The sequence below is a fragment of the Lissotriton vulgaris genome, chromosome 12 (assembly GCF_964263255.1).
Source record: "Lissotriton vulgaris chromosome 12, aLisVul1.2, whole genome shotgun sequence".
Classification (NCBI taxonomy): Eukaryota; Metazoa; Chordata; class Amphibia; order Caudata; family Salamandridae; genus Lissotriton; species Lissotriton vulgaris.
The window spans coordinates 57,035,058-57,179,236 of record NC_141700.1 but is presented as its reverse complement, the minus strand read 5'-3'; the positions used below and the strand labels follow the sequence as shown (position 1 = coordinate 57,179,236).

General features: G+C 48.0%; 1 protein-coding gene across 2 annotated transcripts; it reads left to right on the top strand.

Moving 5' to 3' along the window:
* The first annotated feature begins 45,715 nt into the window (after positions 1–45,715).
* On the top strand, positions 45,716–126,433 carry CHAF1A (chromatin assembly factor 1 subunit A). Of its 2 annotated transcripts, none has more exons than XM_086947068.1 (15): positions 45,716–45,978; positions 50,161–50,217; positions 50,450–51,273; positions 66,367–66,411; positions 67,219–67,487; positions 69,698–69,758; positions 74,441–74,509; positions 76,894–77,117; positions 83,223–83,460; positions 83,897–83,974; positions 88,314–88,409; positions 92,978–93,230; positions 105,069–105,565; positions 113,767–113,860; positions 125,636–126,433. In XM_086947068.1, exons 1-15 carry the CDS (start codon positions 45,921–45,923, stop codon positions 126,145–126,147), a joined length of 3,375 nt encoding a protein of 1,124 aa, XP_086803194.1. In that variant the 5' UTR covers positions 45,716–45,920; the 3' UTR covers positions 126,148–126,433. The 2 variants fall into 2 exon arrangements, with proteins under 2 accessions (XP_086803194.1, XP_086803193.1); XM_086947067.1 differs by having other exon boundaries at positions 83,894–83,974.
* The last annotated feature ends 17,746 nt before the right edge of the window (positions 126,434–144,179 follow it).

Sequence of the window (144,179 nt, the reverse complement as noted above, 5' to 3'; positions counted from 1 at the left end):
CCTACTACTCCTTCCGTATGCGACCCTTACTAGGTGATATCGCAATGAAAGTTTTATAATGGACTCGTAGCTATCATTCACTCCAGAAACAAAAAGGTCCTAATTAGTGCTTCCAGTTATCCTTAACCCTGCACTAATACTTCAAACTTAGTGACTTCAACAGCTAACCGGATTCTACTCACCGTTAGCTAAAATACTTCCCCGGGGATTCGGACTACACTGAACATTTACAAACAATTCTGGGTTAATTCAACATGCAATATTTATAGCAGTAATGCAAAATCATGTACATTTATATATATAAAAAACACATTTCATAAATTTTGAAAAAATACAGTAGAAATCAGCAGCACGTTTTATTTTCACGGTTTGTTTATGCCTATCCTGTCTACCTAATCTAACTAGTCCAAACCATCCTCTGGCTGCCAGAAATTACTGCTAGAGCGCGCAGTTTTACCCAGGTCACCCGAGTTACCAATTCCTTCACACGCACTGGGCCCTTGGCGTGAAAAGACACTATTTATTATTTCACTAATTTTATTGGGTGATCCGGGTGAGGATTTCTCCTCCTGCACGCTGCTAAGAGTAATAAAGTTTGGATTTACCTCTGCTTACCATGCACCTGACTTACCACAGGCACAATTCTTCCGACGGACCTAGAGCTATTAGGGAAAATAGTAGACAGGCCTAACATCCAATACACTTAAAATCAGTAATATACTTTCCACAATTCTGTAAAATGACCACAGACACCTGATGAAGTTAAAATTTTTATATAAGTATTCAAAGAGAAGATGCCAGGATAATAAGCGATACACAGAGTAATATATCAAACATTAAAATCAACACCAATAGGTAGCCTTGTATCAAAAATATGACCATTAGGATATATGGGGAGACTAAAGGTAGGAGTTTAGAGCAAAACTAGTCACTGCAATTTTATACTAGAACATAGGATTGGGAATGACCTAGAACATGTACTTAACCTAAGTATTTAAGCTATTCTTTGCTAAGTTCACTGCAACCCACTAAAGGAAAGGGGGAAAAACGGGAACATGCTATGGTTTTATAAAATCAATGAGTTCTCTAAAGGATGGGGGGGGAGAGAAGGAACCAACTAAAATTCAGACACATATAATTGCAATGGCAATAAAGCAAAAATACAGGTAAGAATGCTTTACCAGTTCGGATAAGAGAGAGAGAAAGAGAGAGAGAGAGAGACGTAAACCCACAATCTATATTTACCTAGATCAGATTGAAGACCAACCCTGGCCACGGGTCAGTTGGGAAGACGGGGACAGGGACCCTCAGAAAAGGAATGCCAGAATGCGAGCAGGTACAGCTCACGGACAGTAAGGACAGGATACCCCTCAGGTTCAGGTCAAGGACTGGGCCTCCCAGGGTACGACCAACACCCACAGCTTCGGACAGCAACGCCTGCGTTACCCCCTCCTGCAAGTAATCCGCCAGAAACCCCGATTGGATTTTCGAATTCCCCAGCAAAGTGCTTCGCCAGCACTTAGGATTTTCCACCCCTTAGGAGATTGTGGAAAGTATGGACAAAGTGCTCCGCAGCACTTTCAGAATGAGCACCTATTGAGATCGTAGGGTCAGTGACAGGTCTGCTACTCGGACAAGTCGGACAATTTTCCTAAGCTAAACTAGGGTAGTTATACAGTTTGGGGACCCTTAGACCACCCACTAATGTTGCAAGTGACAGTTTCCCACATTGTGATTGGTCAGGAGAGGTGGTGCGGTCTTTACCACCTCCTAGAATTCAGTTTCACATGATTAAATATGCAATTTTGAATACCCGCCCCTCAGGTTCACGTTCCCATGCATAGAATACAGCAGTACAGGACAGTTTTACAATAGGTAGCAACAGTATCGCTTCTTTCAAGGTAAGACTCCGTATTCCCAGCGAGGTTCCCAGGCGCATTGTGCTTCAGGAGCCAGCTGGCTAGGTTTAGCTTCTGCGCAGTTGGAACTTTCTCTGGTCAGGTGACGGTGCCCAGCAGAGCTTCAAGTATGGCTCCGCTCATGAATACCCAGCCCACAAAGACGCGGTACATGAAAAGTAAGCGAAGACAAATTAGAATCATACATAAAAATGATCGCACTGTATACCATGATAAAGGAAAACCAACCCTTACTTTTATAATGACTATAGCGTTAAAGATTAATGCGAAAGAATAGATAGGCTAAAAGCTGCTGCAGTAAGCAGAGAGCGTGGTGAGAGACAAGCGGCCATATTTAGCATCAATGCGCATGAGCACAGAATCCCTCCAGAATGCGAGTGCGTCACATCACATGGGTATGACCGACGCATGCGCAGACTGAATTTGCGGCAAAGCAGCCATTTTCAGTGCAAGCTTCGTTAGTACGTGAAAAGACAAACAAGCAAGCATCCTAGGGACACCCGCGTGTAGGGGAAAACACTTTACAAATGACGAACAATGGTGTTAATATTATTATGCAATTATAGACGAGGGTTTTGCATACGAGCAAGGCGCTATGCGTGCGAATCCTTGCTCCATCAAACCGACTCCAGTCCCGCACACAGGAACTCCACCAGCGGGCTGAAGAGCAGAAAACCGAGCCCGCCGCAACAACCTTCGCCTGGTTGGCTTTTCTGAGGGCGTGGAACAGGGCCGGGCAGCGGACTTTGTGGAATGCTGGATACGCTCCTGGATGCCCGAGGGCACACTCTACCCCTGGTTCACGATTGAGAGGGCACACAGATCGCTTGCCCCCCGGCCGCAGCCGGCTGCCCCTCCGTGACCAATCATCCTGCGAATCCTCAACTACCATGACAGAGACGCCCACTTGGCCGAATCCTGGAAGAAACACGAAAACCTGACAATAATGGTCTTCCCTGATTACACCCGGAAGGTCCAATCTCAACGTCGTTCCTTTGGTGAGGTCAAGCAGAAGCTGCTCTCGCTTAACCTTCAATACAGGCTCCTGTTCCCGGCACGGCTGCGGGTGGTCTTTCAGGACAAATCCATTTTCTTTGAGACTCCAGAGGAGGCATGGACATGGGCAACAGAAGAACACCCGCTGCGGATGCCTGCCCAAGACCACGTTCAGCCTACTGCCACCGGCGGCGCTCGGCGGGACATGCAGGTACTTTGACCATGCCGCAGGCGCTCCGGGAGGCACAGGGGCCAGTGACGTGCGCGCCCTGCCTCTCCGGTGGGCTCCTCCCAGGACCACATGCCTGGGCCATCCGGCGAGACCTCTCCGGCCAGGCGGCGCTCTGGCTCCTTAGGCTGCCCGACCCCAGTCCGGCTTCCCCTTGACCGTCCTTGATAGATCTTCCAGACACCGATCTTTCCCGCAGCCCAACACTTCTCACCGGGCCGGCCTGAGCACATCACAGCGATGTCAAATGATGTTTGGGTTCCTGGTTGGGGTCGTCCGAGACCAGCGACTGAAACTGAGACCAGTAACCCATTTGGTCACTAACTGTTCACCGATGGTTATAAGACTAGAACATCCTGCTATGAGGAGGGGTCCTCCACGACTTTCCCCGTTTCTAAGCGTTTTTAGCTTGGTGTTCCAGTTCCCTGTTACTGTTCGGGTGACAGATGCTTCCGTTCCTGAAGTGTGGGGTGGAGGGTTGGGAGGGGTTGGAGCTCCTGCTACTGTTTGCTTTGTTTTTCGGGTTTTATGTTTTTTGCACCACCTTTGTTCCATCACACCTGGGTGAACACATACCATACACTGCTACGCTACCCTATCCACGCTCTGGGTGTTACCACGCTTCCAGTATCCCAGCAAAGCAGCCCCGCTGCCCGGCTCCCCCCATGGCCTTCTCCTGCTCAGCTATTCTAGCGCGCTCTCATCGCTCCGCCTAATGTCCTGGAATGTTAACAGCCTGTTGGACAAGATCAAGCACGTAGCCGTCCTGTGATATGCCCAGCGTCAGGCGATAGACATACTCATGATTCAGGAAACCCATCTACTAGGCCAACGATGTCGTTTCCTTGCCCGCTATGGCTATGGCTATGGCGCTGTCTGGCATTCTGGGTTTTGTAGTGGGTCGAGAGGTGTGGCGATTCTGGTGCGTCGTACTCTTCCCCTAGTGGCGCGTAAGGTGACACCAGGGCCGGACTGGGAAGCAAAACCGGCCCTGGCAAAGTGCCCCCCCCCCTGACGTTGGGGGTGCCGCCGAGCTCTTTTCGCCGGGCCGGTTTTCGGCCGTTTTTGTTACAGGACCAATTTTGCAGCTATGCTGCAAAAACGGCCCTGTAACAAAAACGGCCCCCAGGGGCCCAAAACCGGCTCCCACCCTTGCGGCGCACCAGGGGATTGCCCGGTGCCCGCAACGGCCAGTCCGGGCCTGGGTGACACACGACCCTCAGGGCTGCTTTATTCTTTTAGAGGGGCCCTCTGGGGATCGCCCTCTTAATCTGCTGTCTGTCTTTCCCCTCCTGCTCTGCTGGCCCCTACACTCCGCGGACTTACCCCGCTGATCGCGGCTTTGCCCCTTGGACTGACCGTGGTGGGGGCTTTACTTCAATGCCATTATGGACCCTGGCCTTGATACTGCGTCCCCTCCCTCTACTTCCAGGACTGTCCAATCCGGTCTCCTCTCCTCTTGGGCGGCCAGCTTCGGTCTCGGAGACGCTTGGAGGTTGTGGCACCCGACCGCACGGCAATACACCCATATCCTGCCTCTCACCACACCCATGCATGCCTATACTATGCTTTCCTGCTGGTTCAGGACTGCCGAGCGCTACAGGCAATCTCTATCCTCCCTAGGGGCTTGTCGGACCATTCCCCAGTGCTACTCCATATAGGGCCCCTCCCCCATCCTCCCTTGGGCGACTTAACACTTGGTTCCTCCAAGACGAGGAGTTCAAGGACAGTATTGGTGCTGAACTCTGTACCTACTTCACCACTAACCAAGGCTCGGTATCCTCCTCTCGCACCATTTGGGAGGCTGGTAAGGCCACCATTCGGACGTTCGCCAAGGGCCAGTTGAAACTCACTCGCCTGGCACGTGACTCCCAGCTCACACATTTAGAAGCACAAGCCGCCCTGATTGAGGCGCTGAATCCCGAGGATAGGTCTGATGTCCAGGAACAGAGGCTGGCATTCCTACGAGACGAGCTCAGACAGACCTCTCTGGAAGCCGCCAAGCTTCTTTGGCGTTCGTCTGTGGCCCGAGTGTACGGCTGGGGAGGCAAAAATGGGAAGCTCCTCCACCACCTCGCAACCTACCCTATGGCCAACCGTAACATACCAGAAATGACGGACGCAAATGGTGAGCTCCACCGTGCCCCGGTCGCAGTGGCCCAATGCTTTGCCTCCTACTACCCTACTCTCGATTCGGCGCGGTCGCCTGGTCTTTCTCTCTCTGACCTCCACCAACGGGAGGAGTTCCCTCTTCCACGCCTTAGTGACTCTGACGCAGCTGCGTTGGACCTTCAGCTCACCCCTGCGGAGGTGTCTGATGCCATTTCACGCCTGACGACTGGTAGGACTCCTGGGCCGGACGGGTTCCCCCAGGAGTTTTATTCGTCCTACCGCGATACTCTGCTTCCACCTCTCTTAGCGATGTACAAGGAAGCGGTGGAGTGCGGCTCATTCCGGCCAGAGACGGATCTCGCTACCATCGTGGTGATCCCTAAGTCCCAGCCACCCTCGCAATGCTGCTCGGACTATCGTCCCATTTGGCTCATCAATACGGAGCTCAAGAGCTTCGCTTCCGTATTGGCGAATCGCATACGGCCGCATTTAGCCCAGCTTGTCCACCCTGATCAATGCGGCTTCAAGCCTCTCTGGGGGACTAGACACTGTCTCAGACAACTTCATCTTGTCCTTGCGGACCGACACCTGCTGACTCCATACTTGTCCCTTCTCCTTATTGATTTTGAGAAGGCTTTCGACTCCATTGACTGGATGGAGCTACTTAGATGCAGTGTTGGACCACATGGGCTTTGGCACTCCTTTCCGCAACTTGGTGAGACTACTCTATCACTCTCCCCGGACACAGGTCCTCGTTAACGGTGCTCTATCCCGCCCCTTCCCCATTGGACGGGGTACGCGGCAGGGCTGCCCCCTCTTCCCGATCCTTTTTGCTCTGGCAATGGAGCCGCTCGATTGCCTTGTCAGCAATGACCACTCCCTGACTGGCTGGAGGTGGCCCGGCCTAGCGGAGGATAACATTGTGTTATATGCGGATGATGTGCTGCTGTTCCTGGCTGACCCGGCCTGATCTGGACCTCACTGCCTTCGGGCACTGGCCACTTTTGAAAGTATTTCCAGCCTGCGACTTAACCCGTCCTTGTCCCCTTGCACTTATCGCGCAAGTGCTTTGACTGGCAGTCGTCGATTCCCCTTCGGCGGCTGTTTTTCAAGTACTTGGGGATTTGGGTTTCCCTTCTCCCTGACCTTGCATGGGAGTTCAATGTCACCCCGCTGGTTAGGCGGGTCCGCGCCGACCTCCTTAAATGGCGCACGTTGCCCCTGAACCCTCTGGGCAGGATAGCCCTATACCAAAATGATGATATTACCCCGTTTTTTGTACATCCTCCAGAACACACACCTTTCCTTTGCTAGGTCTTAGTTCCGGGACATGGACGGTTTGGTCACTAAATTCCTTTGGGGGGATCGGAGGTCCAGGCTGGCCCTGGCCCAATGCCGAATTCCACCTTTTGACGGAGGTCTCGGAATGACTAACCTCTACCTCTACTATTTAACGACTCATCTCCTCATGATTTACTGGCGGCTGGTCCGACCCTGCGTATCGCTTGGAACTTCACACCCTGGGCTTCTCCTCTATCCTGGGGATGCTTTATGGAGCCGCGGTTCCGCGAGCTCACCCGAGGTCACGCGCGGAGTATTCTTGGCTTGGCGTGCATCACTACGTCATTCTCGATGAGCAAGGAAGCTGACTCAATACACTCCGTGGCACCAGGCTCCATGAAGTTGCTTCTCTGTCAGGGTTCCGGAAATGGGATCTCATCGGGGTAACCTTGTTGGGCGACTTCTGGAGCGGTACTCATATCCGAACCTTTCAAGACTTACAGGCTAGACACTCCCTCCATCCCTCTTAATTCTTCTGATATCTGCAGTTGAGCCATGCCCTTCACTCCCACATTCCAGATAGCACGTCCCTGCCCGAATATAGCCCGCCCGAGGCGCAAGTTCTGACCGGTGATTTGGGGAAGGGTGGGGTCTCTCGGATCTACTGCTCACTCACCAACACCCCTAACTCCCTTTCCCTACTCCGAGAGAAATGGGAGGGCAAGCTTGGGACTCTGATGGCCCCTAGAACGATTGCGGTATCGGCGAGGCTCCGCCTGGTCCAAGTCTATTTTCTGCACGCCACCTATCTTACACCCCTGCGTCTTCACTGCGCTGGGCTTCGGCCTGACCCCTGCTTCCCCCACTGCTACCACCCCCATGCTGATTTTTAGGTCTCCTGGCGTTGAACCGCGCGAAAGCGCGGTCTCGCCAGAGACCTATTGTGACCGACTCTGCTTTCCAGGAGAGGGGACAGGAGCTGGTCGCGCGCTGGGGAATGGAGCGGACTCGAATGCGCTCGCTGCGACCAGCTCCTGTTTCCTCTCCTGGAAAGCTCCAACACGACACACGCATGCGCATACTCAGAGACACACACACACACGAGCGCCCATGCATGCACGCACACATACATACAGAGACACCCCCCCACACATACACACGAGTGCACGAGCCCCCCCGCCGTCGCACACATACATACACACACACGCACACACACACACACACACACACAAGTGCACCGAGCCACCCGGCCCCGCCCCGCCCACTTACCGCAACTCCGGATTTCAGCCGCCACTAGGGTGACCAACTGTCATGGGTGCAAATTCAGGACAGTGAGTGTAAAAATTCAGGACAAAGGGTCAAAATTCAGGACAAAAATTCAGGACAGGGGGTCAAAATTCAGGACAAAATTTCGGGACAAAAGGTAGGTTTTACAGACACATCAAAGGAGGTCGCGCATAGTATATAAGTAATGCCATTTATATCCTAACATATTCATACATTTGCAAACCTATCCATTGTGTATCCTTCGAGACCTCATTTCACTCATCCATCCCTCCATCCACACTAACACTCATCCATTCACCCACCTTTTCATCCTATCCATCCGTACACTAATCCATCCACTCTTCCATCCAATTTATCCTTTCACCCATCCAGCTATCCTTTCATTTACTCATCCACCCATTCACCTTTTCAGCTATCCACCCATCCTCCCTTTCTCTCTCCATTGACCCTTTCAATTAGCCATCCATCCTTCCATCCATCCACCCATCCTTCTACTCATCCACTCATGAATCCATCCATTGACCCTATCACTCATCCATCCTTTCACTCATCCATTCACCCATTCACTCACCGATCATCCACCCTTTCAGTCATCTATCCATCCTTTCGCTAATTATCCCTCTATTCACCCTTTCAATCATCCATTCAGCAATCCATCCAGCCATCCTTTCACTTACTTACTCGCCCACGTTTTCATATTAATTATGAGCTGAGCCTTTTGTCTGCAGAGTTCCAGACAGAAGAGGCCCATCAAGAATGTCACCCTCCCTGTAGTTCCTAAAGCAAGGGGTAGGGTGGGGGAGTGTTCACTATGCCCCTGCACACAGGCAATCTGAAAAGTGGAAGGCATGAGTCATGCATGATGCACAGTGCTAGGACGTGAGGTGACTGTGACATGGTGTTGTTTCCAAGGCTTTAAGCTAGATGAAAAAAGGGGTAGGGTCTCTCAAAAGAGGGTGTTCGATGTAATTAAGAGCGGGGCTTAAAACACCTAAGCTAAAAATCTGTGTTTATCATAGTGTGCCGCCAGACTGGTATTTTGCCTCTTCTCTCATTGTATCCAGATAAATAACAAGTAATGTTACACCTACAACAAGCTAGAACTATTGGCTTTGTCAATGGCTGCTAGATGCATAAAATAAAAATGCTGCAACCATGGCTTTGTTGAAAATAATATTTAAACTGTACTTTTCTAAAATGATGAGACTGAAAGCACTCTAGCCCGAGCCTCTTCTTTTCAACTTGTTTCACCAGCTTCTTTGAATGAACTGGATTCTGTAGCCACATTTGCGTGTTTGCACATTCCAATCATCTAACAAAATACGCTGCCCTAGACCAGGCCGGAGGAGGCCCACCATGCAGGCGCCCCATTAGGGAGCAGAGGCCTCTCACAGGGAACAGCTCTGTTCCCTGCAAGGCCAAAATTACGGACAAAAGGCGTCCGTAAAAAGGATCCTCACGGACAACGGACGTGAGGTCCAATTTACGGACGGTCCGTGAAATTTACGGACGGTTGGTCAACCTAGCCGCCCCCGCGGGGCTCTCCCTCAGGCATGGGAGCCCCGCGTCACCACTGCTCCTCTCCTGTCTAGCCACTCTGTGGGCGCGAGCTTCCAGCACGAAATGGAAGTCCCGCCCCACGGAAGTTCGTCACGCGCACGTCTTCGTTTTTTTTCGTCTTCTTTTTTTTTAGAAAGCACACCCTGGAGAAGTTACTAACAAGATATTCGTCTTTGAGCAAACTATTTACAACTTGGGTTGCAATAAATCAGCCTGCACCGTAGTTTTCTGTTTGTCGTATTGCTTTTGGCGTCTAGTTCAAGGGTAGCTAAATATATTTATTAGCATCTTTTAATTTATTTTGCACAATCACACTTTCCCCTTGAGGTTGTAGAGTGTGGTGAGGTCTTCGAGTATTCTCTAACTCCTTGCTTTTGCACTTATGCTGTTTGGTGTTGATGTGTTCGCCTCTCTGCCTTTGGGAGGGTCTTCCTGCTGCGTCTGGCACCTGACGCTAGCTTTCTAGCACCGGGTCTGCGAGTGGAGTACCTGCGGCACGGGAGGGGCGGGGGCATGGCTGGCAGCAGTGAGGTCGGCGCTGGGCTCAGGGGGTGCTTCAATTCGGGCACGGTCTATGGGCGCAGGGAGTCCGTGGATCCTTCGTTGTGAGCGGCGAAGAGTACCTCATTCAACCAGCTGCCCACAGGAAGGACCATCTGGAAGGAGAACTGTTGGGGAGGCGCCTTGAGCAGGGAGAGAGGGCGTGGGTGCCGGGGGGAATGGAGGACCACATGACTCCTCACCTTATGCGGGGGCGAAGGTGCCCCGGCCATGGGGGCACCCAGATTCAGACAGTGGCACCCTAAGAGCGGACATTCACGTACCAGGTCCCATAGACAGCGCCACTGAGGAGGACTGGACACCCCCCGGCGGGGACTCACCCAGATCTGGCCCGCGTCGTAGGTTCGTGTCCTAAGCCCACTTTGTGGAGACCCAGCTGGTGCAGGTGGCCGATGTCTCCATGGTCCGCTCCTACGGAAAGGAGATACAGGTAAGGAGACCCTCCTGGAGAATGAGTTTTTTGAATGTTTTGAAACACTTCTCTGTTGTACATAACTGGCTGCATGCTGAAGTGACCACGAATGCAGGTTAGTAGCCGTCTCCAGGCCAGGGGTGTCCAATATAGATCCAGGAAGGTCAGATATATATGCCAGATTTTCAGGATAAGCAATTAATTGCATCTGCAATCTAGATTGAAATAATTGCCATTATGTTGACTGAATTCAGTACTTTTCTGTACAACACATTGTAGCACGGCGCTAGCCCCATTGCAGATCTCCCGATCGGGGAGATAGTGATTTGCCCAGATTTACCGGTTTCAAGGTCGGCCTAGGATCACAAGGATGCAGAAACTTCCTTTATAACATACCCCTTTCGGTCACTGTGTGCCCGTCCCTACCCCAGGGAGGCCAAGAGAAGGCGCTATCTTTCAGTTATGTCATTCACTTCCAGTGTCCTGCTCCTGTGGCATGCTGTTCTCCTGGGACGCCGTTCCCCCGCAGGCTACATGAAGCCGCATGCATTGTTCCAGTCAGGGCTTTAAGTGAGAAGAAAAAACTAGGGGGGGGGGTCTCTCAAAGGGGCGTGGCCAATGTAATTAAGGGCGTGGCTTAAAACATATGAGCTAAAAATCTGTGATTAGAATAGTGTGCCGCCCACCTTGTATTTTGCTGTTTCTGTCATTGCATCCAGATATATGATACAACAAGTAACATCATACCTCCAACAAGTCAGGACTTTTGGCTTTGTCAATAGTTATTGGATGCTTAGGATAAAAAAACTGCAACTATGGCTTGTATATAATATCGAAAAAGCTTCCAATTAAAGCCCTGGTGACACCACCTGGTGACTTTTGTTGCAATTAGTGTTGCAATAATTAGCAATGCCAAATGCTCAAACTTAATTACTGGGAGACCTATTGCCTTGCAAATGCTTGTTACCATATGATGTGGTTGTGTACTGCGATACAGGGGTATTGGGAATCTTTAACACAAGACCTGACAGGGGTCCTGGGCTGGGAGGTGCCTCTTGATCCCATACGTGTTCTGCTGGGCATCACTGACGGATTGGACGGCTCCAGGGCTGAGAAGCTCTTACTCAATACAGCGTTAGTGGTTGCCAAGAGGGACATTGCTGCTCACTGGCTAGACACTGCCCCACCCACTCTAGGGCGCTTGGGGGTGGATTGGTGCACTGCACAGGAGCGGCCTCTATATGTAGCCAGGGGGTGTCCTGAGAAGTTTTGCCGCATGTGTGGCAAATGGGTTGGGGTAATCAACGGCTGGGATGGAGGGGTCCGCTCTTCAGATACACGTGGATACGTTATTATTGATTTACTTGTGTAGCCTTGAGGTCACTGTGATGTGCTTTTCTCCCTACTCTGACAATGTACAATGTAGCTCTGAATGGTGCTGTTTGTTGTTACATCCAAAGCTCAATAAAACTGATTGTAAAAAAAAAAGATTTTGGCAAATGGGGGAACAATTGTACAGTTTAGGAAAAGAGCTCTAGCACTGGGGACCTGGTTAGCTGGAACCCAGTGCACTTTCAGTCAAAATCACATCATGTACCAGGCAAAAAGTTGGGGTGACCATGTCAAAAAGGGGCACTTTCCTAGAAGGTGGCCTTTCAGGCACTAGGAGTGCCCATTCATATAGAAATTATTGTTTGATGGGAGATGAAACCACTGCCACCATGTACTACCAAGGAGTATAGCTTCAGCATCCTTTGGGCTACACGAGCGTCCTTCCCCATGACAGCAACAAAGTTGTTTCTGGCATTGACATTCTGTTATGCAATCAATGTATAGATGTTGAGTATTGAGAATGGAGTATAAACAGAAAAATAACTAAAGAAAAATACTTAGGCAACATTATGTGCTACTGATTTTCCAAATCTTCCTTTGCTAAAGTATACCCGAGTATCTTGTAAATGTTGGGCACAAAGTTCTTATGGGTTGAGAATGATGTGGCTCCGTTGGTTTTGGAACGCACCATATGCCAATAAATGACCCTGAAACTAGAACAAAAGATTCCAACTCCTAGTAGGCATAATAGCACAAAGTATCTTAAAATGCCGCATTTACCATCAGTTCTTCTAAAGCTCTTTGAAGTGAACCCTTACTCACCCTCACCCCCCGCTCTGGTAAAGGATACTACGTTCAAACCAATGAGTGGTTCGTGTGCTTTAAAATGCACTATAGGTCACATATTGTCCAGCAAAATGATGTCCATATTCTACAGTGCGCCACAGAGTGGAAGGTGCTCCACGTATTCATTTCAGAGGGATGTATGACGGTACGACGCGTACCGTCACAACGCGTGCTTTTACAACGCGTCCTTTACAACACAAGTCGTTACCACGACTTGCGTTGGGGGCGCGGATTGAGAATAGTATAATTCACTATTCTAACAGCAGTCCCCGTGGATACTAGGGAAAGTGTTGGAATAGTAAATATACTATTCTTAATCCTCTAGCGCCCTCCAGCGCAAGTCGTGGTTACGACTTGCGTTGTAACGGACGCGTCGTAAAAGCACTGCGGAGTAAAATCCGCGTCGTAAAGGATGTTCCCCATTTCAGAGCGGTTAAAAAGAACATTAATCCTATTCTGATCGAACCCCTAGTCCTTACAGCAAAAAGTAACTTTCACTCTACAACTCATGCTAGATAACTGTAGCTCAGCAGAGAAGCACAAGCTGAAAATTGATGACACTGTCGGATACTATGTTCATGATCTACTAGTCATTAGAGAGGCCTGGTTCCAAAATACTTCTGTGAAACCACAAAGGAGAGAGAGTGGAGAACAACTTAGGCATACCATCTCTGCAAGAGCACACAAAAGATGCTGAGGATGTGACTTCAACCATACCTATAAGGGTAGCCGAGGCAGCCGGCAGATGGGGTAACAGTAGGTACCAATAAAGGTACATCCTCTTCCCAAACGTAACTACATGGGAGTGTCTCCCTGATCTAACCATTATAACTCCAACACCCATCCTTGAGTTAGGGTGTCTGCTTAAAGAGAAGAAGAAAAGGAAAGGTGTGAGAGCATTAGGCCTCATGATTGGTGCATGGCACACATTCGTATATAGGTAGGGAATATAGAAGCCCTGACAAGGCCAGAGAACCATATGGGCCTGTAGAAAGTGCTAAAATATGTTGGCATATGTTATCGGTGATATGAGCCATTTAGCCTCATCTGATATCTGTGAATGAGATCTACGATTTACACCGCCTACTGCCTGAAGTAATACCTACATTTTAAATCAGCGCGCAGTAAACGACTCTATGTTTAGGTAGCGCGAGTAAATGTTTTAATTGCACTGCGCCGATTGATTTTAATAATCTGCACTGTGTACTCTGTAGGAATTGCATTTATTTTTCACTCACCACTGTGGCATTAGTCACTCCCGCAGCCCCGGTCCACCGCAAGCGCTAGGCTTGTTTGTGTGGAGGTCGCAGGGAGGCACCTTCTTCCGGCTTCCCGGCCGAGGCAGGCACTGATTGGCCGAGCGCGTAGAGGCGGAGCTGATGAACAGCCCGGCCTCTACATAACCCTAATGGCCCCTATGACGCGCAGCGAATACGCGCTGCAACCGCGCCACAGCCGCGCCAAAGACAAGCCTAAGACCAGCCCGTCTGGGCCCGTCCGGGACAGTACGGGGCATGGGGCACAGACACATACCCTATCTATGCGGGAGAACAAAGGTATGCGTTCCGGTTTCCTGATGGACCTGCGCCCTGAAATACATAAAAATTGCACTATACTATCGCCTACACAAAAAGTAACCAATACCTGTTGTAACTGCAATTTTACTCTCTCTAACTATCAGCCCTACCCTGATTCTAAACTCTGCAATCAAACGCCAAAATAGCGACCAAAACAATTGACCCATAACTTTGCGTTCTACAGTATTAACTGTAGATCCCTACCGCAGCACAAATTAGACATCTTTAATCTCCTACTGGATACCAATCCTAGTGCCCTATTTCTAACTGAAACCTGGCTGCACGATAGCGCGAGTCCTGATATAGCTACCGCCCTTCCCCCTAACTATGCTATAGTTAGAAGGGATTGTGAGGGTCAAGTGGGCGGGGGAATCGCTATTATATTCAATAGAGAGCTCACATGCACTCTGAAACCCGTCAACATCCCTGATTGTGAAGCGGCTTTTTTAAAATCACTCTTACCCTAACTTTACGGCCTCTGGCATTCTTATATATAGGCCTCCCGGGAATGCCAATACATGGGCCGCAAATCTGGCTAACTACATCACACCCTTTCATCTCTCCTCCAAAAACTTTTCTCTTCTGGGAGATTTGAATCTGCACTTCGACGACCCCACTAGCGTGGCAGGCACAAACCTACTAGACGATCTAGCAGCACTGAACTTAACGTTACTTGACTCTGGGCCTACCCACAGGGCAGGACACCTGTTAGATCCCATCTTTTCCAACATTCCTGAACTAACTTGGCTAAATACGATACCAATATGCTGGTCAGATCACTATCTTATCCACTTCTGCCTAAATCTGCCAACATCTTATAAATCGAATAACACCTGGCCGATATCCTCCATGAGAAACTGGAAGTTGCTTGATGTTGAAAAACTCAACAAAACTTTAGCTAAGGATCTACCGGCCCCTGGCTCTGATATAGAAAGCATTGCCATGGCCACAAACTCATGGCTTGAAAATGCCGTCGATAGCTGCCTCCCCCTATCTAAGTTAAAAGCTAACACCAATCGTCCCCCAGCCCCCTGGTTTACTGAGTCCCTGAAGACCGAAAAATCCAAATGTAAAACCCTCGAAAGAAAGTGGCGCAAGGACTACGCTTATGACAATAAAGTGACATACCATAAAGCCAGAAATGAATACCACTCCGCCTGTACTAAAGCTCGTGCCCTTTACGTGGCAAACACCATTGATACAGCGCCCAACAAGGCAAAAACGCTTTTTAACACAGTCAAAGATCTTGCAGGTGCAAATATGACTGCTACGGCTCGCCCTTTGAACAAAAAACAATGTCAAGACCTCGCGTCCTTTTTCAATGATAACATTGAGAAAATCATCTCAGATATCACCAGTAACACCTCCATTCACGACCCTGAAGAGGAAATGCCCCCTTGGTCAATCGAAATTAATACCCTCGAACACTGGCCTCCCATCATCTTGGTATCACTTACTTCCTCCCTCAAGACCATCAAATCTGGCTCCCCCCATGATCCACTACCCGCCACTGTTTTCAGACAAATTCATGTCCCCTCCCTGACCATCATTGCCGAAACTCTAAATTCTACTCTTCAGCTTTCCGCAGTTCCATCACAATGGAAACACGCTATGGTCAGCCCACTCCTAAAAAAACCTACAGCCAACCCCGAACTACTTGCAAACTACCGACCCATATCTCTCCTCCCCATCTTTTCAAAACTGCTTGAAAGACACATTCACTCTGCCCTTACTCTCTTCACCGATGCAAACTCCCTCCTTCACCCGTCACAGTCTGGTTTCAGAGCGGGCTTCTCCACCGAAACAGCTCTACTGGGAGTAACCGAAACCATCAGGAAACTCCTAGATGATGGTCAGACAGTCGCACTCATTCTGTTAGATTTGAGTGTGGCTTTTGACACCATCTCTCACACCAAACTTCTGGCCACACTGGGGAGAAACGGTATCCGGGGTGAAGCTTTCAAATGGATTGAGTCTTTTCTGTCACATAGAACATTTCAGATCACATCCTCCATCGCGTGTTCTGACACAGTCAGCGCCCCTCATGGTGTACCGCAGGGCTCCATTTTGAGCCCACTGTTTTTTAATCTCTACCTTAGACACCTGGCGGATCTAGCTGACCGGTCAGGACTCACCCTTATGACATACGCAGATGACTCTCAAATCTTCTTCTCACTGTCAGAGTCAAATCCAACGGCCCCATCCCTTCTCAAACAAGGGCTTCAAAATATATTCAGCTGGATGTCTTCTAACGAGCTGAAGCTAAACGGTGACAAAACCGAAGTCCTCCTCTTGGGGAAAAACAAAGACCTATGGAACTCCGTTTATTGGCCCTCCGAGCTAGGCATCATCCCCACCCCTGCTACCCACGTTAGAAATCTGGGGGTCACCATCGACAATGCCCTATCGATGAAACGACAAGCAAATAAAGTGGTAGGCCTGTGTTTCACCATCTTGAAATGGCTGAAAAAAAACCTATGGATGCTGCCCCTTGCAATTCAAAAGACCGTAGTCAACACACTCATCACATCCCGTCTTGACTACGGCAACATTCTCTATTTGGGCTCAAATCAAGCTGTCATCAAACGGCTACAATTGGTCCAAAACTCGGCCGCAAGATTACTTTGCAAGATTCCAAAAACTGCCAGTGTGTCGAAACACCTGACTGACCTACATTGGCTCAGGGTAGAAAACCGCATCAGGTTCAAAGCCCTGAGCTACATGTTTAGGATCAAATCCGGCACCGCTCCAAAGTATCTGCAATCCCTAGCAACCCCGTATATCCCAGTAAGAGAACTGCGTTCCCAGACCGCAGCATACTTTGCGACCCCGAGATTCAAACTAGCGAGAATGGGAAGTAGATCCTTCTCTGTCCTAGGGCCCTCTCTATGGAACAAACTCCCCCACCCATATTCGCAAGGAAGAAAATTATGCTAGATTCAGAAAGAACATAAAGACCTGGCTCTTCCAGAAATAAAATATAATGCCCCTTTTATGCATCGATAAGTCATCGGCGCCGGGAAACCCTTTTTGGGTAGCTGTGCGCCATACAAATGCAAAAAATAAATAAAATAAATAAATATCCGATACACACAGATTTTAATCATATCAGAGGTACCCAATAATAAAGGACATACCTTGGTTTACCCCAGATATTTTTTACCACTTCTCTGGATTCTTGCGATAATCCAGTTTACACTTATATAATAACTCCCAGTAATGGTCGAGTTCACTGAGGTGGTATTTACCTACGAAAGTATGGGGAACTGCAAATGATGAAGCACGCCACAATAAGTTGTGGGTGAGGCATTTTCCTCAAAATCTCAGGGATTACTGTGGGCACTTAGAAACAGTTTTTTTTAACATGGCGTTCTTTTTTCTCAATGATACTTACCACAATACTGTGGACCTTCAGCTCCCTCCTAATTACTCCACCATTAGATGTAACCATGAAAAGGGGATTGGGGAGGCTCTGCAGTTATGTACAAGAAGTCCTTACATTCCGCTTTCACCCAATAGCTTGTTTTATTCTTTTCAATGCCCGCTCATGAACTCCATCTATAGCAATGTGGTGATAATACAACTTTTATTGAGGCATGCATAGGGCTTGTGACTAATCAATCAATTCTTGGTGAAGAGGTAATTTTTCCTGCACATTTCAATCTACACTGGAAAAATGCAGATGATGCAGCAGTAAATTTCCTTTGTTCGCTCTTTTCAACAAATTACCTAATCCAACAATCGCTTGGACCCACCCACACCAAAGGCACTACATTACTCTTAATTATATCTAAGAGAGATCTGCTGTCAGTAGAGAGAACTATAACTCTGGACTGGACAGACCATCATCTTATTCCTTTCTCCATGCAGATTTTCAATTCCAATCAATCAATCAGGGTTTGTAAAGCACGACTATTCACCTGTGAGGGTCTCAAGGTGTTGGGAGGAGGGCTACTGATCCATCCGCGCTATGGTGTTCAGTCAAAGAGCCAGGTCTTAAGGTCCTTCCTAATTTGGGACAGTGACGGGGATTGTCAGAGGTGAGTCTGCAGGGTATTCCAGGACTTGGCGGTGAGGTAGGTAAAGGATCTTCCTCCGGTTGTAGTCTTGTGTATCCGGGGGATGGTGGCCAGGGCCAGCTGGGCGGAGTTGAGGTGTCTGGTGGGAACATGGAATAAGAGACAGTGGTTCAGGTGTGCTGGTCCTGCGACTTGGAGGGCTGTGTAGGTGTGCATGAGAATCTAGAAGGTGGTCCTTTTTTTTTTTTTAAAACAGACTTTATTTGTCTGGACACACATATGATGCATTGCCCCGAACACCGGGGACCACTGCAAGCAATAACATATCAAAATATCATTGACAGACTTTTAATAGAAAACAGTATCCCTCCCGCCCCTCCCCCCAAGTGCGCAGCTGTTGAACTGAGGACGACTGTGGGAGGTGAGGTCGGATATACAGACGCGGAGGCTGAATATATTGGCGAACTGCACTTTTATTGTCAGGAAACAAGGCTTTAGGTTTCACTACAGGGTCTGAACTTCCACACGCGGCACCGAGCTCTCCAAGGTTGAAGGGGTCTGCCGTGGTAGTCGATGTTTCTTCCTCTTCTTCCAAGGGTCGTTGGTCCTGGGGCGACCGCGTCTCCGTGGTGTTGGTTAACCGGAGGTACCGAGAGGGAAGAAGAGAAAGGGACCGTCAGTGATCTGGTTGGTTCGAAACCCTTGCTCCTACACCGTAAAGTAGTGCACGAAAATCGGGTATAGTGAAGGGGAGTGCGTAAAGGTATTGGAAGTGATGGGTAAGGGAATAGGGAGTGAGCGGGTATGGAATAAGGATAAGAAGGTAGGGATGGTTGAGTCATAGACCAATGCCCTAATCCCAGTCCAGTAGCTTTAGTGAAACAGTAGGTATTACTCGTTTACCAATGCACGTTTCGTAGTCCCCTTTACAAAATCCACCCACCACCCACAATGTCCTCCCTACCTCCCACCTCCCGTAACACACAACAGTTTCCCCAAAGGGCTTCGGTTCAAAGTCACTCACCGGCCCCGCCGTAACTCTCCTGAGTCACGGCACGCTCTCCAGCCTCCTCCGGGGGACACCACCACTCCTCCGTCCAGCGGTCTTCGGTTTCCCCCGCCTCCTCCTCTAGGTCAGCAACGCTGTCTTGACTCTCGGCGTTCAGCTCCGGCTCCCGGCTCCGAGATTCAGCGTCCTCCTCATGGTTCGTCTCTGGTCCCGCCTCCTCGACGTTCTGCGACGACCCCGCTTCCTGTGAGGCGTCTGTTTTTATTCGTCCAATGTTCGTAGCACTTCCTCTAGCCGTTACCTCATGCTGTGGAAAGAGAGGAGAGATATCGGTCTTCGTCCAAGTTTCAGGTGATACGGAATGCCGCCAGGGTCGAGCAAGGGTGTCTGGGCTTTGTAGTTCCGCCTTAACAGGGGTTCCGACCCGATCTTTCTCACATCCCCTTTCCCTTGGTGTCCTGTTACTAGGGTTTCTGTCCTGTGGATACCTAGATAGGAAATCAACATTCCCTTGCTCTGACCCTTTCCGATGTTTAGTATGAAATCTATAGGGTTGCAGTGCCAAGAACCATCGTAATACACGATCGTTGTTTCCTTTGTTGCGAGACAACCATTCCAAAGGGGCATGATCCGTGAATAAAGTAAACTCTCTTCCTTCCAGATAGTAACGCAGTGTTTCTATGGCCCACTTAACTGCCAGGGCCTCTTTTTCAATAACTGCGTAATTCTGTTCTCTAGGAAACAATTTTCTGCTTATATATAAAATAGGCTGTTCTTGTCCCTGATGAGTTACTTGTGAGAGCACGGCTCCTAATCCCTGATCTGATGCATCTGTCTGTAAGACAAACGGGAGGGAATAGTCGGGACTGGCTAGTACCGTTTCAGATGTTAGGGATCCTTTTAGAGTTTGGAAGGCTCTAAGTATGTCAGGGGTAGGATGTTTTAAACGCTCCTCAGTATTAGAGGTCTTTTGTAGCAGATTAGTGAGAGGCGATGCAATTTGGGAAAAATTTGGAATAAATCGTCTATAATATCCCAAAAGGCCCAAAAAGGCCCGTAGGTCTTTCTTGTTTTTGGGAAGTTGAATTTGGGAAATAGCTGCCAGTTTGGAATCTTGTGGTCTAATCATTCCCTCTCCCAAGAGGTATCCCAAATATTTCACTGTTTGGGCTGCTAGATGGCTTTTTGACGGATTGATCTTCAATCCATTTTCTCCTAGAGTGATTATGACTCGCTTCAAGTGTTGTACGTGTTGGTCCCATGTCTCACTGAAAATGACGATGTCATCTATGTACGCACCGGCATATTTTTCGTGGGGGCGTAGTATACAATTCATCGCCCTTTGAAAGGTAGCTGGTGCCCCGTGTAAGCCAAAGGGCATGACCTTAAAATGGTACAGTCCCTCCGGAGTGGAGAATGCTGTTTTTTCCTTATCTTGGGGACGTAAAGGGATTTGCCAATAACCTTTACACAAGTCCAATGTGCTGATGTACTTAGCTTTCCCTATCTTTTCAATCATTTCATCCACTCTTGGAAGAGGATAAGTGTCAAACTCCGACAACTTGTTAACCTCTCTGAAGTCAATGCAAAATCTGACCGAACCATCCGGTTTCGGAACCAACACAATTGGGGAGTTCCACTCACTAGATGAAGGTTCGATAATATCCATTTCCAGCATCTTCTGGACTTCCTCTCTTATAGTTTGACGACGGGCCTCGGGTATCCGATAGGGCCGAAGTCGTACCCTTTTACCTACAGGGGTTCTGATGGCATGTTGTACTAGGGTCGTCCTTCCTGGAGTTAGGGAAAACACTCCTCCAAGGGGAGCGAGATTCTGCATTAATTTTTCTTTCAGAGGGTTGGGAAGAATAGGGTCAATACATTGAGAAAACAAAGGTACCTCACTCTCAGTTTGGGCAGTTAGAACAGGATGAGGTCCTTCCCATTTTTTTAGCAAATTGATGTGATATATTTGTGAAGTACCCCGTGTCGCATCTAGCTCTATCCTATAAGTCACTGGGGTGACTTTCTCTGTAACTTTATACGGGCCCTGCCATTGACCCAGTAGTTTGTGGTCGGATGTAGCCATCATTAACAAAACGAGGTCACCCACCTCAAATTTTCTCTCCTTTGCCTTTTTGTCATATTATTTCTTCTGAGCCGCTTGTGCCTCTTTCAAATTATTGCGGACAATAGTCCGAATCTGACTCAGATGCGTTTTAAGAGTGGATACATAATCCACTAAGGGCTTAGCGTTATCGGGTTCATTCTCCCACTTTTCTTGGGCCATGTCCAAGAATGTTCGTGGCTGGTGTCCGTATAGGAGTTCAAAAGGTGAATAACCTGTACTTTTCTGTATTTTGCACCGTATGGCGAACAGTGCCAACGGTAACATATCCTCCCACTTTCTCGTTTCGAGTTCCAACAGTTTTTTAAGGGTTGTCTTAAGCGTAGCGTTATACCTTTCGACTAACCCGTCAGTCTGAGGGTGGTAAGCCGCTGTTCTAATTTGATGTATGCCTAGTTGGGTACATACTTGCTTCATGACCTTGGATATGAATGGTGTTCCTTGGTCTGTGAGGATTTCTTTTGGAAACCCCACCCTGGAAAACACGGTTATCATTGCTTTGGCAATATTAACCGCATCTGGGCGTCGTAAGGCAATGGCCTCAGGAAAGCGGGTGGCGTAATCCACCAGCACCAGCACAAATCTACAACCACTCCTTGAGGGTAACAAAGGCCCTATAATGTCCATGCCTACTCTGGTAAAGGGCTCTTCTATCACTGGGAGTGGACGCAAGGGTGCACGAGGAGGTATGTACCTACTGTGTTTTTGGCATATGGGGCATTCCCTGCAATATTTTTTTACCTGTTGGTATATCCCTGGCCAATAGAATTTCTCTAGGATTTGTTTCTCAGTTTTGTCTGGACCAAAATGACCACCTAGCAAGTGACTATGGGCTAGAAACATTACCTTTTCTCGAAATGGGGTGGGTACTATTAACTGGGGGTCTTGTGTAGGATTTCCCTTCCTATAGAGTAGACCGTTTTTCTTAAAAAAATAGGGACCTACATGAAGGGGGTCTTCCTGTTCTAGTGCGTTCTTCCACGCCTCTTGCAGAACCGGATCCTCTCTTTGTGTGGATCGAAAACTTCTGTCTGTTTCCCAAGGATTCTCTTCACGTATAATAGGCAACACGATAGGGGGTTTCCCTTTTTCTATTCTCCTCTGTTTCCTACTCTTTCTTGGTTTCGATTCCGGCCATTCATGTTCGTCTGCATTAGAAAAAGGAGCTTCAGCCCACCAGTCTTCTCCTTTGTGCTTATCATGTGCTAACATGTGTGATAGCTGGGGATAGTCGTTACCCAAAATGACTCTCTCCGGTAAATTAGGGATCAGGCCTACTTTCAGGGAGGTTCCGGGGTCGTTGGTGTGTTGAATCGTAACTTGGGAAGTTGGGTATTGTTTAACGTCCCCGTGTACACATCGAATAGCCACCATCTCCTCACTGGGTACTACTCTGGGTTGAAAGTCTTGGGGCCGAACTACACTCTGTCGACAACCCGTATCGGCTAACGCTAGAGTAGGCTGTCCATTCACTTTCACTTCACAATGATAGGGTGGCAATGGTTCTCTCGGGTTAGAACAATAGTAGTTCCTGGCTATCCCTATTTCCATTGGTTCCTCTTTTTGGGGACAAAATTTAGCAATATGTCCCATCCCTCCACAATGGAAACATTGGGGTCCCGGGTTCGGGTTTCTGAACACTGGGGTGGGTATCATAGGTCCGGGTAAAAGAGCCACGGGATCTGGTTTTTTAGGGGTAGAAGTACGAGTCGGTCTGTGATGTCCCGGTCCGGGGGTTCTCCACTGGGTATCCTCTCTGCCCTTTTGAAGTTCTTGGGCCCTGTTATAAGCACTTGCAATTTCTACGGCAGATTCGAGGGTCAACCGTGGTTGTTGTCTAACCCACCTCTGTATTGGTGGATGAAGAGAGGACAGGTATTGCTCAAGATATATTTTTGACATGATACCATCCTTGTCCGAGGTGGCAGGCTTCAACCACCGGTCAGTCATATCTTTTACCCTGAAGTACAAGGCTCGGGGTGTTTCTTGTGGACCCTCTTTTATCTGACGTAACTTTATCCGATAGGACTCATCGTCCACCCCCAACCTTTCCATTATGCAGCGTTTGATGTCCGCATATGGTACCGCCCCTTGTATGGTAGCCGCTTGATAGGCTGCTTGTAGATCCCCTGAAAGAAGTGGCCCCAAATACTGTCCCCATTTGTCAGCGGGCCATGCGGCGGCAGTAGCTATACGTTCGAAGTTCGTGAAAAAGAAATCAGGGTCCTCTCCACTTACATATTTTTGCATGACCATTGAGGGAAGTGTGGTAGGTCCTTTTTGATTCCCGAGTATTTCGGCCAACTTGTCCATGGCTGCTTCATGTGTTTGACTCTGTCCTGTAAGGACTTTCTGCGTTTTCTCTCGGTCTTCCTCTACAACATGTAAGAACTTTTCCATGACTTTTCCCAAATGTTCTTGATGTTCAGCCATTTTGGTAATTGCAGCCTCCATGTCTCCGTTGGATCCCACTTCTGACACCACTTGTGGGAGGTGAGGTCGGATATACAGACGCGGAGGCTGAATATATTGGCGAACTGCACTTTTATTGTCAGGAAACAAGGCTTTAGGTTTCACTACAGGGTCTGAACTTCCACACGCGGCACCGAGCTCTCCAAGGTTGAAGGGGTCTGCCGTGGTAGTCGATGTTTCTTCCTCTTCTTCCAAGGGTCGTTGGTCCTGGGGCGACCGCGTCTCCGTGGTGTTGGTTAACCGGAGGTACCGAGAGGGAAGAAGAGAAAGGGACCGTCAGTGATCTGGTTGGTTCGAAACCCTTGCTCCTACACCGTAAAGTAGTGCACGAAAATCGGGTATAGTGAAGGGGAGTGCGTAAAGGTATTGGAAGTGATGGGTAAGGGAATAGGGAGTGAGCGGGTATGGAATAAGGATAAGAAGGTAGGGATGGTTGAGTCATAGACCAATGCCCTAATCCCAGTCCAGTAGCTTTAGTGAAACAGTAGGTATTACTCGTTTACCAATGCACGTTTCGTAGTCCCCTTTACAAAATCCACCCACCACCCACAATGTCCTCCCTACCTCCCACCTCCGTAACACACAACAGTTTCCCCAAAGGGCTTCGGTTCAAAGTCACTCACCGGCCCCGCCGTAACTCTCCTGAGTCACGGCACGCTCTCCAGCCTCCTCCGGGGGACACCACCACTCCTCCGTCCAGCGGTCTTCGGTTTCCCCCGCCTCCTCCTCTAGGTCAGCAACGCTGTCTTGACTCTCGGCGTTCAGCTCCGGCTCCCGGCTCCGAGATTCAGCGTCCTCCTCGTGGTTCGTCTCTGGTCCCGCCTCCTCGACGTTCTGCGACGACCCCGCTTCCTGTGAGGCGTCTGTTTTTATTCGTCCAATGTTCGTAGCACTTCCTCTAGCCGTTACCTCACGCTGTGGAAAGAGAGGAGAGATATCGGTCTTCGTCCAAGTTTCAGGTGATACGGAATGCCGCCAGGGTCGAGCAAGGGTGTCTGGGCTTTGTAGTTCCGCCTTAACAGGGGTTCCGACCCGATCTTTCTCACAACGACATAACTGTACAGAAAGCATACGGAGTCAAGCCAGGACACAGCACCAGAAAATCAAATGTCTAAGTGGTAAGGTGACGAGAGTGCAGCTCCATCGGGTCTAAGTCCAGCGCTCGATAATCGGCCCACAGTTTCCAAATCTTAAAGTGCTTACCAGGGCAGCCCCTGGCCAAGAACACAGGCTGCTCCATACCCATGGAAAAGTCCATACCATTCCTCCAGGCAGCTAGCGGCGGGGGCTGGTGCGCCTTCGAGGCGCGTGCAATGTATCGTTTGGCCAAGGTAAGGCCCAGCAACAGCAAGTGGCGTTTGTACCGGTTACCCCCAATCCCCTCCATAACATGTAGCAACACCAATCTGGGATCTCATGGAAGCACCCAAGCCAGCACCTCTGACAGGCTCCGGAAGACTCCTACCCAAAACCCCTGTAGTGCTGGACAGCTCCAGACAGTATGCAATAGAGTGCCAACCTCTGCTCCACACCTAAGGCACTCTGGGGAACCCACCATTCCCGCCCGCCATAAGCGCTGCCGTGTGAAGTATGTGCGATGTAAATACTTAAATTGGATCAGGCGCAGACGAGTGGAGATTGCGGCCGTCCGCGGACTTGCCAGAGCTTCATTCCAATCCTCCTCCTCTAGGTCCCCAATGTCCTCCTCCCATTAAGCCTTAAGTCTAGAGAGGTCAGTTGAGCTGTGATGGACCAGTGTCTGATAGATGCGTGAGAGCTTCTTGTCCGGCAACTCACCCATAAATAATTTAGCTTCCAGTGGGCTAAAGTCAGGGAGCCGCTCCAGAGCAGCCAGATAGGGCGTCAGGGCATGACGGAACTGAAGGTATTTATAAAATTGGGTACGGGGCATCGCGAATTCCTCTTGCAGGTCTTGAAAAGACTTCAGAGAGCAGCCTGACATCACATCTCCCAAGGAGGAGATACCAATAGCGTCCCATCCCCGGAAGCCCTGAAGTGCAGACAGGTGGGGCAGGCGACAATTACGCCACAAAGGAGTCTCCTGGGTAAGCACGTTCCACCAAGCCATTCGGCGGAGCGCCTGCCTCCAGACATAAAATATGACCCGGGTGGCCGAGGGAAGACAGCGCCAGAGTGTGGCCGAATATAACAGCATAAGGACCGAAGCCGAGCCCATGAGAAATCTTATGACTGCGTATGCAGGGTCCCCTCTGTCTCCATACCACCGGTCGTTTAGGACCAGTAGATGCGCAGCCTGATAGTACGATAGAACGTCTGACGTGGCCAGTCCCCCCATGTAGGTGGAGCGGAAGCAGGTTCGTAATGCCACTCGCGCGATCCCACCCTCCCACAGGAACCCACTCAGCGCCGAGTTGACCAATTGGAACCAGCGCGGCGGAATACGATAGGGGTGGTTTTGTAGCTGGTATACTATACACGGGAGAGTCACCATTTTGAAAATGGCTGATCTGCCATAGATGGTCAACGGTAGAAGGTGGTCCTTTTGTTGACTGGGAGCCAGTGGAGTTCTCTGAGGTGTTGGGGAGACGTGGCTGCGGCGAGGGATGTCGAGGACCAGTCTGGCTGCGGCATTTTGAACGTACTGAAGTTTCCTGAGGAGCTTCTGGGTGACGCCGATGTAGAGTGCGTTGCCGTAGTGGAGTCTGCTGCTGATGAGTGCGTGGGTGTTAGACCTGTCTGGCTTTTTGCGTAGTCCCTCCAATTCATTATTTATTTTGTCCCCTTTTTGCCCCTCATACCTTTATTAATTTTTGGGTCCACTAGCTTTTTCTAGGTGTTGGTCAAGGGGTTAGGTGTTCTTTCCCCCCTCATAGTTTTTCACCTCAGGCCCAGAGGCCTGTTCTGACAGGAATAGTTGGAGTCACAAAATGGTGGCTACCAACTGCCCTAACTGACACACCTGGAACCTGTCCCATAGAGAAGTATAGGGCGTTCCAGAACCTTCTGGTCCCTTCTGGACCTTTGAGGGTCAGCCTATAAAAGGCGGAATGCTGGACAGCCATTTTGTCTTGTCAGAGAGAGTCAGCTGGAGGACAGGCTGTAGCTAAGGGTGGGAAGAGGCTAGACAAAGCGTTGACCTCCTGGACTGGGGAGTTGCCTTATTGATCCACCACACCACCCCCCCTTTGGGTTACTTGTCCTGACCCCGCTGTTGATGGTTACTGGAGACCCTGGGCGCCTGACTAAATCCCTTGACTGGAAGAGTAGGGAAGTGAAGAGGAGAAGGAGACTGCAGTACTGAAGAGTGTAGTCCTCTGCCCAGCATTAAGATCTCAGTGAGACTGTTGCAGCAAGAATCCAAAACGGAGTGGGGCTAATCCTTGTGCCCCCCCCTTTGTTCAGCTAGTTAAATAAGTTCTGCCTGACTGCTGGTGCCTCAACCCTACCGTGACCCTCCTCCTACCTGTTGCAGCGTGGGCTGGAGGAGCGGAGGCAGCGAGACAACGAGCTGTTCTGGCTCTGGACCGGCGTGAGAGTGCTGAGGAAGCGGAGGCAGGGAAACAACGAGTCGTTCTGTTCCTTGATTGGTGCGAGGCGAGCGGCGCCGATTTGGAACTGCAGCTGCAAGCCCTGAGGTGAGGAGCGGACCTGGAGAAGCTCTCGGCGACTTCCGGGTGGGCGGAGAAGAAGGGCAGCGCAGTGCGAGCAGCGCGGTCTCTGGCAGTGAGACACTCGCTTCCCGCGCATGCCCCGTTGAGCCGCCGGGCTCCGTGAGGCGGAGCCGGATCGGAGGAGGAGGAAGAGGCAGTGGCGCTCATCTGCGCCAGTCCGTCCCTGCAGCGCCAACCCCAGGATAGCGGAAGCGGAGCTCGTCAGCGCCGGGCAGCCTCAGCAGTGCCTGCCCGAAATTGTGTGGCCGACGACTGGAGAACGACTGCGGGGTCTGAGGAGAGGAGAACCAGACCCGGGTAATCCCCGCGCCAGCCTTGATAACAGGTGGCTGGTTGGGCGGGAAGCGCCCGACACAGCGGCTGCCAGCCGGAGCCTCTGTGAAGCTTCTTGTCAACACCAGTACGTGGGGACTCGAGACGCTTCGTCTCCACGGTACAGTAAGGTGAACGGGGGGGAAAGGAGGGAAGACTGAGCCTCTGGGAATTAATCCCCTCTCTTCGAAGAGTAGAGGAGGGGAATTCTTTAAAGTTCTGTCGGTGAATGGGGAAAGTGGTACTCAAGCCTGCAGGGAAATAACTTAGTCATTAGTTGCTTTCTTCCACAGTGTTATATGGTGAGGGGAGTAGCTTGAGGGAGCAAACAGCAAAGAAAGGTTGCTGGTGTCTATGTAGATTCTGGTATATTTGAAACCCCTCCGTGACTGTGTACTTGTAGGAGGGGGTTAGAGGTGCTGTGAGAGAAAAGTTTAGAGCACTTCATAGTAATCAAATCTAAGTAATTCTGTATTTTGATCAAATGTACTAGTGATGTTAAATGATGATTTAAGTTAGTATTTCTGCAGGGATTGTATCAATTTTATGACTAAACTGAATTGAGCTATAAACTCTAATAGGAAAACTGCTTAAGATGTTGGTTTAGTAATTTTGAAAAGACTAAGAATATTTACAGGATTAAACGTACAATACTGAGCTGTGATTTAGAAGTCAAGAGAGCAAATATTATTTTTATAAACAAGTACATATTTTCCTAACAATGGTGTAGTGTTATTTTTGTGTGTTATTGCGTGGATTTACTGCTGGGTGGTTTGCAACCTTCACACTTGTGCCTCTAGAATTGCATGTCTTACCCTAGGCCAGGCTACCCTAAGTGACCTGTCTTCCCAGGTTCCAACAGTGGGTGACAGTTTTTCTGGATTTGGTGGGAATCCATCTGAATGTCTTTTGAGGCAGGCGGAGTGTGTGGAAGCATGAGGAGGCGACAGCGTTGATCTGATGGTTCATTGTGAGCAAAGGGTCCAGTATGATGCTATGGTTTTGTTCACAGTCTGTGGAGGTTGGCAGGGATCCCAGTGTGAAGGGCCACCATGAGTGGTTCCAAGCTGAGGGTAAGGGTCCTAGGATGAGGACTTTGGTCTTGTCCAAATTCAGTTTGACGCAGTTGCTTTTCATCCAGGTGTCCACGGTATTCATTCCACTGTGGAAGTTCTTTCTGGTGATTGTTTGTTTGTTGGTGAGGGAGAGGATCAGTTGGGTAGCATTGGCGTAGGAGATGATATTGAGCCTGTATTTCCTGATAATGGTCGCCGTGAGGGAGGCCATGTAGATGTTGAAGAGGGGGGACTTTGCAGCTGATCTCTGTGGGTTCAAAACAGAGGTAGTCTGACTCACTGTGTTTGTCTGGTGAGGAAGGAGAGGATCCAGTACAGGGCCTTGTCGCGTTTGCCGGCGTTGTGGAGTCTCTTGATTAGGGTGCGGGGAGAGACTGTGTTGAATGCGGCTGAGAGGTCCAGGAGGATGAGGGCTTCAGTTTTGCCTCAGTCGAGGAGGTAGCGAATGTCGTCGATGCCGGCGAGGAGTGCAGTCTCTGTGCTGTGGTTGCTCCTGAAGCTGGACTGGGGGATGTCCAGGACGTGATTTGCTTCAATGAACTCAGAGAGTTGGGAGTTGATGGCCTTCTCGGGGACCTTGCCTGGGAAGGGGAGCAGGAAGATGGGTCTGAAGTTCTTGAGGTCTGTCGGATGGTTTCTTTAGCAGAGGGTTTATTTCCTTGTGTTTCCAGTCGTCAGGGAAGGGGGCGGTCTCGATAAAGCAGTTGATGGTCCGGTGGAGCTCGGGCGATGGCTGTTTTGTGGCAGATGTGGTGTGGACATGTGTCTCAGTAGGCTCCGGAGTGTAGGCTCTTCATGATCTTGAGAGTGTCGTCAGTGGTGAGCAGGGTCCAGATAAGGAGGATCTGTTGGGTTGTGGAGTGGTTGGGTGTGGTGTTATCAGGCTTGATGGGAGAGTCTTGGGTGTCAAAGCTGTCGTAGATAAGCCTGATCTTGTGGTGGAAGAAGGTGCTGAGTTTGTCGCAGAGGTCTTGAGAGGGTGGGACGTCCATGGTCTCACTGTTGAGCCTAGCGAACTCCTTGATGATGGCGAAGAGTTCTTTACTGTTGTGTGCATTGGTGTTTATTCTGTCCTGAAGGGCTGTTTTCTTAGAGATTTTAAGGAGGAGGTGGTGTGTGGTCATTGCGGCTTTGAAGGCTATGTGGGTTTCCGGGGTTTTGTTGCTTCACCATATCTTCCCTAGTCGCCAGCAGGTGCATCTGGACTCATGGAGGGCAGGGGTGAACCAGCTGGCGTTCTGAGAGTGTTGCTTGACGGGTGCCTTCTTGAGGGGTGCCAGAGTGTCAGCCCAGTTGGATCCTTCGGTGGAGGTTGCGTGCTGAGGTACTAGCGTCGGCATCTGATGGCGGTGTGGTGGTGCTGAGGGAGGCGGTTAGCTGTTCCTCGGTGACCTTGTTCCAGCTTCAGTGGTGTACGATGGGTTTGGTGATGCCGAAGCGCACGCAGTGGTGGTCGGTCCAGGGCAGTTCAGTGGTGGGGCTATAGGTGGTGTTTTCGCTGGCAGAGAAGACTGGGTTGAGCGTGAGTCCTGCTGCGTGGGTTGGAGCGGTGACTAGCTGCTTGAGTCTTATGTTGGCGAAGTTCTCAAGATGAGATGCGGTGTTCTGGTCATTGGGGTTGTCCAGGTGGAAGATGAGGTCACCGAGTAGTTTGTAATCGATGGATGCAAGAGCCTGGGGGGGAGGGCTATGAAGTCCATGATGGCTTCAGTAAAGGGCAGTCTGGGGCCAGGTGGTCTGTGGGTGAGGGTGCCACAGAGGGTGATGTTGGGGTTGGTCTGGATCCGGAAGTGGAGGTGTTCCATTGTAGTCGCTGGGCCGTCCGAGTGGCTGGTCAGGCGGAAGGTGTTTTTGTGGACGACTGCAATGCTTCATCCTGGTCGGTTGGGGCAGTCCTTGCGGGTGATCTTGTAACCGTTTGGAATTACGTGGCAATGTCTAAGCTGGAGCTATAGTTTTTTTCAGGTTTCTGTGAGGAAGGCGATGTCAGGAGAAACGGAGTCTAGAAGGTCTCTGAGTTTGGTGGCATGTTTGTTGAGGGAGCGCACATTGAGGAGGATGCAGCTGAGCCGGTTGGATCCGCTGTTGGTCGATTGGGCGGGCGGGGTTGCTGGAGTGCAGAGGTGAGTCACGATTAAACTGTAGCATGAAAAGGGTCCTTGGGTGTCCTTTGGCAATGCGAGGTCGCAGGCGGCGTGGCGTGCAGTGTTAAGGGCAAGGAGTGCCAGCATTGTATCGGTGGAAGGTCCGAGAACCAGGGTCTGTGGCCCTGGGCGCAGTTCAGGCACAGATAGGCACAGACGGGCTTGCCTTTGGAATGTCTTTGGCGTGCCCGCTGAGCAGCCATGCAGCGGCCGCCATTAAGCTGTGTGTGGTGGGGGGTGGACAGCTGGAAGGCGGGAATCGCAAGGAGTGGAAAAGGGTCACTGGAGGGGGGCGGACCGCAGGGGCTCACAGGGGCGAGGGCAAGAGCGGCAAAATGGAAAATTGGAAGAAAAGTGCAAACAGGGAAAAAAGGTAGAAAAAGACATAATTAAACGGCAGAAGAAAAAGCAGCCAAAGAGAGACCGAGGGCAGCCCAGCAGCAAAACAGTGATGCTCTACCATTAGACCACCAGGAATGAGGCGCAGGCGGGAGCCTGCGGTGGAGGAGGGTCTTAATTTCCTGACCAGAGGGTTAGCAGCAGCAACTGGTGAAGCAACTACTTGGTGGAGCTGCACAGGAAAAGGAAGCAGTCCACTAGTAAGTCCATAACAAGAGGCCAACCCAAAAGGGAAATAGTGTGGTTTTGTGACACTGAAAATATAACCTCATTTTATTTGGCATCAGAGACTAAATCAACTCTCTCCAATCAGTCCTGACACAAATATTAACCACTCAACAACCCACTATCTTGACAGTATATTGTACCTGCCTGATGATCTGTAACTACTCAAGAGCAAAACAAAAAGACTAACAAGCATTTGCAATGCAATAGGTCTCGCATTAAGAAAGTGTGAGCTATTGGTATTGTAAATGACACATTTTTTCAATATGTGTTGGCTTTGAAAATATATTAATTAATAGCATTGTTATTCACAAAGCCAATAGCTTACACTTTCCTAATGTGAGTCCTATTGGCTATGGCAATGCTTGTTGGTAGCAAGCAAGGACAGTGCTGTTTTGGTGCTGAGTGATGATTTTTGTTTGGCTGAGTGATGATGTGGTTCGGCTGAGTGATGTGGTGGTGCCCCTGAGTGATGTGGTGGTGCCCCTGAGTGATGTGGTGGTGTTCCTGAGTGATGTGGCGGTGTTCCTGAGTGATTTGGTGGTGTTCCTGAGAAATTGTGGTGGTGTTCTTGGGTGATGTGGTGGTGTCCCAGAGTGATGTGGTGGTTTCCCTGAGTGATGTGGTGGTGTCCCCGAGTGATGTGGTGGTGTCCCTGAGTGATGTGGTGGTGTCCCAGAGTGATGTAGTGGTGTCCCCGAGTGATGTGGTGGTGTCCCTGAGTGATGTGTTGGTGTCCCTGAGTGATGTGGCGGTGTCCCCGAGTGATGTGTTGGTGTCCCTGAGTGATGTGGTGGTGCCCCTGAGTGATGGAGGGTGGAGTTGGAGGGTGGAGTTGGAGTTGGATTTGGAGGTTGGAGTTGGAGGGTGGAGTTGGAGGGTGGAGTTGGAGTTGGAGGATGGAGTTGGAGGGTGGAGTTGGAGTTGGAGGGTGGAGTTGGAGGGTGGAGTTGGGGTTGGAGGGTGGAGTTGGAGGGTGGAGTTGGAGTTGGATTTGAAGGTTGGAGTTGGAGGGTGGAGTTGGAGGGTGGAGTTGGAGGGTGGAGTTGGATTTGGAGGTTGGAGTTAGAGGGGGGAGTTGGAGTTGGAGGGTGGAGTTGGAGTTGGAGGATGGAGTTGGAGGATGGAGTTGGAGTTGGAGGGTGGAGTTGGAGTTGGGGTTGGAGGGTGGAGTTGGAGGGTGGAGTTGGAGGGTGGAGTTGGAGGGTGGAGTTGGAGTTGGATTTGAAGGTTGGAGTTGGAGGGTGGAGTTGGAGGGTGGAGTTGGAGGATGGGGTTGGAGTTGGAGGGTGGAGTTGGAGTTGGAGGGCGGAGTTGGAGGGCGGAGTTGGAGGGTGGAGTTGGAGGGTGGAGTTGGAGGGTGGAGTTGGAGGGGGAGTTGAAGGGTGGAGTTGGAGGGTGGAGTTGGAGGGTGGAGGGTGGAGTTGGGGGTTGGAGTTAGAGGGTGGACTTGGAGTTGGAGGGTGGAGTTGGAAGTTGGAGGGTGGAGTTGGAGGGTGGAGGTGGAGCTGGAGGGTGGAGCTGGAGGGTGGAGCTGGAGGGTGGAGTTGGAGGGTGGAGGTGGAGGGTGGAGGTGGAGGGTGGAGTTGGAGGGTGGAGTTGGAGGGTGGAGTTGGAGGGTGGAGTTGGAGGGTGGAGTTGGAGTTGGAGGGTGGAGTTGGAGTTGGAGGGTGGAGTTGGAGGGTGGAGTTGGAGGGTGGAGGTGGAGTTGGAGGGTGGAGTTGGAGTTGGAGGGTGGAGTTGGAGTTGGAGGGTGGAGATGGAGGGTGGAGTTGGAGGGTGGAGTTGGAGGATGGAGTTGGAGGGTGGAGTTGGAGTTGGAGGGTGGAGTTGGAGTTGGGGTTGGAGGGTGGAGTTGGAGTTGGATTTGAAGGTTGGAGTTGCAGGGTGGAGTTGGAGGGTGGAGTTGGAGGGTGGAGTTGGATTTGGAGGTTGGAGTTAGAGGGGGGAGTTGGAGTTGGAGGGTGGAGTTGGAGTTGGAGGATGGAGTTGGAGGATGGAGTTGGAGTTGGAGGGTGGAGTTGGAGGGTGGAGTTGGAGGGTGGAGTTGGATTTGGAGGTTGGAGTTAGAGGGGGAGTTGGAGTTGGAGGGTGGAGTTGGAGTTGGAGGATGGAGTTGGAGGATGGAGTTGGAGTTGGAGGGTGGAGTTGGAGGGTGGAGTTGGAGTTGGGGTTGGAGGTGGAGTTGGAGGGTGGAGTTGGAGGGTGGAGTTGGAGGGTGGAGTTGGAGTTGGATTTGAAGGTTGGAGTTGGAGGGTGGAGTTGGAGGATGAGGATGGGGTTGGAGTTGGAGTTGGAGTTGGAGGGTGGAGTTGGAGTTGGAGGGCGGAGTTGGAGGGTGGAGTTGGAGGGTGGAGTTGGAGGGTGGAGTTGGAGGGTGGAGTTGGAGGGGGAGTTGAAGGGTGGAGTTGGAGGGTGGAGTTGGAGGGTGGAGTTGGGGGTTGGAGTTAGAGGGTGGACTTGGAGTTGGAGGGTGGAGTTGGAAGTTGGAGGGTGGAGTTGGAGGGTGGAGGTGGAGCTGGAGGGTGGAGCTGGAGGGTGGAGCTGGAGGGTGGAGCTGGAGGGTGGAGTTGGAGGGTGGAGGTGGAGGGTGGAGGTGGAGGGTGGAGTTGGAGGGTGAAGTTGGAGGGTGGAGTTGGAGGGTGGAGGTGGAGTTGGAGGGTGGAGTTGGAGTTGGAGTTGGAGGGTGGAGTTGGAGTTGGAGGGTGGAGTTGGAGGGTGGAGTTGGAGGGTGGGTGGAGGTGGAGTTGGAGGGTGGAGTTGGAGTTGGAGTTGGAGGGTGGAGTTGGAGTTGGAGGGTGGAGATGGAGGGTGGAGTTGGAGGGTGGAGTTGGAGGGTGAAGTTGGAGTTGGAGGGTGGAGTTGGAGGTGGAGTTGGAGGGTGGAGTTGGAGGGTGGATTTGGAGGTTTGAGGGTGGAGGTGGAGTTGGAGTTGGAGGGTGGAGCTGGAGGGTGGAGCTGGAGGGTGGAGCTGGAGGGTGGAGTTGGAGGGTGGAGGTGGAGGGTGGAGTTGGAGTTGGAGGGTGGAGTTGGAGGGTGGAGGTGGAGGGTGGAGGTGGAGTTGGAGGGTGGAGTTGGAGTTGGAGGGTGGAGATGGAGGGTGGAGTTGGAGGGTGGAGTTGGGGGTTGGAGTTGGAGTATGGAGTTGGAGAGTGGAGTTGGAGGGTGGAGCTGGAGGATGGAGTTGGAGTTGGAGGTTGGAGTTGGAGGGTGGAGTTGGAGGGTGGATTTGGAGGGTGGAGCTGGAGGATGGAGTTGGTGTTGGAGGTTGGAGTTGGAGGGTGGAGTTGGAGGGTGGAGTTGGAGGGTGGAGTTAGAGTTGGAGGGTGGATTTGGAGGGTGGAGTTGGAGGGTGAAGTTGGAGTTGGAGGGTGGAGTTGGAGGTGGAGTTGGAGGGTGGAGTTGGAGGGTGGAGGGTGGATTTGGAGGTTTAAGGGTGGAGGTGGAGTTGGAGTTGGAGGGTGGAGTTGGAGGGTGGAGGTGGAGGGTGGAGTTGGAGGGTGGAGGTGGAGTTGGAGGGTGGAGTTGGAGGGTGGAGTTGGAGGGTGGAGTTAGGGGTTGGAGTTGGTGGTGTCCCAGAGTGATGTAGTGGTGACCCGGGTGATGTGGTGGTGTCCCTGAGTGATGTGTTGGTGTCCCTGAGTGATGTGGCGGTGTCCCCGAGTGATGTGTTGGTGTCCCTGAGTGATGTGGTGGTGCCCCTGAGTGATGGAGGGTGGAGTTGGAGGGTGGAGTTGGATTTGGAGGTTGGAGTTGGAGGGTGGAGTTGGAGGGTGGAGTTAGAGGGGGAGTTGGAGGGTGGAGTTGGAGTTGGAGGATGGAGTTGGAGGGTGGAGTTGGAGTTGGAGGGTGGAGTTGGAGTTGGGGTTGGAGGGTGGAGTTGGAGGGTGGAGTTGGAGTTGGATTTGAAGGTTGGAGTTGGAGGGTGGAGTTGGAGGGTGGAGTTGGATTTGGAGGTTGGAGTTAGAGGGGGGAGTTGGAGTTGGAGGGTGGAGTTGGAGTTGGAGGATGGAGTTGGATTTGGAGGTTGGAGTTAGAGGGTGGAGTTGGAGTTGGAGGGTGGAGTTGGAGTTGGGGTTGGAGGGTGGAGCTGGAGGGTGGAGTTGGAGGGTGGAGTTGGAGTTGGATTTGAAGGTTGGAGTTGGAGGGTGGAGTTGGAGGGTGGAGTTGGAGGGTGGAGTTGGAGGATGGGGTTGGAGTTGGAGGTTGGAGTTGGAGGGTGGAGTTGGAGTTGGAGGGTGGAGTTGGAGGGTGGAGTTGGAGGGTGGAGTTGGAGGGGGAGTTGAAGGGTGGAGTTGGAGGGTAGAGTTGGAGGGTGGAGGGTGGAGTTGGGGGTTGGAGTTAGAGGGTGGAGTTGGAGGGTGGACTTGGAGTTGGAGGGTGGAGTTGGAAGTTGGAGGGTGGAGTTGGAGGGTGGAGGTGGAGCTGGAGGGTGGAGCTGGAGGGTGGAGCTGGAGGGTGGAGTTGGAGGGTGGAGGTGGAGGGTGGAGGTGGAGGGTGGAGTTGGAGGGTGGAGTTGGAGGGTGGAGGTGGAGTTGGAGGGTGGAGTTGGAGTTGGAGTTGGAGGGTGGAGTTGGAGGGTGGAGTTGGAGGGTGGAGTTGGGGGTTGGAGTTGGAGGGTGGAGTTGGAGGATGGAGTTGGAGTTGGAGTTGGAGGGTGGAGTTGGAGGGTGGAGTTGGAGGGTGGAGTTGGAGGGTGGAGTTAGAGTTGGAGGGTGGATTTGGAGGGTGGAGTTGGAGGGTGAAGTTGGAGTTGGAGGGTGGAGTTGGAGGTGGAGTTGGAGGGTGGAGTTGGAGGGTGGAGGGTGGATTTGGAGGTTTGAGGGTGGAGGTGGAGTTGGAGTTGGAGGGTGGAGTTGGAGGGTGGAGGTGGAGGGTGGAGTTGGAGTGTGGAGGTGGAGTTGGAGGGTGGAGTTGGAGGGTGAAGTTGGGGGTTGGAGTATGGAGTTAGAGGTTGGAGTTGGAGGGTGGAGCTGGAGGATGGAGCTGGAGTTGGAGGGTGGAGTTGTAGTTGGAGGGTGGAGTTGGAGTTGGAGGGTGGAGGTGGAGTTGGAGTTGGAATTGGAGGGTGGAGTTGGAGTTGGAGGGTGGAGTTGGAGGGTGGAGTTGGAGGGTGGAGTTGGAGTATGGAGTTGGAGGGTGGAGTTGGAGGGTGGAGCTGGAGGATCGAGTTGGAGTTGGAGGGTGGAGTTGGAGTTGGATGGTGGAGTTGGAGGGTGGAGTTAGAGTTGGAGGGTGGAGTTGGAGGGTGGATTTGGAGGGTGGAGTTGGAGGGTGAGGGTGGAGTTGGAGGGTGAAGTTGGAGTTGGAGGGTGGAGTTGGAGTTGGAGGGTGGAGTTGGAGGTGGAGTTGGAGGGTGGAGGGTGGAGTTGGAGGTTTGAGGGTAGAGTTGGGGGGTGGAGTTGGAGGGTGGAGGTGGAGGTGGAGTTGGAGGGTGGAGTTGGAGGGTGGAGTTGGAGGGTGGAGTTGGAGGGTGGAGTTGGGGGTTGGAGTTGGAGTATGGAGTTGGAGGGTGGAGTTGGAGGGTGGAGCTGGAGGGTGGAGTTGGAGTTGGAGGGTGGAGTTGGAGGGTTGAGTTGGAGGGTGGAGTTGGAGGGTGGAGTTGGAGTTGGAGGGTGGAGTTGGAGGGTGGAGGGTGGATTTGGAGGGTGGAGTTGAAGGGTGGAGTTGGAGGGTGGAGTTGGAGGGTGAAGTTGGAGTGTGGAGTTGGAGGGTGGAGTTGGAGGGTGGAGTTGGAGTTGGAGGGTGGAGGGTGGAGTTGGAGGGTGGAGGGTGGAGTTGGAGGTTTGAGGGTGGAGTTGTAGTTGGATTTGGAGGGCGGGGTTGGATTTGGAGGGTGGAGTTGGATTTGGAGGACCACGGTGTATAGAACAACAAACGCTGTACAACAAATGGAAAACCCTTCAAAGTTTTATGTTGCTGCATAGTTCTATTTGAACACGGAAAATAATCCCGAAAACACTGATCAGTAAAACATAACATTGTCATCAAAACCAAAAATAGTATTCCCGTATTACACACAGACATACTCTCTCGCCTATATGAAAAAAAATCTACATGCATGAAACAAATATATACATTAAATAGCGGTGCTTAATTAGAATAGATGCACAGCAACTTCATTAAAAAGCTACTGCAGTGCTTGCTTCGCAGCGAGTGTGTAAAGCAGATTAATATGATCCTATAATATGAGTGGATAGATGAGTCATTGTACATTTAGTGTAGACAGTTTTAGTGTAGACAGTGTGTCATTACTTGGTGGTGTTTACAGGTTATTCGTGAGTTAATTGTCAGGAAGGTCGCATGTACACTTTTGTAGTTAATACATTTCCTTTTATGTAGAAGCTCTTGGGAGATCGCGATGTCGCACTGGGCAGATTTAACATTTGTTTTACTAATAGAATACACAGCACCGGATGTACACATCCCCCCAACACGCACATTATCCATCCCGCCATATTCATCACATGTAAAGGCCTTCGTGTTTACAACGAACAGCATGCAAATTACTTTCTGTCATACCCAGTGGTGAAACTGGCTGCCTAATAATAAATAGAACTCAATAGCAATACAAGAAAAGTTTAAAGAGACACAGCTGCACGTCCGTGAAAGTGAAAGCGAAGTGAAAGCGATGACACGGCCGCGCAGCCGTGAGACGCGGTCTGTGGTGGGGGTGGGGGAGGGGGAGGGGCAGTTGTGAGAGGCGACATGAGCCATGACAAAAGGCAGGAATATAAATACTAATGACATGGATTACCTTAACCTTTTTTACATGCACTTTAAACAAAAGTCTAAACCAGACAAAGTCGATAGACTGAATCACCTTTATTCCTCCACTGTAATTAGCTTGAATGAAAACAAACAACAACAAAAAACAAGACTGGTTGGGTTTCAAGTACCCGCACAAAATTGCTGCTATTTGCACGTTTTACTATGCGTTCATCCCCCGGGCGATGGTGTGAATGCCAAACTGAAAACCGATTCTGATTTCAGCCCCAGCTGGCTACACATTAAAAACAACACTGAAAATGAAAGATGCCAGAGAAAACAAGTCGGAGCCACAACTGTATGGACATGACGTTTGTGAGTGCTTCAGGGATTGTAAGGCACTAACAGCCCGCGAGTGGCGCGCAAAAATGATTTTAAAAAAGCTCTGGCATTGAAGAGGGGCACGGGGGAGAGCATTCCTTTGAAATCTGAAGCTCTCGGCATTGCTGTGGCGGGTCTAATGAGATGATGCGACAAATGGTGGTTTGTGACGTGGCTGGTGTGGCGGGGGGTCGGTGGAGCGGAAGGGATTCCTTTGAAGTCTGATGCTTCTGATGCCTGGTTCGGGGAGCAAATGGGTGTGAGGCTGATGGGTTTGACGTGCACGCCCGTCTCACACGAGTGCATCACATGAACTGGACGTAATCCGCACTTGGTAGAGATTTTGTTTTGCCTACTATATACTCGCCTATTAATCCCTGCGGGATATAATAGGCAAGACCAAAAAACTATTGGCGCCCTAGTTTAATAAGGGTCCTAATGAGGAAAGGACTTTGTAGTAAATGATGTCCAGAGACAGGAGATGATTTCTGCAGGTTTCTTTATTCAAGGTAGGAGACAACGTAAGAGCAGACCACCCACAGCAGCAGCAGCCGGTAAACTGCCACTGAGTGGAATACACAGCGAGAAGGAAGGGTGGAACATGGAATATAGAATAGAAGAAGTAATCACATTCCCAAGAAGACTAGAAAGACAACCCACAAGAACTAACAATGTACTACACATCTTCTTCCTTTCTGTTGTTTGAGAAACAATAAAAAAAAACAAATGAATAAATGAAACTTAACAAATAAAATCCTGCAGGTAAGTAGGAGGCCGCCAAGGCCTAAGAGGACGTGCAGAAAGAGAAGAACTTTGAACAGGGACAGGGCCCTGCAACAGAGCAGGAGCATCACCCCCACCAGAAACATTGACTTCATCTTGTGCAAGAGGATCAAGGGACCCACGATCTGAAGCTAAGTGACCATCAGTGTCATTGGCCAACAAGTAACCACTAGTAGCAGAGTCATCGGAACAAGGAGTGGAAGAAACGGAAGCATCAGAAGCATCAGGGTGCAAGGAAACCAAAGAGGAAGAGCTCCTTTGTCTCTTATAAAGGGCAGCTCTCCTGAAGTTCCAGCATTCGCCATTATTAAGGATGACACAATGGTTAAGCACCTTCTTGACCTTAAACGGACCCTTGAACTTGGACAAACCTTTCTGTAACCTACCCAATTTGATCTTGACTAAATCTCCCACGAGAAAAGGAGGAGAAGAAATGACATTCCTAGAAGGTTCAGCAACATCAGTACAAAGATCATCTGAAAAATTACCCTGAGTCTGCAGAGTAACAACATCTCTCATCCAGGAAGGAAATAATTTCAAACCAGGATCACGTCCTCTCATCAACTGAAATGGAGACAAATCTGCACCGGCCAAAGGGGTGGTGCGATATGCCCAAAGCATTTCATTTACCATCTTCCTGACAATATGACCACCACTGGACGCCATCTGTATGATACCCTTGACAACTTTGTTGGCCCTTTCGCAAACAGCATTTCCTTGGGGGTTATACAAAGAGGTGCGGCGATGAGAGACACCGCACTCCTTCAGGAAGGTCTGCATGTCCTTGGAGATGAGTTGTGGACCATTATCTGTAATCAAGACAGAAGGCAAACCTTCATCCTTGAAGAGATTTCCCAAAAACCTGATAGAGTTAGAGGCAGTGATATAATTGGTAAAATGAACAACCAACCACTTGGTGAAGACATCAACAACAACAATAGCAAATCTGTCATTTTCCCCTAACTCACCCATAGGGCCAATGAAGTCAAGGGCAATAGTGTGCCAGGGCAAGTTTGGAGAAAGAATGTGTGCATCCTCAGCCAGCTTAGGACCAGTTTTCAACCGCTTCTCCCCTTCCCTGCAGAGAGAACAATTCTCAACCCAATCCACAACTTGGGAGTCAACATCAGGCCACCAGAAGTGATCCTTAAGACGTCTTTGGGTGAGGGTCTGGCCCATGTGTCCCTCATGTGCCAAAGCCAACAATTTGGTCCTTAACCCAAAGGGGGGTACGAATTTCTCACCTTTAAAAAGAATATCCCCAACAATAGAAAGATCATCTAAGACCTTAACGTAAGGCCGAACAGCAACAGGGACAGAACTCTCTCGTCTAGGCCCCAACCTTATAAGTTTGATGACCTCTTGGAGAGTGGCATCAACAGACATTTCTTTAGACCAGTCACTGGAAGAGAAAACACCTTCACCTACAAAAACAGCATCTTCCACCGAGGCCACAGCTACATCATCCAAGTCTAGTGAAAGAACTGAATTGTGAGGAGAACGCCAATCCATAGATAGTCTCGAAAGACAATCGGCTTGGACATTCCTCCAACCAGGGATGTATTCCACAGAATACTGAAACTCTTGTAATCTAGCTGCCAGCTTCATAAGGCGGGCAGAACCCTTCCCTGCCCCGCCAGGAGAAAGGACTTTGATCAGAGGCTTGTGGTCAGATCGCAAAGTAAACTTCATGCCCCACAAATAAGTACGGAAATATTCAACAGCCCAAGAGGCAGCAAATGCCTCCCTTTCGATAACGGAATAGTTCTTCTCCGTATCAGTAAGGGTCCTGGAGGCAAAAGCGATGGTGACTTCTGATCCCCCACACAATTGAGATAGCATAGCCCCCAGACCATGTGCACTAGCATCAACAGTGACAATAGACCTATTATGTACATCAAAGGGAGATAACATTTTGGCATCACAAATTTCATTTTTGATGTTTACAAAACATTTTTCTTGCTCAGGTCCCCAAGTAAAACCTACACCCCGTTTAAGCAAAGATCTTATAGAGACAGTCTTATCAGAAAAATTCTGTACAAACTTAGAGTAATACTCTATCAATCCCATAAAGGAACGAAGCTGGTCTTTGTCAGAAGGTGAGGGTGCAGAACGAATAGCCTCACACAAGTTTCTTTTGGGTTTTATACCAGAGGAAGTGATGGTGTAGCCCAGATAGTCTACTTCACACACACCAAACAAACATTTGTCCTTGCGTAAAGTTAGACCAGCATCAGATAACTTCTGAAGGACAACACTCAGGGTGAAATTGTGCTGGGATTCAGTAAGACCATAAATCAGGATGTCATCCTGAAAGTAGACTACCTTGGGCACACCTTCGAAGATGCCTGACACCATGCGTTGAAAAACGCTAGCTGCTGACTTGAGGCCAAACGGCAGACGAGTAAACTGAAAGGTACCCCACGGAGTGATGAAAGCTGTTAGGGATTTGGAGTCCTTATGTAGGTCAATTTGATGGTATGCACTCCTGAGGTCAAATTTCGAGAAAAATGTTGCTCCATTGAGAGTGGTAACTAGTTCTGATATATTAGGTAGCGGGAAGGTGTCAGCAACAACACAGTGGTTGAGAGACCTGAGGTTGACACAGAAACGGAGCTTGCCGTCAGACTTCTTGGTGACGACAATGGGCGAAACCCAAGGGGAGGCCTCAATAGGTTCAATTACCCCAGAACTCAACATGTCATCAAGGAGACCCTTGACCTCATCCCTAATGATGATAGGAATGCGTCTTACCTTGTGTTGAACGGGGACAGAGTTAGGTTTGATTATTATTTTATGTGAATAGCCCTTGAGCCGACCCAAACTCTCACCAAAAACATTTTTGAATTTAGAGAGCAAAGAGTATAACTCAGAGTCCTCCACAACCATGACCTGAGGATCGGCTCGGGGATTCACAACAATGCAAAGGTCATACTGGTGTAGCCACCCGATGATAGCAGGACCAGATTCTGAGACATATACCTTCCCAAAAATTTGTGTCGTTGAGAACACAATGTTAGCCTCAAAATACCCAAGAATGCTTAGTGGTTCACCCTGATACCCACCAGGAGAAATATCTGTAGGAAAAAGAGGACCCATACCCCACAAATCAACAAAAAGGGAGTTGGGAATAATGGTGTAACGCGAACCAGTGTCCACCATCAAGTAAACAGACACAAGAACAAAAATAAACGGAAATGTTTCACTAATAAATAAAGAATTAACGTATTCCAGGCAAAAGCGCTACAAACAGCAATGAAATTGAAGGTTTACTTGTCATGAATGCGCACAAGACGAGCGCATCGTCGTTGCTCTGCTGGAGTTGAATCCGTGACCATGGAAACACAAAATGGCTCCCAGCGTGATGACGTAGACACGCAAACGCGCCAGTTCTGAGAGGCGCGACGCGTTAGGATGAGTCACGCATAGGAAGAGGAGCGCAAGCAGATGTCACAGGGAGAATCGCTGACTCCCGCGGAGGATTCTAATGCGTCATCAGAATTGAAGAGACACCGCAGGGGTAGGAGGTAGCCAGAAGGAAAACGACAGGAGGACAAAGAGGAAAACGGAGGCAGAAGCAGGTAAAAACTTGCCGGTTCCGTTGCGATGTCCAATATGAAGCCGTCGGATCTTCTGAGGCAGGGTGTGAAAGCGTAGAGTGGATTCAACTCAAATCGGTCTGCTCTTAAGTCTCTGATGTAACGAGGTGATGGGAAACTGCAGGGGTTCAAGAAGCGTCGCCAAAATACTGTAGTAAATGATGTCCAGAGACAGGAGATGATTTCTGCAGGTTTCTTTATTCAAGGTAGGAGACAACGTAAGAGCAGACCACCCACAGCAGCAGCAGCCGGTAAACTGCCACTGAGTGGAATACACAGAGAGAAGGAAGGGTGGAACATGGAATATAGAATAGAAGTAATCACATTCCCAAGAAGACTAGAAAGACAACCCACAAGAACTAACAATGTACTACAGACTTCCCTTAGATTGGTGGACAAGAAATGGAGTAGGTTACAGTCCACTACCAACCTTGCCTGTCTCAGGCTGCAAGCTATTTGTACAGTAAGGAACATCTTCAATGTGAAGGCGACTAAAGCTAAAGTGAAATATATTGAACAGTCACTGGTGATCCACCCTCATTAACAATTGGATCTGATCACTAAGTTGGAATATGCGTTTTCTTCGGGGGAACTCAACACTTCATTCCATATTACAAAACTCTTATGTAATCACTGGTGCTGTCAATAATGGACTACTGCATTTCTTTTCTGCCAGGTCTTCCCAAACTTCATCTTACTCCACTGACAGCACTTCTACATGTGGCAGTGTGCTTTGTTTGAAGCCAAAAAGGAATGGCCACATCTTACCAGTACTGTTAACACTTCGCTGGCTTCCCACTGTACAGATCCACAGCATGAACAACTATCTAGAATTCAGGAGGGAAATTAAAACACACCTTTTTCCACCTGCAATAGGTCTGTTCTCTTTCTGCCTTGTCCGTTTTCTGCTGTCAGAGCTGGGACGCCTCTCTGCTGGGGCAGCTGTCGCGCTTTACAAATGCTATAACATAACATAACATAACATAATACTGAAGACAGTGCTACATATAAAATGGCCTGCATCACTCACACAGACCTGCACACTTCCACTTCATGAAACCTACTTGCCAAGATAATGAAATGTGGTGGCAGTAGACTGTCAAGGAATGATGAAAGACTGCTTCTAGAACCCGTAACCTTTAAAAATAAACAATTTATGCCACAACCCATTTCGAAAACATTTAAACCTGATCTGAAAGCCCTCTGTGGAACATGGTGTCTCGTTCTAGTGTTTGTAGAATCTTTAATTAGAATACTTCATATGCAGAATGTACTTCGCTCACATGTTCTCCTGTGTGGACCTCTGTTCTATGGCAGTTACTGGTGGCTGTTGTAGAGGAGAGTACGCTCTTGTTACTTCTCTGTGTCTTATTAAAGACTTAACCTTCAAGATATGTTCTGGTGTACAACTTATTTACCACACCCTCCTGTTGGAAAGTCATTTTAGGTAACTTCTTCTCCACGTATACAACTTTATTGGACTTGACTTTGCACCGATCCTACCTTTCATTACAACATTCTTGTTAACACGTTTTACTCAATATCTGTGAGTGATGTAAATATAGCAGAAATGTATAATAGGCATTCTGTAAAGTGCTCAGACACCTCTAGAATACATAAATAGTTCTGAAGCCAGCTCTGACCACTGTTCGAAATATCATTGTCCGTCCTTCCCCTCACCTAACCCTAGAAGGGGGCCACGCAGCCTCTGGAAAGCCTTTCCAACACACTCTGTTGCCAAACACTAATCACTTACACTGGGGCGTGCACCAATAATGACACTTGATACGTCATCAAATAGCAGCCAATCATAATAAACAGTCTGCAATTCGCAGAACGTGCTGAACGATCTGCACGAGCTCTCTCCTCGTTGCCGCGTAACGTTACGTCCCAAACCCATAACAAACTAAACCGGAACGTGAAGATGGCGGCCATTTTGGAACAAAAGTCTTTTCAGGCTCAGCACTGCAAGTTTCTCAAAAATGGTCAAATAAGCAAAAAAAATAACTTGATTCTTTAGCATAACTGACATAAATACATATAAAGAGGTAATATTATTGTATACCACGGTTCCAGTCGTCACAAGCAAAGGGAGTGACTGTTAATGGCTTAATTCCACTACGTTGAAAAACTAAACGCCAGGTTGATATAATTAAGGTCCAGCTGAATTATAGATATGAAACGCACCAATTTGAAGACGGTCCTTCGATGTTCTCATGCTTCAGACAGGGCGCTGACAGAGCTACTCTTTTGCCTCTAATCGGTAATATAATTAGGCGGTTTTCATGAAAATATTTATTTAAAAGATATTGTTTAAACTTCCATTGCTACTATTTTATTTAGTATTATGCTTTTCGTTTCTTTTCTAGAAAGGCTTCGGTTTGATAATTATTTCGGACATATACTTAATGACGATATATTTGTCATACAGTTTTATCCTTGAGCAATATAAAAGTCTTCAAAAATTCGTTCACTGTAAGATAACAGAAAAGATAACAGTCTTTGTAGCCTTGTACACACACACAGCGACATTTCATGAACCTGGGAGCAGAATCAAAACTTTCGCAGACAGTGACGCTTCCAAGAATTGTCCAATACACATTTAGTTTACACTAGCGCAGGCCAATCGCAACCTTTCTCGGAGATTGGGCGGGTTCAGTAGACGGGGGTTCTATCTTCTGGCCCAGTCGAAGTTACGGCGAGAGTGAAGTTGGTGTCACGTGATCGTGGTTCAGCCTATCAGCAGTGTCCGCAGCTGTTCCCTCATACGTTCCCGCCAAATACGATAAGGCGGCTGAGGAGAGTCACCGGGAGGACTGAGGGGTATCGTGACGTAGACATAGAGGGGGTACCCCGGGGCAACCGAGCGGCAGAGACAACGGAATCCTACAGGAAGCGTTATGCCCACCTCCGAGGAACCGGCGGTCATGGCTGGGGGCCCCCGGAGGAGTCCGGGAGGTGAGTGCGCGCGCGCGAGGGCCGGAGGAGCTGGACAGAGGGCCAAGTGTCCCCCAGAGGGAACGTTGAAGCCAGGGAGCAGTGTTACCGGTTGAACCAGTTATATTTCGCTCTCACTTGCCTGTTTAATAAAGGCCCCTGACTGATGGGGACTGACCCCCCTCCCTCCCACACCCCCCTTATTGGGCCAAGGATGTCATGTTAAGACGCATCCTGAGCTAGTGCCCTCGGTGTCAACATATCCCCACATTCAAAACACTCCTTCCTCATATCATGGGACAGTCACGTTCCCATAACACATTTTGTTGATCATAACACTCACCCTTTCCTCAAACTAAGTCCCATACTAAGTTACCCCATCAGCACCGACCCTCACATAAGTGGACACCTATACCCCCGTATGTTAAATGTCCCACTCCCCTGCGCTCTCGAACCACATCAATAGACCAGAGTACCATTCGGACGAGACTTTTACTGGCAAAATGGCCCTTATTGTATGTAATCTCTACTTTCATTAATGTCTCAGCTGTCAGCAACGCTTTACTCTCTCCCTAATAGACGCAACAAAAAGTAACATGAATCTACAGCATTTATATAGTGCTCACTACCCGATGTGTACCAAACTGTGCAATGTGGCTGTGTGGTCTATTTAATGTAAACTTTTATATAGCGCTAGCTTGACCCGTATGTATCAGCGCTTTACACACACACTGTAAAAAAAAAAGGAAATTGCATTACATAGTAGGAAGGCAGTAAGGAAGCAAAACGGAAATAAAACAACATGAAAAATAGGTAAACGGTGCAGGGGAGGGAGAGAAAACAAATTTAGGTGGCTAACACAGTCTGGTCACCAACTGTCCTTGAATGTCAAGAGAGAGAGGAGGCAACTCTGATATTGAAGTCTAGCTTAGTTGACGTTGGTCATGTAAGTATTTGTTAAGGAGATGAAGTTTCAGGTCCCTTTTGAAACAGGAGGATGGGTTGCATCTGAGGACTCTAGGGAGAGCGTTCCACATCTTGGGAGTGTTGCCAGAAAAGGATCGGTACTGGGAGATTTTCTTTTTCAGTTTCGGAGGGATAAGGAGTGAGTTGGAGCTTCTCAGCTTTCTGGATTGGCCTGGTTGGAAGGGTGTTGTTTTTATTTATTTTTGATGATACTATGTAGTAAGTGTTTCCATGTCGTGAGAGGACCACCGAGGTGCAGTTATCGTGTTGTGGGATGCATTATGTAGCAGTGTGGTGGGTGATGCAGTGGTGGGAAACAGACGCACACTTTTATGGTTTTCAATTTGGTTGCAGCTTTGAACAGTTCTGCAGGTTCATTTATTGTACAGTCTGATTAGTTGTTTATAGCACTGGTATGTCCGATCTGAGATCCTTTGTATAATTGTGATCCTGAGCTGGCATGGTTGGAGGGAGCGAAAGAAGTGGAGAGATCTGTTTGGATGGGCATTTTTTTGCAGCTGGAGTGTAGATATTTTGGGCCTGCAGTGGTGGACAAGATTAAAGCCCTCCAGATTGTCTGGTTATTTCATTATGTTTGTTTGGAGAACTGATCTTTTATTTTTGTCTGTACAGCACTGTGAAGGACAATCCTTGTAGTAGGGATGTCATTTGTGAATGTAAGAGGTATAAGTTTGCTGCTGTCCGCGGAGTATTATGGCCTTAGTATTATTGTTATGGCTTATATGTTATGTTTGAAATCACATAACAATACAATGCTCAACTTACCATACATGTGCATGGAAAGCAGTTTTCCGGGTGGGTTGTTTCCTTTTCATGGGTTGGAAACTGAGGGTGTGACTGTCGTTCTGGGCTCTGTTGCTGTGATGTGGGGTGTTGTAGTTATCTTGGTAATAGCTATTTTCAGCTGTTCTCTGAAGTGCATGTGCTCCTGGGGTCTTCCAAATTAGGATACTAGTGAGTTCCAGAGGTTAGTGGCTTGCACTGAGAAACAGTGCCTCCTGCACATTTCTTATAGTTAGGTGGTACATGTAGTGCAAACCTTGAGCACAGTGTTCTGTTTTGTTTGTATTGATTTAATTTAATTTGTAGGTACAGCGGTCCTTTTTTGGGGGGGTTCTACGAACAGTACAAAGCGCTATGAACATATAGCTTTAGGCAGCGGAGCAAATGCAGGACTGGAGTCATGCTTTCTTTTGGGTAATAGTGAAGAAGCCCTACCTCAGCATTTTGGATGAGCTGTATTTTACAAATGATGAATGCGGGTGCGCCATGGTATAGGCTGTTATCATAATACAACTTGGCGAGAACGAGTATGAAGATGGCTTGCAGTTTGTTGATATGCAAGGTATGGGAAGATGCAGCTTTATGTAAAAAAGGCATTCTTTGTGACCTTGTTAACATGCAGTTTCAAGGATGGGTATGAATACATGGTCAATTGATGTGGGCCTTTAGGTTGCTGGGTCGAGGTTTTTATTTTTGAGGAGATATTGAATGTAAGCGGTTTTGAGCTTGGGGAACCAAGTTCCGGGGACTTGCTGAATAGGCATTTATCTACCTCCCATGCACAGGTTAAGACTTTTGGCAGTACTGGTTCTGAAGGTGATCCAGATGGTCAGGCCGTATTGATATTGAGCATATTGATTTGTGACAGGGTATTGAAACAGATGTCTTGCAATTGTGGTGTTTATGTGTTTTGGCACACTATCACACAATTCTGTTAGAATTTAATGGAATTCTTCAGAAGGGCAGTCCAGCGTCAATTGTGCATGTAGAGTAATGGTGTCTGTGATTCTGATGGCACTTTTGTTGCCTCTGTTATAGTGGCATGGCATGTTTTTGTCTGTTTCATCTCTTGATTTTCTCCACATGTGCATTAGTATGTTAAGTTGTTTCTGTTCTTTTGATATTAACTCATGTATTCTTTTTGTGGTCAACCCTTGATGTGTTTATTGTTGGTATGTGTTTGTGCGGTGCATTGGAGATAAGGGCGTGTACGTATTTCAGCTGCATATTGGAGGTTTTACAAGATGAGTATGAAGTTGACTTGTTTTTTTCATGGTCTGTACTTGTTTGTTTGAGTATTTTTGGTGTCTTTTGAAGTGGTATTCTTGAAAATGATGACAATGTGGTCTCTTCAGCTTACTGGGGAGTTGTCTAGAACTGTAGCTTGTCCTATGGGTGCAGATATGACATCTAGGGATCCATTAGGATGTCGGGCGGATCACCACCCCCATGGTGGCGGTGGCGATCCGCCCGACAGAAATGCCCGCCCGCCACCCTTTTCCCCCCCGCCACATTACAATGGCGGGGGGGGACGCAACGGAGGGAAACACCGCCCGCCACTTTTCCGCCCCGGTCGCCTTGCGGCCGGGGCGGAAAAGGAATAATATGGTGGCGGTGTCTAATAGACACCGCCAGACATATAATGATGGTTGGTGTGCAGTGCCTTTCCGCAGCGGCGATGCCGCCACGGACTCTGGGCCCCCTACGGGCCCCCAGAGTGAAGTACAGGTGGGGGGTGCACGTGGGGGGGGTACCTGTGGTACCCCCTTCATTGTCATGTGCAAAGCTGCAGGCACCGCGCGGTGCCTGCCGCTTTGCACATGACAATGTTAAAGTGCATTTTCAGCATTGTGGCGGGCGGTGCAGAGAGCACCGCCCGCCACAATGCTGAAAATAAAGGATGTGCCCGCCACTGTGGCGGGCGCATCCTAACGGCACCCCCGGGACCCCGCCCTTATGGCGGGCGGTCTCGATTTACGATGGGATGACGGGCGGGCAAAGTCCGCCCGTCATCCTAATGGAGCCCCTAGAGTGTGCCCTGCATAGTGAGTTGGGCCAGAAACATTTTGTTCGTAGTGGTGGTTGTATAAAGGGAATTGGGCCTAAACCAATCTTTCACACTATAAAGGAGAAGGAGGCGGCAATTAGGTGTCGTCATTCACTCTATTTCAGAGCGTTCATCATTGCTCTAATCTCTTGTTTTGAGTTATGTCATGTAGTTCTAAGTTATGATGAATTTTATGGTTCTTAAAGCCTTTACTTTCTTGGGGGTCGGGGGATGTTATGAAAATCCATTTTAATTAATAAATGGTCAAATCGTGAATTTTAACAATAAGCCAACGTCTGTGATTATTTAATTTTATTTTCCACTATTGTTTTTCTGCCTTTGTTAATGTTGCTTTTGAATTCACACACATTTCTGTCTTTATCTAGTTGGGCTATCCAAAGAAAAGAAGTCTACTCCTGCCCCTGGAAAAAAGCTTGTACAAGGTAGTCTCCTTGAGATTAAAATAAATAAATAAATAAAAAGCTCATGCATGTTGTTGTCTCATGAATGCCTCTTTCCCCATGTTTCATTTGTTCAAACTGCATTACCAGGTGAGGCCTTAATTAACCATTAAAATTAGTAAATAGTATAAGCTGAAAGTAATGGAAATGTATGGTGTGATCTTGAGTGATCACTGTAAACACTAGACACAAGATCTGTTTTTATGTTTTACAGCTCGGTTGCCTTTCAAGCGTTTGAACCCTGTACCAAAAGAGAATGTGGAAGGAGTATCTGATGTGAAAAAAGTGAAGCCTTCTCAACGGGTTTCTAGTCAGAATCGTCTTCCAAAGCTTGACACATCTATAGACTCCTTTGAGAATGATTGCCAAGTAAATCCTGAGACTGTATCCCCACCACCAAAAACAGTCAATGGAAAAGGACCACTGGATCAGTTTCTAAAGCGAAGGACTGATCTCCCGGACCTTCCAGCCATTAGCATAGACTTGACTGAAGACTCCAACAGTACACACGGATTCAGTAAGGAGGTAAATGCACTGGAAGAGGCATCGAATAGAACAGTACAGCAGGTCAAAAGTCCAGTGAAACCTGATTTGTCCAATCAGAATGATCATTCTGAAGTTCCCATGGAAATTGATGAACCAAGTTTGAATACGTTGGCTTTTACGAATGGCGATTCCAAGGATCAGATATCCTATTCATCAAATGTATTATCAGATGGTAAGGGTTTAACAATGTCACAGGAGAACGAGGCTCTGATCTTTCAGGGGAAGAAGGCAGTGGTGGTTCTGGAGGACATTATGATTACAAAACCCGCTTTAATGGGGTCAAGTGAAGAAAGTGTGGTGTGTAAGGACAACGATGAAGTGATGGACTCCCCTGTCGAAGTAGAATCTGCTAGTCCCACCAGTTCTCCATCAGTAGACAGCTCACCTCTTGCTGGAAGGTCACCATTGACTGGAAACTCGCCAGTGGCTGCGACTACTCAGGAGAACCAGAACAGTACAAGTCCGTCATCGCTCACAACTCCTAGGCGCAAGGTAAGTCGATTTGCCCATTCAATATATTCCTATTCTTTTGTTCTGGTATCGTGAAACTTGACCTCTTCAGTCCTGATATTGAGCAAGATTTCACAGTGGGTACCAGATGGAGACCTTTGGTTGCACAGCATGACCTCTGTTAGGTTTGAGTTTCTTGTTGATGATGCTTCACATCCTAATGTATATTTAAATAAAACAGACAATGCCTAGTTTAGATTAATGTTGATAAATAGTGGCACTATGAAACCTGCTTTGTGAATGACTGAGGCGGTGCCAAATTGAGAGTTGGCTTCTTGCTGTCTATGGGTGCAACATTGGAGTAGTTGTCATCCTTGGAGTACACTTGAACCCTTTGCTTAGTAGCTGCTTGAGCAAACAGGCAGATCTTGCTGTTTTGAAAGAGATATATTGTCTGTGTTATGAAACCAGTTTGACCCAGTGGTGGTAAAGCCTTTCTTTGGATTTTGCAAAAATATTTCTACATATTGTCAGTTATGAGTTGGAAGCACAAGCAATGTCTTAATTTATTCATGTCAAATAGCAGTGGGTTTCCGGAGTCCTGTTTAGATGATCCACAGATTGTCTGTAATGAAGCACTGAATCTAGATGGGCTTAAATTAAATGCCCTGTTTTTGTTTTCCTCCTTTCTCTGCCACCGCGGCCTTCTTTAAGACCATGTGTGGCAAATTAAGCCTGATGGTCCGTTATCATTCCAGAGAATGAGTGCATGCTACTTTCTGGCGAAAATCCGCTTAGACTAAATAAGAATTTGCAAATATTATGTTGCACTTTAACTTAACTACAGACTGACCTCTGCCGGTTTCAATTAAGTGTTTACATTCTATTATTGATGATGATTTACTAACAATTTCGACAAGATTCCTAGTTTCTAAGAGACCGTACCCAATAAATGGAAAAAAGAGACAAAAAAGAGACAAAAAAGTGATAACAAATATTTCAAATTTATTAATTCTTATTAAAAATGGTTTATATAATTATCACATCTGAAGCCTCATACACTGTAGACGAGCTGTAGTAGTTCTGGGGTCTGCATTTCTGCTTGAATGTCAAGATTACCTACATGCAGTCTCTGTGGTCTGGTGTCGTTCCTTGTCTATGTATCAGTCACTTGAGGTCCTGTCAGCTGCCTTGTCTCCACCCACCTCCGCTCTAGCTGATGTCCGTCCATGCATGCTCCCAGCATCCTATCTTAAATGTTTTAATGCTTTATTCTTATTCCTCATAGTAGTGCCTTCATGCAAGTGTCATTGCATCTTTCTACAGATGTTTTCATGCAAGGCTGGTTATTTGTCAGTGTGTTGTTTGAAGGACCTGCGGGTACCCGTGGTTAAAGGTTTAGAGCATGGTTCACTGGTGCATTTACACAGCCTGTTCCGTTCAGTGTGCTGTTCTGTACCATCAAGGGAACTCGTTTTGAAAGTGCCTTGGTACTGGTGCAGTTGCTGTGATTGCAGTAGCTGGGGTGTTAATTCAGAGTGAGTTCAGCTTTCCCGTAAGCATCCTACCTGTAAGCAACCTAATCTACTTTGCCATAAGCTGATAATCACTATTGACCACTCGTAAGGAGTCACAACATAACAACCCCCGAGGGGGAGCAAGGGTCAAAGGGAATGTCTAAAGACCTAACCAGATATAATCCCCAAATCCTAACTTATTTAACACTTCGAATAGCTGGTGGTCTAATAGAAGATAAAACACTACAGAGGCTAGAAGAAAAAAGTAAAATCAAATCACTCGTCACACCTAAGGACCATAGTCACTAAAAGTGCTGACACGTATGACTCTATGACAGAAGAAACCCCGGAGGAGGGGAGAAAACAATAAGGATTTCCATCAACTGCCCTTCGTGGCCAGTGTCATCATTTGGAACTCCCGGAATGCCCCTGTTGCCAGAGGAACTGAGGTGACAAGCCAAAAACTGGTGGGCTGGGCGTATGGAGAGATCAGTGAAACAAACAATTGACCAAATCAGTTGATTAATGCAGTGCAGAAATAAACAGTAAGTGAAGGTAATGTTAAAAAGGTTTCAGCAGCAAGCCAGAAAACATTTAGTGATTGCTGATGAACTTGATTAAAAACAGTAACTCTGCAATAAACAAATCTGCCGGGTGTAGTGGTCTACTAGTTTCTGCCGTCCTGGGTCATAGGACCCCGGCTTCCTTCAGGACCTTTGAGAAGAACCTACTGAATTTAGTTCAATTTGACCAACAAGGGACCACGTGCATCCAAAAAGCATAAAATTATCACAATACAATTGGTTGTGAGCTTATACAATACCTCTACACAGGTCGGATGGTTACTCAAACCTGTGGAGAAACAAACAACATGCCAAACATTCAGCGTACTAGGTAAAGCCAAACAGACTGTATCTGATTGCACGCTCTGTAGTTGAAAAAGGTTGAGATAAAAATTCAAAATAAAGTAGTAAACAACTCGCCTAACCCGTGTGAGGTATCAAGCCTCACCTCACCTGGCTCAGACTCAGGTCTAGGGAAGCACCGCCCTAAAAGTAGAAAAGAGAAACCCACAGCAAACAACCATATGATTCTAAGTACACATAGAACATCATAGAATGCTATTGGTATACCTGGCTGTGCTGTAGTGGATACCCTGCTCTTAAAACAACTCCAAAGTTGAAGTCCTTTACCACTGAGATAGCTCCTACGAGTAACAAGGGTTAGGAACCTATTCAGGACATTCGCAGAATGTAGATCATGAATATACACCCCCCCCATCGGAGAAGTCACATACGGCTCGTTTCGCCTGGGCAGATAGCGGTTTAGCAAATGGACACTTAGAAAGTCATAGTGCCAGTCTAAAATGGGGCTATACTAGGGCCACACTAAAAGAAAAGAAATGACCCTATCACCGCGTATGCCAAAAGTCTCAAATATTCGAGCGCCTCCCCATGGATATAACTAGGTGCCTGATGTAACTTGTACTAAGAACACCCCCATCTTTCTGGATCGAGGATGAGGGTGACTATCGATGAGAATAGAAATGCCAATATCATCGACTCCCCTTCCCCCCCCCCCCCCCCCCCCCCCGCCTAGAACGTAATGTAGATACAGATGGGGAGAGGGGGTTAAACAGCTTACCTCTCCGTCGGTACCTCAGGCAAATTTGCTGAGGCTGGGGGGAGGTGGCATGTCCTCGCCGCGCGGCGCCATTTAGAGTCCCGCTGGATGGAACGACGTACTGCATGACGTCAGTCACTGTTGCCAATCCCTTGTAAGAACTACAAAATGACACGGGCCAATTGCTGCCTGTAGTTCATTGCTGTGTAGTTGAACGCAATGAACTTTATTAAATAACAAACTGTCTGTCCTGAGCTCAATGTTGTATGGAGGTCCCCAATAAACAATCGTACATACTCTGTTAGTCTACAGGATGATCACGCTAAACACGTATAAGAATGATATCATCTAGGAGTGACATACTGGCCAGATACATCTCCCATATGGTAACCGGGGTAAATAAGTATCGTTCGTAGGGGACCAATACGTTCATATGTATATATAATGCGGATAGAATTCGAACGGATCAAGAAAGTCACCGCTCATAAGGAGTTCCAATGCATCTCCAGAGCTTGTGCACAGTGGAAGGAAGAGGAAGGTTGATGAACTGATGGTAGCAGGTCACATAATTCTGCCTCTTGAACTTGATGGTACCAGTTTGAGGCCAAAATGTGGTTTTGATGCTGGTTGCCTTACCTTTTAGGCCCTTTGATAGGTTGCAGAGTGAAGGGTCTAGAAAAAGGTTTAGGCGTGTGTCTAGCCCCTGGTTGATCCACTTTGTAGTGTTTCTTCAATTTGACTCTTGTGTTTATGTGTTCCAACTCAAATCCTAAGGAATTCTCTTTGAACAAAATGCAGAAGCCTCCTAAACTCCTAACCCCACAATATTGATCAAAAACCAGTACATGATCTTTGCCTCTCAAACAACACCTGGGAAATTAGAGGATTATACAATGCCACATTGACCCCCAATTTGCTCTAAAATCCTCCCCATGGAAGCTTGACTCCAAAATCATAAATTTTAAGGTCTGGATTCACACATAATTATAGCATCCAGGCCTCTTTCGTAAATATACACCCTGCACCAAAACTCTTTAGTAAATATGCATTTTGCTGGAAATATTAGATAACCTTTGCACACTCCTGCTGCTGTTTTAAGAAATGTAAATAAATGGGTAAGTGTCATATGCCCCTAAAGGTTGGTTTGAATCTTTCCTCTGAGGGGAAAGCATTGGTATGCGTGCTATCTTTTATTTAGGACTCCCATAAAATTCTTCTGTTAAGTTTGAGTCGACTTGGATTCATTATTCACATTCGCTGTGAATCTTACTTAAGTGATTGTAAAGAAATTGGATTATTACTTAGGGTGGATGACTGCCCACCTCAAGTATTAGTAGTTATCCATGTCAGGGTGAACCCTCAAAGCTATGGCTGGGTATACCAGACCGGTTTAACTTGGGGCAATGTGTAAAGTATTTATGCAGTGCCAAAATAACGAAATGCAACTTAATAAAAATCCCAAACATAATTAGACAAATAGAGTTAACTTTAATAAACAAAAGTACACCACAATGACAACAAGCATTTGCAATGCAATAGGTCTCACATTAGGAAAGTGTGCGCTATTGGTATTGTAAATGACAATTTTTTTAAATATGTGTTGGCTTTGAAAATATATAAATTAATAGCATTGGTATTCACAAAGCCATTAGCTTACACTTTCCTAATGCAAGTCCGATTGGCTATTGCAATGCTTGTTGGTAGCAAGCAAGGACAGTGCTGTTGTGGTGCGGAGTATTGCTGTTGTGGTGGTGCGGAGTATTGCTGTGGTGGTGGCCCTGAGTGATGTGGTGGTGTTGTGTTGCGTGCGGCAGTGTGTGGCGTGCGGCATTGTGTGTGTCGTGCAGCAGTGTAAGTGCTTTGATACTAGAGCATGCATGCTCTTGTATCGGCGCGCGCACGCTCTACTGCGACAGTGTGCGCGTTCCATTCTCAGGGTGAGTGCGTTTCGGGTTCTTAGTCACAAACAGTATGAATGAATGAATGATGAAAACAGGAAGAAGGACAGTCATATGGGGCTTGCATGTTTTCTATTCGGAAATTGTGTGCGAGTGAACCAAAGTAATGGTTTGTAAACAACAAGAAAAGCGGATATCAAAGGAAGGGTGGGAGGGACGAGCATATGGGATGTGTGAGGTAACGAAAGGTAATTGTTGTAAGAGGGGGAGCAGGAAGTGAGGCCGAGCGCGCGCTGGCGAAAGCAGTCTGCTGCTTTCAAGTCCGATGCCAGCTTTGCGCTTGAATGCCTCACATGCACTGGCCATGAACCGCATTCCAAAGGTCTTTGGGAGCATTTTCTGGTGCCCCTTACTAAATCTCTCGCATAGCGATCGCTTACGCGATAGCTAGGCGAGACCTAAACAAACATCCAATAAATGATATGAATTTTTTAAGGTTTAAGTAGGAATCGTAGCAAGAAGCATAACATGACAATTAACAATGGTCAATGGTTGCTGTAGACCAGGACCTAGGCGCAATTTATAGCTGACCAATATGAAGCATGAGTTGGAAACGCCATCCAGGTCCGTCCTGGTCAAAACTTTTACCTTCTGACTTAGTCCTTTTCCGTCTCGATGTCTCGATCCACCACAGAAGTACTTTACTAAAGCCCCTCTAGTACCTCATGGAAGAACATAAAGACTCCCAGGATGTCAGGCAGAGACTAAACGGCAAGGTCCAGTCCAGGTTCAGTACCACTGGCCCTCTGGGCAGTTGCAGGAAATCCCTCTTCTAGTTTATCTTTGTAGCTTTAACATGTCATCCTTATGACCTCTGAAGTCTACACCTTTGTTCTGGGTACAAGAAGGAGCATGTCCACCTCATTTAGGGCTATTCCCTGGTCTGTCTGCAGATTCGGTCTTCTGATGTTCCACTAAACAAACTGTGAGGTGAAGTGGGTGCCTGGAGATGCCCTATTTATGCTTGGCACAAGGTTGTTCCTGGGAATGACTCCTAGAGATACCCTAACCAATGGGTAAAAGCTCCTAGAGTTAACTCTACCAACGTTCACCATTTTCAAGATAGTGAGAATCTTCAACTACGCCTACACTTGGCCTCTGAGGGCTGGTAGTGTACTATGGTAGTCCTCATGTCCTTTCACATTTAACACTAAAATCCAGTTTGGGGCAATCACTGCACTCACAATAAACCCAGAAACAGATGTCTGGTAGAAGAAAGCAGGGGTTTCCAAATGCCAGACAGTGCATACACAATTGTTTTGGCTTGCTGTCTCGCTTGCTTTCAAGTGCAACCCCAATGTTGCATGTAAAAACCCAGCAAACCTGTCAAGAAGGTTTTGACGTTCAAACAGGATTGGACACTAATGTCAACAAGCATTGGCATAGCCAATAGGTCTCGCTTTGGGGCCTTATAAGTGTTAAGCCACGCAACAGTTTATGTGATTGCACCAAGGATATTGTGTTGCATAACTAAATACTTAGAAGGTCCCAAAAGCAAGATCTGTTGGCTAAGCCAATGCTTGTCTTTGAATGCTGGGACTTGAAGTCTTGTTTATTCCACTATAACACAGTACAACAAGTCCAGCTGCGGTCCGTGCAGGTAACAGCGGTTGGGCGGAGGGGCCGGGTAAGCAGGGATTTTGAGGGACTATGACTAGGGAAACTGAATTATTTATTACATTTTTCCTCGAAATCCCCTCTTACCCGGCCCCACTACTGTTACCTGCACAGACCGCGGCTGAGCAAGTTCCAGAATTTAAATGAAAGCCCTTGGAGTGGAGCAGCACATCACGCAAGGACCTGAAAAACTTGGCAACTATGCCTCATGTCGTTTACCACCCCGTAGCACTTGTCATGTCTGTGTGGATCACATGCCCTTTGAAAGGCTCTTCACAAGACTGACACACACATTTTTGGATAACCTACTCAGCCTCCTCAACAACATGGGAACGAACTGGAAGATTGAAATATGAAATCTTGAAGCAATTCCCAGGGACACTCCTTGGAGTTCAATTCACATATTTAAAAAAAAATAAATGGAGTGACTATTTAGACATCTTACACTGGCAGACCAACCCTTAAGCAATCTCTTTGGAAATGAAGATCCTTCCATTCACAGTTTTCGTCTTTATAGCCCCCTACTTCCCCCATCTCCTATTATTAAACAAAGATAAACACTATTACCATTGGTAAAAAAAGTGTTTATTTACCATATATTTTCATTAATTTGTCCGAAGCAGTTAAACGCATTACTAAAAGTTTTCAGTACATTTTTGAACATTCGTCAGTTAGCTGTGTCACAACTTTTAAACTAAACCCTACTTCCTTATGTCGTCATAACACACACAGTATATCAGGATGAATATCGTATGTTTTTTTTCACTTTAAGTTGTCTTGTTTATTTTGAAATACTGCCTTGTTTTTTTTTCGTGGGACTTCTTTAAACCTTCCTCACTTTTCCTCCTCACATCTGACAAGTGTTCCATTTCGCTGCACTTGATTCATCAATTGCTATACTTGGAACCACCTACATGCTTAATAAACAATAACATAACGTGCACTAGAAAAAGTACAGCGCTCTTAATTAGGGCATTGATTGCAGGTGTGAGCAGGAACTAGGGGGGGGGGGGGGAGTGCATTTCAACATAAAATTGCGTCGCCATAGGTAAGCAGAGCATTCTTCCATCCAATTATACTTTTGTGATAACTTTAAAAGAAATCCAAAAACTAAATTGATTGCAAATGTAGGTCACACTCAGGGGTCCGTACGCACTGAAGCCTCGACACCGGGGAGAGGCTCGTTACCGACTGCGCCCCCCCCCCCCCTCGCATTCTCCGGCTGCAGGTGCCGCGCGTGCACGGTGCTGAGGGGGCGGCGCGGGTCCGGACACCTCAGCGCAAGAGGTGGGAACCGAGCACGCGCCTGGGCCTCGCGAGTGAGCGGTTGCCGCCGGGGGTGTGGCACTCGCAGCTTTGTGGTGAACATGCCGACCGTGAAGATGATGCAGAGGCCCGAGAGCACCGCCATGAAGTCCGGCATCTTGGCGATGGGGGCGGTCACGGTCCTCGAGACTCCACCGATGCTCCGGCGATAGGAAGCTCGAGAGCCGAGGAGGAGAGCTGCCGCCTCCCTGGCCTGGCCCTCCCCGCCTCGACGTGCCGATCCCGAGACGGGCTTGGCATGGAGTCTGTGTACGATGCAGGGAAAAAAGCCAAAACTACAAAAACATATATGGAAGGTGGTGGAATATGCATGCAAACTACACTGCCTGGAAGACACAAAACGCCTCATTAGAACATATATAAAACCAGCACGGTCCGCTTTCACTTCCGTCTGCCGTGAAAGGTTTATTATCTTCATGGGGCCATGTGTTTGGCCCCATGAAATGAAATGAATGAAACTTATATAGCGCAGGACTTACCCTGGGGCATCTCCGCGCTTGCTTAGGGAACCCGTCCTGGTATTCCCCTGTGAGATAACCCTGGCAGGGTATCCACAAGGTGAAAGCCAGGCATCCCACCGCGAGGCCCATAAAGGTAAGAAACCTTTGACGGCAGAAGGAAGTCAGATGAGCCTGTCCAAGTGGGCCGTCCGACAAAGAGAAAAGTGTACGTCACGCTAACATCTTTCCCAATGGCTGGCCACCGTTTCGCATAAACGGTGACGCCGGCCAGTGGCAAAGAGGGGCGGGGCTTAAAGCCCGCTAGTGAAAGGTCCTCTAAAACATAAAATCTCGCAAGCGAGACTGCGCATGTGCGCAGTCTACGCTAACGAGACCTAAAAAGGATGCTCGCAGTCCAACCCAGCATATTCTGTCCGTTTAGAAGTTCTCTCTGCCTATTTAGGTCAGCCTGTTTGGTCTTGGGCGTACTCTTTTTCACACCTTTTCAAATGCTAATTGAGAGCTACCAGAAGTGGGAGAACAAATGCAAATTCAGCCACCAAGAACTTAGGCAGAGAAAGGGGTACTTTCTAAAAGTTACTTTTCCTAAGTATTTAGTAAAAATCTGACCTTCATTGAATTGGATTTTTAATGGCTATTAAATAGTTTTCTTTCCAAATGGTCCATTCCCCGAGATATACTATTAGGATTTTTAATCTGTTGTATTAAAGCTGGCTCTCTATTGAGGGCACCAAAATGAGGTACACTGTGCAGAGTCCAGGTAACCCATATTGGTTTACAGAGTGGGAAAAACACTAAATATTCTCTTTTGTGGTAGTGTCGGCGAGCAGTTTAGGCTTATCAGAAGATGGTGCTAAGCATTTGTTGTATTTGCAGAGGCAATAAATGGGGTGCGCACTCAAAGAATAAACCCAACACCAATTAAAAAATGTAACTTGTATTTTTATACACTTTGATACAACATTTTCTTTTGCAAATATCCAATTTCACAGGTATGTAAAATGTTCACTTAAATATCTTTACGCTTCATACTTTCCTATGGAAGAAAAATACATAAACTGTAAACAGTTACTTGCAGTAGGTATTCGGGGGTCCCCTTCAGGACTTAAAGTGGTAGTGGGGTAGGGTCCAAAGTACTACCATCAGGTATAGTTTACCTGCCCTGGGTTTTCCAGGTGCAGAGCTGCTGGCCGGGTTAGTAGCCTTACGTGCTAGACCTGAAGTAGTTGGGGGTGGGGGACCTAAAACAGGCTACACAGGGGCACCTGAGCACAAGTCCAGAAGCACCCAGCGTGGGGCTTGGTTCACAAGTCTGGGGAGGAAGGCAGCACAGTCGTTTATTGAGAATCCGGGCAGGGGGGCTAGGGTGCAGAGAGGTTTGGTCAGCTGGGCTGGTGCGTCGCAGCTCCTTGCGGTTGTCAACTTTGCTGGTTGAGGGTGAAAAAATCAGGGTAGCTGGGCCACTCTGGAAGTGGATCTCTGCGGTGCTCACATCCCTCAACTGCTGCTCAGTGTCGTTGAAGTCCCGACTGGACTCACAGGCTTTGATTGTTGCAAGGGGTCTGGTACCTTCGGTATTGGCTCTGGTTGTTCCTGGCATCTTTTCACTTGGTGGAGAGATGGATCTGACCTTCTGGAGCATGGTGACCTCTTCCTGAGCTGCTGCTGTGTCGATACGTCCGGGCAGCAGCAGCAGCACAATAAACCACATTCTGCTGTTTTGGTACCTGTGGACTGCAGGGACGTAGCTCCTCCTACTCAAAGAGATTGCTGGCAATTTGCGAAGGACTGGCAGTCTACCAGAGATCTTGGCAGAGGCTCAGCTTCAGGACGAGTCCGTTTCTTCACCCTTGTCGACTGGTGCAGGCACGGTTTGGTGCCAAAAAGTCCACAACAAGTCTTCCGTTCTTGTTTTCGCGGCTCTTAATGCTCCTCTTTTTCTGAAGCCATCAAATCTGTTTCTGTCATTAGTGGTGCCACCTAAATACTCACTTTGGGGGCGTTAAGGGGAGTGACAGGTAGTAGCCATTTGGCTACTTACCTTTAAGTTGACAATCCCCCTGTATGACCACTTCCTGTGGGTAGTTACCCATTGAGACTAATGCCACCAAAAAACAAGATGGTGGAATTTTAGTTTTTGTGTTCGCAATAGGTAGCCCAGTTTAGAGGTGGAAATGGCTTGATATTGAGAACGCCTCCTGACTGACTAATTTTCCCACCTGTCCTGGTGCCAAATGTTCCGGTGGCAGGGGTGGCATTTCCACTGTTTGGGGGAAGCTTGGATCCACATATTGAAGGCAGCAGAGGCCTTTAAAGCGTCCTGCCTTGATAGGCTGATTATTTAGCCATCCTGCTTGGAGGAGATGACCCCTCCTGTCGGAGAGAGTGGGCTCACTTGCAGGTGGTTGGAAATCGGTCAATGGTGGTAGGCTCGTTTACACCAGTCCGCTAGTACACTAGAGGTTGGTAGGTTCTCAGGTATTCACCTGCGTGTCTTCCTACACTGGATTATGTTAGAAAATTGTTCTTCAGAAGGCCAGTGGTAAAAACATTTCCAAGCTGGGGAAGAAAAACTGTAGGGGAAAGTGCCCGAACAGGACTGGAGTGTTGGCCTATGGTGTTTGGAGAAAATTGATGGTACTCTACAATAAAATATGGTGCATTGGTATATTTTGCTATGGGATGTGAATGTAAAACCTGTATTGGATTGCACAATGTGAATTCACTGCTAGATTGCAGCATTGAATTGTATGGCCCTAAAAGGATCATGTCTTTGTTATGAGACCTCTTGGACTATGCTACTCTTAACATCTTTTATGCCCCAAAGAAGTAGTTTGCCTTTGTGAAACATGATGGTGATGAACCTTATTTTTTAATTGGATGTGCAGCAAAATCTAAAATAGGACTACGAAAAATTTGAGGAGTCTTTTTGAAGTACAAGATTGATCTGACATGAACCTCGACAACTTTGGGCTTACTATTGTGCATGTGTATTGAGGGTGTATGTAGATCTATGGTTTATGTGTAGTATTTATGGTAATTCGGATAAAGGACCAATAGTTTTGACTATTGTTTTGGTGATTAATGACTGTGATTTGTGAATTATTTTGAATCATTAGCCCCCCCCCCCAAGTATACAAATATTGGTGAATGGAATGCTTGAAATCTCAACCTCTGGTAATTACCCGGGGCGCATCCTAATCCATCATTATTTTGCACAACATGCCGCCTCAGCTTGGACCCAGCCATGTCCTAATTAGTCTTGACCCTGCTCCAATGCGAAGAGTCCAGCCCGAACTGCCAGGACAGGTTCTCACTGAACCGGAACACAAGCAACCAAGGACCAGTTTCACCCTAGTTATGGGCTCATCAGCTGGGTATAGCTTGCTGCTGGTGACAGTGTGCATGGTCCCCATATCTATCTGGGTTTCCTGTCCCACTTAGGTTGACACACTAAGGTATACATAGGTGAAGGGTCGAATGCTTGAATTAAAATCACCCACACATTTACTCAGGCCACCTCCCAATTCATCTTTATTTTGCCCACCATTCCACCTCAGTTTGGAGCCAGCCGCATGCAAATTGTTTTTTTAGGTCTCGTGGCGATAACCGCGGTCTCGCCAGAGACCTATTGTTAGCGACTCTACTTTCAGGAGACAAGACTGGCCACGCGCATGTGAAAGAGTCGGAATTGAGCGGGCCACGCGCGCACACGAACGCGTGTTCCATTGAGCAGCTTATGGTTCCCTTCCAATGCGTGCTTAGAGAGACAGTGCTTTCACTTTGTTTAAGTTTCGTTTTTACTGCTGTCCAGATGGCTCTGGGAGTGCGCGGTTAGACGAGTGTTGCCATCTTTTATTTTCTTTGCACACATGCAGAGACCTACACATACGCACACACACTAGCGCACATGCACGCATACACACGAGCGCACAGAAACATCCCGCCCCGCCGCGCGCACACACAAAAGCGCACACACCAGCGCGCACACACACCAGCGCGCACACACATGCACACACACCAGCGCACAGAGACACCCCCCCCCCCGCCCCCCTCCCCTGCCGCCACCTCCACTTTAACTAAGCCCCACTCACCTCACTCCGGACTTCAGCCGCCACCGCGGGGCTCTCCCTCTGGCATGGGAGCCCCGCGTCACCACTGCTCCTCTGGCCGGGCACTCCGTGGGCGCTGGCTTCCATCAGAAACGGAAGTCCCGCCCCACGGCAGGTTTCGGCAGTGCACGCGCACGTCTATTCCTGCTTCCGCTCTCTCGCCCTGGGGTCGCATATCTAGTATGGGTTTTACCTTTTTTTTATTTTTATTTTTATTTTATTTTTACAATAGCGATCGTTTTTTTTTAATTATTTATGTAATGTGAATTTGTATAACGCGAACTTTACCCTAAGGTGTTGCTTGTTATTACTGGTTTGGCCCCAGAACAGCCTGATAGGGGGATATCTTTTTCCGACTGCTGAACACTTTGTACGTTGTGGGCTGAACTCTCCTCACGACCCGTGTGATGCTTCCCGAGGGCTCCTGCTGCAGGGCAACAGGTGGAAGAGAGCCTGTGAGAGTGAAGCGGGGTCCGACCTGTACTGCATGGATCCTCTCCCGAGCTTAGTCCCGAGCTTAGACTTAAACATGCAGCTGAAGCAGCAAAGTCTTTACATTGAGAAACTTGACTGCATTTATCCAGCCAGGTTAGCCCCAGTAAAAAGAAGGAAGCACCGTAACAGCTGTGAGCCCGTGCCTAAGGTGCATCATAGCTGTGTAAATAACTGAGTCAGCCCCGTGCGTGAGGTGCATCATCAGAGTTGTGTGAATAATAACAGCTGTGAGCCCGTGCCTTAGGTGCATCATCAGAGCTGTGTGAATAATAACTGCGCCAGCTCCGTGCGTGAGGTGCATCATCAGAGCTGTGTGAATAATAACCGCTGTGAGCCCGTGCCTTAGGTGCATCATCAGAGCTGTGTGAATAATAACTGCTTTTGAGATCAAAAGAGAGAGCAAGGGATATTTTCACTCGGAAGTGAAAAGAGATACCTCCTTTTCCCCTGATAGGAATATTTATGCAAACAAAAGAAGGAGTATCCCCTACGTCAAGTTTTTGAAGAAAAACTTTCGGAGGGTGAGTTGTTTGGCAAAAAAAGGAAAAAGTCAACCTTTTTGTTAGGAAACCCCTCACTCACCACCTAGTGGTGACTTGCTTCATCATCGGGGTCCACCCTGGTGACCTAGCGTCACCAGGATGTGCTTCGACACCTGTGTTACAGTGGAGCAGGTTGTGACTGTATGTGCAAAAAAAGGTGTTAAAAATTGTCCTGGTTTAACTAAAATCAAATTTTATTTTTAAAGTTATCAGAACAATGTTAAAAATTGCTGGCGAGATACTGGTTGGTGAGTTACGGCCAAGGTATCTCTATATGTGTCTGTGTGGCTTGGTCGACATGTTTCTACCATCAGGGCAGTAGCCCGGTATTCTTCAGGACCAAAAACAGGTGGATGGGAGGTGTGTGCCCCCTAAAAGGTACACCCTATCCTGATCCCCTGTAAACCAACTGGAAAAATAACCAGTGGTAGATGTGCTCTTTTAAAATAAAGAGAGCCGTCTGGTTACAAAAAGGAAAAGAGACTTGTTTTAAGCCTCTAGATTACTTCAACGGGCAGGGGGTAGGTTCTTCTAACCGCTAAACCAAATTAGTTTGCGGGAGAATTAAACGGCCATTCACCTACTGCTATCCTCCTCTGCTCGGCTAGTCAATAATAACTGCGGCAGTTCTGTGCGTGAGGTGCATAATCCACATTGCTCAGGTCACCCAAATTCCTGCACTCTCTACCACACTGCTTTCAAAAACAGCATACCCTTGCACACACTCACTGCTCACCAATTCAAAGTTTGCTAAAAATGTTATGCACTGCATTGTCATACACAATGCCAATAACTAAAACTTTAATGCTGCGAGACCTATTGCATTGTAAATGCTTGTTCCCTCCTCCTGTGGAAACTGTCCAGCCCGAACTGCCATGCCAGGCTCTCCCTGAACCGGTTTAGATCTCCTACTAAGAGGATGTAACCAATGATATTGGAAGCACAACTTTAGTTGTAATACCAGGCGTTAAAAGGGGTGGAAACGCCACCCCTGGAGCACCCGGAAAAAAAAACTAAAGTCATTCATTACTGAAGTTCACTAAGAAAAGGCTGTGCGCAAGCAATTACTTAAGTTCGTTCTCCCTGATCCGAGAGATGACCAACCCAAGGCAAATGTGGTCCTTTGCCATAGTGCTGTAGGCATGACTTGTATCCCAAAAAAAGTTGCTATACTAATGTAAGGATTCAAGCACCACATTGGATCTGGAAAATGTAACTTTCCCTTAGATCAAAGGTTAATAGAACAGAAGCACCAGGATGAGGATGCTATTCCTACGAGATCCAAGCCTTCTATCAACTGCATAAAGACTATACTCCACAACCATGGCTGAATACCTGTAAACGTTTGTTTTTTCCTTGGATGATGATTGATGGTTTTGATTAACTTATTCTACAGTGATGGACTAAGCATGTACCCGCACATTTTCTTTGTTGAAATATTGAGACTTCTCAGCCTAATTGTGACTTCTTACTTAATTTTATAGGTTCCCCTAAAAACTAGTAAACCCTCATCGGAAAAAAAACGCACGGTAAGACATTTAATTTTTGTAAGATTCCGTTATATACCTTCTCTTTGGGATTTGCATAGCGTAAGAATTTTTTAATATTGACTTACAATACTAGTGGCTGCGATGGACCGCAGAGGAAAACCAGGACCAAATTTTTTGTATTTTGATAGGACATGGGTTATGGGCTGTTGAGACAGGATTGAAACTCATTGGGTGAACTCGGGACACTTTGTGATGATTTTCTGCAAACGTTACTACCCCCACCCTGTACATGTGTTTTTCTTAATTGTACGGCAGTGAATATAGTTCTGAACTGAGACAACAATGAGTTTAGCCCTAGGTCCTTCTTCTTTGCCAGAAAAACCCAATCATTTGACCACGTACTGTTTTACATGCCTGTTGCCTTCCTTTTTTTAATCTGGAATGGAAAATAAGTAACCAAACGCAGATTTTCAAAAGGTTCTCAAATCACTTACTGTTTTTGTTTGCCCTGAAACACAAACCAGTTGTCGATAAATTAACATTAGTGGACTGGACTTGGTGTTGCATGAGGGTTTTTGGATATGGGCATCCTGGCGCTCCATGTGTCAATACGCAACCAGGTTTCAGGTCTGCATGGCCAAGGTATATGGTAGCAGTTAATCCTGTGATTTGGAAAGAAAGAAATCCATTGTTTAAGCTCACTTTCTCTTCAGTTTAGGCCATTCAATCGTTTACATCTGTGATTATTAACTAAGTGCTTCAGTTCGTGATTTCACAGTCTATATAACACTTTTATCACAGACTGCTTTATTTCAAGATGCCCTTTGTTGTTCCTTGTGTAAATAGGAACAAGACGAAAAAAAGAAAAAACTGCAAGCTGAAAAAGAAGAGAGGGAGCGGTTAAAGGAGGAGGCCAAGAATGCAAAAGAGCGTGCCAAAGAGGAGGCAAAGAGGAAGAAAGATGAAGAAAAAGAATTGAAGGACAAAGAGAGGAGAGAGAAAAAGGACCGGGAAGAACAGGAAAAGAAAGAGAAGAAGGAAAAAGAAGAGAAAGAAAAGGCAGAAAAGTTGCGCGTGAAGGAGGAGAAACGCAAGGAGAAGCAGGATGCCTTGGAGTATGTCATCTTTATTAGAATTAAAGGGATTAAGTTCTGGGTTTGCAAATGGATGCTCTTATGGTTTTGCTTACCTTTGCTGACGTTCATGCAACTACGTTTGTTTCAAGGTGGCGAAACCCTCAGTTTTAAAGTGCATTAAAAAAAATCTCTATTCTTCCAAAGTTCACTCTTAAGCTGTTCCTATTTTATAGTTTCCTGCCTTAGTCTCCTGTGTGGCATACAACAATGGACTCCGATGCTATCTTGGTATGCCAATTTAGTCAGATCAGTGACTGAAGTTAAGTTTATTAAGAAACTGCTAGTCTCAAACCATGTTTGAGTACATGGCTCTTAAATAGTTCAACACATAGCACACAACAATCCTAAAAATACATATAAATACATTTCTTCTATCCATCATTAATAAATATCAGTACATTATCCAAAGGTTATATGAATAAAAAATGTCAGTTATCAATGTAATCGTTAGTCAATAATAGACTATAATTTCTTTTAAGAAAATGCATGCATGTCTACTTGAGGCTGTACTTGGTTTCAAATACATGCATTGAACCTTTTGTTATTTTTACTTTGTCAAAGGAAACCATATTAGTAATATTGAATGGAGATTCAGACTATCACGACCATGCTTCAACTTGCATTTGCCACAGCGAGCGAAAGGCTGTCTGTGCCTATGTTTGCAAAAAGCTTGCTTTGTAGTACAGACTTGTATTTGTATTAACAGCTTATCTCCTATGCAGGGGTTTGCACCAGGTCCCGTTAAAAGATAACCATGCAGTTCTAATCCTAGTCATGCATTTCTGTTGGATGCTCTTCTACAGTTTCCTGTTCTCAAAGCATTTCTAGGTAGCATACTGAGTCCTAATGTGGCTAAGTGAGGTCATTGCTGCATAACCCCATATTGGACATGTCCTTGGTTGAAAGGACTTGTTAGATCTGCGAAGATCCCAGCATAGTGGCGATGCTCTTTTATTTATTGCAGCGTAGCTCTGGTGTTGGCATCTTGAGGTTCACTGGGGCACTAATGATTAGTTTTAAACAGTTATTTTGTTAGTAAGATGAGATGTTTAGTGTCTGTTTCCAGATTGTCTTCAGCACCTAGGAAGTTCAAATTGGTGGATGTCTTCACCTGCCTCGTGTCATTTGTTTACCTAATGAGCAAAGTGAAACATGATGAAATGATTTTTAAATCTGAAAGATGAAAGATAAACGCTTTATGGACTCTCAAAAGGGGGTTACGGGTGAAGTTTTGAACCCGTTCCAAAGGTCACTTTACTCCTTTATGTTAAGTTCCCACACTTGACTATATGGGTACTCGCAAACATTTGCCCATGGGCCGCAAAGTACGGTCTGTGGTGTGACTGAGGGCCGCACTGATGCCAGCAGGGGGTCCGAGTTGGCCAGGGATCGTGTAAAGAGGTCTAGAAAAATGTTAAATTAACGGGCAAGCATTTATTTGCAGGTTAATAAATGCTTGCTGGTTTATTTAAAAAAAATCTGAATATTACAGCTCAGCAACTAAACATAAGCTCGTGCTGCTGTTCACAGAGGGGCTGCATGTAAAGGTCAAGTACTTTGAGTATCACTGCTTTACAAGAAGACTGCATTTTATTTGTGCTCAGAACCTAGAGTTTTGGAGAAATCTCAAGTTAAACATTTACTTACATTTTACACCCCTTTACTCCACAGAGGAAGCAAACACCAGAATGGATTGAGTCAGGCAGGCAGTTGGCCTGTAAGGGAAAGCCAGTATCTCCTGGTGACCCCTGTGGGGCTCCACTAACAATGGTACTGCTGATCTTTTGTTGGTGGCACAAAAATTTCAGAATTCGGTCTGAGCCTCTTCTTTGACTCACCAGGGCGTTTTGCACGGGTATTGTAAGTTGGGGATTGTACCTTCAGTACAACCCCTATCACCCTCCAATCCACCACACACCCATATTTTTTTTTCGAATCTGGCTTTTAACATATCGAGCTGTGTTGTGAAAGAAGGGTGACCACAAATCACAATCCGAAAAGGAGTGAAGCTGTGGGAAAATGTTAAGACCTTCTGTAGAGCATATAGCAATGCATTGTTTAATGCACCTTTTGGTTTTGTGCGATTGTCTTCAAAACCTTAGTTTCCGCCACTTAATGTGTTCGAGCCAAGGTATAAATGATAGCCTAATTTAATGCTGAATTTAAATTTTGTTTGAATTTGCTTTTAGGGCCAAACTTGAAGAAAAAAAGAAAAAAGAGGAAGAAAAGAAAGCTAAAGAAGAAGAAAAGGTATGGTTTGTTTCTGGTGCTTCTACCGATAGAAAACTAGAGGATATTACCTTTTACACCCCTACCTTACCTGTCACTGTTTGACTCACATGAACCACTTGTCCCTAATGCATACATTTTATAATCCTCACTTTCTGTACTCCCATCATGGCTTTCTGCCATTTAAATCCTGTGGGTTCAGGATTTATTGGAGCCCTTGCCGATCAGGTCAAGACCTATTGCTTGAAGACCACCATTGGAGTTTGTAGGCTGTGCATAATGGATATCTAGGACCTAACTGGGCTGGTGTAGCAATACCATATATAGCCTAGTTTAAGAAGCTTACTTCACAGTATCGTCAATATTTGTCACTGTTCAATAGTGTCAGTGATTGATATGAGGACTCAGTAGTCCAGTCACCCATTGCAAAATGTAGTAATTTGGTTAACATATAGAAAGAATTACCAGCAAAGGCGTATGCCACCCTACACTAGAGAGGGATCTCCTGTAGCATAGCCACATCTGTTTTATGCCTGTCCAGATGTGCCAAGTCATCTTTTTTTTTTTTTTTTTTTTTTTTTTTTTTTTTATATATTATTGTGGCATAGTCAATTCCAGCTTAGTTTCTTGTTTGAATGTTGGTAGTTAGTGGCCGAATCAGGGAGAAGACAGGCCTCCATCAAAGGGACTCTTTTGTCCCTTCCACATAATCAGTTATATCATGCTCCAGGCATGGTGGGGCCAGAGACTCCCAGTGTATTGAGGTATCTTGCATATCATTAAACAAAAGGTTATTATTGATTCATCTACCTCGGAGGATCCTCTTCCTCGCTCTTGCATCAATATAACTTTTCCTATAATTATCGGCATCCTAGAGAGCCCAGTCTTTTACATTTGGAGCACACTATCTGCTACATTCTGAACAGTAAATTATTGACATTGTTCCGTCCGAAAACTTCCCTCCAAATGTTTGTTCTTGGAATGCATTAGGTCTTGTATTGGCTTCTGAATATCCACACTTGTAGCCTTTGCATCTTCCTCTGCATCAGAAAATCTACAATCAGCTGGGTGATCCACACTGTTAGTGTGTTAGCCTTGCCAGTAGTTACAGTTTAAGTTGTAGGCGTAATTGTACCACCTCCATATCTCCACTAACGTTTAAATCTTGTGCTGGTCCCGTGACATTGGAAGTGTTATCCCTTTTATCAAACTAAAGCTACCCTTGCCTGGGTCCAGCCTTTACCATGCTAGCTCTTGTTTTTTTTTTGTTCTTTTAACTACCAAATTTTTATTAGGCTTAACCGTTCTTGGCAGCATCTGCCGGCATTAAAGGAACAACTTCACTTTTTGTACCAGACCATAGCACATAATAGTCACACTGGTAGGTGACAACATTATCACATCAACAGCCCATGATAGGACCACCACCCAACCAATATCCTTTTTTTTTTTTTTTTTTTTTTTTTTTTGTGAAAATCTTTATTCAAAAATTAAGGAGATACATGCGCAGGCCCACAACCATCATGGCCGGCCGCAAAAACAGTAAATAGAAACAGGAGAAACGTAGGGCGGTCAACAATCAGGATATTTCGAGTTATTCCAAACCTGGCTGCAAGGTCCAGTACACAGGATATGAGGTTTTCATTTTAAATTTAAGAGAGGAGTAGGGGCTGCAACAACAAGGACATCACACCTTACAGGAGAAATACACAAAGGAGATGGGGGGGGGGGGGAACGTATCCTACTTAGTCAGAGACAGGTCATGACTTCAGCAACTATGAAATCTAGGCGGCCACAGCGGCCGAACTGGGCAACAGGCGACACTACAGAAAGCAACATCGCTAAGTATCCTCCCGGAAAGCCCACCCCCAAAGACAGAAAAACGAGGCATGTTGAGATGCCAGCAAAGAAAAAGGTGTAAGACCAAGAGACAGCCAACCCTACTAAAGAGAAAAGACCCTCCCAAAGCCGGAAAAGAGCGATAGGGACCATAGAACAAAAGAAACTGGTCACCCATTTCTTTAGCTGTGATTAGTGGTATTCTGCTGCTTTGTTGGCCCCCGATAACATTATAGCGCACCTGAATTTACCTCCAAGGACAGGATCGAGCTATCGCCAGAGGAGGAGTTGAAAAAAGGCAAGCAACATCGTGTATTGAAAGTAGTGTGAAAATTCAACTCTTCTGATTCCACCTCAGCAGTCCTGCCTAAATCATAGATTATGAAAGGCAGCTGTTTACCATCCCAATAATTACTACCTCTACAGTGAAGTCTTCTGAGAGTGCCCAGTTGTCCAAGAAGGTCCGGTCTATTTCCAGACACTTATTGACTATCCCCTAGTTTATGGCAACTGAAGCAGTATTCCTGTCGACTATGACTAAATGTTTGCATTGATCCCATCAACAGCGCCACTGTTCTGAATTAACTTTTCTACCAGCTTTGAAAGTAAGATGGCCTGCTCACATTCACCCATGAAGGTTTCTGCGCAATTGCTTATGCTTATCATGAGCTCTGAGCCAGATGCTGATCTTGACCAAAAATGAATTGGCTACGGCATCTAGTCTTGCACAGCTAGATGTTTGCTATGTTCCAGTTACAGTGAGAAGGCTTCTGATGCGGAGTAAGAAGATGCAGGCTTCTAATTCTTTTATTGGAAGGTAGGTATAATCCTTCTTACTAACCCAGTTGCTATTAGAACGAACATCAGTAATGCATACATCGGTTTCCTACATGTCTACATTTCAACTGATGATCACACTATCCAAAAAATGGATTTCTCAACCTCCACATCTGTTCTCCACTGCCACATCTGCTAAGGCTGCCTGTGCAGCAATAATATCGTCAGATGCCTACTCCGCAACGTCTTCCAAAGTTGACTTCTGCTTCACCTCTGTACCACAAAGCCTAGGTACATGGGAGAGAGATTCTAATGACTTGTGATCAGTAATCAGATCTAGACTAAAGGAAGTTGACCACCTTCCACCTTTCCTCCAGGACTTCACCATGATGTGAGGTATGAAGGGACTTCATCCCAAAGTGACAAAACCACTCTGCAAGCAGATTGCACTGGGTGACATTTCCTATAAACTTCTAGAAAGGGCATCCAAAATGTTTGACCTGGTGTCTTGGGTAGAGCAGAGGTTTTTTTTAGGACTTCCATAATTTCATCCCCATACTGGATCTGATCTGGAAAGAGGGACTAGAACGTATGCAGACCTTTGAAAGTGGTACAAGCAGTATTACCAAGCGGAGGTGTGTGGGGGGAGGAGATAGTTGACATGTATAACTGGTCATCTCGTGCTGAATACCTTTTATTGTGGCAGCAGCTCGAAGCTCTTATGAAAATATTTAGCCTTCCATCCATCTGAGGTCGACAAAATGACTACCATTGAGTTGGATAACAAACATCCATTGTTCAGCGCCCAAAATGCCTACATGTGAACATACACTTTACAAATACATGTTACGTTATTAGATGTCGGTAGATGCACCCGGTTCTTCATGGACAAGAGCAAATACTTTTGTTCTTCAGAAAAGTTGTTCCCTTGGCTGCATTGGTTGTTCATTGTCAAAAATGAAAATGCCCACCTTTCGCCACAGTAAGTCTAAGCACCTGCTTTAAGGCAGAGTAAAGAAGCTTTCCATGAGAAGCATTAAGACTACCGCTGCGTTATAGGCAGGAGTGACTCGTCAAGACCTTTGCTGTGCAGTCGTGTAGAAAACCAGGCATGCTATCACTGGGCACTTCTGCCTGGATGTGAATACAGCAAATCACTTTTCAATGGGTCAATCAGTTCTGTGCAGTCTGTTTCTATAAAGGTGAGCCTGCTTCCTGATTTACTCAAATCCAGTGTGCTGCCTGCGACTTTGATTAGACCATGTGCATCTATAAAAGATCCAATGTTGGTGCGGAAAAATTGGCCTCCTGTAATTAGTTAACCAGCCCTTGTATCTTTTAAAAAATTCACATTCAACCCTCCCTCCTCCATGGTTCGAGGTTGGCTATCTGTTCCATGTATTCTGTGCACTTGTGCTGTGAAATCTGAGCTATGGTGACCTCTAAATGGAAAAGGGAGCTTGGCATTTCTAGCTTGTTGGTTGAAATTTGGATTGCTCCGAACAAACCCTTGGTTCGCCCTAAAGCCATGTTAACATGATATTAAAAATTACAAATGACTTGGAAGTCCCAGTCTGATGAGTGATTAAAACTTGTTCTTCAATGAAAGATCAAACTCTTAATAGGAGCTAAGGGGGAATAAGGAAAGGGTCGCCCTCCACTCAAAACCTGTAATACAACAGACCCAATCCAAAAAGGCGTCAAGGCATATCAGTGACTCTAAAGAATGGGCAGTCAAAATATACTGCTACCAATCGCTCTCTTATTCAATGAAAGATACCAACTCTGGAGAACTGGAGTTACAGGCTAGTAATTTCTTCTCTTTGTACAGAACATATATTGGAATATTTCTTTTTGTAAAAGTTTTTTTATAGACAACAGTGAACTTCATTATGCCTGCCATATCCTACATCTCAAGGTTTTCTTGTTTTTTTTTTCTCAAAGGTGGTCTGTTATTTCACATGCTTTTGGTGGTAAATAGGCACGTTTGCTGTGTGAGCTTGCGCCCTAATTTCAGCTCCTACAAGTTGGTTATAAATGGCTAATCATTACTGAAATATAATAACCTATTCCTTTCACAATTTTAGCGGATAAAAGCTGGAAAGTCTGAAATCACCAGATTCTTTCAGAAACCAAAGACTCAAAGCACTCCCAAGGTAAGATTGAGAGAATTGTTTGAATGTCTTCAAGTAAGCTGCCCGGGTGCTTTGTGATTGCAGTGGTACTGTCTAATCTTGCCAGATGATTCTAGAAGTAACTCCTAACTTGCTTCAATTATATTCTCCACCTGGCTCTGAATGTGATTGCCAGAGTCTGGTCAGTTTATGAATAGCAACTAGTGTCACAGGTAAGTTCAATGTGTTATCTCTGTAGCTGGATCTATTGCTTATTAGCCAACAGACCAGTTTTAAGACGGCTGATTTTAAAGAACAAGAAGCATATGCTTTTCATTGGATGGTAAAGTTCTAGTTGGTAGGGCTGCGTATTTAGTGATTACAGGGTCAAAGTTTGCCTTAAAAAATCCTAGGAAGGAGTTTTGCTAACATTCGTTTGTGCTGTAGGCCAATTTTGAGAACTATTAATGGTGTTTTCTAGTATGTAAGTTTTGTTGTAATCCTCTCTGTATCTGAGAGGTCAAAATTATATGGGAAAACCTGCTTTTTGAACTTGTTCTTGGTGGTTTATTTATGATAAACCTTTGTTCCTGTTTTTCTTTACCGGGTGACAGTAAATATATCCCTTACTGCAGTTACATTGGAGATTCTTAAGAAGTTAAATACATCAACTTGTGTGGGATCCCAAAACACCTTTTTTAACAAATATTTTCAAATTTAAATCCAATGCAATTTCAATCTGTTTTAAAGCCCAATCCAGTTGGCCGGATTAGATCTCAAAATAGTACATTTGAGTAAAAGCAGTAATTGCTGCCTCTTTGCTTAGACTGCACAGTAGTGCAAAGCTCACCCTGCAACTTTAAGAATTCTGATTTTCCTCTGTCCTGCTCCCCTCCCAGGATCCCGGGGTGGTGAGCGGTCCTGGTGGTGCTGGAGGGATTCAAATATCTGGGCATCTATGTAACCCGGGCACCAGAAGGTGTTCCTCGACAGGAACTTGGAGCCCCAGATGAAACGCCTTGGCGTGGATGTTGGCCTCTTGCGTACCCTTCCACTCTCACTTATTGGCAGGGCGGCCCTATACAAAATGATGGCACTGCCGCGCCTTCTATATGTGGTCCAGAACACCTCATATCCGGTCCCTCCCGACAGTCTTGAAGATGATAGCACAGGAAGTTAGTACACTGTGGCAAGGGGGCTCACCAAGAATAGCGTTGCATAAACTGCAGAGGGGGTCAACGACGGTGGCCTGGCTATCCCCGATATCAGACTCTACTATTGGGCCTCGCAGCTGCAGGTCATCAATGACTGGGTGTACTCTGACACAGACGAGCCGGCGTACCGAGCAGAGGGAGCTGCCATTCCAGGAGGAAACTGTGAGCCCCTCATTTATTCCCGAAAGTACAGACCAGAGTGACCGGAGCACGCCAGGGTGGTGATACAGTGCTGGAGGGAGCCCATTACGCTACTTGGTTCGGCTGGGACGCTGACTGGTAAAACCCCACTATGGGTAGGGGACCCCTTTCGCGAAGTAGCAGCTCTTACGGGCTTCAGAGGGTGAAAACTGATAGGCATCGAATACCTCCCCAATGGAATAAACCGAGGAATCCACATATAAAACATGCATTCACTTCTCATCGCGATCAAAAAGAACTAAAGTAACTGCCACTAGCTGTGCATGATAGGATACTGGTGGTCTCCGGATTCTTAAAGGCACAGCTTCAATTTTTAAGACCTATAGTGGCAGCCTATGAGGCTATTCTGTCCTCTACCTTTCATCTCTATTCTTAAGAAAGGAGTTTTGTGAAGGAGATTCTTCTGCGTGTTAAACACTACAAAATAGCACAAAATATTGTATACGATCGCCCTAAATTCACTTCAAGAGGAAGATGCGGCCAATGTAGCCTATATATTTAGGCTGCGTTATTGTCTCTATCTCAAGTGTCTGTGCAGGCCGTCCTGAAGAAAGGCGAAAAGTATCCACTTAAGAAGATAGCTCTAAAGAAGTGCTCTGAGGTCCCCGCACATGGGCGGGACTATATAAGTGCTTATGAAATACCCCAACGAGAGAACTGTATTTACAGGTAATAAACTGTTCCATATGAGATATACTAGCTTAAGGAATTTAATGTTTTTATGGGTTTTTCCCCGTTTAGTCTAATTATTGTCTCATTTACGTTTTTTTGTTCGTATTGTTTTAAAGAACTTCATGGCAGATGTGGGTCCGTCAATATAAAATGTATATTTTAGCTGATTAGCTGTCGGGAAATGTTGCTAAGCTGCATGTTTTCTGGGTAAGTTTTCTTTCAGGTTGAAAACCTATGGTTTTAAAACTGCTTTTTCATCTTGCAAATGACATATTGTACCTTTTTGAGTACCCTTGATGTACTAAGAGTTTCATCTTCATATGTTCTTGTCCATTTCAGACGTTTGCCAGCTCCTGTGGGAAATTTGCACCCTTTGAAATTAAGAAGAACATGGCACTTGCACCTCTTTGTCGTGTTGATTTTGACCAGGCTGCCTCAGATAAACTAGATGAGTTGCTGCAGTCACAAATTCTGGAAGTTTCCTACTTGAAAGAACTTAAGTGCCGGAAGCCCTATATTTCAGGGAGGACGGTTGTCCATCACCACATTGTCTCAGCTAGCAGGTTGGTGTACCATGCTACTTGACCTAGCATTTGTTTTAATCCTGCTGTGGTCCACCTGCCATTGCTGATGGAGCTCTTTGATTGTAAAGGTATTTCTTCCTCCGTGTTTGCAGTAGTTTCGGCACACATCAAGCTTTTGTTTTGCTAATGAGCAGTTTGTTAGATCCACTATTTGCACAATGTCTAGCTAATGTAGTCTTGTCCATTCCTTTATTCAGTGGAAGTCTTTAGGTGTAGCACAAGTGTTCATTCTGCGGGATAGGCAAAATTCAATATTGTTTGCAGCTGTGATCAGGACATAAAAGCAAAGTCTATTGTATAGGATACTACATTCTAGTTCCTGTGGTACTGAAGGTCTATTCTCTTGTCTGCTAAAGTGGTCATTGCATCTGGGGTTTTCCAGAGTTCCATTAAAGGGGGAGTTGCATCCTAGGTCCCAGGTGGATAATGTGCTTGGCCTGCTTATTGACCTCTGACACTAGGTAATACTCTTGCCGCCTCATATAATGCTTTAGAGTTAATTCCTAAAGGTTTGAACATAAAGAATTCAAAGTTAGAAACTTTTCCCGCTGTGCTGACCCTTGTATTCGTAGTCTTGAGTCATTTTTTATTTGTATTCACTGTTCAGCAATACGAATGCCTTTGCTGGAAGAGACAATCCCACTGATACCGGCTTATCAAAAAGTAAAAGCTTACACCCATCTTATTTTCCACAGATGCCAATGTTAAGATGCTTGTCACAGTAGAAAAGCTTGCAGTCTGACGTTTAGTGAGACACATAGGCAGTGAGCAAGAGAAGATCCACTGATGTGAAGAGCACGGTTTAGCAGACAGACTGAGTAATTTTAGATTGATTTTTGTAGCCCTTTACTTGCAGGGGGCCCAAGCTAAAAGTTGTATAGAGTGTCTATATCTGAATTTTACACCCTCAAATAGGTTTTCTGACTGTTTGAGTAATTTTCCGTAATGCATACCAATCAAGTATGTATGCTTGCACTTTCATCAAATGTTTGATTTGTCATCAAAAACCTACTGGTTCAAGTGTAGGTAACTTCAGCAGATGTCCTAATATCTATATTTAATCAATGTTTGAAGCTCCCAAAACAGGCGTTCAGGAATGTAAGAAGTTGTGTCTTCCAGTTGTGGGGGGCAATGCGTAGTGTGAGGTGGTGGAAAACTGCTAGATCCTGAGTTTTGCCGCTTGGAATAGGGGAGAACAATCATTGCTGTGTTATCCTCAATTTTAACCCTCTAGGCTCATAATGGGAAGATGGTAATGCGAAAAGGCATTATGTGCCCAATGTTATCACTTTTTTGCACCTGTGCTATTACCTCCGTATATTAGCTTGCACTGTAGAACAAGACGCTGTTTTTTGAAAAACTGATTAGAATTTAATTCAACCAACTTTGTGCTTTTCTGCATTTTACCTACTGTGTTGGCAACCATCAGGTTGTTAGCATATCCCCTCCTTCTCACTGTGTTTTAGGGCCCTATTGTCTGGAGTTTCTTGGACTATTTGGCTCTGAATTTTGTTAAATCCCTTGAATTAAAAGCGCTTTCCTGATTATTCTTTCATGTCAAGCTCTGTGTGAGGGATTGTCACTGGACACTTGGAAAGTACAATTTCTGAGTAACTTTGATGTAACTGTAATCCTTTCAAGCCCTTCCCTATCGAGTTGACGCTTAGGAGTTTAACTAGCCGGGATGTATATATGACATTTACTGTCTTGCGTGCACTCTAATTCTTTGGTCCTCCTTGCTCAGCATAGACTGGCTTACACTTAGGTTTGGTATCATAGGATCTTCCTGAATTTCCAGCATTGGATGTTTGATTCAGATTCTTGAGTTATTCCCATCTAACTGTGAGTCCTTAATTATTCCTACCTCTGAGTCATAATGTTAAAACTGCAGTGCTCTATTGCTAGGGTTTCTCTATTTAGTTAATGCCTTGGTGTTTTTCTTCAGAATTATTGATTTGCCACATATTTCATCTGCTGCATAGTCTATAGATTTTTACTCCCAAAAATAATTTCTAGCCTAAACAGAACTTGATTTACTAAAAATGTGGCAATGTGTTGCTGCTCAGCGGAAGTTCCTTCACAAAGGTAAGATTATTGTTTGGGTGGTAAACTGGTACTAATGTAGGAAAGGACCTCTTGTTGTACCCTTTCCCTTAGTTTTTGAATTCATATTGCTGGTTTTTCAACTCTGTAGTGCACTTAGGCCTGCTCTCCAGGTCATGTGCTCTCAACCTCAAAGTATGTGTGCAGTTGGCTAATACCCGATTGATTCATCTGGAGTCCCTTGTATATTGTGCAAGGGAAACCCAGACTTAAAATGTCACTAGTGGACTGCAGCACTTTATTGTGCCACCATTGCAGAGGCCAGGTGAAAACGTAACTAAGCCTGCCACTGCAGCGGAGTACAGCAGGTTTAGCACTGCTGATTCAGCAGGGCAAAATAAACCAGTTTGCCAGGTCAAGTCCTTCCTTGTTAATATCAATAAGCCACCTCTGGGAAGGTCTTGGTGGCCCAACAGAAAGGGTGCTTAATACTAAGAAGGGCAGCATGTTCCTTTTGTGGTTAACATGCTATGTTATGCAACGGCGGCCCCAAGTCCTCATGGTATACTCCTCCTGAATTAAGGACTTTGAGGAAAAAATGCAAAAAGCTGGAGCGTGAATGGCGGAAGAACTGGGCGGTAAATTCCAAATCAGACTACCGGGAAGCCATGAGAGCCTATAAAGCGGCCCGCAATCTGACCAAAGCCACCTTCCTTGAGGAAAGAATCAAAACTTCCTCCAACTCCTCGAGTGAGACGTACAAGATCGTCAAGGAGCTGCTTAAAGTCCCTACCCCATCGGCGCCACCAGATGGGTGCAAAGATAAATGCAACCAACTAGCCCACTACTTTGACACCAAGATCAGTAACATCCTGGCTAGTCTTCCCCAGAGTACCCACAATTGGGACACAGCTGCACCTGACGCTACGCCGGATAGGACCGTGTTTAACAGCTTTACGCCTATCTCGAGGGAAATTTTCTGTGCCGAATTAGCGGCCCTCAAGAGTGGCTCGCCTACCGACCCCATGCCAATTCACGTTCTCAAGCGGTTCACCAACACAATCGCCAGCCCTGCAACGGACCTGCTTAATTCATCTCTCAATCAGGGTATAGTACCACCTAGTTGGAAGAAGGCAATGGTTAAGGCACTATTAAAGAAGCCGGGCCTTGACCCTGCAGATTTGTCAAACTGTCGTCCAATCTCACTTCTGCCAGGTCTCAGTAAGATTGCTGAGAAACATGCTAACCGGCAACTATCACTCTACCTGGAGTCAAATGACCTTTTGCGTCGGACGCAAACGGGTTTTCGGCCGGGTCAGGGAACTGACTCAGCCCTGATTGCTATGGTGGAGGAAGCCAGATGAATCTTGGATTCAGGGGGATCCGCTGCTGTGGTCCTCCTAGATCTAAGTGCTGCATTTGACACGGTGGATCATGGGATCCTGATCCACCGTCTGGCCAAGATAGGAGTGAGGGACGTAGCACTCAAATGGCTTGCATCCTTCTTGAGTGGGCGGGAATACCAGGTCTGTGAAGGCAATACTAGATCTTTGCCTATCCCCCTTCAGTGTGGAGTTCTGCAGGGCTCATCACTGAGCCCTACGCTTTTCAACGTTTACATGGCCCCACTGGAGGAGGTGGTTTCACCCTTCGGGGTGAAAATAGTGACCTATGCAGACGACACCCAACTGATCGTCTCGCTGTTGCTCCTAGAAAGCCATGGGGAAAAGTTTGCCTCTTGTCTCTCTGGCATCATCTCTTGGATGTCAGACTCTCGTCTCAAACTTAATGGCACCAAGACGGAGCTGATGCTCCTTGGCAACATGTACACCTCGCTCCCAAAACCTATGTGGCCCCCCTGCCTGGGTGCCCCCCCTGACCCAAAGGATGTTATAAAAAGTCTGGGGGTCTGGCTGGAACCGAATTTGTCAATGGGAACACAGGCCAAGAGTTGCAGGGACTTGTTATGGCTTGCTCCGGTCAGTGCGGAAAATTCTTCCGCTTCTTCCACCCAACTCAAGGAAGCTCCTGGTGCAGGGCCTGATCCTTTCCAGGCTCGATTACAGTAATGCCTTATTTCTTGCTGCACCAGAATCGACCCTCAACACGCTTCAGACAGCGCAGAATGCGGCCGCTAGGCTACTCACCGGAACTCCAAAAAGAGCTTCGGCCAAACCCGCCCTTAAGGCCCTTCACTGGTTGCCGATTCGAGCAAGAGTGAAGTTAAAATCCCTGTGCATAGTGTTCAGATCACTTCAGGGGTCAGGCCCACCCATCTTGAAGGACCTGATCCACCCCTACAAACCGCCACGCTCCCTTCGCTCTGATCACGGTAATTTGGTGGCAATTCCCAGAGCGAAGAAAGCAAGGTCCGGCGGCCGTCGGTTCTCCATAAACGCTGGGCAGCTGTGGAACGCCCTTCCTGTTAAGCTCCGCATGGAGCCCGGCCGTGGGAAATTCCGCAAGGCCTTGAAAACCCACCTCTTCCCTCTTGACACCTAATTTTCCTGGTGCACACTGCTGTGGTTTTGTGTTTCATTTTAGCGCTGGGACGCTCTAGGGCAGCCATGCGCTCTATAAATACATTTTTCATTTCATGTCATGATGGAAAAAACACAATATTGCTGTTTTAACTGTAGCAAAGCGGGTGATCCCATTGGCTAACGTTGAGTTTCACTAGCCGTCGCCCGAAGTGCTAAATTCCATCTCTGATCAACAAATGTATTACTTCATGGTATCAAATTAATTGTTTATTAAACCTGACTCAATGCTGAGATTCGATTTAAGGTAACTTAATAGAAAGGTGACTTTAGAAAGTCCTATCTTTGCTGCCCAAACCTCTGGTCTATCTGCAGCATGCTAGAAAGTATGAAGCGCTCCCGGGAACAGGGAATAAAGAGAAATGCTGGTGGGAGTTGACATCCTCTAGCAGGATGACGACTGGGTCAAAGAGGCTACTGTTCAAAATAAATGGAAATCTCACCTTTGCCTGCCCACTTCTTTGGAGGAGACGCAAGTCTGTCTGCCTACACAAAGTGGGGAAACTGGTTGTAGGACTGTTGTTTTCCAGGAGGAATGGCTCCTTCAGCTGGGTATATCCCAGGGATGTGCCCAGGGCTCCTCACAGGGAAAGAAGTCTGGCCCAATCTTGGATTTGGGTAGAGAAGAGGATCCTGGGATTGTTTAATGGCCAAACCCCCAGGAAGTGATTATAATGGGCAGCTCTGTGCCACAGTTGCACAGGAATGACCTAAGGGATTTATTAAAGAAAACTAACTGGACTTGATAAAGATTGTAATGTTATTTACATGGTGAGGTCTCACAGCTGCACTGCTTTCCAGGTTTTCATCTTTCTTTCTTTGTCTCTGTTTCTGCAGTTGTCCTGTATCGTCTTGTCGTGTTTTTTTAATTATTATAAGATCAGCAATCTGTAATGAGGTATTGGTATTGAACCAATCAAGGGCCTGAAAGGTAGCCGAGGTAGCTTTTTCCCTCTGGTGTTCAATAGAGAAGATCCTGATTCTGCATAACTTGGGGCTGCATTAGAGAAGTGTAACAAGAGCATGCTAGTTGGCTGAATGGTGCATATTCATAAGCTGCCCCGGTGATATACTCATGCCATCTCCTTCGTACAGTATGGTGCAATAATGAGATTGGAGCGAAAGCGGCGTACGGAGACAGCATAGAAAAGCACAACCTCTGCAACCATTGCTCAAAACATTATTAATGGGCCACAGGTAACACAATTAAGTGTGTTGAAATGCACTGTTTGTCCAAGAAATGCTTTTAGTAAAGTCTATTATGTTTGTTTATTTTATTTTCTCCAAGTCGAGAGGCTCCTCCTATTGCAGTTGACACCTGATTGCTAACATTTAGCAGACATTTTAAGAATTGTACATGGACTCAAACGCATAAATTATGATTAGGTAATTGGGACAGCGCTATAGTTTAAAGGTGCAGTAGCTTTCCATACAGATGTAGAAGCAGACAGTATCCACTTAACCGTTACTTTATTTTTGTTTTTTTAACAATACTTGCCAGTGATGTGATTGTGGAGGAAAATGGTGAAACGGACGATGTCCAGGAAATGCCCGATGATCCCCTTACCAGTGACCTCCTAGAGGATGACCCTGGCACAATGGATAGCGTCCCAGAGAGGAAAAAGTTTGGTAGAATGAAACTCCTGCAGTTTTCAGAGAATCACCGTCCTGCCTACTGGGGAACCTGGAATAAGGCTAGTACAGTTATCCATCCCAGAAAGCCTTGGCTCAAAGATGATGTGAGTATTCCAGCAGCCGTAACAGTCCTCTGCATCTTGTTTTGTGTTTTCTCTGCACTTTTTATTATGCAGACTTAAGGATGTACACACTTTCTATCCACACTGTGCTTTGTAATTTGCATTGCTTCTATTTGTACAATATGAAGTTTACATAAACAGTGGGTTTTCTTTGCGTGCTGAAGGAATGAATCAAATGTATGTACCTTAAATTTGAACTGTATGCTTTGGCATGCACTACCATTGCCATGCAGACGCTGAATATTTGTCAGTAAACACACCTAGTTTTAGTGTGGTGGGAATCTTCTTTCTTTGGTAGCTGTGTATCTATTCTTTGTAGAATTGCAGAGAGCTCACTAATTCATGAACAACTTGACAGCATCACAATGCCACTGGTAAAAGAATGAAACTAACAAATGTTGTCTGTGTTTTTCAGAAGATATTGGACTATGAAGTAGACAGCGATGAGGAGTGGGAAGAGGAGGAACCTGGTGAGTCTCTTTCCCACAGTGAAGGGGTGAGTACACTGATACAATTGATCTTAAGCCTGTATGTTAGATGCTTATTTTAAGGAGATTGCTTCTATTCTCAAACTTTGGATTATTTTAATGTTGGGTACAGTTCACCAATTCGTTTTTTTTCTCTTCTCTTTGCTTTCTTTAATTGTGTTGCCTCTGGAATTGTATATTGTGAGGCTATCTGAGTTGTGTGTAGTGTCCTTGTAATGTTGTGGATGCCATTGTAATGGGTTACAAATGACGGTTTCCAGCCTTGGGTGTTAACGTTTTACATTTTGTAACAGGATGTCAAGGTTCAGATTTAAAAACAAAATGTCGGCAATATGGCACACATGACCCCACCTGTTCACTAACACAGGAGAACACATCTGGGGTTGTATATCACCTTTTCTACCCTAGACCCCCTATTTGTACCACTTTTAAATATGGCAAAAGTCTTCCTTCGTGTACAGGCCAGGCAGCTCCTTCTGGGGTCGTACCCCTACTGACAACCTAATTGGCCCCACCTGCCTGCAAATGTTCCTAGGTAAGGGTGAGTGCTATTTACTCGAGGCGGTTCAGCCTTTGATGCTCACCGCCTTGATGTACAACTTAACAAGCCTTCCTGGGAGAGAGGAATTGTGACCTCCTTCCTACCCAGGCCTTTACTCCTGAAAGTGTTAACACTGCCTGACAGGAGGTCAGAATCCTGTTGTGGCGGCAGCAAGCGTGAGCTACGAGCCAAAGCACAGGAAAGCTGGGGCAACCTCTATGGTAGCCACCTGGGTGCAGGTCATATCACTCCTGGCACAAGATTTCTGTCAGGGGGTGAGAAGGCACATTGTTTGATACCAAACGAGATATTTAGGTGGTATAATGGAGCTAGCGACCCTGTGTCTACCTGTGTGGAAGCCCTTGTTATCCTATGGACCGCCCATCACTTATAGTGTACTTTAATGGTAAAAGGCTACTATAGCGACATATAAGCTTGCGCTTACATGCCAACACCCATAATATAGTGCACCCTGCCTCATTGACCAAGGAGGCCTCCCTTAGTGGTAACTGACATGTAGTAAAAGCAGTACATTGACATTGCTATATTGGGTGATGGCAAAATCGAAATGGGGCGGTTTACACTGTTCCTGAAGTCCGCAAAGGCAGGCCTGCTGTTAGTCGTATACCTGGGTCACTCTGGGTGGCAAAAACAGTGCTGCAAGCTCTGGGGACCCCTTTATCACCCATGCCCTGGGTACCACTGGTATCATATACTAGGGAATTATGAGAGGGTAAAGTTATTGCCAATTGGAATTACAAATTGACATACATAATTTTTGGGGAGAGCACTGGGGTCGGGTTAGCAGGCTCCAGTGCACTGTCCAAATCGGGGCAAAAAGTGGGAAGGGCGCTGCAGTAAGACCTGTGTTTAGTTTTTAAAACATTTTTTAATTGCTGTATCTTATTGCAATTTAAGATGCACAACAAAGGAGAAAAAGCAAAAACCAATACATATCTGAAAGAAATGAGAAAGCAAAAATCAACAAAAGACAAATGCAGATCACTAGAATCACGATCAAGAGACCAAATGAACAATGATACAGAGGGCAGTGACGGGCATTGAAAGGGTGGGTGAGGAGAAGCATCCCAAGGGATGTAGCAACCCAGGGAGTGGGAAGGTGTTATGCTGCATGTTGATGTACGGGCGCTTGTCCATCATGTGGAACACTGACAGTAAGAGAATAGTCTAAAGGGGACCAAGGGCACCATCAACAATATCTCAGTGCATCAATGAGCAGAAGGCACCAGTGACGTTAGTTAGTCATAAGAGGCGTCCGTGTTAGGCAGGTTAATAGCACAGTATTCTGTAAAAAAAAGGCCCCAGAAACTCTTCGGGCGGCTACTCTGTGGCCTCATCTCATTGTAAATCTTGGATTGAGTATGACAATAGATCATATCCCGTTTCCCCGCTACAGTAGGTAACTGCCCCCTCATCCATCTCATCGCCAGCCAACACTTAGCCAACAGGAAGCCAAAAACGACCAATTTGCGCATGACCTTCTTACGAGGTTTAGTGTAGCCTAAAAGTGCCATCAAAGGATCTGGTGACAGAGGGGATCCCAATATGTCACTGAGTTTATGAACAATCGCAGCCCAATATTGTGCAACAGGGGGACCGAGCCACGCCAAGTGGAAAAAACCAGCTTGGGGAGCTCGACAGCGCTCAGTCATCAGTATCACGTAATCCAAACCGGAACAGGCGCGAAGGGGAATGGTACACTCTGTTCAAATATTTAAAATAGGCAAGCCTATGTTGGCCATTGATAGAGATCTGTCGGGTCACTGTGCAACAGTAGAGCCAGACGTCATCCGTGATAGGGTTGTCTATGTCAAACTGCCAAGCTTGACGAGCCTTGTTTAGGGAGGAAACCTTAGTGGCAAGAGCCGAGGTATATAATTTGGAGATCAATTTGCATGGGCTCTGGGCGCAGAAAAGGAGGGTGTAAGGGGGAATATCTAAAGGTTCCTGCAGCTCCTGTCCCCAAACTGCCTGCAAGGCATGCCGGGTTCTGAAGAAATGGAATTTGGTCAGTGCCGTGTGATTGGCAGCAGTGCCCGCTGCCGCCTCCCCAACAGCATCCCCCCCCCCCATAGTCTGTATATGTAGTTTGTGAAGAGAGTCAAGGGTCCCCCTATCCGAACTGGGCACAAACCAGTGGCACCACTCAACAAGCAATAGGGGGGAATAGAGCTGTGCGCCATCATACATATCGAGGAACGCATTCCACGCATGTGCAACAGTTGATTGAGTCGAGAATGCAACATCTACGCGAAGGGGGCTGTGAGAAAGCGTGGCAATGAGTGCGGGGCAGAAGCGACCCTCTCCACATGGAGATGGGGTAAATCTCGGAGGCCGTGTACCCAGTTATACGCATGAGGCCTGTGCCGCTCTATAATACAGTTCCAGATTCGGGGCATTTAGCCCCCCAGAGGAATATGGAAGCATAAATGTGTGAAACCCCACCCTGGGAGTCTTGCCCGACCACGCTAGTTTTGTCATTAGTGATTGGAGTTCGCTGAACAGATGCTGTGGGAGGACTATGGGTATGTTAACAAAAAGGAAATGTAGGCACGGGATAACAACCATTTTCATAAGGGCAACACGGTCAGTCAAAGGAAGGGGGAGACTTCTCCAGCGATCAATGTCATCAGTGAGCTTTCCAATCGCTGTCCCGTAACTGGCTTTTAAGATCACGTCCGCATCAGAGTGGACCTGGATGCCAAGATACTGTACGGGCTCCGTAGTCTACTGCAACGGATAATCTAACGGGTATTGTATTGTTGCTGGCTTCAGAGGAAAAATTATAGGCTTAGCCCTATTGGTTGATAAAGCAGAGAGGCCTCCAAAGCGAAGGACCTCCCAAATTATCGGAGAAAGATTCACTTCAGGATCCCTGACATAGAGAAGGGCATCGTCAGCATACGCAGATATGATGAGATTGTATCGAGGGAAACTGTGTCCTCTATGACCATGATATTCACGTTAATGCCTGCAACAGCAGTTCAGCTGCTACCGCGGATAGTGGACACCCCTGACGAGTGCCCCGGTCTTCCAGTTCACACCTGATTCCTCTGTGATACCTTTCGAAATATTTAATACATAGCAACTTTTTTATGAATCTGGATACATCAGAAGAGCGCTTCACTGCATCCCTAATTTGGTAAGCATGCTTCAAATATTACCTGAGATAGTGAAATTACATAAGCAGATGTGTATGTTGGAACATGCCCAGGGGTTACATCAGTGTACATTGAAAGTACAAAGCGTGGCTTCCTTGACCAGGCAGATCATCTTATGATATAGTGGGTGAGATACAAGACTCCCCACAGCCACCCCTTTATTGTTGTCGCCTCCATTCCGAGTAACCATAGGCTGTTAATTACATTAAGATAAACTTGTTTGAAGGTCTCATTGGGACAATCTGGCTTTCTCTCAATCAAATTTGCAAGACCACCCCCATATAGAGCTCCTTTCTTTGGAAAACTCTTGTAGGTGTGACAGCAGTTACCAAGACATCTAACCAAAACCACTCATTTCCCTCCTTAACATTTGCTTTGCCTTCAGCACACTTTCCTTAGAGAGCCTCCTTTACAGGATCCTCAGTTGTGAACCCCTAAGGGAACCGCTGTTAGTCAGTTTACAGCTTATACTTAGGCTTGTTCTAGCTCGATAAGACTGTTTCATTGGTGTATAATGTATTCAAGCCAGTATCTGGAAAAGCATGGGCACAAAACTGGCTTGATTTCATGAGCGAAAATTGATCAATTATAAAACTGAGTGCACATGATCTATTGTTTCAACAGGATGATGATGAGGAAGCTGGAGATGATGACGAGGATGACGATGGATTTTTTGTTCCTCATGGTTATCTCTCGGATGATGAAGGGGCAGCAGAAGAGGTATGAACAAATAATTAACAGTGTACTTTCAGACCGCATAGGGGCCTTAATTGGATTGGCATGGTTAAGTTCAAGGTCCTGGCATGGTTAAGTTCCAGGTCCTGTCCCCCGCAAGACAGTTAATGACAGTGGTCCTGGGTGTCTCTGAGGTGCTATCATAGTATGTATTGCACAAATCCTGAAGTGAGACCGGAGCCCCATGTTATCTTCCCAGCTTCAAGAATGTGTATTTATTTATGGTGAAAGCTTTATTCAGATTAGTGACCACCTTATGTGAGTCCCTTAGACTGTCTTTTTTTTAGGTCTAGCTTAGAGCAGCGCATGTGCTGCTTGCTCAATCTTTTGTATAGGGCAAAAAAAAAGTGCTACCTACCAGAGTTTAGCTGGCGTGAAGCATGTGTGCGTGCACGTGCAGCCGCTATCTGTCTCCTCGTCACGGGTCATTAAGTTGCTTTCCCCTCTGCCTCCGTCCGATCACTTTGACTTTTACTTTCGTGGCTTGTTTTCATTTGGGTGAGGACTTGATGGTTATTGATGATTGTGCTCTATTATTTCATGGTAAGAAACTTTGGAATTCGTTTAATCCCTGATGGTATTTTAAGAAGAAACGCATTTATATAATTTGTAGGTATAAAATATAATATATATTTTTTTAAACAAGTGTCGAAAAATCCATTTGTCCCACTTCCTCAGAGTAAAGATAAACAGTCAAATGGAGGGAAAGTTGTTGTGTCTGACCCAAACTCGACTCAGAGAACTGTCGTTGGACTGAAGCTGCCTTGGCACGCGAGTACCCGTAAAAATAAAACTAGTAAACCACAGCGATTTATTTAAATTGTTGAGAGAATTCAAAGTTTTTGGCGATCGCTAACAGGGGTCGCCTACATATATTGTCGGTTTTAACTGAGCCTCGCTCGAAGCGGTTGGAGTTTTAATTTATCAACAGGGCTCCAAAATTACGGGGCAGGTCTACTTCTATTTTGTTCTTTTCCGGCGCTTACTCCGGTAATGTTTTTTCGACTTGTTGGTAGAGTCACTTAGTAATTTGTAGAGTGAGGAGACGAGCTCCTCCCTGAATGTCTGCCTTTCAATTGAAAAAAATTCAGCCAGAGTTAAAATGCAGTCTGGCACTTTGAAATGCCCACAGTTAAACTTGGAGTTCTGCTGAGGCTGTCCCCCTGAGCTCTGTGTACAGAAAGCAGGTCGGCCCAGCTGCCCATGTGGGTGTCTGTCTTACCAGACATCAGCTCAGTTCTCGGTCACTCAGCACATACTAGCTACCACACCAATGTCTTTCTTACTTCCTTTTTCTGTCTTCCTTTCTTTTCTTTTCCTTCCTTTCTTTTTCTTTCTTTCTTTCCCTTTCTCCTTTCTTTCTTTCCCTTTCTCTCTCTCCTTTCTTTATCTTTCTTTCCCTTTTTCTTTTTTTTCTTTACCTTTCTTTCTCTCTTTCTTTATCTTTCTTTGTTTCTCTATCTTTCTTTCTTTCTCTCTCTGGAGTCAATGGGTTTAAACAGTAGATAAGGGGGTGGGCAGGTGGGATAGAAGTGGTGTCTGCATATTGACCATGTTTCTATTCCACCAGCTAAATACAGGGTCTTTCTCGCGTTCCAGTCACGCACTAGTGGGGTTCAAGCGAAGTTCAGAAAAGTGACATCCATGTGCTTAAATTATGTATTTTATGCTTAAACCAAGCTCCCTTTATATTGAATATTCCAGATGCAAAACGCCTGTCCTCCAATGTGTGACCGGAATATGGTGCGAGATAAACGCATTTTTGATATCCCGATTCCTTGCAGCAGTGTCAATAATATAAACATTCTTCTCCCTCCTCTGTCCCTCACTGTCTGGTTCTCTGTCCCTCATCCTCCTCCTTCTCCCGCCTCTGTCCCTCACTGTCCTTCTCCCGCCTCTGTCCCTCACTGTCCTCCTTCTCTCTCCTCTGTCCCTCACTGTCCTCCTTCTCCCTCCTCTGTCCCTCACTGTCCTCCTCCCTCCTCTGTCCCTCACTGTCCTTCTCCCTCCTCTGTCCCTCGCTGTCCTCCTTCTCCCTTCTCTACCCCTCACTGTCCTCCTTCTCCCTCCTCTGTCCTTCATTGGTATTGCAGTCTCTCTTCCATGTCTCTTCCTCTCCGGGACTCTCGGACTGAACTCCGGTCTCCCTGTTTGAAGGATCCAATCACAGGCCTCCCCTGCCCTCCTAGCCAACCAATCTCGTGTGTCTGAATCCCAACCTGTCTCCTGCTCCAGGCTCAGGGCACTATGCCTGTGCAGACACAAGAGGTAAAAGGCGGGAAGAGCGCCCGCCGGCACGGGCTCCACAGCCCCTCAGCTGCTGCACGTGCCCTGCACGTGTAGCATGCAACACAAAAGACCAGCTGCGAGGAGTGCAACATGCATGTAACACCACAGACCTGGCGCAAGGAGTGTGACACGCACTTGCATGTAACACCACAGACCAGGCGGGAGGAGTGCGACATGCATATCACACCACAGACCTGGCACAAGGAGTGCAACATACACCTGCATGCAACACCACAGACCAGGCGGGAGCAGTGCCACATACACATGTGATGGGGTTTTAGGAGTACTTCAAAGCAAGTTTGTTCAACCTTTGCAGGAAAGTAAGTTTTAGTACAATAGGCCCAATCTATGTTTAATGGGACAGTACCATCACTTCTCAGCATGCCTGCTGAATGTTCATCCACAAAATACCAACACTTTGGGCTAGACTGCCTTACTTACGTGGAGAGTACTTGTACCTCTCAGCAGAGCTGTTACACTTTTAGTGGCTGAGTAGCATAGCACTACCATTACTCATGGGCCTTTCAAAGAAGCTTTGTGTGGGAGTGAGTTGGCTAACCTTGTTCCAGATGGTAATTATCTCATGGCTCAAATGCCAAGCTTTTTTGATGGGCAGTTGTGCCTTATTCGTGCCTTATCTGTGAATTAAACTTGAAGTTAGGCGCATAATTCGGGGCACATTTTCTCTAGGTAAATGTTGTCCTTTTGCCATACTTGTTCTCAGGAGCCAGACCACTTACTTGCAGAAAAAAGATTAGTGATACACTAAGATTTCTTTCTGTGAATAGGTTAAATAACAGCACCTAAGACAAAAGTGATTAAATAAAATAATTTGTGTAGAGGGCCTGGATAGTTTGGTATAATTCAGACCGGACACGGCGCATGTGGTGCTTATAACATCGCTGAGAGATGTCTGTGTCACTCTCTCTATGGAAACATCACAAATGACACTGCCATTAGAGCAGGACACTGAAGAGGGACAATCTTGGTTCAACAGCTTTTTTTTTTTTTTTAACTAGTTTTGGTGACATTTTTTAATAAGGGATTTGGTAACTAATTGTTTTAATGTTTCCTCAGGGAGTACATCTTTAAATGTAGTTGACACTATGCGGTGTCATGTTTTTACTGACACATGGCACATTAGATCACCTTCAACCAATCCATGTAATGCTTTTTTACCCCAAAGCACATTTTACAATCTAAAATAAGTAACCATGAAAGTTACATGCTGTTCAATCAATTTTTATTTCGTATTAGCAAAACATTTCTGCTACTCCATTGCTCGGAAATTATTCCCAGTACAGATCACAGCGACCCTACCTTTAACAGCGGCAGCGGACCTTTCTTTAGACGCCCCTCACCCAAACAAAGGGGCGTGTCCTCTATTAGCGTGAAAAGTTCAAAATCTCGCAATTGCGAGACCTATTGCATTGCAAATGCTTGTTTAAAGTGCATCTTGTACCAGACTTTCCTGCATGCAAACAGGGCTCAATGAGCTGTGCTAGGCACGGTTGTTGCCTGGACACCCTCCCAGCCCTCTTAGTCAAATTCATCATTTACATCATGACGTACGGCTTGCGTACGCATGCATATGTCTGGCCAGGCAAGTCTTAACAGTTTTGAGAAACTGTTTATCCTTTCACTGCTTACATGCATAAGTGCCTTAGTCAAATGATGAAACTATTTCAGAGGATGCATTCTGGTGCTCCATGTCTCTTCAACCTGTTTCAATCTGCTGCTGGCTGACTGTGGCCTAGCAGATGGCGCTAGACACTTCACCATCATACATGAGCCATTGAATAGTATTCCAAAGTTGCTGCCCCATAATAGATTCAAGTGTCATCGAAGGCAGTAGGGATAATAAGCAACTTTACACCTATGTTCAGGCTTGAAGCAAATTGAAGTAATTATGTTGTGGGAAAATCCAAGCTAATTATGTGGCTTGTCCTGTATTGTAGAGGCATGTCATTATTCCTAGATTTCACTAAATTTGTTTTTCTCAGTTTTAATTGATTTTTTTTTATTGCTCCAACTGAGCTTTAGGGTGAGCAGGATTATAGCACATTTGATATCATATCTGTTAGACATTTCATGATTGGAAAGTTTTGAGATTATGATGCAATGTGCCCCTTTGTTTTGGATTTGCCCCTTCCCTTGGTGAGAAAGTATTTGAGAGAAAGGGGGGACTAGTAGTGTTTCTATACTTCAAAGTTTCATGATGTTGGACTCCTTTGTTTATCATTGCATGGCCTGTATTTATTTAGGAGCGAGTAGACCCAGAGAACCAGAAGGTGCGTCAGAAACTTAAGGCAAAGGAGTGGGATGAGCTGGTATCTGAGGGGAAGAAATTCCGTGTTCTAAAACCTGTGTTGATTGGCTGTATTTGGGAGAGCAGCGAAGCAAGTCGTGAGATGAAGGCACTGCAGCGGTTTGCAGCCTGCATTCTGGAATCTGTCATGGCAGAGGAGGAGCTGGCACAGGAAAAGAGCGAGAAACGGAATCTTAAGGATCAGCAAAGTAAGACGGGGCTGTAAGAGATTTGGGGTGGGTGCAACATTGCACTCAGTTGATAGATTTGTTAGAGAGATATGCCAATATGCCTTTTACAGGAATGTTTATGATGTTTTTACAATGTATACAGATGACGTTCAATATCCACTCTGAAAACCACTTCCCACATAACAATTTATTTTACATAAAGCATTTAATTTTTCTGACAAATATATTTGTTTTGTATTGGTACTTATAAGGTGTTGTGTCCACCCTAACTAGGATATTTTACCACTACATCTATAAACTATGCAGAAAGACACCGCATCCCCCAACTGATTTGCGAGATGTATCACAAAGTAGGAAATTGCCAGGTTTTTAGCTGTTTCCTAAATATCATCAAATCTGATTCAAAGCTTATGTCCTAAGGTTTTTAACCATAATTTAGGAATCTCTGTGAGACTGGTTTGTGGATCTCAGCAGACAACCAGGAGAGTATTATTTACATTTTTGCCAAAGAGGTGCTCAAACAGCAGTATAGACTACCTTGTGCCCCAAACGGATTTGAAATAGATCAGCTCCTTAACATGCAGCCAATGAAAAGAGGCTAATGCTGGTGTCATGTGGTTTCTCTTGTGATTTCCACATGGTACCTTACCTACATAATTTTGAATGAGTTGCAACCTTTGAATCCGATAGACTGGCAGAACGAGGGGCCTTGAATTATATTAACACATTCATGCAGATGCAAAAGCATTTGTACTTTGTGATGGAGATAAAAAATGGGGCCGTTCTCAGCGTATGCAGTTGAAAAAGACAGGAATTCACCACTGCTGAAATTTGATGGACTAAGCTCAAAGATGATTTGATTTTCTCAACAAGAGCATTCACAACTCTTAAGAGTGTGTAAGGGGCCCTGATTAGTTGACCAGAAAGGTAACTTCCAGAACACTGAAGGCTTGAAATGAGTTTGTCTTGTCAACCTTAAGCGTTGATGGTTCGCACTCCCGTTTGAGAGAGACTCTTGCTGTTGAAGCGCTGCACCTGCAGTTCCCCCTTGTTTTAAAATAATATGGGTGTCTTATGCGTAATGAAATTGATTGAACTCAAATTATTGAATGGTATAAGCTAGATGGGTCATGTCTAACAGTCTATGCTCCCCAATTATTTTTTTGTAGTTTCACACTATACCGTATCAAAATGCTACAAACCAAGACTACAGGTACTTTTTTTACTGCATAGTTTTGTTCAGTTCTTCGGATAGAAGGGAAACTTCCATTAAAGGAGTTATCAATCGTCGCACTGAATTAGTAAACATTGTGTAACCATTAACATTGTTGAAGTTGCCTACCGGATTCTAAATCGATAACGAGTTATAAAAATTTCTGAGTATCATTCAGCAGCTTGTAAATCCTTAAGTTTATCAGTTGACCTACCTTTAAAAAAATCTTTTTCAAGTGTCATGGATTTGCAGATACCTCAACACACATAGAATGAATTACTTTTGCAGCTTTTGATCTTTGAATGATTCCTATGCTTAAATTATTCCTGTTAATTGCTCTTTGACTTGTACTGGGTGCCCCCAAAGAAATTATTTTTTTCCTTGCTAGATTGTACAGTAAGATGCAAACATGTGTTCGCTATGGGGTTGGTGGGGAGTGTACCCCAAATTTTAACGTTAAACGAGGGATTAGACAGGGATGTGTCCTTGCCCCCTTGCTGTTTAGTCTTTTTATTAATGGGGTTGACTCTGCTTTGAAAACTGTTAAGGCTGATGCCCCACAGGTTGCTGGTAATAGTGTCCCTGTTCTGCTTTATGCAGATGACGCGGTACTTCTGTCCCGAACACCTGTTGGCTTGCAGCGCCTGATGGACAGGTTTACACTCTTTATTGGGAGTAGGAGGATGCTGATTAATAAAAACAAAACTCACACTATGACCTGTGGGACAAAGACGGGAAAAAATTGCGCCTTTTTTATAGAAGGGGTAAAGGTTCAGCATATCTGAAAGAGACACGTTAGTGATAGATTCCTTACCTTAGAATATCCCCAGGCGTCAGACTGGATCCGGAAATTTTTGCGTAGCAATACCCCTGCGCGCTGTTAGGCGTCGTCTGCGGCTCCGCGTCCGTCGTCGGCGTCGTGAGCGCCGGGATGACGTCATCGGAGTATATAGACGGCGCCCATGCGCGCTGACGTCAGTTCTTCTTTTTTCCGCGCCAGCTAGCGCAGATCCGGAAGAAGCTCTACCCCCAGTCACTTTTTGACTGAAAACTTTTTTGATCTTTTTGATCCTCTATTTGGTCGATTACTCGACTATCGGTGCCAGGGATGCCCGGGTTCAAGCCTTGCTCGAAGTGCGGCCGACTCATGTCGGTCACGGACCCCCATCGCCGGTGCCTGAAGTGCTTAGGCCTCGACCACGACGATCGAACCTGTGACGACTGCCGGGCCCTGACGTCGAAGGCTAGGCGGGAGCGGTCCCGCAAGCGTCTCGAGCTGAGGCAGTCGGCCCCGCGCCGCTCCAGGTCCCGGTCCCGGTCCCACGGGAGGTCGAGGGACAGGTCGCGAGGTCGGAGTCATCGACGCTCCGGGAGTGGTCACCGATCGTCTGGATCCAAGTCCTCAGGTAAGAGGCATGAGAGGTCGGAGCGACACCATCGGTCCTCCGACCCGCCCCGACGCTCGCTCGATGCGGCCGGGGGTTCGGGCGACACCGCCCACGCGGCTCCGCGGGAGTCGCAAGCGTCGCCGCCTGCCCCACACCTTCGGGTCCCTGGGCACGGCGCGTCGCAGGAGGAGGTCGAGAGGTACCTCATGGCCATGAGGGCCCTCCCTCCTCAGTCGGTTCCCGTGGCGCCTTCGGGCCGATCGGCTCCGTCTGGAGGTCCTTCCGGGTCGGGCGCTTCGGCCCCGACGACGTCGGGTGCTTCGGGCCCGGCGCCGCTGGCGACTTCGGTCCCGGCGCCGCGCGACCTCGCTGGATCCGGCTCCGGATCCGGGACCTCGCCGGTCGACCTTACGACCTCACCGGCGCCGTCCCTTCAGGTGTCGTCCCCGGTAGCCGTAGTGGTTGCCGACCCCAATGCTTCCTACGGTCCGCCTCAGGCGTCGGAGGGGCGCCGCTGGGCGCCGATTCCGTCGGCCGTCGGAGAATTCTATCTCCACGAGGAGGCCCTGGCTGTTCATCCTGGTCTCCAGGAGCTGGGTGACGAGGAGCAATGGGAGGGGTCCGAGGACCCTCTGGCACGTGATTGCCAGTCACATCAGGACTGGACATATGAGCTTGGGGAGGCCAGTGGTATTGACACTTCGCCAGACACTGGATTTACATCGCCCCCGACTGTGGCTTCGGAGGCGGGTTCTGCTTACAGTGTAGTGTTGACGAAGGCAGCTAAGGCCCTAAACCTTGAGCTCCCCGTCGCGGCCGTGAGGACTAATCTCCTCACTGAGGTGCTCAAACAGCAGTCCGGCTCCGCGGAGCCCCTTCTGCCGTTCAATGAGGCCTTGTGTGACGTTCTGCTGGGCACTTGGTCCAAGCCCGCCACAGGTCCCCCTGTGGATAGGAACGTGGCCAGACGCTACCGCCCGGCACCGGGCGACCCTTGCTTTTTGTCCACCCACCCCACCCCCGAGAGCCTGGTCATCCAGGCCTCCACTTCCCAGACCGCATTCCCGACGGCCCCGCCCGATCGGGAATCCAAGAGATATGAGCAGTTCGGGAAGAAGGTCTTCTCGTCTGTGAGCCTAGGGCTCCGGTCAGTGAACACCAACTGTCTCTTGGGCCGCTACACCCACACTCTGTGGGACACGGTTGCGGAGGTGCTGCCACAATGCTCTGAGGAGGTCAGGGCTAAACTCAGCCAAACCCTTGCGGACGGCCGAGATGCGGCACGATTTTCCATCCGGTGTGGGCTGGATACCACGGACTCACTGGGCAGGGCGATGGCAACGACGGTGGCGGTTCGACGCCACGCCTGGTTGAGGTCCGCCAATTTCTCGGCCGATGTCCAGGCCACTCTCCTGGACATGCCGTTTGATGGCCGTCGCCTCTTCGGCGACAAGGCAGACCATGCGCTGGAACGTTTTAAGGACTCCAGGGCCACGGCCAAGTCCTTGGGCCTTGCGGCCCCACGCCAGCAATCGGGTGCCTTTCGCTCCTTTCGTGGCCACGGAAGGGGCGCCCCACCACGGACCGTCAGCCACGCGCCGCAGAATGTTCAGCAACGCGGTGGCGGCCGTGGGAACCGCCGTGGCGGTGGTCGGGGCCAGCGGCGAGGCCAGTCCACACCTCCCTCAGCAGCCCCCGCCTCAAAACCTTCCTAGTCCGAGTTTTCAGGCCCATGTGACGCCTGTGGGAGGCAGGGTTCGCCATCACCTCTCCCACTGGCATACAGTCACTTCGGACAGGTGGGTGCTGCAAATTGTCCGAAGGGGTTTCTCCCTCCCCTTCGAGTCTTCCCCTCCATCCATGCCACCTCAATGCCACCGTGTGTCGGGGGATCACTTGCGACTTCTGCAAGAGGAAGTTTCGGCCCTCTTGGCCAAGAGGGCCATCGAGCGCGTTCCTGGGCCAGAAGTAGGACGTGGCTGTTACTCCCACTACTTTCTGGTACCCAAGAAGGGCAAAGGGGGCCTACGCCCTATCTTGGATCTGCGGAACGTGAACGGCTTCCTCCGTACGGAGAAGTTCAAGATGCTCACTTTGGCTCAGGTCCTGGCTGCCCTGGACCCAGGAGACTGGATGGTAGCGTTGGACTTGCAGGACGCCTATTTCCACATCCCCGTCCTGCCGGCCCACCGGCGTTACCTGCGGTTCACGGTAGGCCACGAGCACTTTCAGTTTACCGTGCTCCCCTTCGGCCTTACCAGCGCCCCACGGGTGTTCACGAAGGTGATGGCGGTGGTCGCAGCCCATCTGCGCAGGCAAGGGGTGTCAGTCTTCCCCTACCTCGACGACTGGTTGTTGAAGGCGGGCTCGCCCCAGACAGTCGTCAGCCACCTCCAGACTACGGCCGACCTCCTGCACTTGCTGGGGTTCTCCATCAATGTGCCGAAGTCACACCTGTGTCCCTCTCAGAAGCTCCTTTTCATCGGAGCGGTTCTCGACTCGGCGCAGTTTCGGGTTTACCCACCCGAGCAGCGGGTTCGGGATATTCAGGCTCTGATTCCTGTCTTCGGGCCGTTATCCCGGGTCTCGGTCAGGTTGACGCTGCGGCTTCTGGGACTGATGGCCTCCTGCATCCTTCTGGTGCGTCACGCCAGGTGGCGGATGCGGGCTCTGCAGTGGGACCTGAAGTTTCAGTGGGCCCAGCATCAGGGCAACCTGTCCGATCATGTCCTGATCTCGGAGGGCACTGCGAGACAACTGCAGTGGTGGCTCACGGACCGCGACTGGGTCAGTGGCAGACCCCTCTCTCTACCCCAGCCGGAGCACGTAGTTGTGACGGACGCGTCCCTCCAGGGCTGGGGAGGCCACATGGGAGAGGCGGAGATCAGAGGCCTCTGGTCTCCGGCGGAGTCCCGGCTCCACATCAACCTTCTGGAGCTGCGGGCGATTCGTCTTGCACTGAAGGCATTCCTCCCCTCTGTCAGGGGGAGCGTGGTGCAAGTGTTCACCGACAACACCACCGCCATGTGGTACTGCAACAAACAGGGCGGTGTGGGGTCGTGGACCCTTTGCCAGGAGGCTCTGCGCCTCTGGCAGTGGCTGGAACATCAGGGCGTGACTCTGGTGGTTCAACACCTGGCAGGTTCTCTGAATGCCAGGGCGGACGAACTCAGCCGCCGGTGCATGATGGATCACGAATGGCGTCTGAACTCGGACGTGGCGCAAGGTCTCTTTCGACAGTGGGGAGAGCCTTGGTTAGATCTATTCGCCACAGACGAGAACGCGCAATGTCAGCAGTTCTGCGCGTTGGAGTTTCCAAGGCGGCACTCGCTCGGAGACGCTTTTCGTCGCGAGTGGAGCTGCGGCCTGTTGTACGCCTTTCCGCCTATACCACTTCTGCCCAGAGTGCTGAAGAAGATCAAGCGCGACCGGGCCCAGGTTATCCTTGTGGCTCCGGACTGGGCTCGAAGATACTGGTATCCCGAGCTACTCAGCATGTCAGTCGATCCCCCGATTCGTCTGCCTCTTCGGGAGGACCTTCTGTCGCAGCAGCAGGGGACGGTCCTGCACCCGAACCTGTCCAGTCTCCACCTACAAGCTTGGAGATTGAGCGGCGGCAGTTGAGGCCATTTGACTTGCCTCCCGAAGTCTGTGACATCATTCTGGCAGCCAGGCGTCCCTCCACTAAGTCGGTATACGCCTGCCGGTGGAATAGATTTGTGGCATGGTGCGCAGCAAAGGCTGTGGATCCCCTCTCTGCACCCCTTTCGGAAGTGCTGCTCTTTCTTCTTTCCCTTGCCCAGCAGGGCTCTGCTCTGGGCACTCTTAAAGGGTATCTCTCTGCTCTTTCAGCCTTCTTGAGGCTACCTGATCAGCCTTCTTTGTTCAAGTCCCCTATAGTGAGTAGATTTCTGAAGGGCATCACGCACATGTTCCCTCCTGTTCCCTTCGTGATGCCTCAGTGGGACTTGAACCTTGTTCTCACCTATCTGATGTGTGCTCCCTTTGAGCCACTTCATAACTGTCCTCTTCGCCTCCTTACGCTGAAGACGGCCTTCCTGGTTGCCATCACCTCTGCCAGGAGGGTGAGTGAGCTCCAGGCTCTTTCTTCTTCTCCGCCTTTCCTGTCGGTTCACCCTGATAAGGTGGTGTTGCGTACACGACCTTCCTTTCTGCCCAAGGTTGTCACGGCCTTCCACATCGGGCAGTCCATCACCTTGCCCACCTTCTTTCCGCCTCCGCATCCCTCGAAAGAGGAGGAGAGGCTCCACCGTCTGGATCCAAAACGTGCGCTCTCCTACTACCTGGACCGCACTCGCCAATTCCGGGTGGATGACCAACTCTTCGTTGGTTACGTGGGCGCGAAGAAGGGAAAGGCTGTACACAAGAGGACCATCTCCAGGTGGATCATCTTGTGCATCCAAGCATGCTACTCCATGGCGAGGAAGGAGCCCCCGGCTGGATTGCGGGCTCACTCCACTCGGGCCACGGCAACGACAACTGCCCTGGGCCGCGGTGTCCCCCTGCAGGACATCTGTCAGGCAGCCACGTGGGCCTCGCTGCACACGTTCGCAAGACACTACTGCCTGGACAGCCAAGTCCGGAGGGATGGCTTCTTTGGCCGTTCCGTCCTCCAGGACTTTCTGGTGTGATATTGGTTCGCAGACCCACCACCACGGGGTTGGTATTGCTGGGGTATCTATTCTAAGGTAAGGAATCTATCACTAACGTGTCTCTTTCAGATGCACAAGTTACTACTTGTGTAACAATATATCTGTAAGAGACATTAGTTAGTGATAGATTCCTTACCGCCCTCCCATCCTCCCCGTTCTGCGAACCGATATTTAGGGTTAAGGTCATCCCCCTTTCAGGGCCCTAGTTTCATGGCACCAGTGTTAGTTCTATCATGGCTCTGCGTATCTGGCGCGGAAAAGCTGTGTTATCAGAACTGACGTCAGCGCGCATGGGCGCCGTCTATATACTCCGATGACGTCATCCCGGCGCTCACGACGCCGACGACGGACGCGGAGCCGCAGACGACGCCTAACAGCGCGCAGGGGTATTGCTACGCAAAAATTTCCGGATCCAGTCTGACGCCTGGGGATATTCTAAGGTAAGGAATCTATCACTAACTAATGTCTCTTACAGATATATCGTTACACAAGTAGTAACTTGTGCGTTAATAGCTTTTGCTACCTGGGGGTTACCTTTTCTAGCGATGGTTGCTGGGGGCAAGAATTAACCAATGTTAGGACGAAAATGAGAAAAAGCTCCTTTGGTATCTTTAAATTCGCCGCTAAACTGGGAGATAGGCGAATTAAGGATATGATGGAGATCTACAAGGCGCGCAGTGTATCTATCGCCCTTTATGGGGCGGGACTCTGGGGTTATTGCAACGTCGAGCATCTGCAGAGGGAAGAGAATGACTTTATAAAGAAATTACTATGTCTCCCTAAATCTGCCCCAACTGAGTTGATACACAAAGAGGTAGGGGTCGCATACTTGGGGGACCTAGCTTTACTTAGGCCTCTACTACTCTATCGAGCGACCTGGCTCAAGGAAGAGACAGAGTTTAATCAACTTGTCATTAGGGATTGCCTTGGTTTAGACAACTGGTCGATGATACCATGGCTTAAATACGTTGTGGACAGCTATTTGAGCATTTTTGATATTAATTTGCTGTTAGACCACTGTCCCCCACAAGGTCTTGTCAAACAGGACATGAAAAACACCCTTAAGTCCTATAGAACTCTGAAACGCTCAGCTGTGACCAATACCCTTGTTACTGTTAATCTCTACAATAAATATATTGCTACCGAGGGATTTCAGAATTACCTGAATGTGGTAACCAGGTCGGCGCATCGATTTGTGCTAACTAGACTGAGAGCTGGAATCGCCCATGTTTTGGTGGCCTTTCCACACCAAAAAAAGCACCCGGTTGGCCCTTGTCCCTGCGACGGGCATTCAAAACAAAGCACCATGCACTTTATGCTTATCTGTACGTTGTTTCAAAATGTAAGGATTGCATATTTGAAACCAATATTTCTTAGGTATGGCATTCGTACTGTGGAGGATGCAATGTGTATTTTATACAATATGGACTGCCCTTTTATATGTTTTTATGCTGCGAGTTTTATTTGTAAATCTATGACTTTCAGGAAAAGTATGATTTTTTAACATTACTGTCACTTACTGTATTTTATCTTGTTGCATTTTGCTATGTGCTTTTATGGTCATCGATTGTTATGAACCGAATAAAGCTTCATGAAATGAAATGACTTGTACTCCCTCTAGAGTTCATGACCAGTGTTTATATTTTTTTATTGCATGTTAAGTGAAGGGAATTTCTATAGATGTGCTCTTCAAAGTAAAAATGTACATTAAATCTTAGTTTTTATTGAAACATTCTGCCACAGTAAACTTTTTTCTCAAATAGATGAGGACAAATTGTTAATGCATTTAACTGTAGGGATTCTAATTCGCCTTTTAAGGGTATCCGTAACCAATGCAGGATGTCCATGGGAAAACGTTTCTATGTGGTATAATGTGTGTAATTCTTGCTGCCTTCCAACTCATTGACCATAGGAAAGTAGCATCTGTAGGAAGCTAGCTCTTTATACAGTGGACCAAAAGGAGGTACATTGTATAGATTCCAGGCAAACCCCAATTGGTTTATAGTGCACAAATGATATCCCATATGCTCTTGTGTCGTAGTGTGGGCGAGCAATAAGGCGTATCGGTTAGTTGACACACAGGCAATAAATGAGACCTACTCGAGAATAAATTCGAGACAAATTAAAAAAAGTTTTCTTTTATATACATTTTTATACCAAAAACTTTGATAGCAAGTAAGTACTTTTTTTTTAATTGAATTTTGCAGGTAAGTAAAAGTTACTTAAATGCCCCTTTACGCACAATGCTTTCTTACAAGTATTTACTGTCTGCTTCTGGGGTCTTTGGTTCTTAGGGTCATGGGGGGGGGGGGGGGGGGGGGGGGGGCAAGGTTCAAAGTACTACCAGCAGTTTCTCGTTACCTTCCCTGGGGTGTCTGGGTGCAGAGTTGCTTACCACATTGGTAGCTGTGCATGCTACGCTGCTAAAAAGGGTGTGGGGGTCACCTAGAAACAAACTGCAGAGGGGGACTTGGGGCCGAGTCTGGGAGCTCCCAACAGGGGGCTCAGGTCGCAGTGGTCCAAGGGACAAGGGATCACATTTGATTTGTCTGATCTAGGGATGGAGGGCTTGGTTGCTGAGCAAAGAGGTTGGCTGGGCTCTGTGCGTCCTGGAGCCTTGCAGTCATTGGTCTTGCCAATGCAAAATCAGGACAGCTGGGCCTCTGTCGGTCCCTGCGATGCAGACTTCCTTTCATGGCTCCTTGGTGTCGGAGTCTGGATAGGACTCTCAAGGTGTTTGCTTGCTGCGAGGGGTCTGGCACTCTGGGTATTGATCCTGTGCGGCTTTGGTTTGTCCTGGAGTCATCTCACTTGGCAAGGAGGGACAAATCCGACCTTCAGGAGCGCAGGTTCCTCTTCCCGGAGAGCTGTGGCGTCTGGCTGGGCGGTGAGCTGCAACACAGTGTTATGTCAGTTGTCGGTGCCTGCGGACTGCCCATATATATCTCCTCTAATCCAAGGGAGATTACTTTGTGACTTGCGAAGGCTGGTAGTCTCCCAGGGTTCTTGGAAGCTGGTCAGCTGCAGGACGAGTCGCTGATCGCGATTGTCAAGAATTGGTACAGGCAGGGTTTGGCGCCAAAAGTCCACAGCAGTTTTCAGTTCTCATTCTTTCTTGCTGCTTTCAGGGTCCTCTTGTAGATCCGCCGAATCTGAGTACCTGATGTCAGGGGTGCCACCTAAATACACAATTTGAGAGCATTACAGGTAGTAGCTGATGGACTACTTGCCATTGGGGTGTCTACACCCTCTATATTACCACTTCCGGTGGGAAGTGGGCTTAACCGTGACCCAGATTACCTAATTCTACCAAAACTAAGGTGGTGGGATTCTAAAAGTAGTGCCCAATTCATGAATCTTCCCTTAAGGGTGGTACTAGCTTGAGGGGACACGCCTCCTAACTAGCTAATTTTCCCGCCTGACGTGGTACCAAATGAGCCCGGGGCAGGTGGTGGCATTTCCCCTGTCAGGAAGCATTGGGTCGCATATCAAAGGCTACAGAAGCGTTTAAAGCCTCCTTCCTTGATATGCCGATTACTTAGCCATCCTGCTTGGAGGAGGTGGAAAGTCCTCCGGCCCATGGCAGGCATGGTTTCCACCTTCAGAGTGCAAACTCTTAACTGCAGGGGTCAGAAACTGGTCTGTGGTGGCAGGCTGGTTGACACTAGTCGGGCAGTACAGAGGTAGTCAGTAGGTTTTCTTCTGGGTGCATGTATTAATAAATCCATCACAGGAATCAATGTGGGCTTGTTAATAAGAAATGTTTGATACCAAACAACTTAAACTTCAGTGAAGCCATCACCAGTGTCCAGCACATATTCTTAAATTGCCTTCCCTGTTCATTTGAAATACCCAATAATCGACTTTGATATCACAGGAGCATATTGGTTCATGTAGCTATGTCCACACATGTAGTTGTAATAAGTTCACCCTACCTTAGGGCTGTAAGGCCTGCTGTAGGGGTGACTTACCTATACTGCATGGAGTGGTTGTAGGCGTGGCACACAGGTGTGCCGTGTCCTGTCTTCGCTTTTCTCTGCACCATGGCACACAGCACCTTCATGCAAACTGCCATTGCAAGCGGAGTGGTCTCTTAGGGTGGCACAATACATGGTGCAGCCCTTGGTATCATCTTTAGCCTCCTTGCCCTAGGTACCAGGGGTACCATTTACTAGGAACTTACAGGGGGAGGCTAAAGGTATTGCAATTGGGGAAACAATTGTACAATTTAAGAGAAATAGATCTGGCACTGGGGACCTGGATAGCTGGAACCCAGTGCACTTCAGTAAAACTTGCATCAGATACCTACAAAAAATTGTTTTCCAAATTCTTTATTTCTTTACTGTTTTCATATTTGATCCAAGTGCCTAGTTCTCGGATGTTGCCCATGCTAAAGTTTATAGAGATGGAAACTTCAAGCCAAGAATGTGGTATAACTTTAACCGTATTATTGTGAACAATTTGATAATGCAGCTTATTTGGCCTGATCAACAAATTAAGTTGCTTCACTTAGATATTGAAAACTACCATTTATATAAAAAAAAGGGTTTGTACTAATTAATATATTTTCTTCCCTCTGCAGTTTTGAAAAACTTGCTTCCATTGCTTCATGGCAACTTCAATGGCAGCAAGGTAATTATACATGAGTTCCAGGAATGCTGCCGACGTGGATTGCTTTCTGAAGGTTCAGAGCCTGGCAATCCAGAAAGCAACAGTACTAGTCCCATAAGTCCCAATACTTCTAGACCTACGACTCCGACTGCTGGTGACAATGCACTTGTCCCATCTAAAGCCCGTCTGAAGCGCATCATCTCTGAGAATTCCACATACGAGAAGAGGCCAGATGTTAGAATGTGTTGGTATGTCCATGCAGAGGTATTGAAGCGATTTGACCAGCAGGCACTCCCTGTCCCATGTCAATGGACTTATCTGACGCAAGTCAACCCTGCAGCCAAAGAGGACAGCCTTAATAGTCTGACCACACTCACTACACAAACAACCCCAGTGTCAGTGAAGAGGAAGTCGAGTGGAAGTATGTCAATTACCAAATTCATGAAAAGACCCAAGGAAGTTAAGCAGGTGAGAAAATAAGTGTTTTGGTGGGAAATTGGTAGCGCTGTTGAGGTGTAGTGGGAGAACGGCAAATACATATCCATAGACTTAATTTTTTTACATGTGTAGTAGCTGTATCTTCTAGTAGACTATTTCTTATTGCTGTTAGTTTTGGGGTATAAATGGGAATATATATCTTGCATCTTATTGTATTTAAAAACCAAAATAAAGACCAACATTTCTGGCTGGTGTAAATGAGCTCTTGCTTTCTGAAAGGCTTCTCAGCAGTCCAGTCTCGTCTAGGTCTTAAGTCTGGTAAGCATGCTATCCTAGGTCTCCGCTAGATCTTATTCCCTGGAAATATATTTTACTATCCATTGTCATTAATTTTGTTCCTCTCCATCAATGGGAAAGTTGGAATCAGGAAACTGAATTAGAGGCAGGAGGAGTCTCTATCAAGAGTCATATCTTCATAAACAGCATATCTCTGCATGTGGGGGGGATCCACATGACTTTAAGTGCATCAACGCCAATTCTTACATTATATGGTCATGCCCTAAACATAAGCGTCAGTGGTCAGATTAACACTGAAAAAGTAAATCTGCAGCTTTGCTAGGGGTGTGTGTCTGTGTATATGTGTGTGTGTATATATATATATATATATATATATCTATCATAATTGTGTAATATTGTCTAATATTACCGTAGAGCCGTGCTCTGGTGACTTCATTAACCAGTCCATAAAAGATCGGTAGTTGGTGAATGCTGGCAGATTCATTCCATGGCAATATTGGACCATGTTAAACTTTATCAATTATGTATTTCATTGCATATTTATTTTGGGGTCATCTTGAAAACAGGTATCTTTCCAAAGAGGTAGCAGTTTATTGAATATAAAAAGTGAAATACTAAACTTTGATCTTTGCAGTAAATGGAGACATCTTTTTTTTTTTCTTTTTGTGCTTACCCTAATGTAGGTTGCTTTTTTATTTTTTTTAATTATATTTATAGCCATTTTAAAACAATGCTACAAACAACAAGCCACTTGCTAATCGGTACATAGTTATCTCTACATCTGCCTACGTTGCCAATTACTAATGTCATTTCTTGCATGCTCGATCCTTTGCTCAGTACATGAAAGGAAGTAGATACATCCTATTGTAAGAAACAGCTGCCAAGACCCAAAGGACAGTTTAAGAAAAGAGTCTACTACAACACCCTCTAGTTTGCGCTCAGACAGTTCGACTCAGCGGCAGAAAACCGCATATTTCTTCTCAAGAAACAGCAGTCCCCCAGTTACCAACCTCCCCCAGGCTCCCTGTGTCAGCTCATAAACACCCAGATTCCATCGTCTTGTCTCTAGCAGCCTCCAGATGCTCTCGGGCCCACACAACAAATGGTTCCCAAATGCTCTGGGCCTGGAAGCTGCAGGCATCAATTCCAAAATTTGGTCAGTTGTGAATGCCCAAATGTTAGGTCTCTGATCCAAAATTTTTTAGAGGGAACCCCCTTACGTCCCCAGTGCATGGCTACCTGGCGCTTAGCAAATAGAAGTAACCGTGCATGCAGTTTACGAACTTTGACAGGTGTATCCTTTATGTAACTCAACAACGCCTGTATGGGATCAGGATCCCCCGGTGTACCTATTATCTGGTGAATCGCAGTAAATATGTTGTACCAGTATAGTGTCAGCCGTGGGCAGCTCCATGCCATATGTAAAAAAGTAGCGGGAGCAAACTGCATCTCAAGGAGCTTTTGTCATCTTTCAGCCCCTTGCGATGTAGACTGGTGGTTGTCCTATAAAATCTATGGAAGAAATTAAAGTGAATTGGGCAAAGTTTATAGTTGGGGGACAATGCTGTGAGTTGGCAGCAGCAATAAGCCCACTGGTCCTCCGTGAGGGGAGGTTGAAGTTCTTCATTCCATGCCTGGAGCACTCGTGGCCGTGTCAGAGGGGCCGACGTTTGCATGTGGTTATATATCCAGGTAATGAGTCTGCAAGGTGATTCTGATTGGAGCCTGTTTCCCACACATTCAGGATTGGCAGGGAGTTCGGAAAAGTGGCATGTAGAGACCCACACCCAGCTTGTAGTTTGTAGTATGCGAAGAGTTCAGAAAGACACATTCCGACCCTCCAATGAGGCCGGGGGCAGCTGAAACGTATTCTCTGGATAGAGGTCTGCAAAAGAAGAGACTCATTTTTTGTGGTAAGTCCTTGCTGATACCTTCGAGCATAGGGTTGTGTGCCAGGGATGTGGACGGGGCATAGAGAATAGGACTGTCAGCTCTTCTGTAACTCATTTAACACCTACCACAAGGTCTTTACTGTGTCTATGCCATCGCTAGGACTCCTGTAAGTTTGATATAAAGTGACTTGCAGGGAGAGTGGTGCCTCAGCACCTGTCTCCCCAGCCACATGGGGTTGAAATGGGGTCGGATGTACCAAGTGGTGCAGAACTGAGCCTGCGCGCTCTATGCATAAAATTGCATATCTGGGGCTCCCAACCCACCCTGACGCAGAGCGAGTGTCCATAGGTCCCAAGAGACTCGCGCCTGCCCTCCCGCCCAAACCGACGAGATCCGGTGTGATCTGAGAGGTTTAAAAAAGGCCTGCGTGAGGGGAATAGGAATGTTGACGAATAGATAAAGGAAATTCGGCAGAACTACCATCTTGGCCAATGCTATTTTCCATGCTAGGGAAAGCGGAGCTTAGCCCACACAGTGACTTTCTCTTCCAACCATGTTATGGCGCGCCCATAGTTTATGCCCTGCACATTTCTACTGAGCCATGTGCCCAGATACTTCACAGGTTTGTCCTCCCATTGAAGGGGAAACTCTGAGGGAACCGGGTAGTGGCGCCTGTTAAACGAAAAATAACTGATTTAGCCCAGTTAATTGAGATGCCAGAGAGGCCACCAGACCTAATGAATTCCTGAAGTAATGGATCAAGGTGCGACGCCGGGTCAGTCATGTACAGTGTGACGTCATCAGCGTACAGTGAGATTAAAAGGCTCTGTCCACTAAACCCTGTCCCTTTGGCTGTGTGATGCTGCCTAATGCATGCAACGAGCGGCTCCATCGCTACTGCGAATAGTAGAGGGGATAATGGGCATCCTTGCCTCGTACCTCGCAAAATATCAAACGGTAGCGACAAAAGACCATTCACCCCGAGCCGTTGGCCGTGTGTATAGCAGACGTATAAGATTAATAAACAGCGGACGTCTAGGAATACTGCAGCAGCTGTCACATCTGGGTGTAAATAGTGCAGTACTGAAAATAGGGTTCTCGGGTTGTGTGAGGTAGATCTCTTGGGGATAAATCCAAATTGATCTGGGCAAGCGATCAGCGGGATTGGAGGCTCCAGCCGGTTTGCAGTCGGCTTCGCCAATATTTTCACATCCACGGTCTATAAGAGTCCAATTCATTTTCCGGTTTCCCAGGCTTCAGCAAGGTGATTATTATTGCTTTGCACATTGACTGTGGTAAAAGGCCCGAGGCCTGAGCCACCTCATATAGCGCTAGTAAGTGCGGCGCCCGCTCTTCTGCATAACTCTTATAGAATGCGGTGGTTAGACCGTCTGACTCACGGGCCTTGTTCAACGGTAAGCTTTTGATGACCTGAGAAACTTCCTCCACCGTGAGCGGGAAGGCCAAATACTCCCTATTCCTTGGTCCCAGCCAGAGCAGCTCCAGTGAATCAAGAAAGGGCAGCAGGCCCTCTGGAGTAGATTCTTGTGTAGTAGTGTATAGTTCAGAATAAAAATGGGAAAACTATTCTAGGATTTCTCTCTGGCCTCTAACTACAGACTGTTGTGCACCTTTCAGCTCAGTTAGGTAAGCAGTGGACCTTGCGGCGCAAATAATCGCCTCTAGAGTTCTCCCCGGCCTGTCCCCCCTCCCCGTATCTTCTAGCCTGGGCATGTTTCCCCAAAAATGTAACTTTGCAGTGCGCCTCCTCCTCAAATTCAAGCAGTTTATCCAGTATTGGGGTATCTTTCATGGATTCACATGTCTGAATCATTCCCAGTCGCCGAGGTGGGAGTCCCACGGTATATAAAAAAGCAGTGCCAAGAGTAAATTACAGTAGTAGGCCCTATGAGAAGGCCTGAGGCCTAGATTGTAGTAGCCTATCTACCTCATTATGCTAAAAAGACCAAAGTCTTTGTTCCAATCAATCAGCTTACAGCACCCTCTAGAACCCTCTCTGCAGAGCCAGCTCTCCTCAAATTTTCACCGCACGTCGTGTGGAAGAGAGTCTCCCTGAGTCTTGACTCAGTTTTTTCTTCAGAGCTTCAGGATGTCTGACAAGAAGGCCTTATTTAGACCTTGTAGAACATGCAAGAAGATAAGGGTCCATGTTGATGACCCAACATAAGGACTGCATTTATTGCCTCTACCGAAAACATGAGGCTAAAAATTGTAAGATCTGCCGCGCCTTCCCTTCTAAAACCTTAAGGGATAGGGAGGCCAGAGTCCTTTTTGTGGCTAAAATCCTCTTCTACGGTTGATGAAGACAGAGCCTCTACCTCCAGTAAAAGAGCGAGATCTCAAAAGGATAATTCAAGGGAGGGAAGAAAGCGTGCTAAAACCTCCCACTCCACTTCAGGCTCTTCAGAGATCTCTCACCGCATTATGTGCCCCGGGCTCGAGTCACGGTGTAGCAGGCCAGCACGTCAGTAGCTCCAGAATGCGTGGCCAGGCCCTCCACCGGGGCGCACCCCTCCGTTCCAGAGCCAAACTTGGGGACGTGGATTAGCACACTCTGTTGCCTGCATTCCAGGTTGTGTGTGAAACGTGTTTGGTGCGGCAGCAGCTCTCTAGTCACACGGACCGATGCAGGATTAGTTCTCGGCCGGTGGAGCTCGCTTAGCTAGCAGCCATTCCACAGCTCAGCAGGCCATGCCCCCCAAATTGAGACAACCCTCAATTATTTAGTTAAAACATTGCATTGTTAAATTGTCTGCTGAAGGGAAAGATGAAGGTCATTCTCTTTAAGTAGCTAACAGTGGGCACTGTCAGCAATTAGACGGTTTAGGTTTTGTTTACCCTTCATTAATAGGCCATGGTCCGTCCTTTTGGAATCGTTTGACTAGTCTGCTGTGTTTACTCCATAGTTATGGATTAACTTAATTTGACACATAATTTGTCAACCACTTTACCAACCCTTTCCCCTCTAACTGCTTAGCTGCTGCCTCTCAGGCTATCATCTCTTCTTGGAATGCAATAATCCACGCCTCCCTCCTACAGGGATCGATACCGGACTCTCTTAAAGCCGGCCAAGTCATCCCCATCTTTAAAAAACCTGTTTCACCTGACAACTATAGACCTATATCGAATATCCCACTCCTAGCTAAAGTTCTGGAGAAACGTGTGCAACAGCAGTTGAGCCAAAATGTCACCAACTTCCACCTTCTAGATAACATCCAATCCGGGTTCAGACCTGGTCACAACACTGAAACCACCTTCCTCCACATCCTGGATGAGGCCCTCCAATCCCTTGACCAAGGCAAAACCTGTCTCCTAATCCAACTAGACCTATCCTCTGCTTTTGATACAGTCAACCACCAAGCACTCCTTGAACGCCTTAAAATCAGGATGGGACTGGAAGGCCCCGTTCTTGAATGGTTTAGGTCCTTCCTCCAGAATCATTCAGAGATTCCTAATCAACGGTGACTTATCTGCTCCCTCTCCGATCACGGTTGGCATCCCCCAAGGATCAACCCTGTCCCCCACACTCTTCAATCGCTACCTTGAACCGCTCGCAGAAGTGCTACGCACTGCCAATATCTCCTACCACATGTATCCTGATGACACCCAGATCTACATTAAATCTCTTCTCATGAGGACATTCTTTCCCTGAATGAAGCTTTGAAGTGGACTGTCCATTGGTTCACCTCTAAGCAGCTCAAACGCAACGAAACCAAAAACTGAATTTCTTCTAATCTCCCCACCTAAAACCAACCCTGACATCCAGGAATGGATCAAGGCGATCACAGCGTTAAACTGCCCACCAACCACAGTGGAGTCTGCTAAATCCCTTGGAATAACCCTAGACTGCAGCTTGAATATGCGTGGCAACATCAACTCAATGGCCAAAACAGCCAGCTTTCACATGAGCTACCCAAGAAACCTTAAACCCTTCCTTGACACTCCAGACCTAAAAATGGCAATCCAGGCTCTAGTCATCTCCAGACTGGAATATGGATACTCTACCTTCGCAAGTCTACCCAAGATCTCCCTGGCATCATTAAAAGCCTGCCTCAACGCTGCCGCCAGACTCCTAACGGGTTCAAAGAAATTCAACCACATCTCTCCACACCTTAAAGCTCTAAACTGGCTTCCTCTCGAGGCCAGAACCCAACTTTAGCTGGTTTGCATCACTCACAAGGCTCTATACTCTAACTCGCCTGCATTCCTCGCTCAGAAACTCGTGGTATCCGGAGAAGCCAGAAACTCACGGGCTGCCAGAGACCTCTTGCTCCAACCAGCATGCTTGCAGGAAAAATAAACGTACAATCAGGCCTTCTCTGGGGCCGCACCAAGAATATGTAACTCCCTCCCGCCTGCCATTAGAAGAATTCCGTCTCTGGCACGCTTTAAAACTGAGGCCAATACTTTCCTAATGGGCAAATTCCTCTTCTAATGCTTGCATTCAATCACCTCAGCGACTTTGTTCTACCTTCTGTTATGGCCTCTCCATGGTGTTCCGGACGATGTCCATGCGGCACCTCTGGGCATCCCACACAGGATTCGAGACCACCTGTTTCTTATAAAATGTATCTACCTGTGTTAATCCCAAATGTATCCACCTGTTTATCTCAAATGTATCCACTCCTCCTAAGTCTTTTGTATATTACTTGTCGATCCTGTAAAGCGGTCTGATACCGTTACGGGTCTGGTTTGCGCTCTATAAAACACAAACACAAACATAAATAAATAATATCTGATTTGCAGATTTTAGCAAAAATATAATTTACTCCTCCATGCCACAGACTTGGTGGTCATCGCAGTGGTCTGCAGTGTATTTGGAGGCTTTCATTATGATGACAAAACCATATATCACTGGAAACTATAAATATTTTCCATACTTCAGTGCCTTTTGAAACATGTTTTATACCACTGCATTTGGTGCAGGGAAAGCACCCAAATATGTTTGATATATATGCAGTGTGTGTTTTCTTATAAAATGTATGTCTGTCTCTCTTATGGTCATTGTTTTTCAGCATCCATTAATTTGGTGAAGAGTTAAATATGGAAAACAAGGATTACTGATATGTAACTTCTGTTTTGTGTTTAATACAACTGAAGATAGGGTGTGTTAATTACAATCTTGGTTTTGTCATTGAAATATTCAACCCATGCTCAAAGAAAATAGTTCATTCTTTTGATGTAGGTGGTAAAATAATCAGTTAAATTTGTCACTGCATTATTGTTCTCTGCAGCCATCCTGTTGTCCTAAATTTGGTGCTAAATTTGTTTTTAAAAAGAAACGTGCTGATCTCCAAAATTCAGAGGCAATCTTTACCTGTAGTGCTACCTGACCACCAGCCCCCCTCCGCACCACCACCTCTTCAGTGGCCCTACCTTCAGTCCGGTGGCGGAATAGCATGCACACCAGCAAGTAGAGCAAGAAAAAGCACTACTTTCATTTCCATTGTACTTCTGGAAATGTAGGGCTGCCACTACACTTAGATGATGATGGACCACAGTATAGGTTGTCCAATTTCTATGCTAATTGGAAATAAAGCTGCCCAACTGCTGGAACAGTGCAGGAGATGGCAAAGAATATCGGTACCTTGAAATAAGTACAGTTGTGCCCACCACCATAAATTTCACAACTGCCTAAAGTGGTTGCTTACGAATTGCTGTTCACTAAAGTGCCTTACCATTTTCATATTTACTTTATTTTTAATTCGTTTTTTTGTCGTATTTGGAAGTACAGGTGTTGTCCTTTGGATAGGCATAGTTCGACATTTTTTCATACGGCATTTATCTTGAGGTGCTGCGGGCTCCTGCACATAAATGTTTTGAATTCATAAACAGGAAAGCCTATCATTGAGCAACAGAATTGAAAGTAATATTCCTTTCCACCCAACTAGAAATTCAGAGCTAGAGCTGTTGTTTAAAGCTTTATTGTGTTTTTCTTCAGCTTTTAATTGATGGTAGGTATGCAGGTGTAGCTATGTTCGTTTTCAAGTACAGCTCATTGTTTTTTGTTTTTTTTTTAGGTTGGAGTGGTTGAGACAGATGGTTTTCAGGCAGATACAGAAGACGAAGATGACGACGATGATTGTATTGTAGTGGATGTACAGCAAAACAAAGGTATGAGCTGGTATGTTAATCTCGCTGAAGGTTTCTTTAGATCTTCATAGAAAACATCAGACACTGTTCTATACTGTTTTGCATCTGTAAGCTGTAGAGTTCCTATAATTTGAATGGCCAATTGTAGGAAGCTGGCTCTGTATATACTATCAAAAAATCAAGATAAGAGTGTCTATCAGACAAGCTAGGCCGTTATGGGGAGCACAAATACAACCGCACTGAGTTGTTGAAGAAAGCCCTCACTCACCACCTGGTGATGACATGCTTCATCATTGGGCTCCACCAAAGAGACCTAGTGTTTCTTTGGTGTGCTGCAATGCCAGGATTACTGCGAAGCGGGATCGTGAGATAAGGGCGTGTTGAGTGTAATTGGGATTTAGTGAGTGTTGGGGGTATTAAAATGGTCAGTAGTGTATCAAAAAACTTTATTAAGTGATCACTAAAGACTCAGGAGTTAAAATATGTGAGGAAACAGTCCACTGTAATTGAGTGGGGATTCCTAAGAGTGAGTCGACATGTTTCTTGCCATCGAAACGGTGTTAATTTACCCGGCAATTCATCAGGACTGTGTGTGGTAAAACCCTGGCGGTATGGGCACGCTAAGGCCCACCCTTACCTAGGGGCGTGAAAGTGAAAATAAGAATTTAAGTGAAAAAAAGTGCAAAAAATTAGGAATTAGTAAAATATTCCTAATTACTCCTGGTTTAGGAGGCTTCTACTTATCGTTTCTGCACTTAGTTGGTGTTGGGAATAAACACCATGGGTCTCAGGAGGGGGGTGGAAGCGTATTCGGCACACCACCCTCGACGCTTAGCACCCGCAGTATGCCTACGTCGCCCTCGAACTGGACCCCGACGATCAATATACTTACCAAAGTAAGTTATAGTGTGCACAGAGTTCAGTGGATCCCCAAAGGTAGGCAGAGGCTAAAGTAGATGATACCTTAGTCTCTATTTGTGGTAGTGTGGGTGACCAGTAAGGTTTTATCAGAGGGCAGTGTTAAGCATTTATTGTACACACCCAGGCAAGGAATGATTTCACACACACAAAGACTGAACTCTGACCAATTGTTTTGTATAAAAATAGTTCTTTGTATATTATTTTTAGAACCAAGCCTAACTTCGTGCAGGTAAGTAAAATAGTACTTTTCTGATATAATGCAGTTGAATGCAGTTACTGGTAGGTCAAATGTTCAGAAACAGTTGAAATTACCTTTCAGTTACTTTGCAATTACTTTGTGATTACTTTTAGGATGACTTTTTCTACTCAGTGTGATATATGACTTCGAAAGCTAGGCGGAAGCGGTCCCGCAAGCGACTCGAACTCCGGCAGTCGGCCCGCGCCGCGAGAGGTCCCAGTCCCACAGGAGGTCGAGGGACAGGTCGCGGGGTCGGAGCCATCACAGCTCCGAGAGTCTGCATCGCTCCGAGAGTCTGCATCACTCCTCCCGGTCGAAGTCGTCAGGTAAGCACAAGAAGTCGAATAGATGCCATCGCTCTTCTGACACCCCCCCCCCCCCCCCCCCCCCACCCCCACCCCCCGACGCTCGCGCAACGCGGCCAGGGGTTTGGGTGACACCGCCCACGCGGCTCCGTTGGAGCGCGTGCGTCGCGGCCTGCTCCACACCCTCCGGTCCCTGGGCAGGGCGCAACGCCGAGGGGAGATCGAGCGTTTCCTCATGGCCATGAGGTCCCTCTCTTCCCGACTGGTTCCGCGGCGCCTTCGGGCCCAGCGGACCCGTATGGGGGCCCCTAGCGGGTCGGGGGCTTCGGCGCCTTTGGGCACGGCGCCGCAGGGCCCCACTGGATCCGCTTCGGGATCCGGGTTGTCGCCGGTTGACCTAACTACCTCACCGGCGCCGGTCCCTCAGGTGTCGCCTCCGGCGCCGCTTTCGACGCCGCTTCGGGAGTTTAGCTTCTATGAACCGGCCTCATCTTTTGACAACCCTGATTATCAGGGGATGGGTGAAGAGAAGTATTGGGAGGGGTCTGAGGACCCTCTGACCCGAGTGTCCGTCTCAAGAGGACTGGACAGGTGGACTTGGGGATGCCAGTGGTCTGGACACCTCCCCAGACACTGACTTTGTCTCGCCTCCTACCGTGGCTACGGAGGAGGGGGCAACTACAGTGTGGTGTTGATGAGGGCGGCCAAGGCCCTGGGCCTTAAGCTCCCCGTTGCGGCCATGAGGACTAACCTCCTCACTGAGGTCCTTAAACCGCAATCAAGCTCTGCCGAGCCGCTGCTGCCGTTTAATGAGGCCTTGACTGGCGTTCTTTTAGGCACTTGGTCCAGGCCCGCTACCGGTTCGCCCGTAGATAGGAATGTGGCCAGACGCCACCGCCCGGCCCCGGGCGACCCATGTTTCCTGTCCACCCACCCCACCCCGAAAGTCTGGTCATCCAGGCGTCCAATTCCCAGACCGCATTCCCGTCGGCTCCGCCGGACAGGGAATCCAAGAGGTATGAGCAGTACGGCAAAAAGGTATTCTCATCCCTTAGTCTGGGACTGCGGTCTTCCAACACCGCATGCCTCTTGGGCTGCTACACCCACTCTCTGTGGGACACGGTCGCGGAATTGCTGCCAGTGTCCATTGGAGGTACGGGCCAAACTCTGCCAAGCCCTTGTGGAAGGCCGGGATGCAGCAAAATATTCTATCCGGTGTGGGCTGGATACAACCGACTCACTAGGTAGAGCGATGGCAAAGACGGTGGTGATTTGTCGCCCACCTGGTTGGAGTCCGCCAACTTTTTGGCCGATGTCCAGAACACACTAATGGACATGCCGTTTGATGGCCGTCGCCTTTTTAGCGACATGGCAGACCATGCACTTTAGTGCTTTAAGGACTCCAGGGCTACAGCCAAGTCCTTGGGCCTCTCGGCCCTGCGCCAGCAAACGGGTGCCTTTCGCTACTTTCGTGGCCAAGGAAGGGGCGCCCCCACACGTGCTGCCAGCCACACACCACAGACTAACATCCAGCGCGGTGGTGGCCGTGGAAATCGCCGTGGAGGCGGTCGGGGACAACAGCGAGGCCAGTTCACACCCTCCCCCGCAGCATCCACCTCAAAACCCTCCTAGTCCGTGCTTTTCGGCCCATGTGACGCCAGTGAGGGGCAGGGTTCGCCATCACCACTCCCACTGGCGCACTGTCACTTCGGACAGGTGGGTGCTGCAAATCGTCCGAAGGGGCTACTCCCTCCCCTTCGAGACGACCCCTCAAGCCATGCCACTGCAACACCACCGCGTATCGGGGGATCATTTGCGGCTTCTGCAGGAGGAAGTTTTGGCCGTCTTGGCCAAGGGGGGCCATCGAGCGCGTTCCTGGGCCAGAAGTAGTGTGTGGTTGTTACTCTCACTACTTTCTGGTACCCAAGAAGGGCAAAGGGAGCCCACGCCCTATCTTGCACCTACGGAACGTCAACGGCTTCCTCCGGAAGGAGAAGTTCAAAATGCTGACTGGCTCAGGTCTTAGCTGCCCTGGACCCAGGAGACTGGATGGTAGCGTTGGACTTGCAGGACGCTTATTTACACATCCATGTCCTGCCGGCCCACCGGTGCTACCTGCGGTTCACAGCAGTCCACAAGCACTTTCAGTTTACCGTGCTTCCCACGGGTGTTCACGAAAGTGATGGCGGTGGTCGCAGCTCATCTGCGCAGGTTAGAGGTTTCAGTCTTCCCCTACCTCGATGACTGGTTGTTGAAGGCGGGCTCGCCCCAGACAGTCGTCCGCCACCTCCAGACGACGGCAGACCTCCTGCACCAGCTGGGATTCTCCATCAATGTGCCAAAGTCACACCTGTGTCCCTCTCAGAAGCTCCTTTTCATCGGAGCGGTTCTCGACTTGGCGCAGTTTCGGGTTTACCCACCCGAACAGCGGGATTGGGATATACAGGCTCGTATTCCAATCTTTCAGCCTTCATCCCGAGTTTCGGTCAGGTTGACGCTACAGCTTCTGGGGCTGATTGCTTCCTGCATCCTTCTGGTGCATCACGCCCGTTGTCGGATGCGGGCTCTGCAGTGGGACCTGAAGTTTCAGTGGGCCCAGCATCAGGGCAACCTGTCCGACCATGTCCTGATCTCGGAGGGCACTGCGAGACAGCTGCAGTGGTGGCTCACGGACCGCAATTGGGTCAGCGGCAGATCCCTCTCCCTTCCCCAACCGGAGTACGTAGTTGTGATGGACGTGTCCCTCCAGGGCTGGGGAGGCCACATGGGAGAGGCGGAGATCAGAGGCCTCTGGTCTCCGGCAGAGTCCCGGCTCCATATCAACCTTTTGGAGCTGCGGGCGATTCGTCTAGCACTGAAGGCATTCCTCCCATCTGTCTGGGTGAGTGTTGTGCAGGTGTTCACGGACAACACCACCGCCATGTGGTACTGCAACAAACAGGGCGGGGTGGGGTCATGGACCCTCTGCCAGGAGTCTCTGCGCCTTTGGCAGTGGCTGGAACATCAGGGTGTGACCCTGGTGGTTCAACACCTGGCAGGTTCTCTGAACGCCCGGGCGGACGAACTCAGCCGCCGGTGCATGATGGATCATGAGTGGCACAAGGCCTCTTTCAGCAGTGGGGAGAGCCTTGGTTAGATCTATTCGCCACAGAAGAGAATGTGCAATGTCATCAGTTCTGCGCGTTGGAATTTCCCAGGCGGCACTCGCTCGGAGATGCTTTTCGTCGCGAGTGGAGTTGCGGTCTGTTGTATGCCTTTCCGCCTATACCACTTCTGCCCAGAGTGCTGAGGAAGATCAAGCGCGACCAGGAACAAGTCATCCTTGTACCTCCGGACTGGGCACTAAGATACTGGTATCCTGAGCTACTCAGTATGTCAGTCGATCCCCCGGTTCGTCTGCCTCTTCTTGAGGACCTTCTGTCGCAGCAGCAGGGGACTGACCTCCGCCCGCACCTGTCCAGTCTCCACCTCCATGCTTAGAGATTGAGCGGCGACAGTTGAGGCCATTTGACTTGCCTCCTGAAGTCTGTAACCTCATTCTGGCAGCCAGGCGTCCCTCCACAAAGTCGGTATACGCCTGCAGGTGGAACAGATTTGTCGCATGGTGCACAGCTTTCTTCTCTTCCTTCTTTCTCTTGTCCAGCAGGGCTCTGCTCTGGGCACAATCAAAGGCTACCTTTCTGCTCTTTCAGCCTTTTTAAGGCTGCCTGATCAACCTTCTTTGTTAAAGTCCCCTGTTAATCGATTCCTGAAGGGCATCACACACACGTTTCCACTGGTTCCCTTCGTGGTGCCTCAGTGGGACTTGAACCTGGTTCTTACTTTTCTGATGTGCGCTCCCTTTGAGCCACTTCACAACTGTCCTATCCGCCTTCTTACCTTGAAGACTGCTTTCCTGGTTGCCATCACCTCTGCCAGGTGAGTGAGTGAGCTCCAGGCTCTATCCTCTAAACCTCCTTTCCTTTCTGTCTATCCGGACAAGGTTGTGTTGCGGACAAAGCCCTCTTTCCTCCCCAAGGTAGTCACAGCCTTCCACATCGGGCAGTCCATCACCTTGCCCACCTTCTTTCCGCCTCCGCATCCCTCAAAGGAGAAGAGCGGCTCCACCATCTGGACCCAAAACGTGCGCTTTCATTCTATTTGGATCGCACACGCCAGTTCCGGGTGGATGACCAACTCTTTGTTGGTTACGTGGGCGCTAAGAAGGGAAGGGCGGTGCACAAACGGACCATCTCTAGGTGGATCGTGTTGTGCATCCAAGCGTGCTACTCCTTGGCTAAAAAGGAACCTCCTGCTGGGCTGAGGGCCCATTCCACTCTGGCCCCGGCGACTACTACTGCCCTGGGCCGGGGAGTCCCCTTGCATGGATTTGTCGGGCAGCTACATGGGCCTTGCTGCACACGTTCGCAAGACACTACTGCCTGGACAGCAAGTCCGGAGGAATGGCTTCTTTGGCCGTTCCGTCCTCCAGGACTTTCTGGTGTGATTATTGGTTCGCAGACTCACCACCGGGGTTGGTATTGCTGGGGTATCTATTCTAAGGTAAGGAATCTATCACTAACGTGTCTCTTTCAGATGCACAAGTTACTACTTGTGTAACGATACATCTGTAAGAGACATTAGTGATAGATTCCTTAACGACCCACCCATCCTCCCCGTTCTGCGAACCGATATCTAGGGTTAAGGTCATCCCCTTTCAGGGCCCTAGTTTCAATGGCACCAGTGTTGGTTTTTAGCATAGCTCTGCTTTTCTGGCGCGGAAAAGCTGTCTAAGAACTGACGTTAGCACGCGGAGGCTACGTCTAAGTACTCAGACATCATCACGGCGCCCACGGCGCCGACGACTGACGTGGAGCCGCAGACGACGCCTACCGATGCGCAAGGGTACTGCTACGCAAAAATTTCTGGATCCAGTCTGACGCCTGGGGATATTCTAATGTAAGGAATCTATCACTAACTAATGTCTCTTACAGATATATCGTTACACAAGTAGTAACTTGTGCGATTCCAAACAAATATAGAACACAGTCAATTCTATATAATCTGTCCAGCCAGATAGAAATTTAATGCAAATAATATGGTTTTTCTGTCAAGGGACAGTGGCAATATCCAGTAGGATACAGTCCTGTATCCAGAACAATATATAGGACAAGTGTGACAAGGTGACAATGTATACAAAATCATAAATAAAGAAACAAACAAGAAATTCAAAACAGTCAGGCGAAACAGAGAAAATGCTTGTTCATAGGTATACATAATGAGACAATGTAATAGGTAGAAAAAAACGTGACAAGGCAGTAGAAATATTTGTGTGCACAATGTTTTTTAAGAAGAAGTTTCGATCCTGTTCATGGGATAACTGAGATCATCATCAGGACAGAATACTGTAAGCCTGAGAACAATAATTACAAAACTGACATCACAATGAAAACATTAGAAATGGGGGGCGGAAAGGAAGGAAGAAATTGAGTTATTAAATAAGCGAACTAGTACTTCAAATCACTCAAAAACGGTCCAAAGATCTAGGATAACAGAGGGACAAACTGAGTAATGCCGGGAAATCCATACAACATATTGAGCTTTAAGTGCCAACTAATAAACTATCAATGCCGCGATTATGAGAAACTGCAAACAAAACAGGTGATGGACAGAATGTGGATCAATGTCACACATTCACCCCAGTCCAAAGATCTGGGCCCAAATCCATCGTTTTTTTGCACTCCACACCACCCTGGGTTAGACAATGGCGATATGCAAATCAGCTCTGACCCTGTGCCCCATGGGAACAGTCCAGTCCGAACTACAAAAGCCATGTCCTTCCCAGATTATGAGAAACATCATGATGTGCAAGCATAAGAAATTTAGTGCGTTGAAGTAAACCGCTGAGTGTCGGTGAGAACACAAGTGAAATGGCTAGACCAAAATGGACTAGACTCTGAACGTTTTAATAATGAGTTGCCGAGTGGTGGAGGACCATGCAGAGTGATGGACTCAGAAGCGGCACAGTACCTGTGAAGGAACGAAATAGGAGAGCAAGCATTACATGCACGGGGTAAAACGCCAAGGAGAATGAGGCAGCAATGCATGATAATACCGCTTAGCCCATGATGTGCTAGCGCATCGGTTCTATGTGGCATTAAGGCAAGTGACCAAATCCCAGCGTGGTCGAGGCAGTTCCTGGGGAAAGAAAAAAAGGAAGGGTTGGGCTCTTCTAATGAGGCACATGGGTAATGGCCGGTGGTAGGCAGCGGAGGGTCAATGATTACCTTGAAGACTGCTACAATGAGTATGCAGGCAGGGGGTATTCTGCTAGATTCGAAATCCGTTAGCTGTTGAAGGAAACGAAAAGGAACTCAGAACAAGGGCTGGTGTAGGCACCAGTGCGGGCGGCGATGGACCTGCTCCTACCTTAATATTGCTGCGTCCGGGCTGTGCCAGTAGGCGTGGGATACCACATTGTGTAGGTCGGAGCTGTGAAGTTGACGGTCTCCAGACATGTGTGCTCGACGCGTCTCATGGGCGCAATGGCTCAAGGAATCTTAGGTGGAGGGGAGGGATAATAGGTTGCGAGCACGGAGGAATGGAGCGTGACCCGGAAGTAAGTCGGATAGGAAGCTGTAAATGCCAATGAGGTGGCCGTTTTGTGTGTGCGTCGCGAATGGTTGATTGTGTTGAGGACGCATGCAATGAGCTGGCAGCACCATGAAGAATGATTTACAAGGAGTTTTGACTATATTTGTGGGTCGCAAGATTGTAAAGACACATACAAGGAGCGCGCAGAACCATTAAAAATAATTTACAAAAGAATTTGGCATTCACACTGTGGACTAATGGTATATGAACACAGGGATAATTCACAGTATGGTTAAAAGGGCATCATAGTGTACAGTCATAATGTTTGTAAATGTGAAAGAAAATGTAGATTGGAGCCAACAGTTGTTACAGAAGGGAAGTCCAATCTTCACTCCTGTTAAGACCATTTTTTATAATTTTAGTGCGCAAAATCCACTTGAGCTCTTCTTTATTCAGTAAACTGCCAATGTCTGCCCCTCTGTGGGGAGGTTTAATCTGGCTGATGATTGTCCATTTGATATCGTTCTCGGTGTATCCTTTGCTTGAGAAATATTCCACCAAAGGTGCATTGGGTGTCTTGCAGCTGACGCGGCTTTGATGTTGGCATATCCTTTCGGAGTTGTTTGACCTATGTAAATTTTGTCACTCGGACACATATCCTATAGATTACATTACAGGAATTACAATTTGTTAAACTGTTGGACTTGATATGTATATCATTGAAATTTAAATCCTGTCCTTCAATAGTAAATTTGCAAACTCTGCAGTTCTCCCACTTTTTATGCCCCATCAGGGGAGTAAGCCCCCAAATGTCGGTGATTGTGGCAGGTGGTTTGGTGGCGGTGAGAGCTGACCTGACTAGGTCGTTTTTTATGTTACGGCTCTTTCTAAAGGCAAACAGGGGACGATCAATATTCAGACTACCGACATTGATTATTGTCCAATGTTTAAGTATGGATTTGCGTATGGCATTTGACACCGGTGAAAAAGTGGTGACACATACTATGCGTTTTTGGTCGGTTTTGGGTTTGGGGATGAGCAATAGTTCACATGGGCAATACCAGGCACTTTTGCGTGCATTGCGTACCAATCGTTTCGGGTAGCCCCGGGCTTCCAGCTTAGATGAAAGTATGGATGCTTCATGAAAGTAGTCTTCCTTTTGAGAGCAGTTCCTCCGAACTCGTAAAAATTGTGAGTAAGGAAAAGAGTCAGAGAGCTCGGGATGGTTACTGTCGTATTTAAGAAGCGTATTCCTTTCTGTGGGCTTGCGGTATAGTCTAGTAAGCAGTTCGTTATTGTTGTGGTAGATGGTAAGATCCAGAAATGCTATGGAGGATCTATTGTGCGTCCGTGTGAAGGTGAGAGCCTGGATAAGGCTACTTTCTGTAGAACGCCAAATTAAAAAAAATATCAATATAGCGTTTCCACATGGTGATGCCTTCAAAAAAATGGATTATTTTGAGTGAGAATTCTGGATGTTTCCAAGTGATCCATGTACAGAATGACTAGATTAGGTGCAAAAACCGCGCCCATTGAGGTACCCTTCACCTGTTGATAAAATTTGTTGTCAAAGGCAAAGAAATTTCTGGTAAGGCATATTTCCAGTAATTGTAGTATGAAGATGGTGGGGACACTATGTGGACGTGGTCTTTTGTCTAAAATTTGTTCCATGGTGAGCAGCGCCTCTACTTGTGGTATATTGGTGTAGAGCGATTCAACATAAAGAGTACGCAAAATGTCAGACTCCATGTTGAACGAATGGTGCTCCACCAAATTAATCATAGACATACTGTCCCGAACATAACATTCTGTATGGGGAACAAACTCTTTTATGAAGTAATCCACATACTGGCCAAGTGGCTCCAAAATGGAGCTGCACCCGGAGACGATGGGACGTCCGGGGAGTGTGGCTTCATTTTTGTGGATTTTGGGTAGGGTGTAATTAACAGGAGTCCGGGCAGATTTGATGTTAAGAAATGACAATTCCTTAGGACTAAGGAAGCCTTGATTTTTGTAACAGGGTGTCATGATTAGTGCTTCACTGTTGATGTTCATTTTGAGAAAATAGAATGAAAATAAGTACTTGAAAATTTACATTAGATACTTTGTCACCCTTTGGTAAAAGGGTGGACGTCTACCAACCTTATAAGCGTGGTTAATTAAATCAATTGACATTGGGGGAGGAGCTATGCTAGCAAACAAGATGGCTGCTTAGGCTCCCGGCTCCGCTGACCTCCGTATCCTGCTAGATGATCCTGTTTCTACGCCCGACCTCCGTGTAGATGAACCGATCCACGCTCCGATGGTGCAATCCCAAAAACTTACTCAGCTTAATTGACTGAGTTGTGTCGAGTTGAAGTTTGCGGTCTAGTCCAGCAGGAGAGCCGGGGCCTCGAGTTTTCACCCAGCCGGGTTGTAATTTGAACAACATCGGCCGTGAGAATCAAGCAGGGTCTGGTCTACCGCAGTGGAGGTCTTTTTTGCCCGATTTTGATGGCGGTCATTCTGATTGACTAACACCGAGGGAGGAGTGGCGTGGCACGACAGTGGCTGTGGGCGGAGGTCCCTGTCCCGCAGACCCGGTTTGCCACCGCCGGGGTTCGGTGGGTCGGGGTCTTCGCTCGCGGCAGCGGAGTGCAGATTGCTGCCGTAGAAACCGATCAGTCACCCTCCGATGCCGTCTGTTCCGCTCCTGTCTGTTCCCCTGGAGAAACCGGGCTCTCTGGGGTAAGTGAATCTGATCGGTACTGAGCGAGGAGAAATGGACCGGGCGGAGCGTGAGCCGTCGCTGAAGACAGTATTGGCAGCCATTGGGGCATTTCATTCACATATGGATGCCCTGATTCACAAAATGATTACGGGCCTATCTGAGAAGGAGTGTGTGGAACCGGACCCTGCTCCACTGCAGGTACTGCTGCCAACTACGATTTACACGACTACCTTTTTGATTCTGGACAAGGACCCCGTGCAACAAGAGGCACCGAATCCCTCGTTCGGTACTCTGGAGAGTCCTGTATTGTATATTCGTCATAGGGGGTGCCTGTCTCTGGCGGGAGGGAACGAGACCGGGAGCCCATACGGAAATGCCTTCCCCCCATGTTTTCTCTTTTCTATCTTTAGAACTTAGTTAGTTTGGGCGACAGGCACACTGCTAGTTGGGGTTAGGCGATAGTCGTATGCAGGGGTGCAGTGTGGGGGGATGGGTTTATTGTTTTATTTTTGTTCTCGTTCTTATGGTTTTCTTTTCTTCAATCTTCTCTTCAGTCTTTCGCTTATTAGTAATATTGGCGAAATATCCTGATTTTGTTTAAATTCCAGTGTCTGGTTGCCAAGCTTTTTCTACTATTCTGATTTTATGGGTGGTCGGGCTCTGAGGGCCTGCACTTAAATTGTTATCGACTGTAATGCTACCAATCATGCTTCGTAACTACTAGCGCAGTCGTCTCAGCGATTCTTCTGTCGCTTCATGTCTATCCTGTCATTGTACCTGTCTGCCCTATTATTATGTATGTACGTATGGCACCGGATAGGTCTATTCCCTTTTTCTTGTTTTAAAATAAAGATTTATAAAAAAAAAAATCAATTGACATTGCAAATATCAGGGGGACAATGCAAATAAGGCCATGATTTCAATGTATTTAAATGCTTTGTTACAATGTAAATACATTTTGCATAATTACTTTTTCAATAGTTTTGCATCTTATAGTGACAATGTTTTTTAGCTACAGGCAAAACCAAATATGTGTTTTTTGTTCACAGATGGAAGAGCTGCAGCTGCTAAAACAACCGTAAAGTCAGTAAAAACATCACCAAGAAGTGGTTCTGTTGTATGCGTTTCTAACTCTACCACTTTGGAAGTATTGGAACCTGAATGTGAAATGGAGGTTGTTCCAAGTGAAGCTACAACTGCAAACATGAGTAGAGTGATGGAAGCTGGAATTACTGGACATGGTATGGTGAGCCATAACCGGGAAGTGAAGACTGTTCCACATGGCGATGGCATGCTCTCTATAGGTGGTGGAGTGGGCACCATCCCCAGCAATGACACTGCAATTTGCAATGAGAGTGGAAAGACTGTTTCAATTGGAAATGCAGTTCGTACAGTGGACACACAACTCCCATGCAAGAGCAAAACCGAAACAGATGTTGGTGTCTGCTTAGAGAATACTATAGCGAAGGCATCCAGTGCAGGTGGTATTGTAGATATCAACAGTGCAATGGATCCCATTCCTGCCACAAGTGCTTTGATCAGCATTCCTAACCAAGCTTGACCCTCAGATCTGCACTAACACTCCCCACCCAATGTATGTATGTAGAATTTTTTAGGGTAATTTTAAACTCCTCTTTGTAACCTTTCATACAAGATACTTGAAAATATTAAAATTTACTTTGTAAGGAGAAGATGGCACTTTGTTCTGTGATGCAAGTTACCTGCACGTTTGGGGAGAATAATTGTTCTTTGAAGCGTGCTCTCCCAACTGCATTCATATTTTCATACTGAAATTGTAAAAAAAGAAGCCTATTAATCTGTATTGAATAAAGCATTACTGAAATTCACCAGTGTAGTTTTCTCCTCTCTGCCTTTATTAGTACTATTAGTATTGTGTGGATTCTTGTTGGCTGCCATTTTACAACCTGCAGTAGAGGAAGAGGGTGTGAAATCATGAATCATTTGCTGCAGGAGTAGATTCTGAATTTAAAGAGCATGTTTGAGGCAAGTGAGCTGTAGATCACATACTTTGCATTCTCCTGCCATCTAGTGTTGGGTCAAGATGTTTGCAAGTTGTTTTTCTTCAAAGAAGTCTTTCCAGTCACGAGGTAGGTGACTCCTGCTTTCGGTGATAATGTGCATGTGCATCAACTCCATTGTTAGATTTTCTTTCCGCCATCTGGTTCGGATGGGAATTGCTGTGCTCCGGTTCAACACTGTTTTTTCGGTTTCCCGCAGTGCGCAAGACACAGACCCTCAACGGTATTGTTTTTGATCTTGTAATCCCATTTCTCCCTGTATCTTATTTACTGAAAAAAAACCTCTTTCAGTCTGGTATCTTATGGAAGGCCGGCGGGCCTACCCGTGTCTGTCCGCTTTGCGGTAGATTGGATGGACTCCAATGGAATTCTGCCCTCTGTGCCACACGAAGTATCCGCACACCGACTCACATGAAGTGTGCAGCCTGTGCTGGTCTCCGGAGAACAGGACTGCGACTCGTGTAAGGCTTTCCGATCGAAAAAGACTTCACGACCGTCTGGTTTGACATCTCAACATGCAGAACCAGCGCACAAGTTCCATTCCGGACCTCTTCGGAGTAGGTTCAGAACAAGAGGCCAGAGACGCCATGGGAGCAGAGGAGGAACAAGACCCGATCTCTATCTCCGACTACGGCTCCGAGGAGGGCGAAGACATCCCGCAAGGGCAGCGTACCATGAGTACAGATCCTCCCTTGCCCCAAAGTCCACCTCAGGCCAAGAAGGCGGCAGCGGTCCAACCCCTGCCTCTGGGCCACGGTCGGCACCGAGACCATGTTTCCAACGCCCTGCCCTCCAATTCGTCAGCAAAACACTGCTAAAAGCCTTTTGGCTCTGAACAGAACCGTTTGAAAACTGGTACCGAGCCGAAAGCTTCGGGATCGAAGTCTGACAGGCTCCACCCCTCCCCCTTCGATGCCGTAAACCACTTTGGATCCGAAATCCTCAGCATCCAAACCACCGGCACCAAAACAAACTGATGTGCTGATTGCATCTAAGCTACATTTCGATGCTCTGCCTTCCAAACCAGATCCGAAACAAAGGGAGCTATATATCCACCCAACTACTGGACATATCACCACAAAAGTGACAATAAAACTGAAACCTGAGACAGAAGAGGCCTACCACTTTCCTTTAAAAAGGAAAAATGACGGTACTAATCCTTCTCCTCCCCTTCCATCTTCTCCTGCTCCTCAGTTTCAACCCTTATTAATTTCACCTGGGCACTCGCCGCCACATACTACACCTGAAGATCAGGATGGGGACAATGACCCAATACCCGCAGACCCCTGGACAGATTAGAACACCAATTCCCCCACAGGGAATGATCCTGACCTGTACCCTACCAAGCCTTCTCCACCAGACGACAGTGTAGGTTACATAGAACTGCTGGGTAGGGCTGCAACCTACAATGGGGTTCAGCTGCATAAGGAATCTTTAGAAGAGGATTTCCATCTCGAGACTCTTAGCACCACACAAGTCCTTGCACTCACTTCCCATGCTTAGGGGTATGATCAGGCACATGGACGATACTCTTAACGACCCCGTCGGGGCACGTATCCTCACCCCTAGGGTAGATGAGAAGTATAAGCCGGCACCATCTGATCCAGCATACATAAGGGGGCAGTTAACATTGCATTCCTTGGTAGTTTCCAACGCACACAAAATGGCCAATTCGCAAACGGGAGATGCTCCACCCCTAGATAAAGAATCTAAGCTTCTAGACCCTTCGGGGAAAAGGGTAGCCTCACAGGTTGCAAACTTTTGGCGCATCTCCAATACACAAGCTTTGTTAGCAGTTGCTCCAATTTTTACCTGATGCGCACAAGTCTAAAGTGCAAGACCTAGTGCAGGAGGGACAGTTCATTTCTAATAATTCCATAAGGTGCGCCCTAGATGCTTCAGACACTGCTGCTAGAGCGGTCAAACCAGAAGTTCAGACTTTTATCCTTAACACACCATTCGATAAGGAAAACCTCTTTGACCCTGTGGTAGATTCCTCACTGGAAAAAATGAAGGACACAGAAGTGGGCAAGGCAACCATGTAATGTATGTAATGTAATGTATAGGCATTTATATAGCGCACTACTTACCCGGAGGGTCCCAAGGCGCTTCGACCGCTGCGAAACCCTTCCTGGCTTCCCTGAGAGATGGTCCCTTAATGGGTATCTCCAGGGTGAGACCAGGCATCCCCGGCGGTCTGGTGGGGCCGTTAGTGAAGATGAGGCAAGCTAATGCCCAGAGTTGCCGAGTGTGATCGCTGATCAGAGTGGGCACCGAGGCGAGAGAATTATCGAGTCCGCTGACCCTGGTCCAGAAACCTGCCGCGCCGGGAATCGAAATGGCAAAGGTAGAGGTAGAGGCTCAAATACACGTACCTCCCCTCCAATACCTAACAGTGACTTCCCTACACATCCTTCCCCGACCATTTAACACCTATTGGGGCGTTTTTCACATTTCCTACCCTTCTGGCAGTCCATAACTACAGACAAATGGGTACTGGAAATTCTCATCCAGGGGATACTCATCAATAGTCATAATCTATGAATAATCTCCGCCCATGTGCGGGATCCTGGAGCATATAGAAAATACATATAAATATATATGTATAAATATGTGAAACATATAATTGCAGCCTAAAAAACATTTTCTAACTGGCAAAAAAATGCCGCAAAATTACATGAATTAGTATACATACAGTAGTACCCTTCCAAACCCTAAGGAAGAAAGAGCAGAAAACATTTTGTATACAACAATGCTTTATTGCCATAGGAAAACCTGTAATTGCAGGCATTTGCCAGTAGGCTGCAGTAGAGTATAAAGCAAACAGAGAAAACTGACACCTTGCCTTTAAGGCATTCGAGTAGGGGTACCGTGCCTTTAAGACCTGAAGGCAACCCCCTGCTCCCATGGTGCACCACAGGTGACAGTTGGGTCAGTTCTTTTTTCCGGCTCCTTCTGTGAGGATCCTGGAGCTTGAGCTCTTCAGTTTTTCAACTGAAATTGGTTTTTGAGAGAGTTTCTCTCAGATATTCGACATTTTTTGAATAAATAAGGCTTCTGATTTATTTTTCTGTGGTAACCCATAGGAATTTCCAGTCAGAATGCCTGCTCTTTTTAGGAATTGTCCTTCTTGTGACAAAAAGATGGCTAAGAATGATCCACACTCTGTGTGTATTGTGTGTCTTCCATCTTCACACATTCCTGATCAGTGCCATCATTGTAAAAAATTTAAAAGTCGGACTCTTCGCGACAGGGAGAGGATTCGACTTCATGCCATGCAGGAGATGGACAAGAGTCATCAGGTGGGTGCTTCCCCAGTCCCTAGATCGTCTCCTACAAGCAAGCATGCCCAGACACAGCGTCATTCCACCTCTCCTGTCTCCAGAAAGAGGAATAAAGGTCGAAGTTCTCTGTCGACGTCGAGGACGCCGTCGAAAAGGCCCAGATCATCTTCACGACGTCGAAGAACTCCGCCGCAGTCCAGTAAGTCGGCGTCGAGGCACCATGCTTCGGGCTCGAAGTCCATGGTTGCTACTACTTCTAAGTCTCCGTCGACGTCGAGGCTTCCGTCGACGTCAAGACACTCTCCGCCACCCCGGGAGGGATCGGCGTCGAGAGTTAGGACGGCATCTAGGTCGCCGCTGGCAAGCGGGCCGCCGTCGAAAGGGACTGTCAGATCCCATCCTTCGATGTCAAGAAGGTCGACGCCGAGGCGACGTCAGGAGAGGTCGCCGTCGACTCGACGTCAAGGAAGATCATCGTCGAGACGACGTTGAGCAACGTCGTCGACTCGACGTCATGAAGAACCTCAGCCTGATCAACGTCGAGGTCTCCGGTTCGACGTCAAAGAAGATCGACGTCGAGGTCTCCGGATCGACGTTGAGGCTCTCAGTCGGTCTCTTCACGGCGTGATTCAAGACACCGCTCAACGCCGTTAGTCACCCAGACTTCTTCGACGTCGAGGATCTCTCCGTCGAGGGATAGAGTGGCTGCAGAGGTGGAGTCACTGGGTTCAAAGTCTTCAGGAGGAAAATCTTCATCTCCTGGCTTGAACATTGTGCAGGTTTCTCCAGAATGTACGCCCAAATCAGGGGGCAGCTTGATTTCTCATCCTCAAGGGGCTGTATCTGGACAGAGTAGTCCGGGCTCGGACTACTCCCGTACATACTCACCTTCTAAGGCATAGCTTTCCAAACTTTTCATGTTGGTGACACACTTTTTGGGCAATCTTCTTTTAGGGACACAGTAACGTGAGCGCGTGCAGCCCGAACCACCTATGAGGGTAGCAGACATGACCCGACGTGAAATACTTGCTGTCAACTCTCTAACTTCGCAGAAGGGACTCCTGCAGCTACATCTCCCTATTTCCATACAGGGCAGGCGGTTCTATGTAGAAAGAAGAAAAAAGGAGAAATAAACATATTTCTCCTGGTTACACCTCCCCTGGGAAGTGTAGCATTTTGACATATTCCCAGGTCTACCACTAAAGGTAAATCGGGAAATGCGCCAAAATCCATGGGTGGATGCGCAGGAACACCCACGCTTCCACCCATGGAATACCTCCCTAGGGCAGGGTAACACAATGCAGCGACCTGCGCTTGCTTGGGTTACTCGGACTCCACAATTCCAAAGCCACGCAGGGCCTTGCAAGTTGGCCTTGTGTTGTTTGGTAAATGTCATTTTAGGTATTGCGTCACCCTTGTGCTACCTTGCGTGACGCAAGGGCGATGCAAAACCATCATAAATATGGGTTGAAGTTTATTAACATGGGACTTTGCATTCTAAAATTTCTAGTTTCTATCGTTCTATTAGCACTCTGAGGCTGCAAAGCTATGATCTGCAGCGCTTTTCAAAAGCAAAGTAAATGCATTGCAGTGGCAAGGGCTTGGAAATACCAGCGTGCAAAGTGCTCTTGGTAACGAAGCCAGATTTGCCTGGAAGATACCACACATGATATTGGCCAATTAACAGCTAAATACCCATGGGGGCTGTGGGGGCATTTTGCATTAAAAGCTGAAATGCGTCTATTGTTATTTATAAACCACTGGAGTTTCAAGGCATTTTCCCGCCCACCCCCAGCACAGTCAGGCCTGCTGTCCTGTGTGGAGCTATCGGCGCACACAGGGGGGGGCTGCCTTTGATTGCCGTATGCCCCATCAGGCTTAACACACTGAATCTTGCCCCCCCACTAAGGCCCGGTGTTCGGGGCCTTCCTGAACCACACGCTGCCCTAATGGGCTTCTGTTACGACTGCCTCGGGCCAGCGGCGATCACTCCATGAACTTACTCAGTTGTTTAGACAACCGAATGATAAGAGGGACAAAGAGGATGGGAGAGAGTGAGCGGGTGAAGCAAAAGAGGAGAAAGTAGAGAGGGATGCCAACAGTGTTTTGACAATTTCGGAAATTTCCCTTACTGAGCGCCTGGGATAGGGTGCAGAGGCAGTTCCTAGTCACTGCGTCGGAAAATGAACAAGGCCGCACGCTTGCCTTTCACTTCTCCTTCCTCCTCCGGGTACTCAGCTGCACTGCATCTGCGTCACTGAATATGTTCGGCCCAAGGGAGAATTCACGCGACACACCCACAAATGGAAGGCGACACACTACTGTGTCCCGACGCACAGTTTGGAAAGCACTGTTCTAAGGCGAAGAAACCAGCTAGATCTCCTCGGAGCCCCAGGAGGTCACCCAGACCGAGATCGCGAGTCAGATCACGTTCTCCAGTGCGGTCAAAGACTCCTGCCAGATCTAAATCCCCAGTCAGGCCAAGACCAAGATCAAAATCTCCAGTCAGGCCAAGACCAAGATCGAAATCTCCAGTCAGGCCAAGACCAAGATCCAAATCTCCAGTCAGGCCAAGACCAAGGTCTCCATCAAGACATCGGTCTAGATCTAGGGACAGTCACAACAGGAATCGTGACAGGTCCCATAGAAGGCGACGCACAAGGTCTTCCACAAGGTCGTCATCAACTAGGTCTTCTTACCGAGATTATTCTCCGACCTATTCCTCTACGCCACCTTCCCGAGTCTCTCCGATTGATGACCTCGCTACTTTCTCAGATGTATTAGTCAGAGGAGCAACAAAGCTTAATATCACGCTGACCACTCCAGTGGTTCCCACTTCCGTGATCTTTGACACCCTCCGACATCGTACAGCGCCCAGGCCTCTACTTCCCCTGGTTCCTGGCCTCCTAGAACCAGCTATGGCTACATTCCTCACACCAGCAGTGGTGGGATCTGTTCCATCTCGAATAGCCAAAACGTATAAGGCCCCGGCAGAGGATCCCTTGTTCCTTCGATCGGATTCTCCTGCGGATTCTATCATTGTGGCGGCTGCCATGAAGTCCCATGCAGGCTCTACGTCTTCCTCAGTACCACCTGAAAAAGATAGCAAGCTTATGGACTCTTTTGGAAGGAAGATATGCAACACCTCTTCTTCCTTTATGAAGGTGGCGAGTGCCTCTGCCTTACTTGGAAGGTACGACAGATCTCTTTGGGACTCCATGACTCGTTTTACAGACAAGCTCCCCAAGGAAGATCGCCAAGATTTCCTAGAGACTTTGCAGGAGGGAGGCCTGGTAGCCAATCAGGTTATTAGCGCCGCAGTTGATGCCTCAGATCTTGCAGCTCATGGCTACTCAAGTGGCATTTGTTCCCGTCGGTCAGCCTGGCTCCGCCTAACAGGGCTCAAACCAGATGCCCAGAAGAAAATTCTGAATTTGCCCTTCAATGGGAAAACCCTGTTTGGTCCACACGCGGACGACGAAATGTCCAAAATGAAAGCTGAAATGGACACCGTCAAAGCTGTGGGATTAGAAAAGCGCAAGGAGTTCAAGAAACGCTTTCGCCAAGGTGACCGCAAGGCCTTCCAACAGAGGGTTCAAACCCCTCAGTGGCAGACCCAGTCGCAACAGAAGACGCAGTTCCAGCAGCGTCGGCCTGGCAGAGGAAGAGGTGGCAATACCAGACAGCAGTTCCACTCAAAGCAACCTCCTAAGCCCTGAGCCATTGCTTCCTCCAAGTCCGTTCACCACTCCGGTGGGAGGGAGTGTTTCTCATCATCTGACAGAGTGGCAATCCATTACAAAAGACAGATGGGTGCTGAGTATTGTGCAGCATGGTTACTTGCTGAGGTTCAAATCCCCTCCTCCTCAGCTGTTTCCCCAGTTGCAACATCTTCCACGTTACAAGACTCAATTGCTACAAGACAAAGTCTCCGCCCTTCTAGAGAAAATGGCCATAGAAGAGGTTCCCTTGATTCACAGAAATCAAGGAGTGTACTCTCTATATTTCCTGGTTCAAAAACGAGGATCTGTCAAAGAATACAGACCCATCCTAGACCTTCGAAGGTTAAACAAGTTCATACGAAAAGAAAAGTTCCGTATGCTGGCCCTGCACCAGATCTTCCCACACCTACATCAGGGGGACTGGATGTGTGCCATCGACTTGCAGGACGCCTACTTCCACATACCAGTGTCCATCAAACATCGGAAGTTTCTAAGATTTCAGATCGGACGTCGTCACTACCAATATCGCGTCCTGCCGTTTGGCTTGAAATCTGCACCTCGGACATTCTCAAAATGCATGGCGGTGGTGGCTGCTTTTCTCCGCAAAAGAAAGATCTTCGTATATCCATATCTAGACGATTGGTTGTTGAAAAGCTCCACTCCGCGTCTCTGCTTCAGAACCACCTCTCGTTCTGCCTCAAACTGATGAAGTCGTTGGGTCTTCACGTCAATCTGAAGAAATCAGTTCTCAACCCCTCCCAGCGGATCCACTACCTGGGTGCTTCTCTGGACTCACGCCAGGCAAGCGTGTGTCCTTCGGAAGAGAGGTTGTCATCTATGCTTCTGAAGGCTCGCCTTCTTCTGGACAATCAGGCCCCATCAGCCAGACAAGTGGCCTCTCTACTGGGATCGATGGCATCATGCATTTACATTGTGCCCAATGCTCGCCTTCACATGAGACCTCTGCAGCAAGCCCTCGAGGATCAGTGGTCTCAAAGATCGGATCAGTGGGAAGACCGAGTCATGCTTCCTCAAGGAGCCAGGGACTCGATCAGATGGTGGTTGAAACGATCCAATCTTCTACGAGGAGTCCCTTTTCATCGCCCTCCTCCGTCTCAGTCAATCGTCACGGATGCCTCCCTCCAAGGCTGGGGTGCTCACATGGACCAACTCCAAGTTCAAGGCCTTTGGTCCGAGGTAGAGCAAGGCTACCATATAAACTTCCTGGAGCTGCGAGCAGTCCATCTTGCTCTCAAGTCTCTTTATCCTGCCCTGCGCACCAAACATCTCCAGATTCAGACGGACAACACAACGATGTTCTATCTGAACAAGCAGGAAGGCACAAGGTCAAGAGTCTTGTCTCTGGAAGCACAAGCCATCTGGCACTGGCTCCTGGCAAGAGGCCTGTCCGTCGTGGCAGTTCATTTACCAGGCATTCAAAACGTCCAAGCAGACTGCCTCAGCAGAATCTTCGTCGAAGCGCACGATTGGGTGCTCAACGAGGAAGTGGCTCAAGAAGTTTTTCGGTGTTGGAGCGTACCAGACGTAGACCTGTTTGCAGACGCGGACAACGCAAAATGCCCCGTCTTCGCGTCCAGGTTCCCCCAACAGGGATCACTGGGGAATGGCCTTTTGATCAGCTGGTCTCAAACGTTACTCTACGCCTTTCCCCCCCTGCCTCTGATCCCGGCAGTGATCCAGAAGTTCTACAGGACCAACACCAGAATGATCCTGATAGCACCAGAGTGGCCACGCCAGTGGTGGTACCCCGATCTCCTTCAGATGTCGGAAGTTCCTCACCGGCGCCTACCATGCCGTCCAGACTTGCTGACCAAAGACATGGGGAGGGTGTTGCACCCCAACCTTCCTTCCCTTCGCTTGACGGCATGGCTCCTGAGGTCATCCAGTATGGACATCTAGACCTTCCAGCAGACTGCATGACTATTCTTAAAGAATCAAAGCGACCCTCCACTAGGAAATCTTACGCTTTCAAGTGTAAGAGGTTTTTCTTATGGTGTCGTGAACATTCTCTTGACCCGATACATGGCCAAGAGCAGGTGATTCTTCCATACCTTTTACATTTAGCAAGATCAGGCTTGAAATACCCCTCCATCAGGGTTCATTTAGCTGCCATCACAGCATATAGGAAGTCTCCCAATCAGACATCTTTCTTCCTTATGCCTGTAGTTAAGGATTTTCTAGAAGGCCTGAAAAAAGTCTTCCCACCGGTGAGGTCTCCCTCTCCTCCCTGGGAATTGAATATTGTACTGACTAAGCTGATGACGAGCCCATCCATAAAGCCTCTTTGCAGCACTTGACCTGGAAAGCTGCTTTTTTAGTGGCGATTACCTCTGCCCGTAGGGTCAGCGAAATCCAGGCCTTGTGTTGCAAGGAACCTTACACAGTTTTTCATGCCAATAGGGTGGTTTTAAGAACACACCCAAGTTTCCTGCCAAGGTGGTTTCAGACTTTCATATCAACCAGTCTATTACCTTACCTACCTTTTTTCCTAATCCTTCCACTCCCCTGGAGAGGTCATTACACTCCCTTGATCTCCGGAGGGTCCTGAAGTTTTACATGTCAAAAACCCTGCATCTGAGAAAGTCTGACCGGCTTTTTGTTAACTATGGTAGTACTAATACTGGCCTGTCGGCTTCCAAACGGTCAATTTCTCGCTGGATTGTCTCCTGTATAGCTTTCGCTTATCAACTAGCCAACAAAACCTTGCAGGGTAGACCACATGCACATTCAACCAGAGGGAAAGCTTCCACTACAGCTCTCCTTCGTAATGTTCCTATCTCTGAAATTTGTAAAGCGGCAACTTGGCGGTCTGTCCATACCTTTACCCACCATTATTGCCTAGACTCAGATACTCAGGCCGATGCCAGAGTAGGGCAGGCCTCTTTAAGGAACTTGTTTGCTTAAGATGTATTGTCAATATATGTCTTAGCTTTTCTGTGAAGTTTATTTACACTTCTTGCTCGTCCGCGAGACTTTGGGTATGAGCTTGCTAATCTTTTCATAGATTATGACTATTGATGAGTATCCCCTGGATGAGAAGGATTAGTTACTTACCTGTAATCCTAGTTCTCATCCAGGGGTATACTCATCAAAGTCATAAGCTCCCGCCCACCTCCCCGGACGAGCAAAGGTACTAAGTTATGAGGTGTTTTATTATGGATCTCTTCAGGTGTTATTCACCTCCAAAAAGAACTGACCCAACTGTCACCTGTGGTGCACCATGGGAGCAGGGGGTTGCCTTCAGGTCTTAAAGGCACAGTACCCCTACTCTAATGCCTTAAAGGCAAGGTGTCAGTTTTCTCTGTTTGCTTAATACTCTACTGCAGCCTACTGGCAAATGCCTGCAATTACAGGTTTTCCTATGGCAATAAAGCATTGTTGTATACAAAATGTTTTCTGCTCTTTCTTCCTTAGGGTTTGGAAGGGTACTACTGTATGTATACTAATTTATGTAATTTTGCGGCATTTTTTGCCAGTTAGAAAATGTTTTTTAGGCTGCAATTATATGTTTCACATATTTATACATATATATTTATATGTATTTTCTATATGCTCCGGGATCCCGCACATGGGCGGGGATTATTCATAGATTATGACTTTGAGTATACCCCTGGATGAGAACTAGGATTACAGGTAAGTAACTAATCCTTATCCGTTCTGCTTATTACCTGGAGTTCACCAACAATCCTCAAAACATTCACCCACATTCACACAAACTCACCGGGTCACTTACACCTCCGCAAACATGAGGTTCAGTCTCCTTCTAAAATTGGCTATAGAACCTGTACCACTACAATACCACGAGTTGGGTGTATACTCCTATCTGAAAGAGACACGTTAGTGATAGATTCCTTACCTTAGAATATCCCCAGGCGTCAGACTGGATCCGGAAAGTTTTGCGTATCAGTACCCTTGCGCGTCGGTAGGCGTCGTCTGCGGCTCCGCGTCCGTCGTTGGCGTCGTGGGCGCCGTGATGACGTCGTCGGAGTACTTAGACGCCGCCTCCGCGTGCTGACGTCAGTTCTTCTTTTTTCCGCGCCAGCTAGCGCAGATCTGGAAAGAGCAGTTCCCTAGTCATTTTTTGACTAACTTTTTGGATCTTTTTGATCTATTTCGAAGTCTTCACGACTCCGACGGTGCCATTAGGGATGCCCGGCTTCAAGCACTGCGACGGTTGCGAACGCCTCATGTCGATTACGGATCCGCACCGCCTGTGCCTGACGTGTTTGGGTGTCGACCATGACGACGAGGCCTGCTCCGACTGTCGGGCCCTCTCGAGGAAGGCCAGGCGGGAGCGGTCCCGCAGGCGACTCGAGATCCGCCAGTTGGCCCCGCGCCGTGTGAGGTCCCGGTCCCACGGGAGGTCGAGGGACAGGTCGCGGGGGCGGAGCAGTCACAGCTCCGGGAGTCGGCGCCACTCCTCCGGGTCCAAGTCGTCAGGTAAGAAGCATAAGAAGTCGAAGAGACATCATCGCTCTTCCGACTCCCCCCGACGCTCGCGCGATGCGGCCGGGGGTTCGGGTGACACCGCCCACGCGGCTCCTCAGGAGTCGCGGGCGCCGCGTCCGGCTCCATACCCCCCGGTCCCTGGGCTGAACGCGACGCCGGAGGAGATAGAGCGCTTCCTCATGGCCATGAGGTCCCTGTCTTCTCCGACGGGTTCCGCTGCGCCTTCGGGCCCAGTGAACCCGTCTGGGGGCCCTAGTGGGTCGGGGGATGCGACCCCGACGCCGTCGGGTGCTTCGGCCCCGACGCCGCTGGCGTCTTTGGCGCTGCAGGGCTCCACGATCCCGACTCCGCCGTTGCCCTCGGGCTCGGCGCCGCAGGGTTCAACGGTTCCAGCGTCGTCGGTGCCTTCGGGCCAGACGCCGCAGGGTGCCGTTCGGCCCTCGTCGGGCGCTGGAACGTCCCCGGTGGACCTTACGACCCCCCCGGTGGACCTTACGACCCCCCCGGGGTCGGTCCGTGTGGTGTCCCCTCCGGCGTCGGCCCCGGCCGACGCCGTCCCCGATGCCTCCTCTCTATGGGTTCCGGCGTCGGGGATTTCCATCCCTATGAACCATCCTCATTCACTTACGACCCTGAGTCTCAGGAGATGGGGGAAGAGGAGGATTGGGAGGGGTCTGAGGACCCTCTGACAAGGGAATGTCAGTCTACAATGGACTGGTCAGGAGACCTTGGGGAGGCCAGTGGCCTGGACACCTCTCCAGACACTGGATTAGTCTCACCTCCTTCCGTGGCTTCGGAGGAGGGCGCGACATATAGTGTGGTGTTGATGAGGGCTGCTAAGGCATTGGGCCTTGAGCTCCCCGTCGCGGCAGTGAGGACTAACCTCCTCATTGAGGTCCTTAAGCCGCAGTCATGCTCCATGGAGCCTCTGCTGCCGTTTAATGAGGCCTTGTCGGACGTTCTGTTGGGCACTTGGTCCAGGCCCGCTACAGGTTCGCCTGTAGATAGGAACGTGGCCAGACGCCGGCTCCGGGCGACCCATGTTTCCTGTCCACCCACCCCACCCCCGAGAGTCTGGTTATCCAGGCCTCTAACTCCCAGACCGCCTTCCCGTCGGCTCCCCCTGACCGGGAATCCAAGAGGTACGAGGCCTTTGGCAAAAAGGTAGTCTCGTCCCTTAGCTTAGGACTGCGGTCTTCCAACACCGCATGCCTCTTGGGCCGTTACACCCATTTTATATGGGAAACGGTGGCGGAAGTGCTGCCAGAGTGTCCGTTGGAGGTACGGGCCAAACTCGGCCAAGCCCTAGTGGAGGGCCGGGACGCAGCGAAGTACTCGATCAGGTGCGGACTGGATACAACTGACTCGCTGGGCAGAGCGATGGCTACGACGGTGGCGATTCGACGCCACGCCTGGCTCAGATCCGCCAACTTCTCGGCTGATGTCCAGAATACACTCATGGACATGCCGTTCGATGGCCGTCGCCTCTTTGGCGACAAGGCAGACCACGCGCTTGAGCGCTTAAGGACTCCAGGGCTACGGCCAAGTCCTTGGGCCTCTCGGCCCCGCGCCAGCAAGTGGGTGCCTTTCGCTCCTTTCGTGGCCAAGGAAGGGGCGTCCCCACGCGTGCCGCCAGCCACTCGCCGCAAACTGTCGTCCAGCGCGGCGGCGGCCGTGGAAACCGCCGTGGAGGCGGTCGGGGAGGCAAGCGGAGCCAGTCCACACCTGCCCCCGCAGCATCCGCCTCTAAACCCTCCTAGTCCGTGCTTTTTGGCCCATGTGACGCCAGTGGGGGGCAGGGTTCGCCATCACCACTCTCACTGGCGCACAGTCACTTCGGACAGGTGGGTGCTGCAGATCGTCCGAAGGGGCTACTCCCTCCCCTTCGAGACGACCCCTCAAGCCATGCCACCGCAACACCACCGCGTATCGGGGGATCATTTGCAGCTCCTGCAGGAGGAAGTTTAGGCCCTCTTGGCCAAGGGGGCCATTGAGCGCGTTCCTGGGCCAGAAGTAGGTCGTAGTTGCTACTCCCACTACTTCCTGGTACCCAAGAAGGGCAAAGGGGGCCTACGCCCTATCTTGGATCTGAGGAACGTCAACGGCTTCCTCCGGAAGGAGAAGTTCAAAATGCTGACACTGGCTCAGGTCTTGGCTGCCCTAGACCCAGGTGACTGGATGGTAGCGTTGGACTTGCACGATGCGTATTTCCACATCCCCGTCCTGCCGGCATTACCTGCGGTTCACGGTAGGCCTCGAGCACTTTCAGTTTACCGTGCTCCCCTTCGGCCTTACCAGCGCCCCACGGGTGTTCACGAAGGTGATGGCGGTGGTCGCAGCTCACCTGCGCAGGTTAGGGGTTTCAGTCTTCCCCTACCTAGACGACTGGTTGTTGAAGGCGGGCTCGCCCCAGGCAGTCGTCAACCACCTTCAGACTACGGCGGATCTCCTGCACAGGCTGGGATTTTCCATCAATGTGCCGAAGTCACACCTGTGCCCCTCTCAGAAGCTCCTTTTCATCGGAGCGGTTCTCGACTCGGCGCAGTTTCGGGTTTACCCGCCCGAACAGCGAGTCCGGGATATTCAGGCCCTGATTCCGATCTTCAGGCCGTTATCCCGGGTTTCGGTCTGGCTGACGCTGCGGCTTCTGGGGCTGATGGCCTCCTGCATCCTTCTGGTGCATCACGCACGGTGGCGGATGCGGGCTCTGCAGTGGGACCTGAAGTTTCAGTGGGCCCTGCACCGGGGCAACCTTTCCGACCATGTCCTGATCTCGGAGGGCACTGCGAGACAGCTGCAGTGGTGGCTCACGGACCGCGATTGGGTCAACGGCAGATCCCTCTCCCTTCCCCAACCGGAGCACGTAGTTGTGATGGACGCGTCCCTCCAGGGCTGGGGAGGCCACTTGGGAGAGGCGGAGATCAGAGGACTCTGGTCTCCGGCGGAGTCCCGGCTCCATATCAATCTGTTGGAGCTGTGGGCGATTCGTCTGGCACTGAAAGCATTCCTCCGGTCTGTCCGAGGGAGTGCAGTGCAGGTGTTCACGGACAACGCCACTGCCATGTGGTACTGCAACAAACAGGGCGGGGTGGGGTCGTGGACCCTATGCCAGGAGGCTCTGCGCCTCTGGCAATGGCTGGAACATCAGGGCGTGACTCTGGTGGTTCAACACCTGGCAGGTTCTCTGAACGCCAGGGCGGACGAACTCAGCCGTCTGTGCTCAATGGATCACGAATGGCGTCTGAACTCGGACGTGGCGCAAGGCCTCTTTCTGCGTTGGGGAGAGCCTTGGTTAGATCTATTCACCACCGAAGAGAACGCGCAATGTCATCAGTTCTGCGCGTTGGAATTTCCAAGGCGGCACTCGCTCGGAGACGCTTTTCGTCGCGAGTGGAGCTGCGGTCTGTTGTACGCCTTTCCGCCTATACCTCTTCTGCCCAGAGTGCTGAAGAAGATCAAGCGCGACCGGGCACAAGTCATCCTTGTGGCTCCGGACTGGGCACGAAGGTACTGGTATCCCGAGCAACTCAGTATGTCAGTCCATCCCCCGGTTCGTCTGCCCCTTCAGGAGGACCTTCTGTCGCAGCAGCAGGGGACGGTCCACCACCCGAACCTGTCCAGTCTCCACCTCCATGCATGGAGATTGAGCGGCGACAGTTGAGACCATTTGACTTGCCTCCTGAAGTTTGCAACATCATTCTGGCAGCCAGGCGTCCCTCCACAAAAACGGTATACGCCTACAGGTGGAACAAATTTGTGGCATGGTGCACAGCAAAGGCTGTGGATCCCCTCAATGCTCTCTCTCTGAGATCCTTCTCTTCCTTCTTTCTCTTGCCCGGCAGGGCTCTGCTCTGGGCACTATCAAGGGCTATCTTTCGGCTCTTTCAGCCTTTTTGAGGCTGCCTGACCAACCTTCCTTGTTCAAGTCCCCTATAGTGAACAGATTTCTGAAAGGCATCACTCATTCCTTTCCTCCGGTTCCTTTCGTGATGCCTCAGTGGGACTTGAACCTGGTTCTAACATTCCTGATGTGCGCTCCCTTTGAGCCACTTCATAACTGTCCGCTTCGCCTTCTTTCTTTGAAGACTGCCTTCCTGGTAGCCATCACCTCTGCCAGGAGAGTGAGTGAGCTCCAGGCCCTCTCTTGTAAGCCTCCTTTCCTTTCAGTCCATCCGGACAAGGTTGTTTTGAGGACTAGGCCCTCCTTCTTGCCAAAGGTGGTCACGGCCTTCCACATTGGGCAGTCCATCACATTGCCCACCTTCTTTCCGCCTCCGCACCCCTCGAGAGAGGAGGAGAGGCTCCACCGTCTGGACCCAAAACGTGCGCTCTCGTTCTATCTGGATCGCACACGCCAGTTCCGGGTGGATGATCAACTCTTTGTTGGGTACGCGGGCGCTAAGAAAGGGAAAGCGGTGCACAAGAGGACCATTTCTCGATGGATTATCATGTGCATCCAGGCGTGTTACTCCTTGGCTAAGAAGGAACCACCTGTTGGGCTGCGGGCTCATTCCACTCGAGCCACGGCCACTACAACTGCCTTGGGCCGAGGTGTGCCCTTGCAGGACATTTGCCAGGCAGCTACGTGGGCCTCGTTGCACACGTTTGCTAGGCACTACTGCCTGGATAGTCCAGTCCGGAGAGAAGGCTACTTTGGCCGCTCCGTTCTCCAGGACTTTCTGGTGTAAATATTGGTCCGCAGACCCACCACCACGGGGATGGTATTGCTGGGGTATCTATTCTAAGGTAAGGAATCTATCACTAACGTGTCTCTTTCAGATGCACAAGTTACTACTTGTGTAACGATATATCTGTAAGACATTAGTTAGTGATAGATTCCTTACCGACCCACCCATCCTCCCCGTTCTGCGGACTGATATCTAGGGTTAAGGTCATCCCCTTTCAGGGCCCTAGTTTCTTGGCACCAGTGTCGGTTTTTGTCATGGCTCTGCGCTTCTGGCGCGGAAAAGCTGTGGCTAAGAACTGACGTCAGCACGCGGCGGCGGCGTCTAAGTACTCCGATGACGTCATCACGGCGCCCTCGACGCCGACGACTGACGCGGAGCCGCAGACGACGCCTACCGACGCGCAAGGGTACTGCTACGCAAAACTTTCCGGATCCAGTCTGACGCCTGGGGATATTCTAAGGTAAGGAATCTATCACTAACTAATGTCTCTTACAGATATATCGTTACACAAGTAGTAACTTGTGCTTTACTTTATGATACCCAAAAAGGACGGTTCTCTCAGACCAATTCTGGATCTCGGAGAACTAAATCTTTACATACAGTCAGACCATTTTCACATGGTAACACATCAACCAGTACTACCACTTCTGCAACAGGGAGACTTTCTGTCGCTACCTAGGGGCCACTTTAGATACTCAAAAGGCTCTAGCCTTTCCCATCGCAGTCATAATTCGCAACATTCAGGCTCTAGTTCTCCAGTTTCAATCCAATAACTCGCTTCCAGCTTGAGTGTATATGCAACTACTCGGAACAATGGCATTTTGCATCATAATTATTCCCCATGCCAGGCTTCACATTTGTCCTCTACAGGAATGCTTAGCGAGTCAGTGGAACCAATTGCAGGGTCTTTTAAACAATCTAGTGTTTGTAAATGGCTGTACTCATGGCTGCAGTGGTGGAACACAAAATGTATCAAAAGGATGACCCTTCATAGACCCAGTTCCACAGACCATGCTAACAGTGGCGTGTCCCTCGCTGGCTGGGGGACTCATCTTCAGCACCACACAGTGGAAGCCCTGCAGAGCGGAACAGCCAAAATCGATCCACATTAACATTCTAGAGCTGCTAGCAGTCTTTCTAGCTCTCAAAGCATTTCAAACTCACCTGGTCGGCAAAGCTGTCCTAGTTTGTACTGACAACATGACAGCTATGTATTACATACAAAAACGGTGGGACACACTCTCCAACTGTCACACTTGGCTCAAGACATTTGGAGGTGGGCCATTCACCACAAAATCTATCTCCTAGAGGAACACCTCCCGGGAGTGAACAAACAGATTGCTGATGTTCTCATCAGACCAAGACAGCAAATACTCAAATGGGAACTTCA

Bases quoted from the DNA above. Each gene is read 5' to 3' on its own strand.
- CHAF1A (XM_086947067.1), top strand. From the start codon at position 45,921: ATGCCCACCTCCGAGGAACCGGCGGTCATGGCTGGGGGCCCCCGGAGG. The intron at 74,510-76,893 runs GTAAGATTGAGA...TGTCCATTTCAG, and splicing joins AGACTCAAAGCACTCCCAAG to ACGTTTGCCAGCTCCTGTGG. The intron at 77,118-83,222 runs GTTGGTGTACCA...AATACTTGCCAG, and splicing joins CACATTGTCTCAGCTAGCAG to TGATGTGATTGTGGAGGAAA.